At 39.3% G+C, this 130,847-nt stretch overlaps 4 protein-coding genes across 7 annotated transcripts; 2 read left to right on the top strand and 2 right to left on the bottom strand.

Moving 5' to 3' along the window:
* Positions 1–12,276: 12,276 nt before the first annotated feature.
* On the bottom strand, positions 12,277–35,795 carry abhd5a (abhydrolase domain containing 5a). Of its 3 annotated transcripts, none has more exons than XM_041988823.1 (10): positions 35,722–35,749; positions 29,480–29,530; positions 29,230–29,333; positions 29,035–29,097; positions 26,635–26,720; positions 24,980–25,355; positions 22,197–22,351; positions 17,624–17,738; positions 17,346–17,532; positions 12,277–15,050 (listed from the first exon to the last, which is right to left on the bottom strand). In XM_041988823.1, exons 4-10 carry the CDS (start codon positions 29,061–29,063, stop codon positions 14,961–14,963), a joined length of 1,038 nt encoding a protein of 345 aa, XP_041844757.1. In that variant the 5' UTR covers positions 29,064–29,097; positions 29,230–29,333; positions 29,480–29,530; positions 35,722–35,749; the 3' UTR covers positions 12,277–14,960. The 3 variants fall into 3 exon arrangements, with proteins under 3 accessions (XP_041844757.1, XP_041844759.1, XP_041844758.1); XM_041988825.1 differs by having other exon boundaries at positions 17,624–17,735; positions 35,722–35,748; XM_041988824.1 differs by lacking the exon at positions 29,480–29,530 and having other exon boundaries at positions 35,722–35,795.
* Positions 35,796–35,943: 148 nt separating this feature from the next.
* On the top strand, positions 35,944–71,528 carry ano10a (anoctamin 10a). The gene is made up of 14 exons (XM_041988462.1): positions 35,944–36,014; positions 43,259–43,414; positions 44,671–44,868; positions 47,704–47,838; positions 49,603–49,722; positions 50,132–50,316; positions 51,416–51,800; positions 51,891–51,946; positions 52,017–52,091; positions 52,195–52,383; positions 52,476–52,667; positions 56,698–56,826; positions 62,963–63,079; positions 70,654–71,528. Exons 2-14 carry the CDS (start codon positions 43,276–43,278, stop codon positions 70,693–70,695), a joined length of 1,962 nt encoding a protein of 653 aa, XP_041844396.1. The 5' UTR covers positions 35,944–36,014; positions 43,259–43,275; the 3' UTR covers positions 70,696–71,528.
* Positions 71,529–77,241: 5,713 nt separating this feature from the next.
* snrka (SNF related kinase a) lies at positions 77,242–106,140 on the bottom strand. Of its 2 annotated transcripts, none has more exons than XM_041988662.1 (8): positions 105,676–106,140; positions 104,356–105,071; positions 98,003–98,144; positions 93,396–93,608; positions 84,508–84,642; positions 81,083–81,284; positions 79,279–79,370; positions 77,242–79,169 (listed from the first exon to the last, which is right to left on the bottom strand). In XM_041988662.1, the coding sequence occupies exons 2-8, from the start codon at positions 104,942–104,944 to the stop codon at positions 78,035–78,037; spliced, it is 2,508 nt and encodes an 835-aa protein (XP_041844596.1). In that variant the 5' UTR covers positions 104,945–105,071; positions 105,676–106,140; the 3' UTR covers positions 77,242–78,034. The 2 variants fall into 2 exon arrangements, with proteins under 2 accessions (XP_041844596.1, XP_041844597.1); XM_041988663.1 differs by having other exon boundaries at positions 105,789–106,140.
* Positions 106,141–109,996: 3,856 nt separating this feature from the next.
* pomgnt2 (protein O-linked mannose N-acetylglucosaminyltransferase 2 (beta 1,4-)) lies at positions 109,997–122,492 on the top strand. Its single transcript, XM_041989158.1, has 2 exons — positions 109,997–110,287; positions 119,384–122,492. Exon 2 carries the CDS (start codon positions 119,473–119,475, stop codon positions 121,273–121,275), a length of 1,803 nt encoding a protein of 600 aa, XP_041845092.1. The 5' UTR covers positions 109,997–110,287; positions 119,384–119,472; the 3' UTR covers positions 121,276–122,492.
* The last annotated feature ends 8,355 nt before the right edge of the window (positions 122,493–130,847 follow it).

The following is a 130,847-nucleotide window of genomic DNA, read 5'->3' as shown; positions in this document are numbered from 1 at the left end:
AAGCTGTTGCTAGGTGTTATGCTATATTAGCTAGCTTAATGTAGCTCTTTGTCACGGAACTTTTAAAGGTAAATTTAAATGAAAACCCTTCCATTTTAAAAATATCTGGCTTTTCTTAGAAGTTCTTATTCAATGGGTTCTGTTAACTTCATATTAGTAAAACAAAAGTCATGAAAGCATGTGTTATGCTAGCAGCCATTCAGCATTTGCTAATTGCTCATGTTTCAACATCATTAGCTGAATTCTAAAGACCACATTTGAAAGAAAACACTGAGGTTTAAGAAGGATTTCATTATTTCCATGCAGTGCCACCTCATGTGAGTTGATGGATTAAAGATGTGTGCTTATTCTGACATTACTGCATAAACAATTGTGGGAAGATAATATATAAAACACGCATATATCATGCCAGCAGCTGTTAAGCTGTTGCTAGGTGTTATGCTATATTAGCTAGCTTAATGTAGCTCTTTGTCACGGAACTTTTAAAGGTAAATTTAAATGAAAACCCTTCCATTTTAAAAATATCTGGCTTTTCTTAGAAGTTCTTATTCAATGGGTTCTGTTAACTTCATATTAGTAAAACAAAAGTCATGAATACAATAAGCATGTGTTATGCTAGCAGCCATTCAGCATTTGCTAATTGCTCATGTTTCAACATCATTAGCTGAATTCTAAAGCCCACATTTGAAAGAAAACACTGAGGTTTAAGAAGGATTTCATTATTTCCATGCAGTGCCACCTCATGTGAGTTGATGGATTAAAGATGTGTGCTTATTCTGACATTACTGCATAAACAATTGTGGGAAGATAATGTATAAAACACGCATATATCATGCCAGCAGCTGTTAAGCTGTTGCTAGGTGTTATGCTATATTAGCTAGCTTAATGTAGCTCTTTGTCTCGGAACTTTTAAAGATAAATTTAAATGAAAACCCTTCCATTTTAAAAATATTTGGCTTTTCTAAGAAGTTCTTAATAGATGTGTTCAGTTAACTTGATATTGGTAAATTAAAAAGCATGAATATAATAAGCATGTGTTATGCTAGCAGCCATTCAGCAGTTGCTAATTGTAAAAAGGTAAGAGTACACTCCCTTGTGGTGCTTCAGTGCTGCTGACCAACATCTAAGAAACACAACCTTTTAGTCTCACAAACTGTGGTCTGTCCTCCTCCGAGCCAGACAAACGTCGAAACGTAGAAGAAGAAACATAGTAACAATTGGAAAACACAACACACAGCATGGAAGAGGATATATAGGACGAGGGAATGATGGTGGTCTTGGGAATATTGTTAACAGAAAAAGCCAGAACTGAAAAAATAACAGACTGGAGACGGCGTGAACATGGACTTTATTTACTTCCTTGTGCCCCAGCCAGCTCGCTCTGCATTTGGCTACATTCCATGCCACGTCACCATCCACGCAGTCACAATGCACGAGTCATCTGCGTTCCTCAGAAATTTGCTCTGAAATATTGAACATGTTCAATATTCCTGATTGTCGGCTACAACCCACTTTGGAGCGGATTATCGGCACAAATCGGCTTGTAACACACCACAGACCAAATGATGATTGGACAGGGAAACCTCACAATGATCTGGCGTTTGCCATCCTAGGTCGGTAAGAGGGACAAAACCAGCTTAAAAATCATTGTGTGGGTTCTGGTTGTGTCCTTGGGCAAGACACTTTACCCTCCTTTTCCTCCAGTGTTGGCATCGCTACTGAATGAATGTGGATGATTGTTCGGTGATGGTCGGAGAGGCTGTAGGCGTGGATTGGCTGCCACATTTCTGTCAGCCTGCCCCAGGGCGGCTGTAGCTACACAAGTAGCTTACCATCACCAGGTATGAGTGAGGAGTGAATCAATAATGAATACAATGTAAAGCACTATATAAATCTAATTCATCATTATTATTATTATTATTACACCACCATGCAGCCCCACCAATCGCGACATGAATTTAATCATTCATGTCAACAAGCATAACACAAATAAAATCAGGTCCCTGAATCATAGGAATTTAAGTTGTGTCCCCCTCCTCTGAAGTGCTGCTGAAGACCTCCAATTCTCAGATGCTGTAACAGTGTATGAATGTAATCCATTATGAAACTTTTTGTTTAGCTTACTTACACTAAATATTTGCAGTTCTTGTTCAACACCAGTGATGGTGATTTCTGCTTTTAGATGTGCAAAAAATAAACTTCATGTGAAAAGCTCTGTAAAAATCTTCCAAAGTATTTTTTCACTCTACTAAAATAGTTTTTTCTTTTTGTTTTGTTTTTGTTTTTATTTTTAAATACTCTTCACAAAATAGAATTTGTCAAGCATGGCAGCACAACTTCTACGCAATAACATCTCAAAGGAAAACATCCCGGGACTGCCCAACCTCAAATCAACACAGCAACAGTTTTTATTGCAGAGTTACGTCCAGTGATTTGTATCAGCTCCTGGGAGTTGTCTTTGCATAACAATTGTATAGTTTTGTATCAGAAAAATACAACTCAGTAGGCTAGAAAATGCAAACAGCTATATGACAAAGCTACTACTTTCTATCACATTTGTAAGTTGGAGCTATTTTGTTTATGCATAGTGTAGATGAAGGCTTGTGTAGGATGTTATTCCTTTCTATTCTATTCTATTCTATTCTAAAGTAATTTTGCAGACGCTTTTATCCAAAGCGACTTACATTTGAGAGTAAGAACAACACAAGCAAGTCATGCTGTCATGCTGCATAATTCCACCAAACTGATCATGTCCCTCTCAGCCTGTGTCTTCTGTCATTTATACAGCGGCTAAGTGCTAAACAGGTCAACATTATTCTCAGTAAATATATCTCTAATAGAGCTACTGACACAGCATCTCACCAGATGTTGGCAACAACACAAGTAATCTACACAAACAAACTATAACAAAGAAGTTGAGAAATGAAGTTATGTGTGGAATGACACAGGGAGAAATAAATGCGGATGTACTGCTTCTCAACACATCTATCTGCTACTGCTCCTCACCAGAATATAACTCCTTAAATGTCCAGGTCATCTGAAACTCCCAGATCTAAACACCACTGACCAAGTTTCACTTGGAGGTTTTATTTAGTCAAATGCACCACTCATTTCATTTTCACATCTGGACACATCAGGAGGTGATGTGCTTCATAAACTAGAAGGTACAGTAAGTTATGTAATAAAAGTATATTCTATAGTGTACCATTTCCCTCTTTAGCCATGACACCAGGATGTGACGCACCCATGGATCAGAGTTCACGAGTAATTAATTAATTAGATTAATTACATTTGTACATAAAGCTATTTTTATATGATTTAAAGCCTTATAACCAAGTAACCATTGTATTAATAAGGAAAACAAGGTTTCAGTCACATCTTTATTATTTTTAGTTTTCATTCATTTTTGGCCATTCTTTTTATTTTTCCTCATCTGCCTCACCTCTGTGTCTGTTTCCACACAGCCTGTAAGCTGTGACCCTTCATGAGCATTTTTTTGGTGTTTACCTGTGAATTAGGGCAGGCTGATCCATCCTTTCACCTTACAAGAAATTAGTATTCACACATCTAAGACGAAGAATACAATCAATTTTGCAGTCTATAAGCATGTTCGTAAATCGTTGGGTTTTCATAAAAAAAGTTTTTAAGTACAACTTAAAACAAATTTGAGGAGATTCTCAAGAAGATATTAAGTGAATAAGGCCCGCTGATTCAGGAAAAGTAGTCTCAGAAGGAGCTGGTGTGATGTCTTTAGTCTCCTCATTGATCTAAGCACAAGAGTCAAAATACACATGAGAGCCTCCTTACAGAAAATTTCCCTCTGAGCAAACACACAATGCATTTCAACCCAAAGCACAGTCATTTTTTTTTTTGTATCTTTATGGTGTTCTCCAGCATCAGCATTTACTGTAGCTCAAGCCAATTACAAGAGATGCATAAAGAGAAATTGTGTGCGCAGTGTCTTTGTGTGCAGCTGTATGTCAAACAAAGAACCTGTCCACACACCCAGGCTGGGGGAGGGAGGATAGCGATGTGTGTTTTTGTTTGGAGTGGAAGGGGTGTGCTTTCTGCAGAGAGAACCCCCCCCCCACCCCCCCACAGACACACACACACACACACACACACACACACACCAACCATGCAGACTGTCATTCATCCTTCAGGATGCTACAAATTACAATGGAAAGTTTACTAGTCATGACAGCACCTTTGGTCAAAGACGGTCTTTGATATGGAAATATTGCCACCGCAGGATGCACACACGCACTCTACACATGGTTGAGTGTGTGTGTGCAGGAAGCCCTGTCATGAAATGTTTTGATAAATTAGGACTGAGGGTGTTGCAGCCAATGTACACAGTCATCAACCTGACAGCACAAACGTCGGTGTGGATCATGGAGTATTTGTCAGCTAAAAATATTTCTCCTGTTCAATCCACTTTCTGTACTTTTGTATTAAGTCAAACTGAAGGATGCTAAGTACAAGTCAGGCAATGTGAACAAAGAAAAATTTGCATGATAGTTAAAATTCAAACATCTTGGTCATTTCTCAAGTGAGAAATAAAATAAACTCAGCAGATCCTAGTTCATCCAAGTCATGACAAAATATAGGCAGACGACTGCAGGAATCCAGACAGAAAAAGGGAAAGAAAAGGGCTTACCTTTCAGATCAGCTCCACAGCCACGTGTGGGAGTCTAGCGGTCTAAACACACACTCAAACTCATCACACACGCACCCTCACATGCACATACACACCGTCTGGGAAGAAAAACAGACAAAGACCTATTATTGTTCTCATTATCCCTCCCAAACAGATGAGTAGCTCTGTCTGGACAAAAATATGAAAGAGTAGTGCTCACACACACTTTCTCACCGTGTCTGGTAAACACACACACACACACACACACAAAGGCAGGCGGCGTACCGTATTGCAGCCATCCTCCTGGAATTCCAACACATCCCACCACATCCATGTGATCATGTGATCCATCGGAGTGAGAACATGTGTTCACTGTTTCTAATCACTTCCTTTTTATATAATGTGCATTTTTCTGCACTTGTACTGGGATGTATAAGTTTTCGAGATCATGTCACTGTATATATTCTAAGGATCAGCGAAAGTACCAAAAGTTTTGTTGATATGATGTCATTAGTTTTTGGTACATTTTCTTCTACACTGATACTTTGTCCCCCTTAACGGAAAATCGCACGCTTGTACAGTGTGCATTAATATCTTTATTGCAAGGGCAGTATGGAACATGAATAAAAGCATAAATGCTTTAAAGAAATTAATTCTAAGAGAATCTATTGAGTAGAAAAAAATCTTTTTAAATAATTAGACTACATATTATAAGATTATTTAAATTGCTTAGATTGACTATAATAAAAATAACATGATAGAAATATAATAATACATATTGTGCAAAAACCTGGTTTAACCTGCAAAAAACCTGTTAAATGTTAAAACTACTGAGTACTGAGTATGTAATAAGTTAAATCTTTCTTATAAAGAAAGAGGTAACAAGTCAGCAGGATGAATGTTAAAGCTGCTTTAGAGAGGAAATGATATGATAGAAAATGTCAGCCATCAGGCGTGTTGTCCTGCAGGAACAGACAAAAGCAGATTTATAATCTCAGCAATTCCAGCGTGAGAGGGAAAGTCTGTTTTTTAATAACTTTTTATTTAAAACTTAAAACCTGAAAAAAAGAAATTCTGTAAAAAGGGACTTTACACTCTCTATAGAAACAAGCTCAGTGTGTAAGGGACTAGTTTTCAGTAGGCAGATGGACACAGTAGAGAACTGGTGGGGCTGGAGGTGGAAATGATGACAGACAATGTTAGTTCATGTCAGTGCGACTCATTACAAAAAAGGTGACGACAGCCAACCAAGCCAGCACCCCGCCCCAATTACAGGGCTGTTTAGGTAGTTAACAAACAAACAAAGTAATTGTCATATAAACTTGGGTTAAATTCTTAACTATACAATTGTATTATTGTTTTTTTTTTAGGTTTCAATTATTGGGGTCAAACTTGTCTCCAAAATACAACAAAGATACAAGATGGTCGTTGGTCTGACAGAGAAGCAATACAGAGCTCCATGCAGTTAGCAGTCCTAATAAATCCCACTAGGTGAATGATAAAATTAACTGAATTGCATATTGATCAACCATGATCCAGGTGCTTCTACTGTAACAGCAAAATAGTTGCAAACCTATTTTCCAGTAAGTATTATTCTACTATAATCCTATTCATCTACTAGAAACCCTTCTCATATTACACACATACAGACTTTTTCCTCTTTAGTAATGCATCAGCTTCCTCTCCTATCGCCTTACTTGGAGTGTGTTGATCGATCTCATCGCCTGGCAAAACTCTTTGTTAGTGGGGCAATTTCCTACGTCACTTGACGGCAGCCACCACTACCCCATATAATATCTTCCTGAATATGCACTTTAATAGCACTTTAATTGCATTAGGGAGACGACCCCTGTGGGTGGAAGACAGCTAGCCTGGGCTGCATGAGGTTTTAAATGGTTGGATGGATAGAGTGTATGAATGTGTATGTGTGTGTTGGGCTGAAGCACAAATCAATAGAACTCCAAAGGCCACTGCAGCTCTCAGCAACTCCTTAGGAAACATTAAGACTATTAGTTCAGGCCTGGCAGGAACAAGCACAATCCCTTCTCCATCTGAGACACTCATGCACTGATCTGTTCATTTTTTTGATGATTTGAGGGATTTGAAGTAATTTGGAAGTTGGTACATTTTATATTGTGTCAAGACTGTATTTTCTGTTCGAGAGCATAGCTTTATCCAAGAGGCACAGATTTTTTTCTTTCTATAATTAGTGTTTCATATTTATCACTGTTGGCATGTTAAAAGCTACATCTAAATGTACCTCAGCTTTAACGGGACAGCAGGTTTTATGTGCAGCAGAACAAAAGCTTGATTCAGGTCTTGTTCTGCTTAGCTTCACAGAGAAATTCAGGGAAACATACATTGGACCAGTACTGATGTTCCATAAAGTTTATTTAATTTTTTCCACAATACCTTTATTAAATTTATAGACACAATAGCCATATGCCACCACATTACTACATAATTAAGCTGCAACATCAAATGACAAAACTGCAAATTAAACTAAGAGAACATACAAAAACAAAACAACAACAAAAAGAAACACAAAACAAAACAGACAATAAATAAAGAATAAGCTCCTCAATCAAAACTGGGAATTTTTAGTAGTATCTTAACATTTTTTAAAGGGTTTAAATACTCATATGGAAAGATAAATAATAAAATTATTTTCGTATGAACTGCAGCTGCAGAAATAAATGAAGAGGAAAAAAAAGGAAAGAAAATAAACGACAAAAAAAAAGCCCATATGTGAGCACAGTTGTGAGTTAAATAGTTTGGGGGGCACACTCCGAGAGCATTCTCAAAAACTGGTCAACTAATCTAAATAAATAAATACATTTTAAAAAAGAAATGGCCGCACTCCAAGACTGTTGAAAAGTTATGTCTCAGTTAACACAAGCACATTCACTGTAGTCATCCCAGTTTCATTGTTCCATTTTCCCTCATGACCATTATTTTTTCTTAGGATAATACAAGGACAGTACATTTATTGAAATAAAAAATAAACATATCAAACATATGGACTTTGTAAAAAGTCCATAGTGAATGAAATTCATGAAAAGCTTCAAGAAGACCTCATCTGGCCATTTCCACTCAGCTGGCTGGAGGATTTGGCTCCATCGTTCCCTCTGTCTTTTCCATGCTCAGCCTCGCTGACAATCCAAGCTGTGAATAATGTCTTTAAGCATGTTTGTAGCTGCCATCAGTGTCAGCATTTAAGTTCATTTAATAATTTGATTTAGACAGAAAAATAATTCATGTTTGTTAAAAGGAAATGGATTTCATTGTGTTGTTGTTATTCCATATGTGTTTAGTCAGCATCCATAGCGGAACCAAAGTTCGGTGCTGTTGTTTGTTGTCGCTCACTATGCACTGACAAGAGGCAGCCTGATATTCCATCAGAATGTAAGAAAATGTTTTCTACAACATGATAAAGGTCAAACAGCACTTTGGGACTGAAGTAAATTCACAACGGGATGATTTTGTTTAACCCGCTTTGAGTTAATGCGACCAATAAGTTATGCAGGTTTATGTGTTTAATTCCTTATCTGTTAATGTACGTGCTAATGTGTTAGCTGAGTTTACGTGACACTTAACCCACTCTGTTGTGGAACGTGACTGTTATAAGCTCCAAGTTTATGATCATTTAAGCTATTGAATAATATGTTTCATGTGATTGTAATATGTTTGTTCTCTATGAGAATGTTTATGTAATATAAATATGTTGTATTTTTACTTTAGTTCTCATGGCATGATTGACGGCACGTGTGTCAGTAGACAAAGAACGCCTTCAGAGGGGTGTTACAATGTTACTTCTGTAACGGATTTAAAAACTTTTCTGTGTGTGGTCATTGGTAATTAATTTTGTTAGTCTAAACTGCTTATTGTTGTTTTGTCATCTGGTTGCTGCAAAACCAACCTGAGAATAATAAACTAACCTTGGGCCTTGTTAAAAATGTGTATAGATCCACACGCAAACATGCATTTTCAACACAAAACTTTTACACATGCACATATTACAATGTGCACGTGTTGATATTTTGCATCCAGACTTTTACCCTCAGCTTCACAGATGTAATCTGTGAGCAGTGTTGGGAATAACGCGTTACAAAGTAATGCGTTACAGTAATGTGTTACAGTGATGATATTACTTTTTGGGTAACAAAGTAGTGAGTTACACGTAAAATATTGGTAACGAAATGACTTTACTGGACTACAGTAACATGTTTTTCTGCGTTACTTGAGCCGTGTTCGGCTATGGGTAAAGTTCTGATCTGTTTTAAGTAGTACGCGCATGCTGCCGCCTGTGTGTGTGCTTGCCTGGGCACGTTGCCATGGAGATCGATTTGCGAGAAGTAGCTGATTGTGCACCAACTAAAGAGAAAGAAAAATGGAGCTGGAGAGTGGGAGATAAGGGCTTTTGGTCAGTGGCGATATTCGCATTATTTTCAGTTCAGTCCAGTTTCAGTCCAAACTTGTGGAGAAAGATCCTGCTCGCCGGTCTGTGGAAGGATTCCTTCAGCAGCCGACCCGCCTAAACAAGCAGCCAACCCACCTAAACAAGCAGCCAACCCACCTAAACAAGCAGCCGACCCGCCTAAACAAGCAAGGTTGTTTTTAACATTACCTGGAGCGCCGCACCCAATAAGGGAGAAATTAAAAAGCTAGTTCCAGGGTTCATTGTAGGAGACATGCTCCCCCTGTCGACTATTGAATCGCCCAGGTTTAGAAAAATACTACATAAAATGATGATGAGACAAGTGTGTCCATTTCTTCCCACAGACAGGAATATTGTTCTTATGGTTTAAAAACCATTTTGTTTACAATATACAGTAAACACTCTGCAGACAGGCAGCGATGATTTGGCTATGATGTTTGTCCATGTCTACACGCTGAATTAAGAAATGGTAAAGTAAAGTAATAAGTAGTGATGTTACCTTTCAAATGCAGTAAAGTAATGGAGTAAAGTAATTACATTACAATTTATAGAAGTAATGAGTGACAAGTAACTAATTACTTTTTTTTTGAGTAACTACCCCAACACTGTGAGCCAGTTACACTTCATTAACAACACAACCACAAGACTTGGTGATGGTGGAAAGATAAGGAACTTTTATCAGTTTAGCAGACAATTTAACCAGTATTTCACATTGTTTTAAGCTGATTAGAAACTTAATCTTTTATAAATTCATTTACTTTGGCTGGGCCTTAAATACAATGTGGTTAAATGAAAAGAAGAAAAGAAATACAACAGATGCCTTTTTAAATCAGCTCTCCTTAGTTGTGTGGGCACAGGACCAGAACAGACTGATAGCAGCTTAGATTTACAGATGCTGCTTGTTAGCTGTCTCCTGGAGGAGCCCAGCAAGGAGTGACTCGGCAAAATTAACATTTTCTTTTAGACTCTCCTCCGTTCAGTGTAATAGGGCCAGTGAAAATTACAAAGTATTATGTGATTACATTTGTGCCTTTGTGTCTACTTCCATATTACCTTAGAGAATCAATGCCCTTCACTAATTTTCTGATGATGCTGTGTTTCCTCACATCTGATATTACCATGTCTAATGTGTTAACAGCCTGTGAGATCACAGAGGGAAATTCAGTCATGACTCATAAGTCTGTCATGAATCGTTTTAATAGTCCTGAGTGAGAAGAAGGATAGCATTTATCTGGTCATGTAGCGTGTACCCTGAAGAGTGCTTACTTGTTTACTATCAAGCTAAGGCATTAATAAGCCAGCTTGCAGAGCTCTAGTTGTGTAGCCTCGGTGCATTGGGAAAGCATTACCACACAGCAGCAGTCAGCAGATGTTTCCAGCAAGATTTACAACCTCAATTCCTAACAAAGAGTTGGGACACTGTGTAAAGTGTAAAAAAAAACAAACAACAATAAAGAAAACAGAGAGCAATGATTTACAAATCTCATCAACCTATGTTTTAATCCCAGGCGAACTTAAACTACATATAAGATTAAACATTTACCTCATTTTTAATTTGGTGGCAGCAACACATCTCTAAAAAAAGTAGAAGAGTGGAAGAGTAAACGGTCCAAATAAACAACTGGAGGAGAATTTGACAACTAATTTGGTTAATTGACAACAGGTCAACACATGACTGGGTATAAAAGGAACATTTCAAAGAGGCAGAGTCTCTCAGATGTAGAGGTGGACTGAGGTTCACCAATCTGAGACAAACTGCATCTAAAAATTGTCGAATAATTTCAGAAAAATGACCCTCAATGTAAAATTGACCCCATCTACATTGTATAATATCACAAGATTCAGAGAATCAGGGACACATGAACAAGGCTGAAGGTCAAACTGGATGCTGGTGATGGGGCCCTCAAGCTGCACTGCATTAAAAACAGACATGATTCTCTACTGGAAATCACTGCATGAACTCTGGAAAATTTCCAGAAATCACTGTCTATTAACAGAGTTCACCCTGAAATCCACAAATTCAGGTTAAAGCACCATCATGCATCCTATGTGAACAGCATGCAGAAACACTGCCGCCTTCTCTGGACCAAAGCTCATTTAAAATGCTCTGAGGCAAAGTGGAAAACTGTTCTGTGGTCAGATCGATGAAAACATAAAATTGTTTCTGGAAGCATGGACGGTGTGTCCTACTGACTAAAGAGGAGAGGGAGCATCCAGCTTGTTATCAGTGGACAGGTGAAAAGCTGCATCTCTGATGGTATGTAGGGGCTGCATTAGTGCCTATGGCGTAAGCAGCTTCCACATCAGTGAAGCTCCATCAATGCTGAAATGTACATGGAGGTTTTAGAGCAACATCTGCTCCCATCCAGACAATGTCTCTTTCAGGGAAGACCTTGCAGGTTTCATCAAGACAATGCTGAACCACTTGCACCTGCATCCATCACAACAGCATGGCTTCACAGGAGACGAGTCCGGCTGCTGAACTGGCCTGCCTGCAATCCAGACCTTTCACCAGTACACAACATCTGGAGCATCATGGAAGCAGAAATCCAGCAACCAAGGTCCAGAATTGTAGAGCAGCTAGAATCCTGCATCAGACCAGAATGGGACAACATTCCTCTAATAAAACTCCAGCAACTGGTCTCCTCACTTCCTAGACGTTTCCAGACAGTTGTTAGAAGAAGAGGAGATGCTACACCGTGCCGAACATCACCCTGGAACTACTTTTTACAGACGTGTTGCTGCTATCAGATTCACTATCAGCTCATATTTTCCATGAAAAAATAAAAGTCTCAGTTTCAGCATTTGATGTGTTGTTTATCTTCTACTGTGAATAAAATATTGTATTTTTGTTTACATTTTACACAGTATCTCAACTTCATTAGAATTGGGGTTGTACATGTAAAAGCTGAGCACGTATTGAAAATCTATGTTTTGTCAACCCTAATCGATAGAATTTCTTTTTTACACAAACATCAAACAGTCTCCAAAAAGCTGAGTGGGACAGAAACTGCCCCTATGACTTGGACATGGTTTCACATGACCTCATGACCCGCCAAAAACGGATGGTTTTACAATGAATGTCTGAATGCTGAGTGTGTACCCAAGGATGGCCACAGGGACAGATTGTGGGGATAAACACTGATTTTATTTAACAATTCCTGTTTCAGGAGAAGAGCTGCATAGAACCAGTGTGTGAAGTTTCCATGTTTTTCCAGCACCTGTGAGATTTCTCTCTCAGCAGCAACTACACATGAGTGCTCTCTAGTGGTAGAAAGGAAGAACTACAATGGCACTGTGCTGAACACAGACACAAAGGAATAATTTCTCTCCCTCCAAGATGATAAGAGCTGGGGGGGTTAATCTGTTAATGCTTCATCAAAATAAATGCAAGAGAAGGGCAGAAGTGGAATTATGGTTTTATGTTGCAGATTAAACATTTATTGTAGAGCAGAATATTTACTTGGACTCAAATGAAGAAAGTGGACCACAATCATACATTGAACATTTAATTTGTTTTGACTCTTTATAAAGTAGAGGAAACAGCAGCGTCACTGCATAAGGGAGCATGTTTGTTAAATACATTGTACTTATATAGAATTTTACAGGTTCAAAAACAATTATAAAGCAAATAACTTAACAGCAGACGCTGTTCAGTTTATTCTTGTAGATTTAGACTTTAGGCTCTCTCTTCAGTGTTATACATTAAATTAACTGTTTCCATGAGAAACATTTAAGAAGAAATACACATACATTATGTCTGAAATCCTTTCATTCATTCATTCTAAGTACTGCTTTGTTCATTGTAGGTCGCGGGTAAGCGGGAGCCTGGAGAGAACCCGGAGAGAACCCAGGCATACACGGCGAAGATGCAAACTCCACACAGAAAGGCCACCACTCCCCAGGTTCGAACCTCCCCCCAGAGGCTCAAACCAGCGACCTTCTTGCTGTGAGGCCGCGGTGCTAACTACCACACTACCGTGCAGCCCAACGGAAACATTTATTTAATTATTTTAAAGTTTATTAGTCTTGTTTTCAAACATTTTATTATTTTGTTTTATTGCATTACTGTCAAGAATTTTATTTATTTTAGCTGTATTTTGTTTGCAAAGCAAAATCAATGTAAACACAGATAGAAGCAGAAGTTTGGTTCTGTTAGATCTCAGTGCTCCTTTAAACACAAGCCACCGTAAAATCTTATTAGACCAACTGGAAAATTGGGTGGAAAACTCCAGCCTAGTTCTGTATTGTATTATACTTGAAAAATAGAAACTACTTCATATCAATTGGTAACTATAGACTTATTCAAACAAAGATGACACGTGGAGTTCCCCAAGGCTCCATGTTGGGCCCCCTATTGTTCAGCATCTAGATGCTCCTACTGGTTAAGATGATGGGAACAAAAAAAAATATCTGATCATCATTATACTGACGACACTCAGCTCTATTATTCCTGTCTCACCAGAGGACTCTGGTCCCGTACAAAGCTTTAGTTTGAGTCTCAGTTAAATCAATACTTGAATGTCAGAGTTTCATATTCAGCTGATTAAAGATAAAATTTAAATCATTGCATTTTAAAACAACGATTAGAGCCCAAAGATTTGTGTCCAACTTCAGTCAGCAATATTAAAAACAACGGATCAGAGTCGAGAAATCTTGATGTCATTTCGGACTCTGAGCAAAATTTTAACAACCATATTAGGGAGGCAACCTTTTACCTTCTGAAGAATGTATCTAGAAAATGGGAAATGACAGCTCGCATTATTTAGTCTTGACTACTGTAATGGAGTTTTTACAGATCTCTAAAAGAATCACTAAGACAACTGCAACTAATCTAGAATGCTGCAGCTCATGTTCTTACAAAGTTCAAAACAAGGGAACATATCGCTCCGGTTCTTACATCTCTACACTGACTTCCTGTGAACCAAAGAATTGATTTTAAAATGTTGCTGCTGGTGTACAAAGCTCTGAGTGGTTCTGACCCAAATATATATATCTGATCTGCTAACTCGATATGAGCCACTGAGACTTCTAAGATCATCAACTTCAATTTTGGTTTCCATCCTGAGAGTTAAAACTACACATTTATTTTTCCTGTTCCTAATACTGTATATGGAACAAACTATCAGAAAACATGAAGTCTGCTGTATAAACTAATTTGCCTTGCCTTGTATCCGCTGACTACCTGAATACTTTTCCATCAATATTTCTGTCTCTCTTGATGACACTGGTCTATTCCAAGATAACACCAGGATTCATCAAGTTCAAGCTAAAAGAGCGGTTCAGGGAGTATGAGGCGTCTTCATATCAGCTACCACTGAAGATCTTCAGGATGTACTGGAAAAGATTTTATACAGCGCTCTACATCATCAACACATGATATCGGTTAATAAATAAAAAACTATATATTGATGCTAACATTTTTCAGAATAATTTTGAACCATTTTCCAGGAGATGACAGTAATCTAAGGTGTTCTGGTTGGAGACTAATCAAACAGCCTCTATTTTTCACAGTGTTAGGAGAGACACTTCTAAGAAGACTGTGTAACTAAATCTTCAGCTATGTGTCCACTTGTCCTTGTGACACAGTATTATTGTTGGTAAATGATTCTGAATAGTGGACTTGAGAAATATTGTCATCTCTGAGTAATTATTCAGCCGTCTAAGAAGATGGCCGAATCGCTGGTCAGATGATTTAATGTGAACTTCAGCACCTCCTGATGTGTGAGTCAAACTGCAATCAGTGCTTATGTACAAAAGCCACTTCTTTTTCTCTTTGGGACAGTGGGATCCTGTGGTTCCACAGCAGCTGATGAAGTGAGGTCATTTCATATATTTGTCCTCTTTTTCTCCAGAGTTTAAGCACCATGCTGATCTCTGCTTTCAGTCCACTTTCTCACACACCTGCAAAACCTTGTGGTTGAAGTCGTCGGGCTGGTCAGCGTACACATAGTGTCCGGCTCCACGGATGGTCTGCATGGAGGACGGAGAACCAGAAGGAAAAGAGGTGATTAAAAATATACAAAGAGAATGATAAATGCTAAAGAAAAACAAGATGCACAGTTACTACATACCGTGGATATGAAAAATATTCACACCCCTGTTGAAATTTAGTTTGTTGTTTTTTTAATATAAAAAAATTGAATCACAATAAATACCTAAACTTTTCCCACCTCCAGTGTAACCTAAAATAACATGCACAATACAATTAAAAAACAGCAAATCTGTCAGAGGACAAAAATATAAAAACATAAAAAAAACAACATACAATAAGCTGGTTGCATAAGTTTGGGCACCCTTAAACTAATACTTTGTTGAAGCTTTGATTTAATCACATCATTCAGTGTTCTTGAAGTCTGTCAGTATGAAACATTCTGACATGGAAATGTGTCACACACTCTTCTGTTTGGGTTCATTGTCGTGTTGAAAAGTGAAATTCCTCTTCAGCTTCAGATGTCTGAAGTGTGGTCCCACACTGACTAAAGCTTCATTCACAATGCAGGAAAAAAAGGGCTCAAATCTGACTTTTTTGCCCATATGTGACCCAAATCATTCATTCACTTATTCATTCTCTGTACCTCTTAATCCATTACAGTTCACGGGTAAGCTGGAGCCTATCCCAGCATTTTAGCAGGTGAGAGGAAGGTACACACCTGTCCATCGCAGGGCCAACACAGAGACACAAACAACCATTCACACACATCCTACAGAGAATTTAGAGTGACCAATTAACATGCATGTCTTCATGTCCCACACATGCACAGGGAGAACATGCTAACTCCACACAGAAAGGCCACCACCTCCCCAGGTTTGAACCTCCACTTTTTTAAATCACATTCACCAATTCACACACACATTCACACACTGATGGCGGAAGCTGCCACACAAGGCACTAACCCCGACCCATCAGGAGCAATTTGGGGTTCAGTGTCTTGCTCAAGGACACCTCGACATGGGCTCGACAGACCCTCTCGGGCTACAAGACAACCACTCTACCCACTGAGCCACGCCCCCCATATCAGATCTTTTTATTATATGTGAACAGCACAAATGAGACTTTTTCAATTCCGACCCAGACCACTTTCATAAGTGGTATTAAATCGGACACATCTTTTTTAAAGCGACTACAGTCTACAGTCATCCTAATTTTATGTCATCGAAGTGAGACAGATGTCAGAAATCTGTGCCGTATCCATGGAGATACATCGGTAGCAGCAACTGCTGCACAAACAGCTTTTGTTAAGTAAGTTTGTACTTTTGTTTCCCCTTCAATCTCTTTCTTTCCCTTCTTAGTTGGTCATAATTTTATAGGTTCAGACTGCGCAAGAACCTCTGAATTCCAACAAGTGTAGCATCCATATTTACTGACGTAAACAAAGCACGCTGCCAGTGACGTCACACACACGATTTTAGTAGATTTGTTTTTTGTTTGTTTTTTTCCCCCAGACTGTAGAGCTTGGATGTTTTTCTTTGTCAGGAAAGTCGTCCGTCTTCAGGGCTGCTGTGGGTCTTTTAGCAGAGCAGATTTAATGTCTTTGAATCAGTTTTGGGGCGTCAGCTCCAACATACCTTTTAGAATTGTGCCAATAACGTTAAACTGTGGTCTAATTTATTTGTCCAAATCAAAAAGAAAGAGAATGAAGAAAAGTTTAAAACTCCTTTAATTTTTTCATTGTATATATTTTTCTTTAAATATTTTCTTTTTCTGTGATAAATTAGGATCCTTTTTACTTTCATTGTTATAATCATATGTTTAAGTCCAGGTCTTTATTCCCTTCACCTTAAAGATTATTTTTGTGGACATTATTATTATTATTATTATTAATATTAACTACAGCTACTGTAAATGTGAACTCTATCTCAAGAACATTAAAAAGTTGGAAAACTATATAAAAATGAAAAAAGAAATCATGAGGTGACATGTTGTAAGGAGTTGTTAGGACTAGGATATCCCAGGATTTAAAATTAAACTTTATTTCATCTACTCTCATATTTAACATTATATCAAACCCTCTCATATTTAACTTTTTATTACACACACAGTGATTTTCTTTGTTGACTATATTAAAATAAAAAAAAGCCAGAAAATTGACTTGTAAACTGTAATAATCTTAAAATTCTTACCATGATAAAATGATGAAATCATATCAAACCAGAAAAACACTTAAAAGAAAGTTAAAATTACATTTCAGATGATTTTTTGGGGGAATTCTTTTCTAAATTTATAAAGACAGATGACAGTAGGTATGGCATTTTGATGAAACTTACTATTACGTCTACCAGAGATTGTGGTATCATCTCCTTGATGCTGTCGCCCACATTACTGTCTATACTGGAGCGGGAGCCATAGATGATGGTGATGGGGGTTTCAGGCTGCAGCTGGTCCATCCTCTGCAGCATCGGCCTCTTTGCCCAGCCGCAGGGACCGCTCATATTCTTAAAAGCAGTCTCTCCGCTGTGATGACACAGTGGGTCCAAATTCACTTTCTTGATAGTTATCAAGTTAAATGAGTCTTAACAGGTAGATAAAGTAGAAGGAGACAAACCTGGGGAATTGCACATTGAGGTGGTAGATGTACTCGGATACGGTGTTGTCTGTAAACATGGAGGAGAACTTCCTCTTGAAGTCAGGCCTAAAGGTCTGGACCAGAGTCGGGCCTGCTAGGGCCACAGAGGAGAGACAAAAAAATCACTGATGGACATCACTAACAAATTGCCTCATTTTAGATTAACTTGTTACAAAACTATTTCTGCGTGAGAATCTGTGGTTTTTAATGACAAGATTCTGGTACCATGAAGAAGAATCAAACCAAACTGCTTGAGAATCAGCTGAGAACCGAGTGGGTTTGTGCTGATTTTAACTCTGCAACGATCTCCAAAAACAGTTCTTTCTCTACTAATCACCAAACTCTTCAGCTGAATTCATCCTGCCAATACATCTTTGACTCTGTTGGACTTTTCTAGAACAAGAAAACCCAAAACCAAAACTCTGCCCCGGCTGAACACTGAACCTTCTCCTCTTACATGGTTTACTAGAAGAGCTGAATGTGGAAAAGCTGCAAAGTACAAATCTTTTAAAAAATGCTTTACAAACTATCAGCAGGTTGTATAATTAAAAATTCTTACTGTCTAAAAATGTTTTCCAAACAATGAACTTTGTTCATAGCCTCAAAAACAATTAAATCAGCACCTGGAAGACATTCAGTTTAATATTTTATATTCAGCTTATTCATACAAATTCCTGCACTAGTCTAAATATCCAAGTGGGAATGCAGTTCAAACGTTCAGTGGAAACAATGAAAAGGATCATGAAACTCTTTCAACCTTTTATTTAAAGAGTAAGCTGTGTCTTACAGTTGGAGGTCCAAACAAAATCTAAAGGCTGTAAAATGGAAACATACAGGTGGACCAAAGAAAACGTAAAAGTTTCAGGATAGGAAATTCAAACACATGGAGTCAGTGATACCACGTGATCTTAACAACATTAAACATGTGAAATTTAACATGTTAGATGTTCTTACAAGTCAACTTACAAGTAAAAACTCCACACTGACAAGTCCAAACCGAAGGACATTTCTGATGAGGTGAAAAGTCTTTAAGAGCCCAGAAAAAGAAGTCCAGGTACCTTTATTAAAGCTCTCAGAATTACCAGACCTGGATGAATCTACACTAACTTATTCTCATCAGGATGTTCCACAGATGACGCAGACATAATATTAAATAATACTTTATCATCAAGGAATTTGATTATTCAAAGGACTTCTGTGGCTTTAAGAAGTGCTGAATGAAAATATCACTGATGAGGAAGCACAGAAGCCCTTAGGATCTGAGAATTAGTTCTTATCTTGGCTGCTTCTCAGATGTTTTTGGTTAGTTCCACCTAAATCACTACACTCATAAGAGACATCAACACCATGACACACTTTTCTATAATCAGTCCAAAAACCTGGATGATTATTGGCCATCTGAAAACTTGACGCCCTGCCAACAGGGCTTTTAAGAATGTTTCAGCATGCATGGCCTTAGATATCGAACAGGTGTCTTCCCTTACACCCTAAAAACAGCCGTCGTCAAGCCACTACTGAAAAAGAAAAACTTAGACTCGTCCCTAATGAGCAGCTACAGGCCGATATCAAACCTCCTCTTTCTTAGTAAGATTAGAGAAAAAGCTACACAACTTCCTGACACTAAATAACTGTTTTGATGTCTACCAGTCGGGTTTTCTACCACATCACAGCACTGAGACTGATTAAGGTAGTTAAGGTACCGTATTTTCCGGACTATAAGTCGCAGTTTTTTTCATAGTTTGGCCGGGGGTGCGACTTATACTCTGGAGCGATTTATGTGTGAAATTATTAACACGACGTAGAAGAAGAAGCGCCACATCTTCTACCTCCGGAGTTAGAGGAGTTGTTTAAAAGTGACACCGAGGATGAAGATTTCATCGGATTTTAGTTATTGAGAGTGACACGGATGGTTTGCAAAACTTCTTAGCATGTTATTTATGCTAAAGTTATCTGAATAACTCTTAATATGTTATGTTAACATGCCAGGCACGTTCTCAGTTGTTTCATGTAACGTAAGCATACCATACAATTATTCAGCCTGTTGTTGCCTCTATTCTATTTTTATTTTAAATTGCCTTTCAAGATGACATGTCTGTTCTTGTGTTGGAAATAAATTTCCCCCAAAATGCGACTTATACTCCAGTGCGACTTATATATGTTTTTTCCTTCTTTATTAAGCATTTTATGGCTGGTGCGACTTGTACTCCGGAGCGACTTATAGTCCGGAAAATACGGTATTTAATGACATCCGCTTGAGCACAGATAGGGGAAACATTTCAGTCCTGGATGCTAGATCTCAGTGCTGCATTTGACACGGTCGACCAGAACATCTCACTAGACTGGCTGAAAAACTGGGCTGGACTTTCTGGCACTGCATCAATTGGTTTGAGTCCTATTTAAAAGACAGGGACTACTTTGTGTCTATAGGTAACTATAAATCTGAGTGAACTAAAAAAAAGCTGTGGAGTTCCCCAAGGCTCCAACCTGCTGATCAACATCTACATGCTGCCACTCGCTCACATTATGACAAACAACATAATTACCATAACTATGTAGATGACACACAAATCTACACAACTATCTCACCAGGGCCTCATGCATAAAACTGTGCGTAGCAAAGCAGAAAACAGGTGAAGTCTGCAGGGAAAAAAGGAAATGAAGTGCACAAAAACTTACAGATTGATAAAAGAGTGCACACACACGTCCCACGGTTTATAATACAGAATCAACTCTAAAGTTGGTGCACACGAGGGAGCGCTACATGGTGGCTATAAAAGGTCAGGTGAACGCTTATAATAAATATTCACCGATAGCATTTCCATGATGGCTCACGGGGGGACAAGAAGGAAAAAGAAGATTTTTTTAGAATGGGAGACAGAGATCTTGATGGACCACGCTGAAAAACCAAAAAAAGTTTTATTTGGTGGGGATGGCATGGTCATCACCAGGGTCAGAAAGGCAGAGGAGGGCAGCAGGTGGCAGATGCTGTTAACGCCACATCAGAGGGCAAGACAATGCCGGTAATTTAGTCTTTTGTTTTAATTTATAACATAAATATGTACAGATACAACTGAGACTGGTACCAGTTCATTTAGTGTTAAATAATATTTCTTTCGAGTTCCTGGGTGATCCAGCTGGGTCAGTGGTGCTGCAGCTGTGGTGAGGCCAGAGACTCCGGAGCTGCAGGAAATAAAGAGCGTCTGGAGAGAAATTGGGACAACACTAAAAAAGCATTGTGAGGAAAAATAAATAAAAATAACTCCACCTGTTGCACGTTTCAAAAGCATTGCATCACTTCTAGACCTCCAGCCTCCAGTCTGCGTCCCACTCTGCTGGGTCTTAGAATGAATGACTGAAGCCACTCTTCAACTGAAATTGTAGTCTGACTGAAGACTACGTTTCCAAGGCAACCATGTCATTTTAATTGTGTGTGTATTATTAATTTGTCTGGCACATGTTGCCAGCATACTGTCCGTGTTGTTTAGCGTGAATAAATCGGATTAAATTTTATAACATATGAGTTTTGTTTCATAGTGACAGTCAAGTTCCTTATTAAAAACATCTCTCTTTCTTTTGTAAATCCTGACTTGTTATTTTTTTGTTTTGTTTTGTGAGCATGCACTTTTCTGCAGTTAGTCCAGAACGCTGCTGCTCGAGTCCTCACAAAGACCAAGAAACTGGATCAGAACTCCAGTCCTCAGATCTTTACACTGGCTTCCTGTCTGGCAAAGAATTGGCTTCAAAATCCTGCTGTTGGTTTATAAAACACTGAATGGTTTAAGACCAAAATACATTTAGGATCTTCTGGTTCGTTATGAACCAACCAGATCCCTCAGGTCATCAGGGTCAGGTCCACTTTCTGTTCCCAGAGTCAGAACTAAACGTGGAGAGGCAGCGTTCAGCTTTTATGCTCCTCACATGTGGAACAAACTCCCAGAAAACTGCAGGTCTGCTGACTCAGCAGTTTTACATCCTTCCTTTAATCAAAACAAATGTTAATTCATTACACTGAAACTTTATTTCTTGCATTTTATCTTATTGTACTTTAGCTTTTTGTCTTTATGTTCTTTAATTTCTTTTTAAAGTTTGTTTTAATTCTTCCTGCACCCCACTGTAATGCTTTTAATGTTCTATGTAAAACCCTTTTAATTGTCTTGTACTACAAATGTGGCAGAAATAAACTTGACTTGCCTAAATAAGGAAGGTTTCTAAGCAAAAGAAGACTATTCAACTGGACCCCCAGCTTGGACCCAGTTTTTAACTCAAAGAAAAATACCAGTCTAAGGTTCAAAGAAGCTAAAGAGAACTTATATGTAATCCCTTCAAGGACACTGCAGAAGCTTCAAATTCACTGTTTAAAAAGTCTTATTTAATCTTTCCTGGACCATAAAGTTGCAACCAAAACACACATTTTTACTCACACCCATCTCATCTTTATGAAGTAAATATTCCTTCAGGTATTATAAAAGCTATGATGTAATCCTGACTGTGTGTCTGATGTCACCGGTGTTGTGTTCTGATTTCTTTGATGGAGTTATTTCTCCAGTCATACCCAGTGGTCCTACCAGTCGCAGCCCAGCCAGCGGGTTGAAGGGACTGAACATGGCGCCGATGGCTTTGATCCACACGGGGATGGGACGGTCAGTATCAACAGTGTCCTGACCCTCAGGGAAACCCCACGGCTCCACCACTATGATATGTTTCACTCTTCAGGACAGATAAAATAAATAAATAAATTAATCAATTAAATACAAAAGTTTACTTACTGAATGAGTTTAAAGAAAACATAAATGTTAACATACAGTGTATTAACAAATTAGATTATTTTTGAGTTATACACAGAGAAAAATGTCACTCTAGTGACGCCTGATGCTAAACATAAACTATAATCGGGTTTAGTTAACAGGCAGGAAGAGGTGGATTTAGTCCAAAATCTACCAGCTAACTTTAACTTTAATAAATATTTTTTATTTGATGTTAAAGTTCTCTGTACTGGATAATATCTTGGTCACCTTTAGTGACTTTTTATTATTTTATGACTTTTTATTATTATTATTACTATAATTTTTTAAAAATTTTTATTTCAATACTGCATCAGCCTTGTCAAGGCTGGTAAGCGGGTCAGAACTGAAGCGGTAGAAGAGGGAGCTGGAGGTGATGATGAAGCAAAGATTCAGGACAGATATTTGATGAGAGGAGATTAAAGATGTCATCATTCTAGGTTTTCCCAACAGAGCACTTCACTCTCAAACTGCAGGTTAACTTGTTTTTACTAGATGTTCTAAAAGTAGAACAGGAGGGAGAACCTTCAGTTACCAGACCCCTCTCTGTGGAACCAGCTCCCAGTTTGGATTCAGGAAGCAGAAACCCTCTCTACCTTCAAGATCAAGCTTCACGGGGCATGGTGGGTGGGTTATGTGTGATGTGACTGTGTGAGGGTGAGTGCTTGTGGGTACGGCACAGGGGAGGGTGTGAGTGTGGGGTTATATGGGGTGCAGAGTGGAGTAGGTGGGGGGGAGGGGGTCGATGGCGCCCTGGTTCCCGGGGTGTGCGGCTGGAACATCAGGGTGTGTGCTGGCCTACGCCGGGTGGTTGTCTGGGGGGGCCTGGTCCTCCTAGGCATGGTGCGGGCCCTCTGCCTTTGGGGGGTGGGGCGGCCGCCTCTGGGCTCCTGAGGCCCTGGGCCCTTCACTTGGGCTGCCCTGGGTGGCTGGTCCCTGGCGGGTGTTCTTGCTGGGGCTCTCCTCTGCCGCCCTCTGGGTGAGGCTGGAGTCGTCTTCGTGGTGGGGTGGCTTGGGTTAGTGCTCTGGGGCTGCTGCTGAGGGCTCGGGTCTCAGGGCTTCCCTGGTCTGCCCCTGACCTCCATAGAGGCGTGGTCGCATTTGCATGATCTCACTTACCACTCTTCATCACTGATCACTCCTTATTCCTCATGGGTTTTTATACTAAGAGATAATTCTTGTTTTTATTTTTCCTGTGAGTTAGTATCCGGTCGCTGTTATGCTACTTTCATGATATTTCTTTTTGATTTGGTTAATATTTAAAAACTCTTAATGACTAGCAGCTCTGTTTTTTTTGTTTGTTTGTTTTTGTAAAAGTTGTAGGAAATGTTCTGGTGTGTTCATGTACAGGTGTAACAGTTTGTTGTCTGGTGATGGTGTGGATTGAAGGGTCGTTTCCTTCTGTCTGTGATCTTTTTGTCTCCTTTCTTCTTTCCCTTTTGCTTCTTTTTGCTATTTTCCATCTTTTTCTGTCCCCTCCAGTCAGGTCCAGCAAGATTACATAGATTCCGTGATTCAAAGTAAATAAATAAATAAATTAATCAGATTATCAAGAGGAGCCTTACCCATAGGCCTCCCCTTGGCAGAGCAAATTTGATCTTTGTTCAGCACGACACAGTAACCAGATTATCATTTTGCTGCTATGATGCTGGACAGGACAAGTTAAAAAAAAAAAGATCAAGCTTCAAATTTCCTTCCTGATAAATGTTATAGCAGGTCTGGCTTGGCGACCCTGATCCATCCCTCTAGTGCTACTGCTACAGGCCGAGGCTGCTGGGGACTTCCCATGATGCAGTGGGATCCTCTTTGCGCCCTTTACTGTCCATTTTTAATTATCCTACAGTTTTGTTGTCATTAACTTCTGTTTCTCTTTTTCTTTCCCAGTAGTTACCCCTGGCTTAGCATTATGGCGCTTGTTGACCCTTCTTTCCTGTCCGTTACACCCCAGCTTGAGGCAGATGGCTTTCCTTCCTGTGTCTGGTTTTGGTGAAAGCTTTCTCTTCCTTTAATAGAATTTTTCCTCTCTACTGTCCCCTCATGTTAGAGTGACAAATGAAACAAAAAGAAGGTGTGATGCAATACAGTGGTTTTCATATTACACAGTTATAATAAATTGGACTAATATAGATTTAAATGATTTTTTACTTAAATGGATTATATAAAATGACATTTGTCATGATCTGGAGCAATACAAATAAAATTTTATTAAATTTTAAAAATGCCTGGAGGACACTTATTTAGTGCAACTGCAACAGACCACCATCAGAGTGGAGTCAACAAATTGGTTCAAAAGTAGTCAACCAACAAGAAGTCAAACTAGTTTAAACAATGAGAACTCTGACACACAAAATGGAACATTTTAGGATTAAATTAACAAAACTGGCTGTGCACAATTTTAATACCAGAAATCCTCCCAAACTCCAGGATCCAGTGTTTACATTAAACCAATGACTACCTACACACTAAATAGTAACCATATCAAGAACACATTCAACAAAGTATATGATACTGTGTTTATGTCATTAAAGGTAGAAGAAGAGATCACATCACCCACCTGCCTGGATATTTAATAGAATATGACACAGCCAGGTATCCTCCAAGGTTGTGACCAAGGAGTATCATGGACTCCAGACCCACCCTGGTCCTCCACTGCTCGATAGACTCTACAAACTGATCCTCTGCGCTCTGAGCGTCCGTAGAAAACTGAGGTCTGGTGCTCTGGCCAAAGCCCAGCAGGTCCAGAGCAAAAACAGTCCGACGCTGTGAAAGAGCTTCCAGGTTCTGAGCCCAGAGACCCACGCCACCTCCAAACCCATGCAGCAGAACTAGCGGGGTTTTGGCTTTCATGCTGTTACTGCTGAAGGTTAAAGTCCACAACATGTCGCCATTGGAGATGGGGATAAACTGTTTGGTAAAAGCACTGCTGATACCTGAAAAAAATGGAGTCATACAGCACAACAGGAACACAGGGTTTTAAAAGAATGTGATTTAGTCTGTTATCTGAGGGGGAAAAAAAGGTTCAGAACGCTGCATTTGCTCATTGTTAACCTCACAGGAGAGTATACCATTTAGCCCAACACACACAGGCATTGTATTTCTCCAGTTTTATCTTCTCTTCTTTGGCTCCCTGTTCAAAATTCTTCTCCTCACATATAAAGCTCTTAGTGACCAAGCTCGGCTGGATCTAAAAGACCTCCGAGTTCCAGATTTTGCCATCAGAGCACTTCACTCTTAGACTGCAGGTTTACTGGTGGTTCCTAGAGGTTTTAAAAGTAGAACAGAAGGGAGAACCTTCAGTTATCAGAGCCCTCTCTGTGTAACCAGCTCCTAGTTTGGCTTCAGGAAGCAGACATCCTCTCTACAAATCCTAAGGTATGCTACCACATGCTTACACCACTGGGGGACGCCCCACACCTTCCTTCTATCCTCATTACTCTTTATTTTCCATGCATAAATTTATGAAATTGGGTCTACTGACTGAATTAACTTGTATTTCTCTTCTTCTACTTGCAGTACCTGCTGATCCCTCTTTCCTGTCCTCTCCACCCCAACCACTTGAGGCATATAGCCGTCAAGGTTTGGGGAGGTCAGACGTTTTTCCTTCCTGCTAAAAGGAGTTTGTTTTTTCCTTTTAACATCCCCGTGCAGCTCAAGATAGAGTATTTAATTAAAGAAAATAGTTGATGCAATGTGTTGGTTTCCTTAGCTAAGCTATTATTTTTATGAACTGGGTTGTATGAAGACAGTTGAATCACAGTTGTTTCCAATGCTGAATTTAGCCTCTTAAATTTCATAATCTTCGATCTTTCCCATTACTTTTGGATTTCTGCATTTCCATTCTCCCATTTATATTCAATTTCAGGGATCACCAACTCTGGGATCAGCTGTGTTGGAGCAGGGAAACATCTAAAACCTGCAGGACTGTTGCCCTTGAGGACTGGAGTTCGAGAGCCCTGCTCTAAATGACTGAATACACGCATCTTTTTTCACAAACCAAGTGATTTGCAAATATTAAAACATCTTATTTCTCTGAACATTTTTTTTCTTTGCAGATAATGTAGGTTTCCTCTTGGAGAATAAAGGACTGTGTTGACTTGAATCAGTGTTATAGCTTCCTCACCCAGTATGAAATTATATCCATCGACATGACATGACAGCAAAGGTCATATGTGGTAACTAAAAGTTAGAGAAAACTGGGTTGATTCTCACATCGGAGCATCTTGTCCTCTGCAGCCTTCAGCTGGCCCTTGGAGGTTGGACACCATGATGGCAGCCAATCAGGGATCCACCACCACCTACACATAGAAAGAAAACCAAAATCTGATAAGTTATGTTAATTTGATTTATAATTTAATCGTTCATTTGGATGGGACAGGGCACATTCATGAATGTACAATATTGCCGTGTCTTGTATGTAGGATTTAACAATGTGATAATTTCCATCTGCAGTCCCACAAAGGAAACGTATATAAATAGCTGACATAACTGATCCCACCTGGGCTTACAGTCAGATATTAATGCCTTTTAATGTGTACTGTAGACAAAAATATCTAAAAAGCTCATTTATTTGAATGATTTTTTAATTAATTTAGATTTAAAAAGTGGATAGTCTTAACTAGTTTGTTTGCTCTATTCTTTACTTGATCTCAAGTATCGTGAATAAAAGGATGCATAGTGTAAATATGTGCACTAACTAGTGGTGGAATTTTTTTAGTTTTGTACTTTTTCCACCAAAGTGAGCAACAGTCCGACAACACTTTTAAAGACTGTATGAAGACTATCTGCATAAACTAATAGAGCTTTAAAATACTGCATTTATTTTAAGCTGTTAATGTCTTTTCTTATATTAATATATTTTTGTTGCATTGTTTGGATTGTGTTGTTATTTTTGTGGTATTCTGACTTTGATTAAAAGAAAAATAATTTTTCCCCACTTCTATAGTATTGAAAATATTATTGAGTATCGAGCACCATGCTTAGTATCGATATCGAGTTTAAAATTTTAGCATTGTGACAACCCTAATAGAGATATGTAAGAGATGCATTAAAAGAGAATCAGATGAACAGCATAAAACCTATTACACTGTGCCAAAATCTATTTTAGAGAAGCTTAAATATAGAAATAGAGTGAAAAACTGTGTTAATTTTATTTCCATGGAAAGTAAGATAATAACCAGCAGTCTGGTGTTACATATCCAGTGCATGTGAAAAATCGATCAGTAAGTGTGAACACCTCTATAAAACCAGAACCTTAGGCCGGTTCTTGGTCTGGAGCATTCAGGTGTGAAGGATGAGAGATCAGAGATAATTTTAGAGAAGTAGTTGTTGTGGATCATCAATCTAAGAAGGGCTCAGATTAATTTTTGAATAATCTGGAGTCCATGATTGTACAGCTAGAAAGATTTTTACCAAAGAAAAACATTCAAAACAGCTGCCAATCTTCCCAGGAGTCGATGTCTCACTAAGTTTAGTGTCAGAAAATTTGTAAGAGCTAAACTCTGTTCAGACTCACCAGGCCTCACAAAATTCAGCTAAAAGCTAAGCTAAAAAGGTGGGTGTTGAGCCTCTTTTTAAAAACATCAACTGTCTCTGCAGCCCTGAGGCTCTCTGGCAGGCTGTTCCACAGACGAGGGCCGTAACAATGGAAAGAGGCTTCGCTGTATGTTTTGGTCCTCACTTTAGGAACAATTAAAAGGCTGGTACCAGAGGACCTTAGGAACCACGAGGGCTAATAATTTAAAAAGCAAGTCAGATAAATAAGAAGGTCCAAGACCATTAAGACATTGATAAACCACTAAAAGAACCTTAAATCAACCATGAAATGCATGGAGAGCCAATACAGCGATTTAAAAACTGGTGTAATGTGTTCCCGCCTTCTGGTCCTTCTCAGATACATCACAGATCATTTCTGAAAAGTCAGGACTAACAACTTTTCATGGTATGGTTCAGATTGCATTTATTCTTATTACCAAGATCTTGTATTGATGATGGGAGACCACACTGCAAAGCCTTCTCCAGCACATCCTAAAGATTCTCAATGGGGATCAGGTCTGGACTTTGTGGTGGTCAATTCATCTGTGAAAATGTTTCCTGTTCCCTGAACCACTCTTTCATAATTTGAGCCCCATGAATCCTGGCATTGTCACCTTGAAATATGGCCGTGCTATCAGGAAAGATGGAATAACCTGCTCATTCAGTATATTCAGGTAATCAGCTGACCTCATTCTTAGGACACATAACATTGCTGAACCTTTACCTGACCAACTGCAGCAACCCCAGATCACAGACTGGCCCCACAGGCTTGTGCAGTAGGAACTAGGCATGATGGCTGCACCACTCAATGATAAATAATATTTTTATCTGGAACTAACTTGCCTCTCTCTGAAGTCTGATGGAAAAGAGTTGGTCTCTCTCCTACTATATTTTAACATCAGTCATAAAAGGTGGTAAATGGAGAGCCTGAAGTGGTGTGTGATGTAAAAAGTTTGAGAACCACTGCTCTAGATGATTTCTTTTTAAACTTATAACTTCTGCTCTCATTCTGACAACTAGAAAACCATACTGGTTGTATAAGGTGTCAGTGTAGGAATGGTCATGGACCATCGATACCTTATTGTGTTGTCCACGTAGCTCCACATGTTTCTGGCCAGACTGTGAACACCAGTAACAACCCTACAAACAGAACGGAAACCAAAAGAGGATAAAGAGAAAACACACCGATAGCACAGCACACACAGTTAATCATCAACATCAAAAAGTTTAATCTATTTAATTTATTTAATTTTCCTGAATATTTGTTCTTACAAGTGAGGGAAACTTGTATGATGACAGAATTAAATGAAGGCTCGGATGTGCTCTACAATCTGAGAGAAGCGAGTTTTTCTCCAGGAGCAGCGGCGGCGGTGGACCTGGGAAAGGAGGGAGAAACACAGTGGTTCAGGTAAGGTTCTTCAAATTTCAGTTGCAACCTTTAGCGGACATTGATGGAACATTTAGAAAAGTTTTCATCTCAACGATCCAGGCAACATTTTCTGTAAATCACAGCCAACTTTACCAGAGCTTTCAGCCTGTTAGTTGCAGCTGGAACATCCTCTCAGTTACTGATCTACACCAAACAGTAAACAGTCATGATTAGGGCCGGGTACCGAATTTCACTTCTTTTATGCTACAGACCGAAATACTTCGATACTTCCCGGTATCAAAACATGACTTGTCTTTCGGCACCAGGTTTCGGTGCCTTAAGGGTTAATCACGGGATCAAGATCTGATAATGTTGGCTACACGTGGTTGAGGCGTTCAACGAAAATACTGATGTGGTTACATCAGTATTTTTCAACACGTATCTGTGTTGTGGATGACAGCTTGTTATCTAAGCGGTAAAGGAAAAATGCCTCCGAGGTCAACAGTGCGGCTCCATTTTAGTAAGACTGACGCCAATAGTGTGCAGTGCAATATTTGCATAAAGGATATCGTTGCTAAGGCCAGCAACATGACCAATTTGATGAAGCATCTGAACATGCACGGAATTACTTTAAGAGCAGAAAGTTGCTCCGTGTTTGACTGCAAGAAGAGCAGACCGCATCCATCATCCTATCAGCATACAAGTCTGCCTGTGGACAATGCAGAGCCCGAGTGGCTTCCTTCAAAACCTGCCCCACTGGATCCCGTTTCATCTAAACGTACTGAGGATGGCACTGTGTCTGGCATTTCAACAGGTAAGTTCGGTCAACTTTATGCCTGTTTACTTAAGTTAACATTACTGCAACTTAACAGAGGCAACATGGTGACAAAAAATGTTAACTGGAGATGTTGTTGTGTAGTTTTAGTTTATGGCTATATAGCTAGCTAAATCAAAAGCTAACAAATGAATGAGAGTAACTGATATTAGCTTGTTTAAATATGGTTATCTATTGGGTCGGTTGGTTCGAGCTCATCTAACGTTATGTTTATCTTCTCCTCCGCCAGTCAGTGTGAAAGCCTTCACTCTGGCAGAAAAAGGAAAAATGTCAAAAGAAAACAAGACGAATGTCACAAGGCAATCACAAACTTTGTTGATAAAGGTATGCTGCCTTCTTCCACAGTGGAGGCTACATGGTGGAGATAAGTAGGCCTTAAAAGATACTGCTGACCAGTTTAGCCCAGGTTAAACTGGTCAGCAACAGACCAGGTTAAACTGGCCTAGGTTAGGCTAGGTTAAAAGGTCTCTCAGCTTAGATAATGGTTTCTGACTGTTACAGTAAGCAATAGTAATACAACCATACAGTTGTTGTTTTGTGTTCCAATGTCAATCAGGGAGATGATAAGAGTCCTAAACCCCAGATATCAGTCCCCCAGCAGACACTAGCTGGCAAATACACGGCATGGTATGCAGTAGAGAAGGGAAATGTTGAAGATGAAGACTGTACAGCTGCAGTAGCAAAAATGGTAAAATATACATAGACATTCTGTTTTTTCCCCCCTATTTCATTTTCAGAAGAAAATTAACTTGTTGGCACCAACCTTATCTTTTTTCATCTATCTTCCTTGTCTTTTTTGTTTCCAGAAGAAGCCAAAGCTTTCTGCCCTTGAGGAGCTATTTGCTGATGAGTACGTGGAAGTTGAAATAAGACAAGAAGGCACTCTTCTCCGCAAACACGATTCAGGAAGAGCTACAGCGGTAGGTCTGCCATCCACCCTAACATCAGTGAATCCAGTAATCTGGTGATGGAATATGAGGGACACTGCTGTCCAACGTGGCAACCAGGTATCTGTGTGCAAGCATCATCCACACCGTACATTTTCTACTGGTGGGGACACCATCAGTCAGGAGCCAGCTCATCATGAGAAAGCAGACATGCTGATTTTTCTGAAGAACTGCTAAGTGAGACCTCTGTAAGATTTGAAGGCTCTTAGTATGCAGCAGTGAGCACTAGACCCTGACTTGTCACTTGTTTGCAACTGTTCTTTTGCACTGAAAATTATTTTTTTATATTTATGTTAGATAGCTGCTTTGTTAATGTGTAATGTAAATTTCTTTTTGTTACAACTGATTTTATAGAATTGGTATTGAAAAAAGTATTGTTAAGGAACAGGTATCGAAGTGAAGGTACACTGCACAGCTCTTCTTGCATTAACAGTCTGTGACCTGCTCCGGTTGATTGACCAATAGGCAAGGATCTGCCCCAAGGCCATGCCTCAAAAGGCCGCCCCCCTAATTTAAATAATGTGGCCAAAATGTGAATAGAGTGTCAATAAATAAAAAAAATAAAATGTTAGATGAAAATAAAACAGAAATAAAAAAATATGGGGGATAAGAAAATGTAAAAAGAAAAATAATACAGTCATAAATATTAAAAAATAACAAATAAATAAATAAATTGAACTGAAAATGACATGGAAATGTAAATAAATAGGATTATTAACACCAAGTTTAAGCAATTTGTGGAGAGAACATGCTGGACTTGGTGTATTTGAACTTTCCTAATGCTTACAAAGCGACACCCCACCCTCACCTCTGCCGCTCTGATCATCTTTCTGTCATGTTGGTGCCTGCCTATAAACTCCTATTGAAGTGCAGCAGGCCAGTGGAAAAACAAGTCAGGATCTGGCCAGAGGGCATCCTCGGCTCTGCAGGACTGTTTCAAGAACAGTGACTGGGACGTTTTCAAGTCAGCAGCCTCCCAGGGTGATCAGACTGACAATGCTGAGACGGTAACCAGCTACATTACAACACAGAGGATGTAACTTTAATGAAGACCTTCACTGCACATGGCAACTAAAAACCCTGGATGATCACAGAAGTGTGTTCACTGCCGAAGGCCTGAGATGCAGTTTTAGGGCAGGAAACAGGACTACTCTTTGCTCAGTCAGGTCTGCACTCTCAAAAGGGATCAAGGCAGCGAAACTCCCCCACGCAGAGAAAATCCAGGGACACCTCTGTGACACAGGAAACACCAGACAGATGTGCCAGGAAGTCCAAGCACTGACAGACTACAAGACCAGGCAGGGGGTTGACGACCATGCTTCTCTCCCAGACAGGCTCAACAACTTTGTTGCATGACTTGAAGCAACAAATCTGACAATCAGAGAGAAGGCTGGTCCTTCTCCTTCATCTGAGGGGCCAGCTCTCACCATCAATGCAGAAGACCCTCGGAGGTCCCTAACCAGGGTCAACCTACACAAAGCAGCAGGTCCGGAAAACATCCCAGGTCGTGTGCTTAGGGACTGCGCCTGAAAGCTGACTGACATTTTCAACATCTCCCTCAGTCAGGCGAGGGTCTCCAGATGCTTCAAAACATCCACCATTGTGTCAGTGGCAAAGAAATCAGTTATAACCTGTCTGAATGAATATCACTCCATCACTCTGACATCAGTTGTGATGAAGCATGAATGAATGAATGAATGAAAAATACTTTATTAATCCCAAAGGGAAATTCATTTTGAACGTGTTAAACCACACATCACAGCCAGCCTCCCTGCATCGATGGACCCCCTTCAATTTGCTTACCGTCTCAACCACTGTGAAGAGGATGCAATATTCACCACACTGCACTCAGTCATCACCCACCTGGACAGTAATGGCACCTACATTAGAATCCTGTACATCGATTCCAGCTCAGCATGTAACACCATCATCCCCCAGAAACTAATGGAGAAACACCTGCTACTCGGCCTGAACACTGCTACATGTCTCTGGGTCCTGGACTTTCTGACCAAGACACCCCAGTAGGTCCGGGTCGGAAAGAACATTTCCAACTCCATCCCACTGAGAACTGGATCTTCTCAAAGCTTTGTGCTTAGTCTACTGTTGTTTACACTGCTAACAGATGATTGTGCAGCCACACACAAGGGCATCCAGATCATCAAGTTTGACAACGATAGGATGGGTACTCTGAACTGCTGTCGCTGTCAGGACAGTCAGGACCCTACCCCCCACCCAAAGGTAGAGGGAGGCTACCCTCTTCTCCACCGGGGTAAACCCCAAACATACAGGTGCCAAGTCAGGGGGCAATGAGTATGCCCACACCTGCTCGGCGCCTCTCACCGAGAGCAACTCCAGAACGGAAGAGGGTCCAGCTCCTCTCGAAGACAGTGGTTCCAGAGCCCAACCATGAATTAAGGTGAGTCCAACTATATCTAGCCAGAACAGCTCAACCTTGTGCACCAGCTCAGGCTCCTTCCCCACCAGAGAGGTGATGTTCCGCGTCCCTAGAGCTAGCTTCTGCAGCCTCGGATAAGACCGCCAGGGTCCCCACCTAGCTACCACCCAGCTCATGCTGCACATTTGCTTGTGTTATATATTATCTTCCCACACTTGTTTATCATCACTGTCCGATGAAAAGCACGAATCTCCAAAATTCCTTTTTTACAGGAGCATGAAAAAACAGTTCTTCTCATAAACTAACTTACAAAGTAAACCCAAGTCTGTGTAAATAGACATATTTAGGACCCAGAATGAAACCCTGTTCGCACATTTATCAGTGACGTGTTTAAAGAATTTTACGTGGACTTACGTGCTTAGTTGTGAGCGATCGTGAACATACATGTTTTTTAAATAGTGTCTTCCAACAACATCCGTTATATGCGTGTTTCCACTTTCCTTTTCATGTCCCACTAAGTTGGTAAACTATTGATAGCAGGCTATTCTACAGTTAAACTTAGCATAAAATGCTAATCAAAGCTTTTTCTTGCCATTTTATATTGAAATCAAGATAACTCATATAGCAATCTTGACATGCTTACATGAGTTTGATTATTTTATTCATTCATTCATTCATTCATTCATTCATTCATGTCCTCTTCCATGCTGGTGCTGTGTTTTCCGTTTGTTGCTATGGTTCGTCTTCTTCGTTTAGTTTGATCACGCGAGCTTTCTGGTTCGGAGGACTAGATTCTAGATCAGCTGTGGGACAGAATGGTTATGTGTGTTGTTCTGTGCTGAGATTATCAACGCACACCACGCACAGTACCATCAAAACTGTTCAATGCCTGATTTTTTATCTTCATGTGTGGGGTCTAACAGGTAAAAAAAACCTCTTCAGATTAAGAAAATCCTCATGTGTGGACACAGCTTCAGGTTTTGAGATAAAACATCTACACATATAAAAGCTATGCCTTCTTCCCTTTCAATTTTCTTAGAAAATTTTACAAAAAAGACACCAGTGTGCTGATGTAAGAGTCTCTTAAAGAGGGCCTGTGCTGATTGACTGATCTTCATCTTTTAAAAGATGTGTCATCAGAAGGGAACAATGATGGAGCTGAAAACAGAGACTGATTGCTCTAAAGTCTATTCCTGTAAGTATTAAAACGTTAGAACTGATGTTAGTTCTTCTAATTCCTTCACTGAACCATAAAAGACTTCCTGTCATCTTTTCTGATTTTTCTGACCATGTACAATAAAAATCTACTGACATCTAAGAACTGCTTATGTTTGTTATTACTTCCAAAAATGACTTCAAACAGCAATGTTGAATCTATAGAAGAGCCCTTGTTTGAAGGGCAGATTGCTCAATCTTATTATAAAAATCTAACTTGTTAGCAGCATCTAAAATAAACTATTGCAGGAATGGTCACTCTCAGCTTCCAAACATCTGACAGAACTAAGATGGAGGATTCTGTCTTGTGTGCCCCAACAATACACCTGTTTGTCATTTCATTTTATCCATTTATTTTTCATTACTTCATGGACATATCTGTATTTTATGGGCATATTTTTTCGTTCATCTATTTATCTGTTTGTGTAATTCTAAATAAAAGGCTCTCATAGCTGACAACTCCATACAAGCATACAGTCAGTCATGTTTACTGTTCAATTTTGTGGAAAAGGAGACATTTTAAATGCCCACAGGTCATTTGAAATCAGATGATGTTGTTTGGAGGACATTTTCTGAATCCCTTAAGAAATAACTATCTCAATAAACAACTTTAAGTCAGTTGGATGACAGAATAAAGAAATTCTGCAAATGATAATAATATATAAAATAAGAAAGTAATGCATTTTGGGACTTAACATTATCTTCAATATAATAAAATCAGTGTTTTACAACTTCATTTCCCCCAAACAATACTGGGTGATAAACTTTCTGAGAAAAGTTCAGAGGTACGTAAACAGGCTCTGTGAGGGGCCCGAACAGGGGGGGTTACCTGAACGCGACACAACATATTTTAAATGGGTTCTTACTTTGGGTGTACAAGGAGACATTTTACGAAGTTATACAGAACTGAGTAGCATTAAATTAACATTGTCATACATTTTATTAACGTTGCTGTAGCGTTCAATATGTGACAAAGAGAGGACAAAAGTAGGACAAGACTCACCTTTTGTTTGCTGTTATGGCTTACTTTGACATATACGAACTCAAATGCAACGCTTCAGAATGCTCTGTCACGTGGCCCGGACTCTGACGTAATTCGTTGCAGCTTGAGAGCGTTTGATTTAATGCTTAAGATGTCTCTTGTGGGCGGAAAAGATGGCTGCTTTCACTTATCTGTTTCCGCTCAACGCCGCGTTCTTTGATAAGTTAAAACAAACGCCTCCACCGACCGAGGAGTACGGAAGTAGATTTTCTGTCACAACTAAACGTTGCTGCTCAGCTGAGAAGAGGGCTGTGGTAAGTTTTGTGGAAATAATTTAGACAAAATGACACATTTACACTCAACACTAACGGACGTATGAAGTTGGTGTTAACTATTCTGATAAGCCTTCTGGTTTTACGTATTACATTTTATAAAACCGTATTTTTCATTCTGCAAGTCAATGAAAATAATACCTCCACTTCCATTTATAGTTTATATGCATATATACGTTACCTTCCATGTTTATGTTATATAATGCTTTGCCCAATGTGACAGGTGTTTCAGAAATCTTTTTGCTTGTTTGTTTGTTTTTTTTAAATACAACCTCACAAATCTCATCAAGCCATTATTCCCAGTAGAACATAAACAACATATCAGATGCTGAAGTGGAAAATATGAGCTTATTTTCAATCTGATAGCAGCAACACATCTGTGAGAAGTTTGAACAGGTAACAGAAGGCTGGAAAATGAAATGGTACAAATTAAAAACAAATGCAGGAGCATTTTAATACCAGTCAGTCTGGCCTTAGGGCAGTAACATGAATGGCTATAAAAGGAGCATTTCAGAGAGGCAGAGCCTCAGATGTAATGATGGACACCAGTCTGAGACAAACTGTGTCTAAAAATTGTGGAACAGTTTCAGTAAAATGTTCCTCAACATAAAATTGTGAAAACTTTGAGACCCACAGTCCACAGTGTATCATATCAAAAGAGCCAGAGAATCAAGAGGAGTCTCTGTGCATGGGACAAGGCTGAAGGTCAAACTGGATGCTGGTGATCTTTTCTCTCGGGCAGCACTGCATTAGAACCAGACATGATTCTCCACTGGAAATCACTGCATGGACTCAGGAAAACTTCACTGTCTGATTTGATATTGTATACTGTCGGACCAAAGCTCATTTAAATGGTCTGAGGCAACATGGAAAACTGTTCTGTGGTCAGATGGATAAAATGTGAAATAGTTTCTGGAAAGCATGGACGGCTGCTGAACTGGCCTGCCTGCAGTCCAGACCTTTCACCAGTACACAACATCTGGAGCATCATGGAAGCAGAAATCCAGCAACCAAGGTCAAGGACTAGAATCAGCTAGAATCAGACCAAAATGGGACGACATTCCTCTCCTAAAACTGCAGCAACTGGTCTCCTCACTTCCCAGATGTTTCCAGAAAGTACTTAAAAAAAGAGAGGATGCTACACAATGCTGAACATCGCCCTGGAACTACTTTTTACACTCTGCTGAACATCGCCCTGGAACTACTTTTTACACTATGCCGAACATCACCCTGGAACTACTTTTTACACCGTGCCGAACATCACCCTGGAACTACTTTTTACACCATGCCGAACGTCAGCCTGGAACTACTTTTTACACCGTGCCGAACGTCACCCTGGAACTACTTTTTACACCGTGCCGAACGTCACCCAGGAACTACTCTTTACACCGTGCCGAACGTCACCCTGGAACTACTTTTTACACCGTGCCGAACGTCACCCTGGAACTACTTTTTACACCGTGCCGAACGTCACCCTGGAACTACTTTTTCCAGACGTGTTGCTGCATCAGATTCACTATCAGCTCATATTTTCCATGAAATGGCAAAATGTCCCAATTGCAACATCTGATATGTTTTTTTAGTTCTGTTAGGGACAATAAAAGGGTTTTTATTAGATTTGTTGATTGAATTTAGTTTATATTTACATTTTACACAGAGTGACATCTTTTTTGGAATCGGGGTTGTAAATTCATTCTGATGGCAGTTCGTATAACACAATCCTCTCCCCTTCCTTTCGTCTTTAGTTTTATATTGTCAGATGAAATGCATCTTTCTGAAAGCACTAATAATTGTGAAGCTCTGAAAAGATATCAAAGACTGTGCAGACCCACACAGGTGTTTTCATCTCTGTCTAATTAAAGCTTTGGACACATACAGACCAGACTACAACGAAAATGACATGATTTAGCACAGCCTGAATTAAAGTACAGGAGGCAGATCTCAGTAAGGGTTTAGTCTCATCACTTATCCATCTACCTTGTGTGAACTCATTAAAATTTAACTATTTTCACTTGCAAACTCTGGAAAATAATTGAAGAAATCAGCTTATTTCCAATGAAACTGATTCCAGCAGAGGATAGCATGATGTCTAAAAGCTGCCTGCAGATCTGAGACACCATCCTGGCCTGAACTGACTATCATATCTCTGGTATTTTAAGCCCAGACTGTTCAGACACTTTATCACTTATGACCTTAAATTTGATTCTGTGTTTAATTGGAAACCAGTAGAAGCAGATTAAGTTATCACCAGAGTACATTCAGCTGACAATATCACATGTAAGTGATAAAATCAACACCTACTGTTGTGTAAAAACCCCACACGATAGGCCCAGATAGGAATTGGACTCCCACACCAACATTATCATCAAAGATAGGTACTTAGATTACAGAAGGCAACATGTCCTGTAAGTATTTGCTTGAATTAGAAGAAGCAGCCAAAAAGTCATTAGAGATGGTCAGAGTTCTGACCGCATAGAAATAAGGCCGAGTCCTCCCAAAGGGCAGAAGGAAAACTGTGACTCCTTTTATTCAGTTCAGTTTCTGTTTATTCAAAGGTCATCCTTGTTCGCCGAGTGGTTATCGGGATGATAATTATAGCGAGGATGACACGTTTAATAGGGAAGGTGATTGTATTTATGAATGCTGGAACATATACCAACAAAGTATTCATACCCTGTAAAAAATCAAGGTTTCTCTGATGTTAAAAACTGAAACTACGGTAAATCATTTAAAATATTTTTACACCTTTAATATGACCTAAAAGGGTGAGTATTAAACAAATTTTGGGGGGCCATTGGGCTGGACCAGTGAAATAACAGCCTAATAATCTGTCTTATAAATAACAAAAAGTTTATATTTCTTGCCTAGTCCAAACATGTACATGTACATTTTCAAGATGTTTACATAAAAAAATGTATGACCAACCTGACATCTTTTTTAGAGAAAATACTGCAGTATTTTTCCTCAGTTTATCATTTAGGCACATTAAAACATACAAATCAAAATAGATCTAATCACAAAACATTTAATTGCAGGTATCTAGACCTGGAAAATACAGTATTTCACATTATAATTAGAGTAACCTTTTCAGTATCTAGAAATTATTTTGATTATACATATGTGTACATTTCCAATTCTGTAGTAATCCTGACCACCTGAACTGAGAAATAATCATGATTATTCTGTATTAATTAATTCATAACACCATAAATATGTAAAACCACATGAACACTCTTTTTAGGTCTTCATTTTTTAATTATTTCCATACTTTGACACCAACATAACAAAATAATGAAAGAAAGTAAGTAAAGTAAACAAAAGGTCCCATTCCAACTAAATTCCCTCTGCTCTCTATATAGTAAATAAATCCTACATATTAACTCTGGATTTGTTTAAGAGAACAAAGGCTACAGGACCTCTAACTAGACTTGGGATGCTCTTTTCTGGATAAAAATAGTTTTGAACATTTCTTTTCAACCTGAGTAGGAAACTTAGAAACACAGGAAAAAAAACATGTAGCTTAACTGTTCTTTAGCAGAATATCTGCTTTTTGACACATAATAATACTGAAACAGTGGAAATAAAGAAAGATGGGGGTCTATTGAGCCACCCTTTGTCTGGTCCCTCCTCTAGAGACCTGTTTGCCATGGGTGACCTTACCAGGGACATAAAGCCCCCGACAACATAGCTCCTAGGATCTTCAGAATGCACACACTCCTCCATCGTGGTAAGGTGGCGGCTCAGGGAGGAGTAGCTGGACATAATTTAGCTTCATTAGTTATGATAATCTGGGAAAAATGTTTATGTCTAATGTTTCCAGACTGTATTTTAATATGGGGTTTGTTTTGTTAATCACAGTTAATGGGTATAACAGTAGTCTTAGACCAATTAATAGTCAGCTTTTCTTTTGTTGATCTTGATCTCTGTTTGAGGCCATTGTCATGTTCAGAAGTGAAAATTCTTTTCAGCTTTCTATCAGACACCTGAAAGTTTTTGGCCAAAAGTGACTGGTATTTGGAACTGATCAGAATTCTCTCCACCTTGACTAAAGCTCCAATTCCAGCTGAAGAAAAGCAACCCCGCAGCATTATATTGCCACCTCCATGCTTCACTGAGGGGATACTGCTCTTTTGGTGATGAGAAGTGTATTTTTCTTTTGGAACTGTGGCCATAAAGTCCAACTCTTCTCATCTGACCAGAACATGTTCTCAACATAATTTTGGGAGGCCTGATATATATTTTTTGCAGATTGTAGCTGAGCTTCAATGTTTTTCTTTGTCAAAAAGAGATTCTGTCTTGCAGCCTCAGCAGATTGTTGTCACATGTAGGACACAGCCAGTTTAAAGAAATTCCTGAAGCTCCTTCAGTGCTGCTGTAGTTTTCATCTCATTTCATCACTTTTGGCCAGTTCTCTACCTTTTGATGATTATCTTCACTGTGCACCATGGTATATCCAAAGCTGTGGAAATGTTTTATACCCTTCTCTTGCCTGATAACTTTAAAGAATGAGATCCCTTTGATGCTTTGATAGGTCTCTGTGAACCAAGACATCTGCTGTGGCAGAAAATTGAGTAAATGTCAGGAAAAATCCTAAATTGTTTCATTAATCAGATTGAGAAAGGCCCAACCTTTCTCAATCTGACCCATAGGCCACAGTTTGTGCACAATTCTGCTTACTGAAATGCAACAGTCCTTGGTTCAGATTAGCTCATCATGTGAAGTAATGTAATATTTGAAGAAACTGTGGCTCCCAACCATAATCAGTCGTCTTTATTTAAAGGTGATAGTTTGCCGTCACTGTTTGGACGTTTGTAGTAAGGAAGAAGGACAAAGAAAGATAGTGTTTTATCTTGGCATCAGCTAGGTTTTTAGGCTCAAACCTCATTGGCCATGTTTACATGAAAGTTTTAACTCCCTGTTAATTCAGAATAAAAATTAAATCCTCTTTAAAAAAAAATAAATGCTGACCTTATTAACACCTAATTCCAAATGAAAATTACCATTCGGAATTAAACTTAAATCCAAAGTAAGTGGCTGATTTATTCTGATTTTAAATCCAAATTGAATAATTCCTTAATCCTGTGTTCATTCTGCTTTAAATTAATTCCGGTCGTTTTGTTCATGCCCATTCCCTTTTCCTGTTACATACGGAAATCTTCCTCCCTTCTCCTCCTCAGCTGACCAAAGTAAAGTAGTATGCTGGTGTTGAGCTGCTTCTTCAAAACTATCTAAAGCGGAATTGAATAAAGGCAATTAAATGTGTTTCCCATGTAAACACGAAAGAATACTTTTAATTCTGAATAATTCCAAATAAAAAGCATAATGTAACCAAGACAATTGATGATCTTTAGATGATTAAAGAGGGGCAATATGATTTATTGTAGTTCCAATGCAGAAAATAAAACTACCAGATGAAACCTTTAGGATTACATTTACAGCTTAAACATCACGTACATAAATAGTTTTCAGAGGCATAAAGCCTACTGGACATGGAAAATAAAATATATAAACACCACTTGCACACAGTGACTTTCATCCCTGCACTATAGTTGTATATACATGTATGACATTTCTTGCAAATGAATTCTATAATTTACCATTCTTAGCTTTACAGCTAAGCTTAACTAGACAGCTTTAATTTGATATTATCCAAGTTATCTGTTTTTATTTTCAGTCTCCTGACACTCAGGGGGTATTCCCGAAAGGACGTTTAATAAATCCTGTGATAAAGCCTATCCTTGAGGTGGCTAAATTCTCTGACATCCAAAGGCCCATTTAAACTCGATGCAGAAGACGGATACGCTGATTAACAGACACTCAGGTGGACGGATACCCAGATGGATGGATACAGAGCTTAGCTATCTGTTGCTTGATGTAGAAGATGGAGCAATACCACCAAAAATCACAGGGGCAGTGCTGAGCAGAATAACTGACATGTGACCAGCGAAAGAAACAAACCAGGGAAGAAGAAGAGGATCAGGAAGGGAGCAAAATTAGAGAAGAATGAAGACGAACACAACAGCTGTAGAGATTGTACGAGCTTTTAAAGAACAAGTGCAAGTATTTATGGTTTGTTGGGCAACTGGAAAAAACTTTATTGTGATGGATTACCGTCGCCAAACGGTGTCTAAAACTGACATTGGCTCCCAAGAGTGATGACTGAACTACTGCCCACTAGTGGAGGAATTGACTTAACAACCATGGCCACGCAAAAGGCTCAAGGACGTATGAGGGTGGCAAAGTACGTCAGTGTTTGAAAGGACGTCCCTATTTTTGTACGTAAGGGAGCATAAATGGGCCTGTAACCTGCATCGTCAGTTCCAAAACACCGACTATGGGGTCACTATCATAACCTTGTGTTGGTTCAGCCAGTGTGTGCACATCCACAGTAAAATGAAAGGCATCACCCACTGAGCCCCGAAATCATGATGAAAATTACCAAAAACAGAAGACAGCTGCATCCTCCAACGCCTGCTGGTGCTTGGTGGAGGATTTCCAGCAAAGTCAATGCATAAGTGGATGTTAAACGAATGGTAAATTTAATAAGCTTATTATATTATGTTATAGGCAGATATAACTCGTCTGCCCCCAAGTGTACCTGGGTTCAAGTGAAAGCGAACTATAAAAACATTCTTCAGACTGGTGAGAATTTCTCATCTGCGTCTCCGGTGCTTCCAGTAACCACTAATTTCCATAGGCTCAGCTGAAAGGTGTATACCTATTTCACAGCCAATAAGAAGACGTCGGTGGGATGGAAGACAGGTTCGGGGCGACTGCAACAACCCCCTCACCCCTGTGGAAAAGCTCATGATGAGCATAAACCCGGTCCGTGCAATGATGAGTGGCATCCCAGGAGGCTTCATCATCAGAAGCAGGCCCAGATGACTGCAAAGTAACTCTATAAAGTCCACCTACAGCGCCAGACCGCAAAGGCGGGCCTGGAAACAGAATACTTAAAACTAAAGATAAGGAATCCATGGAATCATAGGCCAACATGTCAGCGAATGATGACCTTGCATAATGAAGTGCTTCTATCTTCCAGTTATGAAGTGTTCATTGGGGAAGTTGCCAGACAAAAACTGAAATAATAACTGAATTGATTTAGAAATAATTGTTTAATAATGCCAATGTTAGTGATAATTAATTTTTTCCCCATTCCTTTTCCTCTCTTTCTGTCTGAGGAGCACAGCAGCACATCTATAAAAAATCTTGAATTTCTCATGCAGGTGTTCTGGACAGTGGGATGATGCTGAGGGGGTCATCAGGAGGCAGCAATGGCTGCTCGTTTAAGCCTCTGGTGGTGATGGAGCTGGCCTCAAAAACCAACGAAGAAGCCATTGCGTGGCTGTTGAGCAGGATAAAGGACAAACAGCAGAATGGAGGTAGAAAGTTAGTCTGTTGTTGTTGCTTTGTTGTTGGCAGTTATATTCATGGATATAAAACCTTTTGACCCATAAACTTCAGCTACATTCAGGGTGCGATTTGCTGGGGGGATGGTCATTAATTTTTTATCCCTGTGGGAGATATATATTGTCCCCCCCTCTGGTCTAACAGAGTAGTTAATATTCCAGCTTCTGGATGAAGTGGTCAAAATAAACAACAAATTCGACAACAAAAAAAGTTGTATGGTGGGACAAACCGCCTGGCTATCATTACACAGCCATGCAAAAGCCTGCTGTTATTTTCATGAGTAAAATGTACACCTCCCTCCATGTTTTTTTCACAAATCGACACTGGCTTCATCACTGGCGTCCCCTGAGCGCTGTCACTTCTACTGCCAACAATGTCTCAGATATGGTAGTGTGTACGTCAGTGGGGTGAATTGTGATGTATAGCTTACCATGTAGGTGATCTAGAGATGTTTTCCAGACATTTATATCCCATCCAGGAGGTTTACAATCCAGCTGCAAAATGTACTGTTTATTCATAGACTATATAGTAAATCCACAATGATCCATGATAACACTATTATTTATTACCCTTTTGTAATAAAAAGTTAACTATCACTACTATGTTACTAAGAGACCTCCGTTTTGACCCAGAAGTAATGACAAAACCACTTCCTGTCAAACTTTTGACCAATCAGAGAGCTTAAATTGAGGTTATGCTCAATCAGGAGCAGCCAAAGATCAACAAGTAAGTATAAAGTTCTTTGTGTGTCTGAAAAGAAGAAAAATAATGCTCCTTCATGGCTGGAATAAAGCCAAGAAGATGTTTGTGATGCACGGTGGCGCCGAAATGCAGCTGAGATGGAGTTGGTTTTCTGAGAGTTGTAGGTAAATAGTAGCAATAAATGTAAATAGCAAAAGACCAGCTGGAGGAAAAAGTGGAAATATGGAAATAGTTTCTGTTGTGTGTTTGTTTCAATGCCAATATTTTGACTTGAAAGAATGATGCAGGTGAGAAAAGGCTAGTCACTGTTAATCTGTGTGTTATTTCTACAAAGTTCTGTTAGTAATAAATTCTGCTTTATTGTTTTATTTGGCCTTTATGCTGCTATATCTATTCATACATTGATTTTCCATCAGTTTCGTTTCATAATCTGACAGCTGAGGCTGTCCTATAAAAATAATCAGACAGACTTAAAACAACAAAAGAAAAGTGGCTTGGAGTTTTAAGGGTTAAACTCTTCTATCAGGTGCTGACCTGCTGGTGGAGCAGCTGGGCCCTGGAGTTGGGGCTCAGGAGAAGGAAAACCCCAATGTGTTTCTGGTAGGGGCCTCCTGGCAAAGACTTCTCCTTGGGGCTGAAGAAGGGGGCCTATTTAAGGAATACAGCGATGGATCTATGAGGGCCTTCACCTGCGCCAACCAACACAACTTCAAAGACTTTAAAGGTATTTGCTTGTCAGTATTGATGCTTTAGATTTATATTTCCTTGGGCTGAAAATATAGTTGTTTTTAAACTTGTGTTCATGAATGCAACCGGCTCTATTGTGAGCGTAACTGGTCTGTACTGTGCCCCTACTGGTTACTCACATATTGCAGCTTGCAAACAAGTAGCGCTGATTTCTGAGGGCGTGCACATATATCTGCACAAATCCAACGAGACAGTAACAGATACAAAACAAGAGTCATGTTTATTATTAGACTATAGAATCATTATCAGCAGTGTAGGACGTTAATTCCTCAAGTAGACGGTTTATTTTATCCCGTTTGTTACAAGCAAAAAAAACTCAGGCTAGTCACTTTTATGGACATTTCATCAGTTGGACATTTTTCAGTATTTGTAGATTTTATAGACGGCTCAGTTAACAAGTGGAGATATATTACTTTCATGTTAAGCAGCCCTGATGACCACCTCGTGGTAGTCTGGTGACGGACTTGATGGCTGTTTAATGTTGCCTTGCTGGATCTTTGCTGCTTTGAAAGAAATCCCAAAACTGCAACCTGTAGGGTTGTGTGTGATTATTGGTTGTGTGTGACATGTAGTGGTGGTAAATCCAGCTCATTGTAGACCAGAGAGTGTGTGGCAAACGTGGATTTAATTGCTGAAAAATGTCCTACTTCTCTGCAGTTTTTGCTTGCTCTAGTTGTTTATATCCTTAAACTAAACAAGGTTACTTCCGTCTTCCTCTTTTGTTGGGATCAAAAGGAGCTGAGTCAAATTATGTCAGTTTGCAGCAATCACTTGGGTTAAAGTGTTGTAACTTTAACTGTTTAAGGTCCTTCTCCGTTAACTTCTGCTTTGTGGTAGCTGAATTAAGGCTCATGAGGTGATAAATACTGCAGCGGCTTCTCATTTTGCTCATTAAGATTGCAGTTGATAAGCAAGAAGCCAACAACACATAGCTAATTTTAACATGAGCTAATGTTTTTGCGTCATTCACCAGGATGTCCTAGCAACCTTTATCAAGACTATGTAGATCTGGCACTTCATTTATCAGCCATGCTTATGCAGATTTCTGTGTATTTTACAGTGTAAGAACATTTGCAGGCAGTGTGGAGTTTAACATTGTGTACCTAAATATAAGGAACAGCTCTGACAGCATTGATACAGACTGGTGATGGAACAGAGACACTCCAAACAGCCTTGCAAGTGTTAGTCTTTATCGCATAAAAAAAAATCACTTAAGCATTAAATTTTCTTTCTCTTTTTTTAATACACAGATGTATAGCTTAATAATTGGCCTCAAAACTTCCAGTAGAGACCCGTGTCAGATAGTTGAACTTATCATCACTGATCTGGTGTTTTTAAAAGACGTCTGCTTCTCTGTGAGCGTGTAGTCAGATAGGTGATCTGATTGGTGTGATCACAGACTGACTTCTCATCAGAGGCTTGTTTCCAAAAATATCCTCATAGATTTCTGCTGTGATTTGGACCCATATTGCAGATTAAACTAACAGGACAAAACTACGCTGGTGAAAATCCAGACTTGAGATTATCATCATGTATCGTTCTGAATCTCATCACCTGACGGGACACTCGAACTTCTGAAAGATGTTGACATTTTTACATTTATGACTCTCCGCGGCTTCTGTCGTTGTGATAACGCTCTGAAACGGTGAGGTTCCAGCACCACTAGATGGGAGTCATTCTTACACGCTGGGGCTTTAATAATTTTTACCTCTTCATCATTCCAAAGAGTAGAACAACAATTTCCATGTGATGTGTTATCTGATTACTGAAGGTGTTTCTGAATGTAAATGACATGAACAGACATGTGCAGGTGATTTAGGACATGTGGGATTTATCTACAGCTGATTCTGCAACAGCTTGTATGACTACAGTCTTCTCATGGATGGACTGGAAACCTCTCCCTCTGATCCATCCATCACCAGTCAGAGAGTTTTATCTGGCCCCATCACACATCCTTTATCCTGAAAGTGACTTATTACCTTCTAATAGAAGCTATCGAGTTCCAAAGTGCAGACTGAATTGTTTTAAGAACAAATTTGTCCCCATTTTCTTTCAAAATCCTAATTAATTTTAGACTGTGTCCTTTATGGCCACATAAACTGTGCTGGCTGTGGGGTTGCAAATAGCATTTTTTTTCTTCTTGTTTTTGATTCTGTTTTTTCTGATGTTCTGCTTTTTATCCCAAATAGGCATTGTGAAATACATTTATGATTTGTGCTTTGTGGCTGATGGTTTTATGTAGATTACAGTGGTTTGTGTGTGTCGTGGTGTATTGATGTCGACAAGGTAGCTAATGTAACAGCACTTAAGCCAAATTTCCCTACAGGGACAATAAAGTCTATTGTATCATATTATTTATTAACATTTATTGACATTATTAAATATATATATATATATATATATATACAATAATACAGCCTTTTTTTGTATTTACAAACTGTTTAGGACAGTTTCTGGTTAATAAATGAGGGCATTGGCCATCATAGAGCTGTTTACACCATAAAAACACCAAAATGCATATTTACAGGAGCAGAAAAAAAAGATTTCTTTTAAAGGGTCCTTATTCGAACTGCTTTCACCCAACCACACAGAAGTTTTAGACTTCCAAGATTTTCCATGATTTCATCTGCTTGCTTGTGTAGGAAATGGCTGGCATTTCTTTAAATACATTTTTTTTGTATTGTATAAAGATCTATGACATCACATAAACTTTATTAAAGCATCGAGAGTCAAGCTTGCATCTTAACTGTAAAAATACTTGAAACCCAGCCAGGCAGTGTGCTGTTTTCTCTGATCTTCTCTGTCCCCACAGGAGATGGAGATGGCTTCCTCAGTATGGCGGAGTGTCAGTACATCATCAAGCATGAGCTGGACACACTACGGGCCAAAGATGAGACTCACGTACCAGGATACAGCCAGGCCAAACTCTACCCCGGGAAATCAATCAGTGAGTCTTCACCCACACCTCAGCTTAAAGTTTAGTTTTTACTCATTTATCTGGTGTGACCCCACCATGATGACCATTTTAATCTGCTCTGCTTTAAATCCTCCAAGAGATTCTTTATTAGTTTTCCAAGAAATGGACCACATTAAGACATGTACATTAACATGTAAAACATCTAATGGATGTGTTGATAATGCTTGATTAAAGTTAAATGAGTCTAATATGATTGTGTTTTGGTAACTAGCTGAAATTACAAAGCTGTTTCTATGTCTGGAGCATTCTGTGCCTCGAGGTACGTAAATAAAGAGCAGATGTCACTAAATCATGATCTTTTATTAAATCAGTAATATTTTAATTTAATAAAATATGATGAAAGCAAATAATGAAATGTAGTAATAACTAAAACCCAGTGAAAACCTGGCTTTTCTAAAAGTTTTGGGCAATTTAACTTTCTTGAGCTGCAAGCAGAAGAAGGCAGAACTACTCTGCTTCTGTTTCTCCTTGAAGTAGATTTAATTCAGTCTTGCAGACTTCTTCTCTCTGTGGCTGCAGAATGGAAACAATAAATGTGCAAATGCAGCGAAACACTCTCAAGGTGAGATAAGAAAGCTGTAAACTTGCAGCGTGAATGGGCTGCTTTTATGAAACTCATGGGTTTAATCAGAATGTAATTCTTGGCAGATGAAACGATGATGAAATGAAGATGTTTTTACATTCTGTTCAGTCGCTGTGTGTCCAGCAGTTACCGTTAACGACTGTGGGTGAGTTAATAAAAAAAATACAAAAAACACCCCACAAAGAGAAGTCGATTTTATATAATTTGTCGGATTTCTGTGACCCACCAGTTGCTGTTTAAAATAGGGCAGGGGTTACCAAACTTTTTGACCCACGACCCCAAAGATAACATACGATGGTGTTCAACAGGTTCTCCGAATTCTTCCATCACGCTCTGGTCACAATCAGCCGTCATGTAGATCAGAGGTCCCCAACCCTGGTCCTCAAGGCCCACTATCCTGCAGGTCTTAGATGTCTCCCTGCTGCAACACACCTGATTCAAATGAATGGCTCAGTTGCAGACTTGTGCAGAGCCTGTCAGAGAGCCGTTTAATTTGAATCAGGTGTGTTGCAGCAGGGAGACATCTAAGACCTGCAGGATAGTGGGCCTTGAGGACCAGGGTTGGGGACCTCTGATGTAGATGGTAGAGGAAATTAATTCTTTTCTTGGCGGTGAGCACGCAGCGATTTGGTGCATTACTGCCACCAGCTGGTGAGGAGGCTGGACCAGAAGCTGCAGGATAAATGGTTATCATCCTCATCCTCTAAATGTAAGGTCATCAGAAGCGTCATCAAGAAGGAGGATGACATTTTTCAGATTTTTAACTTTGCACGAGTAAGAACATTGTTGTTTATTTGTTAAGAGAAATTTAAATGTTAATTACACAAATGAATCTCTTTGCACTAACGCGTTAATTTCAACAGCCTTAGTAAAAATCCCCAATTTATTCGACAAATCTCTTTTTATTTTAACTTAAAATCAAAAGTGCTGTTTTTAGTTTTTTGTTTCGGACTCGTAGAAGAATAAAGAAAACAAGCTGATTATTTATATTTTGTTTGTGATTTTGAATTGAATATGAAATGAACCAATGATACCTAGAAATTAATCTATTAAAATGTGTAATACATGTATTAAATAAGAAATAACATGCAGTTTTCTTTTTTCTGTTTTTTTTATTTATTTATTTATTTATTTATTTATTTTTATCCTAGCTCGCAGGTTGCAGTCCAAAGGAATTTTGATCCAGATATTTCCACTGCACGAGAAGGAAGGACTGAAGAGACTGTCTTTTTCCTGGTATAAAAAGGTTAGGTTGTCCCTGCAGCCTCTTGGTAAGTGCAGAAATAGTCGTAATTTTCCTCATTTATCATTTAATAATTATTTTTGCAAAGATGAGAACATGGTCACAAGCTTAGCTGTAAAAAGCGCCTCATAGTTTGTGTAATGTTAATTTCATCCAGCATCCACTGGATCTGTCTGTGGGACCACAGGAAGCCAAAATATTTGGAACTGGGCAGAATAAGACTAGTGGCAACCTATACACTGAAAACACAAAACAAAACAAAAACTACAAAACAAAAAGGGTGAAGGGGTGAATCCCTTTTCTAGCTCTTGTGCTTTGCTATTTTCTCCTCCCTAGTTTAAATTAATTTGACATTCTGTTTTGTTTCAGGTTAAAACTTGTCAGTCTTATCATTAGTACCTCTACAGACCCCTTTACTTTCCATTGTCAACCCCCAGACGATATCAGACACTACTTCGGTGAAGGTCAGGCTCTCTACTTTGGCTTTCTGGAGTACTTCACCTTTGCCCTGATTCCCATGGCCCTTATTGGAGTGCCTTACTACCTGTTTGACTGGGAGGACTATGACAAATATGTCGTGTTCGCTGTGTTCAACCTCATCTGGTGCACGCTTATCCTTGAGGTATGGACTCTGATTTCACCAAAGGTCTTTTCAGCATACGTTCCACTTTTAATAAAAAAGCTGATGTGGTCCACAATTAGATTTAGACGACAATGTTTACATATTCACTCACCGGCCATTTTATTTGGTGCACCTGTTCAATTCTTGGTTTAGACAAATATCTAATCAAACAATCACATGGCAGCAACTCAACACATTTAGTCGTGTGGACACGATCACGACGACTTACTGAAGTTTGAGCGTCAGAATGAAGAAGAAAGGCGATTTAAGTGGCTTTGGTTGCTGGTCTGAGTGTTTACTGAGATTTTCACACACAACCATCTCCAGGGTTTCCAGAGATGGTCTGAAGAAGAGAAAATATCCAGCGAGCAGCAGTTGTCTGGACCAAAATGTCATGTTGATGTCAGAGGTTAGAGGAGAATAGGCAGACTGGTTGGAGATGATAGAAAGACAACAGGAAGTCCAGTAAGCACTGGTTCCAACCAAGGTCTGTAGAACAGCACCTCTGAACACACAACACGTCCAGCCTTGAAGCAGATGGGCTACAGCAGCAGAAGACACACCGGGTGCCTCCTGTTAGCTAAGAACAGGAAACTGAGGCTACAGTTCACACACACTCACCAACACTGGACAATAGAAGATGGAGAAACGTTGCTGGTCTGATGAGTCTCCATTTCAGCTCCACATTCAGATGCTAGGCTCAGAATCTGCTGGAAACATCATGAAAACATGGATCCATCCTGCCTTGGATCAATGCTTCAGGCTGCTGGTGGAACAAAATCTCTGCAGAATGTTTCTAACACCTTGTTGAATCTACACCACCAAGAATTAAGTCAGTTCTGAAGGGAAGAGGGGCCCAACCCAATACTAGCAAGGCGGTTAAAAGTGCCAAGACAGGGTGATTGTTATTATTCTGCTGGACTTCTCAGCTTAAGGGTTTCTGTTATTAAAGCAGGTCCTGATGGGCAGCGTCGCTAACCACTAACTGTGAGATTACCAGATTGATTTGATAACATTTCTTGCTTCTCTGTCTTATAACTTTATTCACTGAATGAATAAGACTAATAAAAACTGATTTATTTGATCTTCTGTTTGCCAGTTATGGAAGAGATGCAGCGCCTCATTAGCTTACCAGTGGGGCACATTGAGCAGGAAGAAGGCCTTTGAAGAACCTCGACCTGGATTTCATGGTGTCCTCGGTTTCAACCCTGTGACGGGCCGTGAGGAGCCCCTCTATTCCAACACTAAGCGTCTGCTTCGCATCTATCTGGTGTCAGTGCCCTTCGTCCTGCTTTGCCTTTATCTGTCACTCTACGTCATGATGATCTACTTCCAGATGGAAGGTTGGGCGCTGTCGGTCCACGATGAAGAGCCTACTTTCTGGACGGGAGTGCTCTTGTTCATCCCCAGTATTATCTATGCGGTTGTCATAGAGATCATGAACCTCATCTACAGATACGCTGCTGAGTTCCTCACTGGGTGGGGTGAGAACGACGTAGATCAAATATTGCAGTTTCACAGTGGGGTTGTGGATTTGTTCCTAAAAGGCTCCAAATGTTTTTCTGTTTGTTTAGAAAATCACCGACTGGAATCTTCACATCAGAATCATTTGGTCCTCAAAGTATTAGTCGTGAGTATATGTGACTTGTTCATGTACTTGTTCCTGTTGCTGCCTCACTCATCACAGCTTCTCTGTTTAGTTCAACTTCTTCAACTGTTTCGCCTCGTTGTTCTACATTGCTTTCATCATGCAAGACATGGTTCTGCTCAGACAGGTGGGTCGGTCTTTTTCATACATTCAGCAATACACCTCAAACTTCTCGTTATCTCGCTGTCTCCATGGTGTTATTTATTCCTCTCTTCTTCTTCTGTCCTCAGAGTCTGGCCACCTTGCTGATCACCAGTCAGATCTTGAATCAGATCATGGAAGCCTTCCTGCCCTACTGGCTTCAGAGGAGACGCAACAAGAAGATGATTCGCAAAGTTCACAAGAAAAGGACTCTGGAGGACAAAGAGCTTCCTCTGGCAGAACAAGTCCGGCTGGAGGCCGATATGAGCACATACTTGGTAAGAACACAATATAAAGCTTATCTACTCCTCATACAGGCTTAGGCTGATCCTGGTTGTGATTGGTTCTGTGTCTTACTGTGCTCTTTAAGGGTACGTTTGATGATTATCTGGAGCAGTTCCTGCTCTTTGGGTACGTCAGCCTGTTCTCCTGCGTCTATCCTCTGGCTGCTGTGCTGGTGGTGTTGAACAACGTCACCGAAGTTTACTCTGACGCCTTCAAGATGTGCCGCGTGTTCAAACGACCTTTCTCCGACCCGGCTGCAAACATTGGAGTATGGCAGGTGAGACATGTCCAGGTTTGACACGAGACAAAGGAAACGCTTTTGGTCAGTGAAGAGTTACTTTATTCATAATTAGAAAAGTAAATAAAACCCCTAAAATGAATAAATATTCCATGGTGTAAATAAATATGCCGATGATATAAATCCATCCATCCATTTTCTATACCGCTTGGTCCATTAAGGATGGCGAGGAAGCTGGAGCCTAATCGAGCACCAGTGATATAAATGCAAAATAAATTAATAAAATGCACATTTTCCAATGGTTAACTTTTTTATTTAACTGCACTTTAATTTTTATTTATTTACATTTATTTATTTAATTGCACTTTAATTTTATAATCTTATTTTCATTTATCTAATGACACTTTATTTATTGACACTTTTTTAAATTGAAAAACTTTTGTTTTGTAGTACCAGTTTTATGTATTTCATTAAACTTTTATTTTGAAGAGTCACTTTAATTTCCTGGGTCTTTTCAGGTTTTTATATTGAGATGAGATTGCGTGGTTATCTGTCCGGGTCTGGCTGCAGTGCAGCACTTGAAGAAGTAAATTGTGAATTTCCATCCAGAGACCTCAAACCCTACTGACCAATCACAGCAAAGCTTCCTCCCTCTAGGCCCCATTCTTTTAAATCCATACCAGGAGTCAACTGGAATCACAAAGTTAGGACTTCGTAGTGTTAAGTGAGCAAATTGGAGGACACTGGAAAACTCTGACGCAGCTTACAAGGTGCAGACATTCTGGCAACTATTTCAACTTTAAACGTCAACATGGAAAGTTTCCTAAACGTTCTGCAAACTCCAGATGATCTTCCGGCAACTTTTATTTCCCTCACCTGCCTGCCTCCTTCTTCCTGGTCCACCACACCCCCCCAATGGTGATCTCAAATCATCACCTCCGCGGCTGGATTTGAACTAATTACTCTGTGACCACGCCCCCTCATCTGAATAAAGGAACCTGAAATAAAAGTGGCACTGCAAAATAAAAGTTTAATGAAATATAAATGTGTGTAAATATAAATAGATGTAGTGCATGTGTGAAGACAAGGTAAATTTATTTATACAACATATTTCATACATAAGGCAACCCAGTGTGCTTTACATGGTCAGTAGAAACAGACAAGGTTATACATACACCAATATGTACCTTCTGATACAATAATATCCTGTAATACAAAAAGATGTCAACAGGAGATACAACGCTGTCATCATTATCATCATTATCAACATTATCATCATTATCATTATCATCATTATTATCATTATCATCATTATCAACATTATCATCATTATCATTATCATCATTATTACCATTATCATCATTATCAACATTATCATCATTATCATCATTATTACCATTATCATCATTATCAACATTATCATCATTATCATTATCATCATTATTACCATTATCATCATTATCAACATTATCAACATTATCATCATTATCATCATTATTACCATTATCATCATTATCATTATTATCAACATTATCATCATTATTAACATTATCATCATTATCAACATTATCATCATTATCATCATTATTACCATTATCATCATTATCATTATTATCAACATTATCATCATTATTAACATTATCATCATTATCAACATTATCATCATTATCATCATTATTACCATTATCATCATTATCATTATTATCAACATTATCATCATTATCAACATTATCATCATTATCATCATTATTACCATTATCATCATTATCAACATTATCATCATTATTAACATTATCATCATTATCATTATTATCAACATTATCATCATTATCATTATCAACATTATCATCATTATTACCATTATCATCATTATCAACATTATCATCATTATTAACATTATCATCATTATCATTATTATCAACATTATCATCATTATTAACATTATCATCATTATCAACATTATCATCATTATTACCATTATCATCATTATCATTATTATCAACATTATCATCATTATCATTATTAACATTATCATCATTATCATCATTATCAACATTATCATCATTATCATCATTATTACCATTATCATCATTATCAACATTATCATCATTATTAACATTATCATCATTATCATTATTATCAACATTATCATCATTATCATTATCAACATTATCATCATTATTACCATTATCATCATTATCAACATTATCATCATTATTAACATTATCATCATTATCATTATTATCAACATTATCATCATTAGCATTATCAACATTATCATCATTATTACCATTATCATCATTATCAACATTATCATCATTATTAACATTATCATCATTATCATTATTATCAACATTATCATCATTATTAACATTATCATCATTATCAACATTATCATCATTATTACCATTATCATCATTATCATTATTATCAACATTATCATCATTATCATTATTAACATTATCATCATTATCATCATTATCAACATTATCATCATTATCATCATTATTATCATTATCATCATTATCAACATTATCATCATTATTAACATTATCATCATTATCATTATTATCAACATTATCATCATTATCATTATCAACATTATCATCATTATTACCATTATCATCATTATCAACATTATCATCATTATTAACATTATCATCATTATCATTATTATCAACATTATCATCATTATCATTATAACATTATCATCATTATCATCATTATCATTATTATCTACATTATCATCATTATTAACATTATCATCATTATCAACATTATCATCATTATCATCATTATTACCATTATCATCATTATCATTATTATCAACATTATCATCATTATCATTATTAACATTATCATTATTATCAACATTATCATCATTATCAACATTATAATCATTATTAACATTATCATTATTATCAACATTATCATCATTATCATTATTATCAACATTATCATCATTATAATTGTTAACAACATTATCATTACCAACATTATCATCATTATCATTATTATCAACATTATCATCATTATAATTGTTAACAACATTATAATTATCAACATTATCATCATTATCAACATAATCACATTATCATTATCATCATTATCATTATTAACATTATCATCATTATCAACATAATCACCATTATCATTATCATCATTATTACCATTATCATCATTATCAACATTATCATCATTATCATCATTATCATCATTATTACCATTATCATCATTATCATTATTATCAACATTATCATCATTATTAACATTATCATCATTATCAACATTATCATCATTATCATCATTATTACCATTATCATCATTATCATTATTATCAACATTATCATCATTATCATTATTAACATTATCATCATTATCAACATTATCATCATTATCAACATAATCACCATTATCATTATCATCATTATCACTGTCAATGTGCATATGTGAGAAAATATATTCAGTTAAAAAAATAATAACTTTATCTTAATTAAAAGCAGGTGTTTTAAGACTAAAAAAGTAACAGTTGGCTCAGACTTCAAAATTCAGTAGAAACCATCAAAAATGCCATTATCACAATAAGTTAATATTTTCCTCCTGTCTTATGTTAACTTATTGTGATCAGGTTTTTATATTCATTTATTTATTTCCAAGCCTAAGAGGAGGGAACCTCAGATCACATCACAGGAACATATAGATATAGAAATATTAGAAATATCTTGAAAGGACCTGAAGTGAGGAGCCCCACCATTGTTCCATGGCTATTACTTCACAGATTCTCCAGCTTAAGGTTCACAGGATATGTAACACTAAATTATAAGTACTTTCAGCCTCATTTGTTTAATCAGAATCTCTTCTCAGCTGTCAGAAATGGTGTAAAAGTTTGGAGAATTCAAACTGGTTTTTTAAACATGACCACATTTGTCCTTTTTGGAATAATTTACTTGTAAATTTGAGCAGAGCTGGTTATTTAGGACCTTTCTACCATGTGGCCTGTTGGAACAGTTGGTTCCCATTCCTGGGCAGGAGTCACCGACTGTTGCTGTCCTCGTGTGTTTGTGTCCAGCTTGCCTTTGAGACCATGAGTGTGATCGCTGTTGTGACCAACTGTGCTCTGATCGGCATGTCTCCACAAGTCAAAGCTTACTTCCCTGAATCAGAGCTGCAGCTTATACTGTGGATAGTGGCGATTGAGGTAATACTCACACTCAGACCCACACACACTCACCCACATCATGCTCATATACGTTAACCATTCACAAAGAACAGAACAAAGAACATCTTTGCTGGGTTTAACAGCCATAAAATAAACGGTCTTGCTTTAGGAAAACACTGTCTGGAACAGTGATGAGTGCTCTAACCAAAGTTATATATATATAATGATACTTTTAAAGTTATACAGATGTCACAGTGTTTCCATGTTTCCAAAAATTTAATGTCCACAGATCACATCCATGAATTTTATTTTTCCACAGAACTTATCAGAACCATGTCTTTGGCTGTATGGATTGTGATAGCTTAGCTCATCTCGATCCACCTCTTTTTTGTCGAAGTCAGTACCTCTAGCAAACACCAAGTGACATTTCACTCAAGTGTCATCCAATTTTTTAAGGATTTACCTGAGGATGTGGAGGATGCTGATGCTGATGTTAGTTTCATACGTTCTGGTTCTTGATGTTTTTTGGTGCAGCAGTGAAAAAGGTCCTTCCTCAACCAGGTTCCTGCTGCACCACGTTGTCAGCATTTTTTAGACAAATTCATGTAGTTTTGTCTATGAACTGGTTTTGTATAAAACCATATCGCTGTCATTAAATCTACATCTTAACAGTGTCAACCATTAATGCTGGTTAATGTTCATGTTGGTGGTGCTGCTAGTGGTCCCCTGGTGGTCCCTTTGTTAAACCTAATAGCACCTTAAGGGAGGGTGGGGTGAGCCGGATTTTATGCTGTTTTTAGATTGTAACTATTTTTAACCAAAATATGTTCACCACTGATATCTGGAGAGAGAGAAGAGAACTTTTTAGTAGCAAAAATTTGGATTTTTTGACCAGCATTTTAGTTAAAACATGACACAGTTTTTTGCTTTGCATCCGTGAAGAGACTGTTGCTGAAGCACTGCTTTATTTACCTACAAATACAAAGGTTTTTTACGTCCATGCAAATTCTTTTCTGCATGCGCACTCACATGAATTTCTTGTGCAGATTTTTTTTTAATAGGATGACAAAACTTGATTACAAATACAAAGTCTGAAATTATTAGCAAATATTCACGTACAACTGCAAAATCTTTGTGGCTCGATATTGAGCCCAAAGCACAGCCCTGCTCTGCTTTGTATGTCCTCCACCACATGTCTTGTCCTCATATAGATTTTCCCCACCAGATGGAGCCACAGTCCACATTAGACAAATGTAGGTGTGGGTGTAGGAAGGGAAACAAGTTGTAGTTGAATATCTAAAAAAAAACACTAAAGTTGAAAACATTACAGGCTGCTCTGTGCTACATCCTTTCAGACATGCTGAGGAAGGAGAATCTTATGAGAATATCTCTGGTTGCAGTGTTGTGGATTGATTCTTTAGTCTCTTAAAGTTTCGTGTGTTTCAGCTGTTTTTAATGAGCTCTTGAGGGATGATGTATTGTTATCTTCTGCTTATTGTTTCTAAACGTAATATTCTTTTCTAGGTCTTCTGTACATCACTGTACTGCACATCTAAGGCAGAAACGGACATATTAATTTCCTGCATGTTTGTTGAAATTGTGGTCTGCACATAGCTGTGTGATCGTTACCGCTGTTCATGGAAAAGTGTGTGAATGTGTGTGTGAATGGGTGATTGTGATGTATAATGTAAAGCGCTTTGGGTATCATTCCAGGTATATAAATACAGACCATTTACCATTTATAGTGACCTTACATCACTGCAGGGTCAGAAAACTGGATCCCACATGTGTCTTTTGTCTGAGGAGCTCTTGTTTGGAAACTCTTTTTTCAGTCATCATGATCATATTGATGTTTGAAAGAGGGAGAGGTGAAGGGTGGGATTAAAACACATTTTGTTGCAGACACTCAAAATTGAGCAGAACACCAGAACATTTTCTTTTTGTTATTTATTGGTCACTGATGGTCATAAAGGGGTCATTAAAAACCGTTATATCTGTGGACCTCCTTCACTGGTCCTTAAGCCCAGTTCGCAGCTAAGGGTCTGGTTCAGGATGGGATGGTTTGATTTGGTAAACTTAATCTCTGGAGTGTTTCCACAGCCAACTAAACCTTTAGCTGGTAGGAGGCGTATCAGCAGGAAAGCAGTAGATGTATTAGCTATGTAAAAGCATGACATCATAGAAGATGCCTTCCTTGAGTTCTAACGATGAGAAATACGACATGAAAACAAAGGAGGAGAATGGTGGACATCCAGCAGTTTGTGTTGTTTCTTCTTGGCGTGTTAAACAACAAAAAAATCGACCATATATTTAAACATGGAGCTGTTCTTGCTTTGTTCTTTTTGCTGAGTTGCACAGGAAGTGACGATTCTTAATACCAATCAAAGGATTGCAGTGTGTCAAGCTCCACCCTTTTGGGTCTGATCGGTAGGATTGGGTACTGCAACATGATTTGGATCCGATATTCTTACTGTTCACTTACTGTGAGGAGCAGATGACTGGAAAACCAGGTATGACGCACTAGAGCTGACAATAGTTATTGACAAAATAAAAATAAAAGACATATTCATCAAATAAATTAGCTTCCTGTGCTAATGAAGTGTGCTAATGAGAGTGCACTGCAGCACACACTTTGCAGCTGATCAGTGCTGTATCTGGGCTGACAATGGTCAGTAATGCTCTTAAGAGAGGGATGGAAGATGGGGTATAGGTAGTGGTGAGGGCTCTGAATGCTAGTTTCCTGTTCTTAACTGGCAGGAGGCACCCGGTGTGTCTTCTGCTGCTGTAGCCCATCTGCTTCAAGGTTGGACATGTTGTGTGTTCAGAGATGATGTCCTGCAGAGCTTTGTTGGAACCAGTCTGTCCATTCTCCTCTGACCTCTGACATCAACAAGACAACTGCTGCTCACTGGATATTTTCTCTTCTTCAGACCAGTCTCTGTAAACCCTAGAGAAAAAAGAAAAAAGACAGACATCCAGTCATTTTTTAGTGCTCCAAAATGCCAGCTAAGAAGAAAGATCCCAGTAAAATCAAGTAATTCTGATAAAGCTGTCCATAAGAAAGGAGTGAAATGTTTCAGAGTGGTTTCATTTGGCAAAGTCGAGTCAGCTGACCACAGAGAGGCAACTTTAGTTCATCACAGATGGATAAGATCGATGCAGTAGATACATTTAAATGGATAGTTAAACATTTTATTTATAGGCCTACAGTTACAGCTGTGCTGCATTTTTAAGTTACCATATTTTGCAGCATATTTGGATATTGTATTTTTCTTTGTTGACACAACAATAAATGTACATTTTTGAAGAGTAGTTTGATGTTATTGGATTGTTCTAGAAGGTATTTCCTTTATAGTTGTGGAGGTTATCTTGATTTTCAATTTCTTGTAACGCTACTTTGATGGACTATAGTCGAACTAAGAGCAGGGTGCAAAGAACATCTGTTAGATGTGGCCATAAAGGTGTATAATTTTATTTATTATTAGCCTTTATTTATACAGGCAGTCCCATTGAGACATGCGGTCTCTTTTACAAGAGAGACCTGTTTACCTAACATGCATGTGTTTGGATGCCACCTTCCAGCTAATACATTGTTGGCTGAACATAGAAAAACCTGTAAACAGAATATCAAATATGGATTAATAAAGAACAATGCTAGAACTGCTATGTGTGTGAAAATCCCAGTAGACCAACAACCATGCCACATTCACTTAAATCCCTTTTCTTCCTCATTCTGATGCTGAGAGTGAACTTCATCATGTCCCTTTTCTAGCTCCAGCAGTATGAGAGCCAGGGACGTAAAGAAGCTGAACAAACGGATCCAGAAGGCTGGCTCTTGTTCTTGGAACTGACCAATAATCCTTTATGTTTTATTCATGTCCAGCCGTGTGTTATTAGAGCAGCAGCAGTAATAAAGACAGTTTTTTTTCTGAGCATTGATCAGACAAATCAGAATTTATTGACTGGCCCAAACAGTCTGAGTATCCTCCAAGTTCAGTCTAACCTTGTGCTGCTGAACACTCAGAAAAATAAATGAGCTTTGAATAACATCAGCAATCTACTAAGAGCTTCAGTGTTTATTGTGCACTTTCAATCATTGTGACAGGTCACCAAGATCAGGGATTTCTGAGCTTGTTCCGTTCGTTGTTTGGTGGAGCTGCTCTGCCGACTGGAAGGACAAAGCTTCTTAGTTTATGCTTCCACTCCTGAAATGTAAACGTTGTGTGAAAAAATCCTGATTTATTAACAGGGACTGAAGTTAACTGCTGATCTTAGACCCATATTAGTTTATCGGAGTCCTCCTCTGGTTTTATGTTGCATTTCTAATGTCTTAACATCCAGAGTGAAAACCAGTGTGAGTGACGATGATGAAGGCTGAGCAGACAGATTAAAAACTGAGAAGTTCAGTGTTTACACTGTTTGATCCACCGACTGCTGCACACGAGTCCAGCACTGTGATGAGGAAAAGCACTGAAACAAAGAAACTGGTAGCAGCTGGCGGACGCCCTGAGACATCGACACAAGCATAAATATGTGTGTGTGTGTGTGTGTGTGTGTGTGTGTGTGTGTGTGTGTGTGTGTGTGTGTGTGTGTGTGTGTGTGTGTGTGTGTGTGTGTGTGTGTGTGTTTGTTTGCAGTAGTACGTGTGTGAGCTCCAAGATCTGTGTTTGTGCTAGTCTGGAGGCCAGCTGGGAGCATGGTTTGTTCAGGATGCATTGATTGTGTGTAGTGATTTTCATGGAAACACACACACCACTGATTAAGTGATGCTGACTGCATGTGAGAGACAGGGGAGAGAAAATAGGATCTGCACACAGTCATCTGGGTAGTAGCTTAAATGATGAGCAAGCTTATGGTTCACATGTTCTCTCATATCCTGCTTATATCAAAGTAAATCAGTTTTGTGCATGCATGTGTATGTTTGGATACATATATCCGCTGGTGTTTGCAAGATGTTCCATATCTTTTCCAAAGTGCTATCAGCTTTGCAGCATCTGTTAAAGCGGCAGCATCAAAGCTAGAGACTTAAAGAAGCTAAACAATCTGATCCAGAAGGCTGGTTCTTGTTCGGTGAACTGATCTGGAGCAAAATCTGCTCAGCATAACGGACAACACTGTACACGCTCTACATCAGAGAAGTTAAACTCCAGTCATCGAGGGCCGCTGCCTAACAGGTTGTTGTTTCCTGCTTCAGCAGACCTGACTATAAGTCATAAGTAACTAACAGGATGGTTTGGATGTTTTCTCTATAGTTAGTAAAGTATAAGAAAATATATCCTGATGAATCCTGATGGTTTGGTATTAACAGGTTAGATAAGGATTTGCCTTCATCCTAAACCCAAATCAAACTTTACTAGCTTCTGATTAGTTTGCCAAATGTTTTTCTATTTTTTCTTGTGTTTGTGTGATATGATAAACACTTGTTGTGTACTTTGTTAGGTTCACCTTGCTAGTACCGGGTTGGACCCCTTTTTTCTTCAGAACTGCCTTAATTCTTGGTGTCATAGATTCAACAAGGTGTTGGAAACCTTCCTCAGAGATTTTGCTCCATTTTGACATGACAGCATCACACAGTTGCTGCACATCCATGATGAGTACTAAGAGACACAATGTAGGACAAGAAATTATCCCCCACACCACTTTCACGTTGTTCCACCATATTCTGATCTGAGGAGCTGAAGTGGAGACTCATTCATTCATTCATTTAGCACGTGGCTATGCACAGACTCAAATTTTCTGTTGTCCAGTGTTGGTGAGTGTGTGTGAATTGTAGCCTCAGTTTCCTGTTCTTAGCTGACAGGAGGCACTCAGTGTGGTCGTCTGCTGCTGTAGCCCATCTGCTTCAAGGCTGGACGTGTTGTGTGTTCAGAGATGCTGTTCTGCAGACCTTGGTTGGAACCAGTGCTGATTTGACCAAGTGTTCAGCATGAAAGACGTGTACTGTCTGTCTCTCCTGCCTCCATCTATGTCCTGTCTCATTTTATTACAGTGTCCTATCTTCATAGGATACTGTAATAAAATGAGAAAGGACACCACTTTATTAAGGCATAATCAAGTCATGATGCCTCAGTGGAAGCATGCTTTCTTTATGACTTTTAGGAGCTAAAGGATTAGAATAAAGTCTGAAAATGACAAACCCTTAAATATTTTAACCCTGTGATGTCTTTAATTTCAGCATGGGCTGCTGGCTTTCAAATTCATCCTGAGCTTCCTCATCCCAGATGTCCCAAAACACATCCAGATCAAACTGGCCCGTCTGGAGTTTGAATCACTGGAGGCCCTCAAGAAAAAGGTAAAACTGATCTCTGTGTGTTTAATGGTGTATATGGAGGCAACATTTAACACTTCACGGAGGGATGAAACACATTTCCCATCAGTGAATTAATTTCATGAAGACGGTCAGCCCTTACCCTGAGGAAACTCCAGAGAGGGAACATTGGTTGCTCCCTGGATAACAACGTGGATGAGCTGACAGCCTGCATGTGGCACGACCGCCTTTACCGACAGAGCAGCCTGCTGTGCTTTACGGAGACCTGGCTCAGTGAGAGGACTCCAGATATATTAAATTGGATGGATTTTCCCTTCAGAGGCTGGACAGGGATCCAGCGAAGAGCAGTGGGTGGAGGTGTCTGCCTATTAGTGAAGAAGGTAAAGAAGAGAATTTGTAATCTGAAAATCGAACTTCTTGCGGTGAATTTCAGACCCTATTATCTTCCCCGTGAGTTTTCCCATGTCATTGTTCAAGTGCTGTACATTCTTCCATCCGGCATCGGAAAGACTGCCACAGAAACTATTTCTAGAGTCACACACGACTCATTTATCTCAAGCTAGGGTCCTCGGCCATTTCTGGGAGCTTGAAGGTCCTGTTCAGTATCTTAGCTGTTCCTTGGATTGATCTCTTCTAGACCAAAATGAATGATGTTTCTCAAGGTATGGTACATAGTAATTAATCATGATTAATTACCATTTGCGACTACGCCTGAAATCTACCTGTTTTTACTGTATTGTAGCAACAGAAAGAGCCGATGCTCACTCTGATTTTTCTTCACTTTTTTACATTAGATGATCACTTTAGTTGTAATAATAACTTCAATATTACATAAAATGAAGACCTTAAAAAAATTATATCTCATTTGTGCCAACCTTTTCCTGGTCAGTGCTCCTGCCTGGCCCCCATCTAAACTTTTCTAGACCCGCCCCTGCATAGCTGAAGCAGAAACCCTGTGTACCATGTACCTGTGTCTCCAACATCTGCACAGCACCAGTTATTTAGTGAAGACGTTCCCTTGCTTCCATGACAGTGACATGGATCTGATTCACATGACAGTGATAAATGTTGCTTACTTTATCTAGCGCTTCCAAGAACAATATGTTTGGGTAAATATCTCCCACTGTGAACCATGAACTGCTAGTTTCCTCCTTCAAAGCTGAACGATAAACAAACACAAAAGAGACGGTGCTAGCAACAGAAAAGCCGATCAGCTGATCACCAACAGCCGTCTAGATTTACAACAGGAGGTGGAGGAGCTGCCACGCTGTACAGTGTAGACGACCAGAGCAGTGAAGTTTGTGCAAACTAAGTCAAAAAAGTTTTTAAAAAAATGCAAAAAAAAGTGCAAGTGCCTCTATACATATACATCTATAATATAATATAAGTTATTGTATACTGAGCAGTATACTGGCAAAAAAAAGAAATGTCACCACCCAAAAAAAGTTTGGCTGTCTTTAGATTTGATTACGGCAGCATTCGCTGTGGCATTGTTTCGATAAGCTTCTGCAATGTGACAAGATTCATTTCCATCCAGTGCTGTATTCATTTTTCTTGTACTGATGATGGGAGAGTCCAACCACTGCACAAAGCCTTCTCCAGCACAGCCCAAAGATTCTCCATGGGTTCAGGTCTGAACTCTGTGGTGGCCAATTTTTATGTGAAAATGCCGTCTCATGTTCCCTGAGCCACTCTTTTACAATTTCAGGCTTCAGGCTTCTACCTGTTAGCTTAATAAAATCTTGGTGATGACTTTTTGTTTCACTATTAATGATGGTAATATGATGTGTAGTATAATGTGCAGTATAAAGTAATAAAGTTCACCTTGAACTCTGCAAATGTAACCATACCAGTAATAGAAATAAATAATGACTGTAGGGTTCGGTGAGTAATTGTACATAAAAACAGCTGTGCAAGGCAACAGCAGTGCAAGTTGTGTATGTAATAGTGCAAAAATGAGGTGGTAGATAAGATAGACATCTCTGGGAGCAAAGGTTGTCCTCCTCTGCATCCTGCACGTGGAAAGCCACTGGAAAGCGGGGAATGGGGCATGGGAGCGGTCCTGAAGGATCCTGCTAGCTGTTCTCTGAGTCTGCTTGTTATTGAACTTACTGGAAATTAAGTTTATTATATTATTATTATATTAATATTATATTTCTGAGGGAGTCAGCAAGCAAAACGCCTCTCTGAAGAATCCGTTTGAAAACTAAAGACAGGCAGCCTGAGAGCTCCCCTCTTCCCAAGATCATTCTGTGGGACAAACCATGATAACATGTCACACTTCCCAGAACCAGCTGCTTTACATACTTTGAGAGCAACAAGTTCAACTCTGAATGTGCATTCAGAAACTCTCCTCTGTAATGCTCATCTCCTATTACATCTTCAGTTTTCATGTGTCTGATGTTTCTACTCCTGTCTAACCTTGTGAAAAACCTCCAGAGGACAGACTTCTGGAGTTCAGACAAGTATGAACAGATATGATGATCTGGGTATGAGGATCAGATTAGTTCTTACACTGTAACTCCAGCCAGCATGGATGAAGCAAGCTCTGCTCCTCTGCTCATGTTGGCCACATGAGCCTCTCTCAGATACTTGCTGTCAGCAGAGAGGTGCAAAGAACACTTTCTTTGAATCTGAGATATAGTCTGTAGGACGCTGCTTAGACAGCTGTCCTGCCCTCACCAAATAGTTTCTATGAATCCTGCTCCCCCTATTTGCTCAGGTCTTAAAGATTTTTTAGGAAACTGAAAGAAACAGTCACCCTCAAAAGTCCTATAAAACATATGACACCAGCGGGTGAGGTAGTGTTTGCATTAAAGGACAGAACCTGTATGTATGTATTACATATGTTTTGGTCCTAAACCATTCAGTGCTTTGCAAACTAACAGCAAGAATTTGAACCTAATTCTTTGACAGACCAGTGACACAAAGCCAGTGTAAAGATCTGGGGACTGGAGTTATAAGATCCACGTTATTGGTCTTGGTCTAGTTCTTGTTGTTTTATTCTCCTATTAGTTTTCATTGTCTCCGTCCTGTCTGGATTCCTGTTTTTATTTTGTAGGTTTGTCCCCTTCCATGTTCTGTTCACTTTCTGTTCATCATCACACCTGGGTTGAAATGTACTTTACCTGTCCTTAATAGTTCATCTTTTAGTTTTCCAGCTCTGTTTGCTCAATTTTTTTTATAATTTCTACATTGCTTAGTCCAATTAAGGGTCGCAGGGAAGCTGGAGCAAATATCTCAGCAAGGGTTCATCCTGGACAGGTCCCCAGTCCAAAGGCGGGGGACCCCGGCGGTCTGATCTTCGACTGAGAAGCTAGCTCTAGGGACATGGAATGTCATCTCTCTGGTGGGGAAGGAGCCTGAGCTGGTGCGTGAGGTTGAAAGGTTCCAGCTAGATATAGTTGGACTCACCTCGACACACGGCTTGGGCTCTGGAACCACTGTCCTTGAGAGGGGATGGACCCTCTTCCATTCTGGAGTTGCTCACGGTGAGAGGCGCCGAGCAGGTGTGGGCATGCTCATTGCCCCCCTACTTTGTGCCTATACGTTGGGGTTTACCCTGGTGGACGAAAGGGTAGCCTCCCTCTGGTGGGGGGACGGGTCCTGACTGTTGTTTGTGCTTATGCACCAAACAGCAGGATTTTACTGAACTGCTGGATACGATCAGCTGTCTGGATGCCCGGATATTCATCAGTGGCCCTCTCCCTCCCATCAGAGGAGGAGTGGAGAGATTCACTAGGCTGTTTAGTCTGAATGCATGGCTGTCGGCTGTATGTACCACACATCCAGTTAATTTCATAGACAACTTCAGCTTCTTCTGGGACCGCAGGCACTTTTTCAAGATGGATGGATTCTGCCTGAACAGGTCAGGAGTGAAGCTGTTCGCATCCAACCTGTTTTATTTTCTGAACAGACTCTGTTCCCTTGGACAAGGACAACAGACGAGAGACAAAAACAACGTGATAAGACAGAGCCTAGAGGAAACCTTAAGAAAAAACCACCTCAGCCCCCTCCAGAAGAAAGCCCCAAAGCTCTTAACGAGGACCTACCCTCTTTATCTCATCATACTCCATCCAAGTCACCCTCCCTCTCCCCATCCTCCCCACCCCTCCTGGACTTCACCTCCCAGATGAAAGAGCTGGTCACTATTGCGACCAAACTAACCCCATGCCTCAGTATGTTTCTGTCCCCCATAAACCCCCCACTGGGGCGGCTAAAAGGGGGGCACCCAGCCCCTCCTGTACCACCATGCCAGCTTCATGTTTCGGATGTATGTGTGGAGGGTCCAGGCTGTGTAGATAACAGCAGTCGTGATTTTTCCCAGGTCCAGCTATTTATTAGAAGGTTAAAAATATCTGTACTGTTTGGCAACAGAAGGAGAAAAGTAGCTCGGTCAGAACACAGAGAGCTGCTTCCTAAAAGGTTTCTAAGTAGAGTTAACATACCCGGTGAGCCACAGCGTGCCCCCAAACATAGGGTAAACAGTTCTAAACCCATCAAGTTAGCTTTATTAAATGTTAGGTCATTGGCAGGGAAAACATTTAATTAATGATTTTATAACTGAGCACAACCTTGATTTTATGTTTTTAACAGAAACTTTGTTAAACCTAAATAACAACGCAGCCGCTCTGACAGAGTCAATCCCTCCCAACTTTAGCTTTATCAGTTAGGTCAGACTGAACAGGAGAGGAAGGGGCGTTGCAGCTTTATTTAATGAATCATTTCAGTGCAAGCAGTTATCTCTTGGAAGTTTTATTTCTGTTGAAAGCTTCTTATAATATAATTTATCTAAATTTCTATAGACCACCGGGGCACTGTGCAGAATTTTATGAAGAGTTTAGTGAACTGCTGCTACAATCTGTTTGGATTTTGACTGTGCAATCATTGTTGGCGATTTTAACATCCATGTAGACAACAAAGCGACTAAAGATCTGGGTAACAGTCTGGAGAACTTTGGGCTGACTCAGCATATAACAGAGCCCACACACATTACAGGACACACTCTAGACTTGGTGATTTCGAAGGGTTTGGATGTTTCCAAGGTTACTGTGTGTGATGTGGGCCTGTCTGATCATTACTGTGTTTTCTTTGAGTGTACAGTTTCTGTTCACACAAATGTCTCAACAGAGATGATCACAAAACGCTGTATAACTAAAAACACGACTGGGATGTTTAACCAGGTCTTCTCTTCAACTCCTGTCCTGTCAGGCAGTTCAGCCAATGAGCTTGTCACTAGTTTTAATGCTAAAATGTTAAGTATTATGGATGCTGTTGCTCCCATTAAGGTGAAAGTTGTCTCTGGGAAAAAATAAGTCTCCATGGAGAAATTCCACATTGGTAAAGCATGGAAAGCCGAGCGCAGATGGAGAAAAACACATCTACAGGTTCATTATGACATGTATAAAGAGAAACTTCAATCTTATAATCTACCACTGAAGAATGCAAGAAAGTCCTATTTCTCTGGCATTATTAGCAAAAACTATCATAATGCTCGGGTCTTATTTGCTATTGTTGACAGGTTAACAAACCCTCCTGTGTCAATAGCACCTGAACTTTATTCCACCAAGGCCTGCAAATGAGCCAAATTTTTCATGAAAAAAATCCAAAATATCAGATAAGTAGTTGGTTTATCAACAGCAGGTTCGCAGGTTCAACAGACATACTGTGTTAATTGAAAACCAGTTTAAGCACCATGACACAGTTTAATCCCATTAACAGCATAGATCTGGGCGACATCTTATGTCAGCTGAACTTTTCCTCTTGCTGCTTGGACATCCTGCCCACAGGTTTCTTCAAAAAGGTCTCAAAGACTCTGGAGCCAGATCTGGTCCAGATTGTGAACTCGTCCTTAATTTCCCAGAACTTTTAAAATCAGCTGTAATCAAACCTCTGCTAAAAAGGGACAACCTAGACAAGACACAAATGAGCAACTACAGGCCGATCTCAAATCTTCCTTTTCTAAGTAAGATAATTGAAAAAGCCGTTTTTCATCAGCTAAACGACTTTTTAACACAAAACAGCGGCTATGATGTCTTCCAGTCAGGTTTTAGACAGCACCAGACTGCTCTGACCAAAGTCATTAATGAGGTATGTTTGAACACAGATGATGGAAAAATGTCAGTCTTAGTCTTACTGGACCTCAGTGCTGCATTTGATACAGTCGACCACAATATATTGCTTAAAAGACTGGAGAACTGGGTGGGCCTCTCTGGCACTGCGCTACACTGGTTTAAATCTTATTTAGAGACTAGAAAGTACTTTGTGTCAATAAGTAACTTTACATCTGAGCAGACAAGAATTACATGTAGAGTTCCCCAAGGTTCCATCCTGGGGCCTCTTCTGTTTAACATCTACATGCTCCCACTGGCACAGGTCATGAGGAAAAACAAAATTAGTTACCATAGCTACGCAGATGACACACAGATATATATTACAATGTCACCAGTAGACCGAGGCCCCGTACAGGCTCTTGGTAAATGCATTGAGGAGATTAATGACTGGATGTGTCTGAACTTTCTTCAGTTAAACAAAAACAAAAACTGGTCTTTGGCACGAAAGAGAAACGATTAAAGGTCACCACAGAACTTCAGTCTATACACCTAAAAACCACCAACCAGGCCAGAAATCTGGGTTTAGTGATGGACTCAGACCTTAACTTTGAAAAACACATTAAGGGAATTACAAAATCAGCTTACTATCACATTAAGAACATGTCAAGGGTAAAAGATGTGATGTCTCAGCAGGACCTGGAAAAACTAGTCCAGCTTTCATCTTTAATCGGCTTGATTATTGTAACAGTGTCTTCACAGGTCTACCTAAAAAATCAGTTAGACACCTGCAGCTGATCCAGAACTCTGCTGCTCGAGTCCTCACTAAGACCAAGAAAGTGGACCACATCAGTCCAGCTCTGAGGTCTTTACACTGGCTGCCTGTTCGTCAGAGAATAGACTTTAAAGTTCTGCTGCTGGTCTATAAAGTTCTGAATGGTTTAGGACCAAATTACATCAGTGACCTCTTGACCCAGTATGAACCTACCAGAACCCTCAGGTCATCTGGATCCAGTTTCTTATCAGTTCCCAGAGTCAGAACCAGACATGGAGAAGCTGCATTCAGCTTCTATGCTCCACATGTCTGGAACAAACTCCCAGAAAACCTCAGATCAGCTGAAACACTCAGTTTATTTAAATCAAGGTTGAAGACCCACCTGTTCTCTGCTGCATGGAGCTAGTTTTTATTTAGAAGTCAAAATCTACATCTGGTTCTTTTAAGCTGGAATCATGTTTTAATGTTGTCGTTAACTTTATTTCTTGCATTTTATCTATTTTATTTTAGCATATTCCTTCTGCATTTATTTCATTAATTGCATTTCTTTTAATCTTTATTTATTTATTTTTATTTTTTTAATGCACTTGCATTGCTTTCTGCACACTGCTGTAATGATTTATGTAAAGCACTTTGAATTGTCTTGTAAATGAAATGTGCTATACAAATAAATTTGCCTCTGCATATATATGTGTGTGTGTGTGTGTGTTGTTTTCTTTCTAAACTGAGTTGAATGAAACTAGATGTAATTCTGTTTGTTCTGTGTGTTTCAGAAATTGCTGGAAGCCTCTGAGCTCAGTAAGAGCATCCAGTGAGGAAGAGGGCCTCCAAAGCTACAGATGAAGACATATTTGTATCTACAAGGTTATTTTGGATTGAATGTGGTTGGTTTTTATGTACGGGAGGGAAACGGTTAATTTGCTTCACTGTGTCATAGAGGGGCTGATATGTACAATAAAAACAGTTTACTGTAAGAGAGGAGCTGGATGAACAAGAAACATTATGCTTGTCTTTTACATTGATGTTGTTCACGTGGGATTGTGTTAAAAGTACAGAGGGATGCTGTAAACATGATATACTACATTTCTGTTCTGCTTTTTAGCCACTCAAGTCACTTTGGTATTGGGTTAATTCATTACTTTATTCCAGGATGGTGCACAGTTAAAAAAGAAAAATAAAGCTGTAAGATGGTGGTGAATGCACACTGTACCAAAGCTTCATCTGGTTTGACTGAATAATGTGTATATTGGCTGTTTTCAAGTGTTAAAGCTGCTTGTTCTTATACTCGACACTTCAGGTATAGAAGTAAAGCAATACCATATAAATGTAATTTGTCATTTCTGAAAAAATGGCTGTACCAGTACACAAAACTCACAGATTGGCTTGTGATGTTCATAGACCAGAAAACAAGTCAACCTAAGAGTCCTCTGGTAACCAGCTGTCTTGTCTTAGCATGTGACATGACACAGTTAGCTTTATCACTTAGTTCCTTTATTGAGGAGAATGACTTGAAGTTTTAAACCATGCACTCTTGTTACACCTCTGGTGCCTTTTAATGTAACACAACCTGAATATCTGTACCCCGAAGATAAAAAGTATTGCCACTGTAATGGCTGGTTGCTTTGAAATAAACTTCTGAATGAGGAAATGAAGTGACTGTCTGGCGTTTTTTGCTCCTTCTTTTGAATTTATTGAATTTTAGTGCTGGAGGCCCGAAGCTCGTCCAGAGCTTCCGTTTTAGACTGATTGTTGCCTCACTGTGTTTGTGTGAGGAAATGAGGAGGCTGCTTCGTGGAATGATCAGTTCTAGGGTCAGGCCACAACATGGCAGCTGGTCTGGAAACTTCAGGGTTACTGGAGTTGTGAAGTGGAGATCTGAGGTTGCCAAACATAGCGAGAAAACCTCCTCAGTGTCATGCAGTGCATTAATCACCTCTGGGTTCTTTTCAACACCTTCTCTGAGCTGGTGAGAGAGACTAGTCTCTAATCTTCATGGATCTATATCCTTACTACTGTTACAGTAAATAACTGTATAAACAAGGTTACCTACTCCAATTTTTTGGTTAACTAATCTTCATCTACATCACAAAACACCAGTTAATAATAGAATTTGCTCAGTTTTTATTTGGAAGCTAGTGATCAAATACAAATATCTTAACAGCCACTTTTCATGGTGAGATTACAAGAAGTCCACACAATGCAGACCTATATAAACTATTCACTCAACGTCTACTTCCTCAGGTCCACCTTGCTAATACTGGGTTTCTTCTTTTTCCTTAGAGCTGCCATAATACTTGGTCAGACTGAACAAGGTGTTGGAAACATTCCTCAGAGGTTTTGCTCCATATTGACAGCATCACACAGTTGCTGCACATCCATGATGAGAATCTCCCGTTCACCACATCCCAAAGCTGCTCTACTGGAATTTATCATGGAATTTATGTAATCTTACTGGACCTGACCGAAGGGACAGAAAAAAAAAGTAAAAAGGAAAGAAGAAAAAAAGAAGAGGAGACAAAGATACAGTAGATTTAGGCAACTACCTTCAATCCAGCCTAACACCAGATAACCAACTGTTACACCTGGACAGAAACTCAACAGAGAATTTCTCACAGCTTTTACAATTAAACTAAGCTGTTAATCATCAGTACATAGAAAAATTATAAATAAAACAAAAACAAATAACCAACACATACAATGACACATACAAACAAAAACAAACAAACAAACAAAAAAGCATAAACAAAAGCATGTCTTAGTGTATAAACCCACTGGACTGTGACTGTGTCAGCATGCAGAGGATGAGGAATAAGGAGTAAACAGAGGCGAGTGTGATCGTGCAAATGTGACCATGTCTCTATGGGGCCTAGAGGTAGACTAGGGCAGCCCAGAGACCCGGGCTGAGCATGAATCCAAGCCACGCCACCACTAAGACTACCCTGGACCCACCCAGAGGGCGGTGGATGAAGGCCCCTATCAGAGCCCCGCAGTCACAGGGTACAGGCCACGGCGGGTCAAGATCAGCAGCCGTCGACCCTGCCAGACACCGGCCATTCAGAGTGGCCAGAGCAAAGGTCCCAAAGCCCCAAGAGCCCAGAGGCCCAGTGCCCTCACCTTCCCTGCTCATGACTGTTTGTGTTTGATGATTAAAATTGAGGGGCAGTAACCACACCGTGCTGGGAGCGAGGCCACACGAGCAGCCCCCGCCCACCATGCACTACATGGCACGACCCCCAAAAGTTGTTTGTGTTCTTGTGTTTTGATGTGTAAGCTTAATTAAAACCGAGAGGCGAGCTGCCACAGGGTGCAGCCAAAGAGGCCACTTAGAAGGCTGCCTCTGCTCCACCCAGCACGACGTGCACTCCTCCCATGACCCTACATGTGTGTGTGGGAGAGACCAGGGAGGGAGAGGGGTCCGGGGATGTAAGACCAGAGGGAAGCGAATTTCCCTCCAGAGGATGAGCCGCTGGGAGCAGTAGGCTCCCCTGTTCTCAGGGAGGCCCCCCTGGGCAGGACAGGCCAGGAGCAGCCATCCCCCATGACCAGGGCACACATGACTGCAGCCAATGAGCCGCTACGAACCCCAGAAGACTCCCAGACACACACACACACACAAAAAAAACACAGCTATAAATTAATCAAACATCAATATTTTTCATTTCTGCTGTTTTTCACAAATCAACAATTTCAGGGGCAGTAAGGTGTGTGTGTATGTGTGTGAAACAATTCCTTAATCATCATCTAATGTAGTAATCAGAATTTATTTCACACAAAGAAATAACTCGGGGCGCCCTCTGGTGGCTACCACGTCTTTATAACTTAAAAGTACAGGAGTTTTCTGCATCTGCCTACAACTGGAAACCAGTTCAGAATCAAGTGAAATCCAGTAAAAATGTCACCAGATTATCTGATACTACATAAAAAATGACAAATGCAATCAAATCACATTTGTTGGAAATCTTTGACATATCCATCACTAATCACCACCAAACCATCACCCCTAATATTTATGCAGAAAATTAATCGTTTTTTTATTTTTAATTGAACAATTCAGATAATTAAAGTGGAGTTTAAAAGAGTTTAAAATCCCAAAAATTATTAAATATTTGGTAGTTCTAAGCAGGTTTGTTGTTTAAATTATTTATATATATAAATTTTTGGCCACAAAGGTCCCTGAAGGGTGTAAAATGTGACGAGGGCACATGATCATGCCAGACGTAACTAGATGTGGAAAATACTGACACATTCCATGCAATGAGAATGTCTGAAACCAACACAGAAACTCAGGAGGCCTTCGTTTTGAGACAATATTCCACTTTTATTCCTTTTTTTAATATATATATATATATATATATATATATATACACACACATATATGTATATATATATATATATATATATATATATATATTACCACAGCTATATGTAACATCTGACAACAGGTATCGACTACAGAATAATACACTGAATTTCAACCTCAACTTGTCTTTTCCGTCTTCTGTTGCTTTTTGGTCCAGTAACATTTCTGTGGCTGATTCTCTGCACACACTGAAACACATGCACATCATTCACCTGAATACAGCTGAGTAAGACAACAGTCAAAGATCTGATAGCATGAAGAGAGTTGCGTCATTTTTCTCACACGGCTTTATTCATTTATTTTTAGCTGACACATCCATATGGTATTACTACTTTATCAGACTAATTTTACTGTACAGCTATGCACCAAAATGTTCAATTGGCGGTTCTAGATAAAGAGAAAAGCACCATATTTACATATATTTACATTTGGTTCTTAAAAAGAATTCTCAGACAACAAATAAAGACAAAAAAAAGAAAAGAAAATTTAAACCCTTTTTTTTCTTTTACAACAAACAACCACGTAGAGGGTGTACAAGTTCGGAATTTCACAAAATAAAGCAAATAAAAATTTATACAGATAGCTGCAACACACAGTATAGCTTATTGCCCTTAAATGAATTCTACTGCTCCATCATTCCCCGTCTCCTCCGAGTTCCTGCTGCCATAAACGAGTTCACACACCTGTGTCGGAGGTGATTGCTGATAAAAAAAAAAGACAAACCTTAGCTTTTATCATATTTTATATGCACAGCTCGAACGAATGTGATGCTTCCTACAGTGAGGTGGGACCCCAGCAAACACAAACATGGCCAGGAGCAACACAGTGATCCTCCCTTTCACTGGGTTTACTGGACATGTACAGGCTTAAAGTGCTCAAACCAACAGTTTGAAACAAGTAGATAATTGCAAAGTAAAATAAATAAAAGGTAGACAAAAAATAACTATATAAAATCCAGACTGGAGTTAAAAACACACACACATATATATATACACACACACACACACACACACACACATATATCTATATATATATATATATGTATAAATATATATCTATATATATCTATATCTATATATATATATATATATATATCTATATATATATATATATATATATATATATATATATATATATTTTCTTTGTTTCCTAAACCAAAATGAATAACTGAACTGATGGAAAAAAAACAGTCATGTGACCCAGTTCTCTGCTGAACTACAGTCCAAAATGAGCAAACACATTCACTTTCATATGAAAATAAATTTGATTTCTCATGTTAGAAAACGTTTCTAAACAGCTGACTCAACATGAAGAACAGCGAGCGTCTACAGATAGAAGCGAGTGCTGTCCAAACACTCTGTATCTATAGAAACGGTAAGAAACACAAACATTCCCTAACACACTGAATCCGTTTTCTCTTTTTAACGCTCATGTGAACCAAAGTCAGGAACTATTTTATTCTGTATGTTTTCATCATGATGATCAAATGAGTTCAGTTTTAGATGTGCAACATGGAGCAGAACGGGGGTTGTCAACTCCAGAGAGAGTCCTGCAGGTTTTAGATGTTTCGTGATCCAACACACCTGACCGAAGTGAAATGGATTCAACAGCTTATCAGGTTGCTGTGAACATGTGAATCAAAACGTCTAAAACCTGCAGGACAGCTGCTCTCAGGGACCAAACTTGCCTACCCCTGTTCTGGGTCATGTGACTTTTGAAAAACATCCTGAATTTAATGCTACATCCATATGGAGGCAAAATCAATTTCTTTTTGAAAAATTATTTCAAGAAATGTGTGTCCACACAAAACTGTTGAAAATGGCGTAGTTCGCTTGTCGGGCCTATAGGGGGCGCTATAGCAGGCTGTTACATAATTGGCAAGAACGGATCACCTTGCTCTCGTTTTCGAGGTAGCAGAAACTAAATGACACCGTTTTGTTTGCGCAGTACTGGTTTGGTTCTTGCAGCTTGTTCCATACTCCACAAGAAGCAAGAACTTTGTTCTTGTTCTCAAGGCTGCAAGAACAAGAAAAGAGCCGATGCATCGAGAACAAGTCGTAAGATGTCTCAACCATGTCCGAGAACAAGAAAAGGGTCTGTCTTTCTTCAGCCAAGCAGAACCTTTTTCTTCTGCAGCATGCTAGAACTATGGAGTGACTGGTCAGGAATTGGGCGTTGCTTAGTGTGGAAAAGTGTGAAGCGGAAAGTTGTCATTTCCACTTTTCTGCTGATGTGAAAGATTCAACAAGGTTAAACAGAAAGTTGTAAGAGCAGCTGGTCGAGGCTGTGAGAACAAACGAAAATCTATAAAAGACGTGGCAGATAAAGACATGGGCACCACCCTGAGCAATACCCCACCAGGACAAAGTTTCTTGTGTTTAACAAGTTGAACATTTTTGAGGTGGCGGAGTATCTAACAAGCTGAAGACATACAGCAGGGGTGGCCAACGTCTGTCCTCGAGGGCCACAATCCTGCAGGTTTTCCATGCATCCCTGCACGGACACACCTGACTTAAACTAATGAGTTATTGTGCAGATCCTTATAAGCTGTTGGATCCATTTAATTTGAGTCAGGTGTGTTGGTGCAGGGATGCATGGAAAACCTGCAGGATTGTGGCTCTCATAGAGCATGCTCAGAACCTCGTGTTGGCAGGATTTGCACATGTGGGATTGGGGAAAAATGGGACGTCATTTAGGGAAAGAGGGGAAACTAACCGACATTTTCAGATTCACTCACTTTGGGACCCGACTTTAAAAAATGAGCATTTTCAGGCTCCTAAAACTCCGAATCCACATGGACAAAACATCCTAAGGATAAAAACTTTGGCAGATACATAAACTTGTCTCCATGTGGACATAACCTAAACCTGAGCATGTTGTTTGTTCCAATTTCACATTAAGAACAAACTGGAAAACAGATTTTTCATTTTGGTTAAAAAAGTTTTTTTTTTCTTCCAGTTTTTTCTTTTATGGTATCAAAGGAAACAAACTTGTGAAAGCGTACGGACTCTGCTTCCTGTCCACTGCAGCTTCCAGGTGTGGCCACTGACTGCTGACATGGTGATGACGGCTGACATCTCTGATGACGGTGATCATATTTATTGGATTAAAAATGAACAACCATAAGCTTAAATGCTTCATTTTACTTAAAGCTGTTAAATTATTCCAGACCAGCAAACATATTGAATTTAGAGCAAAAATAGCTTCCTTAAATTTTGCTGCTTAACCCGCCTGGTCGGACCACATCCTCTCATCATGAGCGCAGAATGAGAAAAACAGAATGTTGAGAAACTGACTTGGTTTTTCTGTCCTATTTTATACTGCAGATTAAATCTTTAAGACGTTACTTTTGCTTCTAAAAGTTTCGCATAATCCAAACGTAAGATCACAATTTTTACGTATTTCTATAAAACTACAATCTGATGTTTAAACAATTCTGTCTCCACATCTTCTTTTTAAGGTAAAATATAACTCCAATTATATTTCTCATATTTTTCTTTTAAAAGATCCAAATTCTCTGCTGGTGGTCTCACCAAAACAGCCACATTTTTCATGAATCCACATTCTTATAAAGAATGTCAAAGTGCAGTCAGGCAGCATGTAACAAGGTTTAAAATGAAAACACAACAAGCAGAAATGTAAACGGGTTAAAACAGAGAACACATTCGGGACGCGGAGCAGACGTCGGAATCGGAGGAGGTCACAATAGGCGGCGTGAGGAGTTTAAAACGAGCGACTCGCTGGGGGAAAGGAGGTGTGAGCTGTGTGTGGTGGTGATCCGGAGAGGGGGGGTATCAGATGACCTGGCAGCAGCTGGCCGGAGCTGAGATACCCAGCAGGCCGTCTCTGGAGCCCCCGCCCCGCTGGATGTTGACAGAGATTGTCTTCTCACACAGAGGTAGCTGCAGCACGCCGTTTTTCAGGGTGCTCAGGTTGCTGCAAGTGTCCCTGTTGGCGGCCCCTGCCTGAAGACAGGGGGGGCCGCGCAGCTCTGTTTTGCAGTGGTGGTGCTGTACGGGGTGGGAATGAGGAAGGCTGACAGTGGGATTGGGGAGGGTGATGGTGTCCAGGCTGCCAGTGGAGCCGATGCACATCCTCCAGGCAGATTTCTCCTGGATTTTCACGCTGTGGGGGTCAACGATAAACTTCCCCCTGCCTCTGGATCCATGGCCCCCCCGCCCCCCCTGCAGCTGGGAGCTGAGGCAGAAGCTCATCAGCTTCAGGCTCTCCACCAGCTCAGTGGATCGGGACAGCGAGCTGAGGGTGGGCTTCGTAGTGCTGCTGCTGTTACAACAACTGGAGGGGCCGCCTTGTCCTTTATGGCCTCCCCGTCCCCTTTCACTCCCCCCTCCACTGCTACCTCCTTCTCCTCCTCCGTTACTACCTGCACCAGGAGGACTGCCCCTGTCTGCTTCTGAGGAGCCTCCTCCTCCTGAAGGGGGCTTCCCCTGCCCTGAGCTGCTGCCCCCTCCATTCCCGCCCTCACTGCCGGGGGGCCCCTCACTGCTGTCCCTCCTGTTCCAGTTGTAGCCGAAGCCCGAATCTTTATCCAGACGCCTCCGGTGGCTCTCCGAGTCATCATCGCTGGTCTCAGAGCTGGAGCACGACGAGCCCCTCCCCTGGCTCTTACGTCTGTGGTAGCGCTTCTGTGTGGCTCCCGGAGATGAGGAGGAGGCGGCCCCCGCGTTCAGGCCACCAGCATTCCCTGCCATGTTCATCTTGAGCCGGCTGAGTTTGGGCGGCAGACCCTCATCCATGTCGAAGTCGTCGTCCGACTCCCCCTCCTCTTCAAAGATCTGGTTGAGTACTGGGGCGCTCTTCCTGGAGGTGAGACGGTTGGTGATTGATGGGGGCTTCCGTCGCATGATCACCTGGGTTGGCAGGGGAGATGGATCCTGCTCTTCCTCCTCCTCTTCATCCTCCTCCACCCTGACAATAAGACATGATCCATTTTTAAGCTTTAATTTTTGAGTCAAGTTAGAGTTTAATATTTTTCCTTCATTGTTATCACATCAGAGATCAGCCATGTGGGTCAGACCTGAACAGGCAGATTCTCTGCTTGGCTGCAGCTGAGGTGGAGGGTCCGGAGGCTCTGATGGTCTCAGAAACAGACAGAGCAGCACAGGCACCCTGCAACGAGAAACACGACATACAAGTCGTAAACTTTACAGTTTAACAGAGAAATCACAGCTTCCTGGATCACGGAGGTTGCTTTAATTTACCTGATATTTACAAAAACATAAGCTAATGTCAGCCGCTTTGCATTACCAAAACACCACGGTGAAGCATGGTGGTGGCAGTATCATGTTGTAGGGTTGCTTATCTTCAGCTGAAAACTGGAGCTTTAGCTAAAGTGGAGGGATTTATATACAGTTCCAAATGTGAGATTCACTTTTAGTCCTAAACCTACAGGAGTCTGCCAGGAAACCTAGATATGAAAAGTTTCACGAATGCCATAATCTTCGTAAAAGTTTAAGAAGTAGGACATAAGAAGAGAAAATAGGAAATGTGTTCATAAGAAAGCTTGGTGAATGATCCCAAAGCGACATGGTGGCTGTGTTGGTGGGAATTGTGCTGGAAGAGTCTTACAGATTTAAAGTCAGTTTGTGAGAAAGAGTGAAAAATATCATAAAGTCAGGATGTTTCATGCTGGTAGACTCCCACCAAGATGACTGAATGTATTAGTAAAAATTTAAGGGTGTCCATACTTATGAAACCAGCTTATTGTAAGTTTTTTTTTATATATATTTTTTCCTCTAACAGATTAGTTTGTGACTCAGCTGAATTGTTCAGGTTATTATACGTCACATTTTATAGTTCACTTTTTCTTTCCATTGTGGGAATAAAGAAGCGTGATTTTAGTTTAACATGTTAGTTTATAACAGTAAAATATAAGTTTGTTTATATCTTTGACTTTTTTATGCTTGAAAGCAAAATTCAGTCTGAATGATTAACGGTATTTATGCTAATCCATTGTTTGTTTACATCATGCTTATTTATTTGTTGAAAAACACAGAAGAACTTAGAGGAGTCATCCCCTGGAAACTGCACTTTTTGAAGGTAAAACATGTTTTGGTGTTAACTTCCCTGAACGCCTTTCTTTTGAAGACGGTCGGGTTCCTCCGTCTGGGTAAACTCTCGCAAACACGTGATTTTAATTTGCTCCTGGGATTTCGTCATCCCAGGAGCATATTTGAATAAGCCAGCACCTCTTCCGCGCCTAAAATCACCTGCTCAGCCTGCTGCAGTTGTCATTAGCAAAGAGTTGTGTGAAGATGTGGAAACGGCGCTCCCATGTCAACTGCTCAGTTGTCAAAACCAACATGAAAATGCTTTTAGTCTCCCTGTAGCTGTGGACCAAACTACCAGGGACAATTGAATTAAATTCATTTTTGGTAATAATGTACCTGCATCTCTGCCTGCTACACTCTCAGGTTCGGAGTCTGGTCCAAACATAAATGGCTGAATTCTGTAAGCTGCTGCTCGGTCAGGTTCCCTCGCCATCACTAAGCTGTTCATGTTTTGGAGTCTGACGCACTGTGCATGGCCTGGGCCAGCCCCCCTTCCGACTCTGGCCTCCCTGCGGCCAATCAGCACGCACCTCGTTAACATTATTTAAATTAGTCAGAACCTTGCATGAACGATAATAAGTTTTCCAAAAAATATTTAAAGACACTTAGAGGACAGTGGATGCATGAAAAGACCAGGTGACATCTTTAAATCATAATCTCATTGGTTAAATCACAACCACAACATTTGTTGTGCTTGTGATTTGGAGAGCCAAAAACATGTCAGACCGTGGTCTGACACACTTCAGCTAACAACGATGGAAACGGGCCTACCTGTACCAGGGGTCCCACAGGGTCTGCCACGGAGATTTCTTCCCTTCTGCCCAGCTCCATCATGCCTTTGGACCGATGCCCGTTCAGGAGGTTCTCTGCGCTGCGAGCTGGAGACTGAGGGCCTCCGGTGTGGGAGATAGATGACGATGCCAAACCGTCCTCTATGTCCTGGTGCATGTCCACTCTAGTCGGCCAAGACTGCCTGTATGGACAACACAGAGAAGACTTGGCTTTGACTCTTTGATGAAACCTTTTGAATTCATTTACTTTAAAAAGTTTTACAAGTTCACAGTTTCTAGAGCCGATCGGGCAAACAAGTGTTGACTTTTAGAGGAAGCAGAGCAACAATACTGTAAGAACAAACAGTAATGGTAACAGATGTATACAGTATTAAACAAAAGTACTTAGAGGGTAAAAATAAATGTTGTCAACAGGCTGTTCTAATTTAGGGGTGAATTCCAATAAAATGTCATTTTGAGATCAGTAATTGTGTCTGAGCTTCTTGACCTTTAACTAAAACTTCCTAGTTGGGCTGTTCCCACCACTACACAAAAACAGAGATCCCCAGATCCTAGGTACTACAATCCAATTATTATTGCAGGATCGTCAAACTTGGTCCTCCAGCCCAGTGTTTCTCAACCCTGATCCTCTGCACCCCCGCTGTACATGTTTTAGATCAGGGGTGCCCAAGCTCAGTCCTCGAGATCTACCATCCTACAACTTTTAGATGCAACCCTTCTCCAACACGCTTGAATCCGATGTCATCTGCATGTCATTCAGCTCTGCAGAGGCCTGGTAACGAGCCAGTCATTTGATTCAGGTGTGTTGGAGAAGGGTTGCATCTAAAAGTTGCAGGATGGTAGATCTCGAGGACCAAACTTGGGCACCTCTGTTTTAGATGATCCCAACTGATTCAGATTAAACTCCTCATCAAGATCTTTGCAAGCCTGTTAATGAGCCATTCTTTCAGTCCGGTGTGTTGAAGCATCTAAAACATGCGGCAGCTTCTCCTCCTCCTCCTCTAACCCGGGCTGGGAACACATGAGATGCTGTCATAAGATAACATGTTTAAAGGAGGACTCACAGTCGCATGCCTAAAGGATTATTACTTCTCTGTTCTTTTTTTAGTTGGTGCAACTGTGACTGTAATGCTAGATGGAAGGAAACTGAGGAAATTATGTCAGGGATTGTTCCTATCCAAGATAGTTTTTTGACACAGTCTCTCATCGTATTGTGTTTTTTTTTTGTATATACATATAAAAGTTGTTAAAAGATGTTAAAAAGACTATATGGTTGAACTTTTATTTTGAAGAAAAAAATAATAATACAAAAATATATATATATATATATATATATATATATATAGACACATATATAAATCTAAAGCAGATGTTTGTAGTATTACTATATCATATTTTGCAACTAACAAACCTTCTTGCTGTGAGTGCTAACCACCACACCACCGTGCATCCAACTAACAACTAACATATGGAATAAATCTCTTTTTTTTCTGATGTCCATAAAGACCAAAATGTTTCCAAACACTAGCCTTGAAACCAGATGAGAGCATCTCATGTCAGTAACTGTGATGAAAAGCTAGCTGCTCCGTTCTTGCCGTCTCTCTTTACTGTTTGCAGCCCAGACACTTTTGGGGGACGGACCGATCCGTCCTCTTAATATGTCCGGGTGGCATGCGTGACGTTTTTGTTCCTGCGACTTTGCAGCTGTGTTCCTGTCATTTAATTCTTATTATAAAATAAGCGATTTTGAACATTTACAAATCACAATTGAATCAGTGCGCAAGGCTTTGATAAAAAATAGATTAAATAGTAAATCAGCCCACAGATGTCATCACACAAAACAAACTGTCTTAGTAACACTATTTTCTTTTTTAATTGAATGAAACAAAATATAAGATCTGTGTTATGTTTAGTCCTCTCTGGCCGGCAGTGTGAGAAGTCTCCATCTTTACTTTAAACTGTACAAAATCCCACAAATGTATTTATTAGAGATGATTTCCAGAAGAAAAGAAGAATTATGGTGGTGCAGGAGGTGATCGCAGTTGATGCTCTTATTATACACCAGTTCGACCAAACTGGTCTTCGGCAGTGTTTTTAACTGGTTTGTTTTCTAGTTTCTTGCTGCTGTATGACATGTTTCTGGTTGCTTTGCCTGTTTCTAATCACCGTTAGTGATTCTGTTGCTGGTGTAACTTGGGAATTTTAGCAAACTGTTGCTGAATCTGCTGTAAAAGACCAAATATATCAGGCTATGCACTGGAAACCTGCTCAGTATCTTGATTGTTATTAATAAAACAAGTGAATGTAGACATGTGGGTGCATCTACTTAAACAGCCATGGGGCCCATGTTCCTGTACCTCCCAACTCCCCATAACACTGACGATAGAAGAAGGGGAACTGAGGTGAGGACATAAAAACAGAGTGAACTGGTCCATTTAGGACTCAGAACTTTGTTTGGAATATCAGATTATGAACTCTGCGCGTGACCTGGTTTTAGTTTTAATCTGTGGAGTGAGCTCTTTAGACACTGGCTCAGTGTTTGTGCAGGTCTCTGTTGCTGTGTACACAGGACTGGAAAATCTGATGACTCATGTTTCTTCTTTTGTTTCGTTTTGTCCCAGAAATGGACTCATTAGACTCTTGTCCCTCATATTCACAAAGTACACATGTACAAAGGCCTGAATCTATCTCAGAACAACCTCAGTTCTCTGCTGGTAGATGTTTCTTTAAACTCATGTAAAACATTTCTTGGACTTAATGGACCGTGGGGAGCAGAGAGGGTAATGCGTTGGGAGTAATGCCATGTTTTACAAGCACAGCTGTCCTGATACAGCTCCTCAATCCCCTCTTCCTTTTTTGTTCCTCTCCTCTGACACTTCCTTTTATAACCACAGCATGGATGCTGGCAAGTAAGCAAAGGAAATAGTTTGACAGCAAAGAGATGAATTAAAATATGTTTCCTGCGTTAATAGGAACAGGATTAATGGCTAAAGTCAGACTTTTAGCTCTAATTTTAATAAGAAATTATAAGAAAAATTATATGAAATAATTAGAAAGAGACCAAAGCTTCGACTTAAAACATTATAAAGAATCTTTTGGAAGCCCAGACCATTTTTTTCTGCTCTGTTTCCTCTGATACCAGCAGGTGAAGGCTCAGTGAACCCAGAAATGGAAATTAAACCTTTGGAGATCTAACCCAGTCTTAAGTAATGTGTGACTGCTGTGCATTGTGGACCAAGATAGGTCAGTAATCCTCTTTGGGCTCTCATTCTGACTCAAATAACTTCATGTTAACAAGCAGTTATATTTAGTTAATAAAAGGTTTACATGAAAAATCTTAATTTCTCTAAAGGCATGGAGAAGACTGCTGACTCAAACACAGTCCGTGGTGGAGTCTTTCTTTACCTGAAGTGTGCTTTAATGTTGCTGGGGCTGGAGGAGCGCGTCTGGACCTCCTTCTCCTGCTTCTCCCTCAGGATCCTCTCTGCTAGCAAGTAGTATGTAGCTGTAATGTGGTTGTATTTGTTGGTCTCCAGAGCTCTGAAACAAAAGGTGACATGAAGATAACTGTAAATATGTTGGAGAGCATGAGAAATGAGGCATAACAGAGTGGAATCACAGAGGACAGGAACACCGTGACAACACAGCTGACAGATATTTACAATCATGACAACATCCACTCCCCGGCCACTTTGTCAGGTCCACCTATTCAACTGCTTGTTAACGCAAATATTTAATTAGCCAATCACATGGCAGCAAATCAGTGTATTTAGTTATGTAGACATGGTCAATGATGACTTGCTAAACTTCAATCTGAGCATCAGAATGAGGAGTCAACAGGAACTCCAAAAAGCACTGGTTCCAACCAAGGTCTGCAGAACAGCATCTCTGAACACACAACACATCCAGCCTTGAAGCAGATGGGCTACAGCAGCAGAAGACACACCGGGTGCTTCCTGTCAGCTAAGAACAGGAAACTGAAGCTACAATTCACACACACTCACCAACACTGGACAATAGAAGATGGAGAAACGTTGCTGGTCTGATGAAAGCATGGATCCACCCTGCCTAGTATCAATGGTTGGTGTGATGGCTGCTGGTAATGTAATGGTGGGGTGGATATTTTCTTGTCCCCCTTTCAGCCCCTTAGTACCAACGTGGTTTAACCACCACAACTACCTGAGTATTGTTGCTGACCATGTTTACATAACATGTTACTAGTTGAGATTCTTAATGCAGCTGTAATAATGACCCTGGTACTACTTACTGAAATAATGACCCTGGTACTACTTCCTGTAATAATGACCCTGGTACTACTTACTGAAATAATGACCCTGGTACTACTTACTGAAATAATGACCCTGGTACTACTTACTGTAATAATGACCCTGGTACTACTTACTGAAATAATGACCCTGGTACTACTTACTGTAATAATGACCCTGGTACTACTTACTGTAATAATGACCCTGGTACTACTTACTGTAATAATGACCCTGATACTACTTACTGTAATAATGACCCTGGTACTACTTCCTGTAATAATGACCCTGATACTACTTACTGTAATAATGACCTTGGTGCTTCTTCCTGTAATAATGATCTTGGTACTACTTCCTGTGATAATGATACTGGTACTACTTCCTGTAATAAAGACCCTGGTACTACTTCCTGTAATAATGACCCTGGAACTACTTCCCGTGATAATGATGCTGGTACTACTTCCTGTAATAATGACCTTGGTGCTTCTTCCTGTAATAATGACCCTGGAACTACTTCCTGTGATAATGATGCTGGTACTACTTCCTGTAATAATGACCTTGGTGCTTCTTCCTGTAATAAGGACCCTGGTACTACTTACTGTAATAATGACCCTGGAACTACTTCCTGTAAGAATTATCTTGGTACTACTTTCTGTAATAATGACCCTGGAACTACTTCCTGTAATAATAATCTTGGTACTACTTTCTGTAATAATGACCCTGGTACTACTTACTGTAATAATGACTCTGGTACTACTTCCTGTAATAATGACCCTGGTACTACTTCCTGTAAGAATGATCTTGGTACTACTTACTGTAATAATGACCTTGGTGCTTCTTCCTGTAATAAGGACCCTGGTACTACTTCCTGTAAGAATGATCTTGGTACTACTTTCTGTAATAATGACCCTGGTACTACTTTCTGTAATAATGACCCTGGTACTACTTACTGTAATAATGACCCTGGAACTACTTCCTGTAAGAATGATCTTGGTACTACTTTCTGTAATAATGACCCTGGAACTACTTCCTGTAATAATAATCTTGGTACTACTTTCTGTAATAATGACCCTGGTACTACTTACTGTAATAATGACTCTGGTACTACTTCCTGTAATAATGACCCTGGTACTACTTCCTGTAAGAATGATCTTGGTACTACTTCCTGTAAGAATGATCTTGGTACTAGTTTCTGTAATAATGACCCTGGAACTACTTCCTGTAATAATAATCTTGGTACTACTTTCTGTAATAATGACCCTGGTACTACTTACTGTAATAATGACTCTGGTACTACTTACTGTAATAATGACCCTGGTACTACTTACTGTAATAATGACCCTGGTACTACTTACTGTAATAATGACCCTGATACTACTTACTGTAATAATGACCCTGGTACTACTTCCTGTAATAATGACCCTGATACTACTTACTGTAATAATGACCTTGGTGCTTCTTCCTGTAATAATGATCTTGGTACTACTTCCTGTGATAATGATACTGGTACTACTTCCTGTAATAAGGACCCTGGTACTACTTCCTGTAATAATGACCCTGGAACTACTTCCCGTGATAATGATGCTGGTACTACTTCCTGTAATAATGACCTTGGTGCTTCTTCCTGTAATAATGACCCTGGAACTACTTCCTGTGATAATGATGCTGGTACTACTTCCTGTAATAATGACCTTGGTGCTTCTTCCTGTAATAAGGACCCTGGTACTACTTACTGTAATAATGACCCTGGAACTACTTCCTGTAAGAATTATCTTGGTACTACTTTCTGTAATAATGACCCTGGAACTACTTCCTGTAATAATAATCTTGGTACTACTTTCTGTAATAATGACCCTGGTACTACTTACTGTAATAATGACTCTGGTACTACTTCCTGTAATAATGACCCTGGTACTACTTCCTGTAAGAATGATCTTGGTACTACTTACTGTAATAATGACCTTGGTGCTTCTTCCTGTAATAAGGACCCTGGTACTACTTCCTGTAAGAATGATCTTGGTACTACTTTCTGTAATAATGACCCTGGTACTACTTACTGTAATAATGACCCTGGAACTACTTCCTGTAAGAATGATCTTGGTACTACTTTCTGTAATAATGACCCTGGAACTACTTCCTGTTATAATAATCTTGGTACTACTTTCTGTAATAATGACCCTGGTACTACTTACTGTAATAATGACTCTGGTACTACTTCCTGTAATAATGACCCTGGTACTACTTCCTGTAAGAATGATCTTGGTACTACTTCCTGTAAGAATGATCTTGGTACTACTTTCTGTAATAATGACCCTGGAACTACTTCCTGTAATAATAATCTTGGTACTACTTTCTGTAATAATGACCCTGGTACTACTTACTGTAATAATGACTCTGTTACTACTTCCTGTAATAATGACCCTGGTACTACTTCCTGTAAGAATGATCTTGGTACTACTTTCTGTAATAATGACCCTGGTACTACTTACTGTAATAATGACCCTGGTACTACTTCCTGTAATAATGACCCTGGAACTACTTCCTGTAATAATAATCTTGGTACTACTTTCTGTAATAATGACCCTGGTACTACTTACTGTAATAATGACCCTGGTACTACTTCCTGTAATAATGACCCTGGTACTACTTACTGTAATAATAATCTTGGTACTACTTACTGTAATAATGACCCTGGAACTACTTCCTGTAATAGTGATCTTGGTACTACTTTCTGTAATAATGACCCTGGAACTACTTCCTGTAATAATAATCTTGGTACTACTTTCTGTAATAATGACCCTGGTAATACTTACTGTAATAATGACCCTGGAACTACTTCCTGTAATAGTGATCCTGGTACTACTTACTGTAATAATGACCCTGGAACTACTTCCTGTGATAATGATGACCCTGGTACTACTTCCTGTAATAATGACCCTGGTACTACTTACTGTAATAATGACCCTGGAACTACTTCTTGTAAGAATAATCTTGGTACTACTTTCTGTAATAATGACCCTGGAACTACTTCCTGTAATAATAATCTTGGTACTACTTTCTGTAATAATGACCCTGGTACTACTTACTGTAATAATGACCCTGGTACTACTTACTGTAATAATAATCTTGGTACTACTTACTGTAATAATAATCTTGGTACTACTTACTGTAATAATGACCCTGGTACTACTTCCTGTAATAATGACCCTGGAACTACTTCCTGTAATAATGACCCTGGTACTACTTACTGTAATAATAATCTTAGTACTACTTACTGTAATAATGACCCTGGTACTACTTCCTGTAATAATGATATTGGTACTACTTCCTGTAATAATGACCCTGGTACTACTTCCTGTAATAATGACCCTGGAACTACTTCCTGTAATAGTGATCTTGGTACTACTTTCTGTCAAAGATTCATTCTATTGTTAATGTTTTTGTGGTTCATTGCTGTACTACTACATCTCATCAGCTCAAACATAAAAACTTCTGGTTATTCCAACCTTGGACATACAGAGGTCCCATGTGGGATTTCCTAGTACTATAAATAAAATATGAGTTAATTTTATGTGCAGTGTTAAAGTGACAGGTGGCTATTTCAATACTAAGGCTTATCAGCTAAGCTAGTCTGTACACATAGGCTACTGTTCATATCTTATTTTTATGGTAAACTGGCATCTAAATTATTTGCTGATAAAATCACACAATCATGTTTCAGATTAACATAATATGAGTAACAGAGTCTTGCTGGGACTTTTGTATTGAGTCTTTTGATGAGAGTCGGAGAGAGTAAAGCTCTGGACTGGTGGCTTGTAGTTGTGTGTAAATGTCGGTACATATAGAATATTGAGCTTTGGTGATTACTTAAACTACAGTATGTGTGTATATGTGACTGAAGTCTGACCTGCTGCTCTCTGTTACCCAAACATGACACTCTAACGCTCAGTGCAGCCAGTATGATTATAAGTTCTGCACATTAACTAAACTAATTAAGACCTCAGGGCTGCCGCCAGCATCTCTAAACACAGTCAGTGAGAACATTACAACATTCTCCAACTTGTGTATTTCTTCGTTCATAAATTTAGGCTGTTCGTTGGTCTTAATGCAGGGAAGACTTTATTTACCTCAGATGCAGAAGTTAGCACAAACAGTACATTTACCTCCACATTTCATCTGATCACATTTCCTTAAGACATCATCCTGTTTTATGACTTGTGTCTATTTAAAATGCTGCTAATACTATTTGTCCTAAATTTGAACTTAAATGCATTGATCTGACTGTTGATAAAAGCCAGAGGGCACAATCCTTTCCTGCTCTAACAAGCTCACTGTGAATGTCAGATTACTGGCTTTAGATAAAAGATAAGACTTTATTAATTCCACAAAGGGGAAATTTGTGTTACTACAGCCTACATACATACATAACTGTCTGCACACATACGAGGTGCATTGTGTGTGCGTGAAGTGGTGACAATGGAGGTAAAGTGTCCGAGTGACTCATCATGCGTTATAAAGTCTAACTGTCGGGATGAATAATCTACGAAAACGTTCCTTCCTGCAGCGAAGATGTTTTAGTTTCTGACTGAAGGAGCTGCTCAGCGTATCCTCGGTCTCATGCAGAGGGTGATAGGGGTTGTCCATGATGGATGTCAGCTTTGTTAACATCCTCCTCTCATCCACCTCCACCTCAGGCTTCAGAGGACATCCCAGCACAGAGCTTAACCTCGTACCAGTTTGTCAATCCTGTTCCTGTCCCGGTGGGTGCAACTGCTACCCCAGCAGACCACTGCACAGAAGAGGGCAGCTGCTACAACAAACCATAAAATGTCTTTAACAAAGTCCTGATGGAGTCGACTCTGGTCATTCTTATAAAGGACGTCCGTGTTTGTGAGGTGAACACCCAGGTACTTGTAAGAGTCCACTGTCTCAATGTCTTTTCCCTGGATATTCACCGGTGTGGTAGGGGGCGACTTCGAGCCACAAGTCTGTAGTGGCTTACACGACAGCTATTTACACTAAACAACATTTAATTTCACTTTCAAACAAAAATGAAATGCAACCTAACTTAGAATAATCAGTTTGGATAAAAAGACTTCTTCTTCATCGTGCTAAAACAGGTAGCCAGCAGGGTTAGGGCTAACTCTACTGAAAGCATTTTACTTCTTTTTAACCATGTTATGAAAAGCGAGGATGAGGAGGGGGTCGTCATTTGATTTAAATGCCAATTCTTAAACACTGGACCTTAAAAACTAGAAGTAGGCAGTTTCTTCCAATCAGTTAGTACTTTTGTAGTAGTAGATTGAGTACCTTAAATGTGCTTTGCACCAATCAGAAGTGCAAACAGGTCGTATTTATTTCAGAATGAGGGACAACTTTCTCCTCTCAGTACAGTCTTCCTCAAAATGATGAGAAATAGTGGAAGTGTACTCTACTAAAAATCCACAATATGATTAAGACTTGGTTTGAGGTTAAGGGGTACCTTGGAGATTCTCACTATTTAACAATTTTATCCAGTCTGGAGAAATGAAGATTTTACTTCAGTCAGAGCAGATTCTGGATTTCAGATTTATTCAGATAAGGGCAGTCAGGCCCTATATTTGTCTAACGATAGTAAAATGATGTCTTTTGAAGGACGAGTGAGAAAACAAAGCATGAAATAACTTTTTAGATACTTAATTGGAAGACACCTCCGTATTTGTTTATTTTTTTGCAGAGTTTGTTCTAAAGGGTTGTACAAGAAAAGGCCTAATGTCTGAATTTTACAAGCTACTGATGTGTGGGTCGCCTGGACCCTCTGAAGCTAAATCTTGGAGAGAGAATTTACAGTTCAGAGTTTACATCTGATGAGGGGGAAGTTGCTTGTAAGAATGCTCAAACAGCTAACACCTGTCTCAGGCTCTTGCTATATAATTGACCTACATTACTTCAGTAAAGCTGAATAAATGTAATAGTAATATTTCTGATTTTTACTTTAAATGTAGACAATTCAAGGGAAAATTCTTACATTGTGTGTGGAATTAAAAAGCAAAATTAAAAAGTTCTGAAATTAGGTCAAACATAATAGAAGAGATCTTATATCTGTTAGGCTGTTATCATCATAGAGTTTCATCTGAGGGAGGCAGAAAAAAATCCATATAAATTCATGTTTGCTGCAAGCAAAACGGATGATTGCACCATCATGGAAACTTGTACAGACCAGACTTTGGTAAACGGTTAAAGGAAAAATAACTTCCGATATGAAAGGAAAACAAGAGCTCCTTAAAAGAAATATGGGAACCTCTTAGTTATCTGGAGTTTTTTGGATCAGAAGAAGGTGACTGAGGAAGATTGACGGATGTAAATATTAACAATAGGGTTCAGGCCGAGCGGGACTCATTGTATGTGATCTATATGAAGGAGTAAAACTAGACGCTGATGATTACTCCCATATGAGAAACTTTTGTTTTTTGTCTGTTTAATCTTTAATCTTTTAATAGTTTTTTTAATAGGGCTGGGTATCGTCACTAACTTCCTGATTCGGTTGTGATTAAATCCGATTCGATATTGATTCATTTACAGTTAATTGTGTAACACCACTTGTTTTTCTTGATTATTAAAAAGATTCTCAGATAACTGTTTTTCTTTTATAAAACACATTTACTTGACAATCAAAATCAGTTATCTGGGAGTAATCAGATTACTGTAATAATCTGATCTGACACATCTACATTCATTTCTTAAAGTACCATAACAATACAGTGTTTCCCCAGATTCACAGCCAGAAATGTTGACCCTGATCAGCATGGTCTTTGAAAGGGTGTACTTGCATTATTATGGCACTGTCATTATATTAGTAAAAAATTGTTTCGAACTGACAACATTATCACTCTGGTCAATGTTATCGCTTATCGCAATAAAATACATCAAATGGTCCAAACTGAAACCTTTTTAAGGTTAATTTCCATCTACAACACTGTACAGCAGCTTTCTATAAATACACGTGGAAAATGGCTGCAGCAGAGGAGACCATGGCAGCCACTGACAGTAAATATTATTTCCTTTAATTGTCTTTGGCAGCATGAAAAAGCCAAAGACTACAGTTCTCATAACTGCTTAACAAGATTACACCGAGAACGCTGAGCTCAGTACAAACATCACAACCGATGATGATGTGTCTTCATCACACCAGTTAGCTTCTTCACAAAAGATGATGATTAACGTTGAAACAAGTGTGGACTTGTAATATGACCCCAAAATCAGCAGCTGCTCTCGGTTTTACTGCATCTAATGTTCTCTAATAAAACTGTGGTCTTCAGCATGTTGGAACACACCCGTTCCCTCTAATCGCTGCAGGGTAAAACACTCCTGCTTTTCAGCTGAAACATCTTCCAGTTAGTGTGCTTTAGGCTTCGCCTTAATGCTGCGTGTGTCATGTTACGAGGCCTCTTCTGCATCATTACAGCTAAATGAAACAGAAAACAGGCCAATTCATAATTTATGAAGACACAAAATGGGATGGTGGGAGAGCAAGGTGTCGAGTGTCATTGAATTTCAGAGAAAATCATTAACAGTAGAAGTTCTAGCTTTAAGGTTTATTTGTGGAAGTGTTCCTTAAATATTTTTATTATTTCATAATATAAATAATTTTTACATAATATTTCAATTAAAAAAGCTGCCCCCAACACCCTAATGTCACCTATAACTCATCCAGTCACTTTGGCTGTTATTTTGTAGAATCACGATTCTAGCAGATGATGGGGGAATATTTCCACTAAATAGCTTATGACTGGATCTTACCCAATAAAATGCTCATAGATGTGTGTGTTAATGGCTACCCACTGTTTTGTAATGATCCTGTAAAATAGTCAACATTTATATAGAACTTTTCAGGTCATGCTGACCTCTAAAAGCACTTTAAGTCCCATCATACAACCTCAACCTTTGTCTTCTTCATACACTCCCTCAGAGGTAAGATGATGTTGAACTATGTCTTGTGTGAGCTATGTATTATAATTTGGACACAAAACAGTAAAAGAAAGCAGAACTTACTCGACTATGGCCTCTCGGTCAGCTATGTCTCCCAGCACCATGCGCTGGATGATGCTGTTGTGCTCCTCTTCGGACAGATTCCTGTGAGAGACCAGAGGAGTGTTGTACTTGGTGGCCGGAGATGGATCGACCCCCTGCAGCCAAGCGTGAGTCTCGATCTCCTCCAAGGAGGCTCGGCACTTGGGGTCCCTCTGAAGCATGCGGTCTATTAGACTGAACATAAACAAGAAAAAGAGATCAGACAGTATTGTTTTCATTGTGGTTTTCATCTGGCCAGCTGGACGTGTGGTTCAGGTTGGCGTTGGTTCTTTCTGACAACTTGTTTAACGATGCCTGAAACAGGATGTTATTTACTAAGTGAAGCTGAAGACGAGTGAAGTGAACCTGTCAGAACTCAAGACTAATGATAACTTTCTGCATAAAAGTACTAAAGACAAGCAAGAAAAGACTTAATCCAGACTCAGAACATAAGAGTTCAGTTGACGGTAAAAGTTCTGACAGCAGTCATTTGGTTTATGTGCCACCAGACTTCAGGCTGGATGCTTTCCTTTTATGGAGTCGTCAGTGTTTCAGCTCCCAGCCTGACTAGAGCTTGTTGGCCCAGTACAGTCTAATCCATTTCATTGATGTGACACACTGGGGGCAAACACAGGCACTGAATATATGGTGTGTAATGTACAAAGACAGACTGTGTGTGAGATGTTTACTTTGGCAGAGCTCAGGATGTCAGACTGAAGCTGGTCAGATGGCAGCTTAAATCCCACTGAAATGAAACTGCTCAGAGCGGAAATTGCATTTTTACAGGACTAGATAGGAACCTAATTAGAAGATGTGCATGCATCTATATGCACGTTATCTTCACTTTTTATATGAAAAAACAAAAACTGGCCTTTTTCTCTTTTTGCATCCTAAACATTGTAGGTTCATCATCCACTTATGGGATTTTAGTGACAAAATGAAAGAAGACATTGGGTACTTAATATACAAACCATTACTGATAACATCTGCAAACACACTGACACATTCTGTGTAGAGTAAATAGAAGAAGCTAAGCAGCATTTACCTCAATTCCTCAAGTATAACTGTTAGAAAGTGAAGTCAGATCATGGTGATGGAAGCTAAAGGTTAAAACGCTCCACAAATCTGCAACGTCGGTCATTCTGGAGACGAAGCTAGCCAGGGTCCTTAACTTTATTATATATAACGTGGTGTAAAGGTAATATTTGACTGTGCACAAATGTCTCACATTTCACATCATTTCCTTGATTTTATTCTGTACCGCTGGTGTCGCCGTTTCCCACTTTTCCAGATTTTGTGTTTATGGGAGGGTCAGAGTTGATGTGGTGGTAGGAACATTGGTTTTTATAAATCCCAAAAGTTGACTATAATGGCGTACGCCAGTGTCTGTACCCAGCTTTATAAATGACAGTGGAGTGGAGCCAATCTGATGAGTTAACATTATTTTAGTACAGAAGCAGTAACAAGCTAACGTTTATGCCGCTGGGGCTCTAAGCTCGTTGCTAACATAGATGCTAACCTTTGCTTCATATTACAGTGTCTAACCTCTCCAGGTGTATTTTAAGGTGGCTGATGGTGGAAGAATATGGTGGATCCAGCCATAAACGTTGCAGTTTGCTGCTCTTATACTGGTCCCTTTTTATTAAGTTTTAAATACCCACAAAATACAGCGGTGCTGAAGCTGCATTCACCCGTGCTGTTTGTCAATGTTTTGATTGAGTGCGCGTGCATTGCGGACAGGTCTGGTTGTCTGAAGTTACGTTTAGAGAAATGACAGCAGACAACATAGGCAGTAGATAGGAGATCAGAGAGATTAGACTTCTATAAGACCCAAAATTTGCTGGATTTGTTGCTACTCCTGCTTTAACAAAGAGTCGCTATAAGGGTCTAAATATAGCGACAGAGATGCTAAGTTGGCAGCTTTGGGGTGCAATGGCAGCGGGTTTACTTGCGGTATTTACCCAGCTTCACTATTGGAACATATGAATCAGTTTGTTTGTTTTTGTTTTGTTGAAGCCGAAATCAACATTCTCTATGTTGTACAACCACTCTCTGCTTCACACTCCCATGTTTCAGATGATTAGCTGAGCTCCACAGAGCAACACTGCTCGGCCTGGAAACGTGTGATTATGTGATATCACAATATTACATTTTCTAACGGTGTCAAAAGCTATACCGGTATTGCCCGCCACTACTGCAGCCCCCCGTCTGTGTGAAGTCACCTGAACTGAATTCAAGTCTTCTGCAGAAGTTCAGCAGTAGCTAAGAGGCTAAAAATGCCCCCCAAAATGAAGAAATTCAATGTTATACGGCTCTAGAAAAAATGAAAAAAGCTGCATTTGTTTCTGGTGAGAATTTACTGGCTGACATGGAAGAGAGTCACCAGAAAACCAGGGCAGCCTCCATCAAAAGAAAAAACCAAACAAAAACATTTCTTGCTGATGGAACAACGGATACGAGACTGACGTTAAATGAAGCTGACCCCGGTTTAAATCCCGGCCTAGAGCCCTTTTCTGCAGGTCACACCCTCCTTCTCTGACCCTCTTTCTCTGTTAAGCAACTGGCTTCTTAGTTTAAAAAAAACCAAAAAAAAAAAACCTTACAATTAAAAAATAAATGGGATATTTTCATTTGAACTTCATTCATTCGTTCATTCTAAAAATGAACAGAATCTGGATAAAATAAGTGTGATTTCATTGGGTTCTGTGAGAGGTGTAGCTGCAGAGCACCAACAATGCTGTCCAAGACACTGCCCCCCCTTAAGATTATTTAAATTAGTCAAAAGCTTGCATGAACTCTCAAGAGACAAAGTTGTGATATGAGCAAAGAGTCAGAACAAGCTCTATGTTTGATTTTTTTGTTTAATAAGTTTTCTTAATGAAATATTTAAAGACACTTAGAGGACAGTGGATACATGAAAAGACCAGGTGATGGCACCTTTAAAGTTCGGGATATGTTCCTGCTGTGGAGCACATTGTACACTTGCTTCAAAGCTCATCCATTTTGTTTGCTAGTGACCTGAAATTTCCCAAAACAACTGAGGAAAGAAGTAACTTGAACTTCCACAGCTTTTTCTCTTCTTTTTCTCTCAGGATTTGGTATGTTATTTCATTCATAATTCTGAGTTCATTCATTTTTTATACTGCTCATTGCAATTCAGGGCTGCAGGGAAGCTGGAGCCAATCCCAGCAATTAGCAGGCGAGAGGCAGGTACACCCTGAACAGGTTGCCAGTCTATTGCTGGGTTATGGAGCTCAATCATCTGATCCTTCTTATAAACAACTCTTCCAGTGAAAGGTTTTCACATCATAACAGATGAGAAAATGTGTAAGTTTCTGTGGGTAAATTTCAGAAAAACTAACCAAAATACCACGTGCATGTTTATGTATTTAAATTGAAGTGGTACACCTAACTGTTGACCACATGTGCACCAGTGCATAGATAGGAAGAGCCGGTGTTGCCTCTTAGCGTCTTTGTCACTGTATTTAAACCAGTATTCAGACCCCTCTAGACACTATTTTTCAAAAACAGGCAACTATAGACAAATAAAAAAAAATTTTTCTGGTGTTACTGAGACTTTTGGAGACTCTTAATGTAAAAGCACATTTTGTTTTCACTCTTCTCGTGCTCTGTTTACACCACAAAGTTTCCATAATGAATACTCCATGCAGGAGTAAACACAAATACGACCTGAATCGATGTAGCTCACATGCCAGGCCTCTAGTGGGCAGTGAAACTTTGCAACGACACACCCAGGTGTGCCGAATCCTCATAAGACCGGAAAATACAACAACAGAAGTGTTGCTTGCCAACCGCTATGCAACCAATGCGTCTTCACAGACAGCATAAATACTCTACCAGAAACTGGTTTTCCTTCAACAGACCAAATGAAACTAAACAGCTGCAGCAGCACAAACCTGACACGGAGGTCCGCCATTGTTGTTGCTGTGCTTTCCGCTGGCTGAGTAGGGTCCGAGTATGCAAGTACAAGATGGCACGAAATACGTCATCGTCCCAAAAAGATTCCAGTTCCAGTTTACGCTGACGGGACTCACCTTGAGCTGCAAGGACATTTCACTCTGGAGGCCATTGTTAAATCTTTGTGGCTTTATCCACCCAAAAGCTCTGTTACTGTGTAAATGAGAGGCCAGAACGCAACAAAACGTTTGCGTTTTACCATCTCAGCGTCTCAGCGCCTACAGTGCTGCTATAGGCACCTGCACCATCACCAAAGCAGTCATGGTTGAGCCTCCTCCTGCTCTCCCTCCCAGAACAAAATGTGCGACTCATTTTCAGCCTGATCTGTGACTGAAAATGAATCAGGCTCACACGAAGCTGCTGCTGGCTGATCCCGCTCTGGCTTACAGTCAGATATTTATGTATACTAATGCTTTTATAAGATTTTATAGGCCTAAATTTAAGGTTAAAAACCATTTAGCAATCTTAGCATAATCATACAGAAGACTTTACCAAGAATTATATGCAAGGTGTGACGAGAAGCTCTCAACAGAAACTACAAGAAAAAACAAACAATGGACGAAGTCTAAAAGTTGACGCTGAATGAAGGGAGAACTGTGATCATCACTCACTCCTTGCAGGCACCGGAGACGTGGGCTGGTACAGTGTATTTACAGTCCATGATCATGGTGAGGGTCTCACTGTCGTTCGCTTCCTGGAAGGGTGGCTGGCCACATACCAACATGAACAAGATGACTCCAAGACTCCAGATGTCTGCATAAAGAGACAGAAAAAGGTACAACATTAATCCATAATTTATAATGCAAAGCTCCATAAACTGTAAACACGTTTGCTCGGAGAGCTGATAAATCAGTGAGTAGTTTAATCTCCTTCGATGGGTTGCATCATGACATCCACGCAGGTCAAAAGTATATTTGTGTTTTAACTGGTTTCATTCTACAGTTCTGGTGGTAAAATCATCTACACTAGTAGGAACAAGCTATTTAAGATTAAACACATGAGTAAAAAGGATTTCTTACTCTATTTCTTCAAAGTTGTCCAAATAATATTCATACTTGTACAGGCCACTGAGACATATTTACAACCACCACTTTATCTTCGTTAACCTGACTGTTTGTAGTTTGTACTGTCCAAATAGTAAAATCTACTACAGCAGAGCTGGATGCAGCTCTGAATACACACATCAGATCCATACACTGTGTACAACAGCAGCAATGAATTTTTGTTTTCTGCAAAAAGCACCTGGCAAGAAATTTCATTTTGAAATGACAATTTTCATGAGATTTGTTTATTCTCTGTGCTGTTCCTATGCACACAAAGCGAAAACATATCAGTGTCTGAAAGAGGCAGAATGAATGAGTTTGATGGCTAACAAACACCTGAATAAAAAAATCCCATAATTATGTTTGTAGCTCAGTAATGTGACTAAAAGGAAAACAGGAATCTCTGAAATGCTCCTTTAATACCCAGTCATCCTTCTGATCTGTTGCCAACGAACCTAATTAGTTGTCAGACGCTCCTCCAATTGTTGGATTTGTACCAGTTACTTTCCAGCCTTTTGTTGCCTGTTTCACCTTTAAATTTTAAATGAGTTCATTTTTTCCAAGAGATGGTAAAATGTCTGATATGTTGTTTATGTTCTACTGGGAATAAAATATGGGTTCATGTGATTTGAAAACTATAGCATCCCAGCTTTTTATAAACAGAGGTTGAATTCATATATTTTTTTATTTGTTTTAAACTTTTCATTTGTGAATAAAAATTGAACAGCACTGTTTTGAGTTGTACTTTTCTAGTCATGTTGACCACCCAAAGTGCTTTTACACTGTCACATTTACCCATTTGCACACACACTCATACAGCACTTCTGTAGTTATACTTTATTTTTAACCGTCACACACCGCATCATGGGGTTCAGTGTCTTGCCCAGGGACACTTCAGCACATCGTCTGAGGAAGCCAGGAATCAATGCTCCTCCACCTGAACTACCGTCATTAATTTACATTTTAATTATCATTTTTCAACTCAATATTACCTGAAGTATCACTACTAGAAGCACAGTCGACTGATACTAATCACCAATAACATAATATGTAATAACAACTACTAATGTACTTTTTAAACAACATCCCATAAAAGCAAAAAATTCACAGACACGGTCACGACTTGACAGCTGCTCATTTACTTCTTAGTTATTAAGACCAACTTAGAGCTTGAACAACATGGTTTTCATGTGGTTTAAAATGAGTATATTTTATGAATTACAAACACCAGATGATAAAGTGGAAATAAAAATAAAGACTTTTCCTTCTGGACTTAAAAAATATTTTTCATTTTGTTTTTGTGTATGACCAAACCACCAGTCCAGGACATGAGGTCTGGAAAAGTAAACAAAAACAGACACGAGCTGAAATTTTTACGTTTATAATCGAAATGTAAGAGTTTTATCAATGACCTGCATTTAAAACTGAGCTACAGCTGTTAAGAAGCAGCCTTGATAATGCTACTTACTCTGTTCAATGTGTGTGTTTTAATGACTCTCTCTGACTCCACATCTGTCCGTCACTCAGTTCAGACACATTAACACTAGTTTAGACATTTATTGAAGTTCTCTTCACTCTTTAGTCCAGTATTGCTTGCTGTTAAAATCTGCTGCTTGTGGAGCGGGCAATATCAAATATCTCAACGATCATAAAAATAATCAGGATCATTTTGATCATAATCTGTTGTACTATTTTACACGCTTAAATCATGTTCGCTGTTTGAATCAAATAAAAATCCATATCCACTTCACTATATACCAGGCTCCTATGTACCCTGTGTATGTGTGTGTGTTATAAGGGTGTAATGAATGTCAAGTGAATTCATCTGTCCATGTATGTGTACTTATTCAAGTATGCAGATCTCTGCGGTTACTAGATTTCACCCAGGAAAATACATGCATGCATGTAGATGAAGATTTGCTCCAGCAGTAACCCGACAGATCAGCAGCGTGAGAAGCAGGAACCAGGACGGTTAACAACCTCCTGTAAGAACATTCCTAACAGACATTAGAGCAAGCTGCTTCAGGAAATACTGATGTACAAACAGCTTAAGGGCCATCTCCAATCCAATTTAGCAAGGCAGATCAATTCAAGCTGAAAATGTCAGACAGTCCTTTTACATATTGATAGTTCAGAATTTATTTCCATGATGGGGATTTTTAAGTAATCAAGCACAAACAGGTTGGGAGAACTGGGCTGTTTTCATGGAGAAGTAAAAACAAATCTTTTGTTTTCTGCAGAATCAACTAAAACAGATTCTAAAATGCTTTTAGCTTCCAGGCTCAGCCTCGAATAAACCATCTCTACAAGTAACTGGTGGCAGACTGGCTGAACTACAGCTTTTGTCATGGCTTTTCTAGGTTAGTACAAATTGTAGGACTCACCCTCTGGCTTAGCACTCCAGTTTACAATCAAACAAAGAGACAAATGTCGGACTGAATGCTTTCAAGTATACTTATTTTGAGTCCACATAACTGAATGGTTTTTTTGTTGTTTTTGCTTTGGATTTCATCTCCAGTACCAAATTACAAACTGAGGACACACCTGTGTTCCACCGACATGCTGATGGCCACTGCAGCTACAGCTCCAACCCTGTGAAGCTCTGTTCTCCTGTCAGTCAACCGCCAGCCACACGTAGTTTAAAAGATAATTCAGTTCAACTTCTTCAACTTCTTGGAAAGCAAATGGCATCAGTCTGTTTTGGAAAGTCCTGCTCTCTGCAACCCGTTTCCTTGCAGAGATTAACGGACACACGGGAGAAAAAACTTTTTATCAGTATCAACGATGAAGACTGGGAATATATTTGGATATAAGCTAAATTAATTTAGGTTTGTAACTGTGCACAGCATTAAAGCTCAGGCTCATACAGAGGATGTGTATATATGTATGTATAATCCGCACTGCTCTCTTCTGTTGTATGATTAATGGAATACGTTTCTCCAAACCTTTGAACAGTAAATTAAATATGGTAAAATTAATGTACCGAATATGGAGTAAAATAAAAATGAAAATATGGGTGACGAATGGACAAAAAAGTCAGATTTAGGCCACTTTTGCCTGCAGGGTGAACTAGAGCCCAATCGGTATGGATTTTTTGAGGCTGATTCCGATATTTGGTAGAAAAAATGTTTCCACTAACCAATCAATCAGCTGATTAATTAAAAAAATATGTATGAATAAAATAACTTACTTTATTATAAATTTGCATTGTGAATTTTTCTTTCTATGGAGCGTGCATGAATAAAGCTGCTAGTTGTACTGATGAATTTATCTTTAGTTAGGACACAGGTGTATTCTATATGTAAGCAATATAATGAGTGAAGTTGCTGGAAAAACATTATTTATGCAGACCCTCTGGTGGAAACAGGGATTTATACAGTTAAACACAACTGTATGTGCTTTCTGTTTTTTTTTGTTTTTGTTTGTTTTTGTTCTTAGTAATATACAGAGTTGGTATCTCTTAAGTCATGACCATTGATTGGAAGGTTTTGCTTATTTTGGACCACTGACGACATGAAATGAGAAGAGACGGCCTGAGACTTGTTACTGTCGGCACTCTTTACTAAAAACCACGATGGTGGTTGAACACATTGAAACCAACAGTCTGGCAACGGTGCACAGTTTATATGCTGAAATAAAGAAACTCCCAACTTCAGCTGTTTTCTGTGTTTTCATCTCTGCGTTTCGGTCCTCATCTCGCTCCAGTCCTGTTCATTAAAATAACCACATTTTTAAAAACTCCCTTCAGAAAACACCAAAACACAATCCCCAATGTCCTAGCAGTGCAGAGACGGCTGGTAGGATTTTCTTTTGGTGGCTCCCTCTTTTACTCATTTTCATGGCCAGACACACATAATTAATTTAAACACACCAACAGTGGGCCTTGAAGTCTTCAGGACCTGTTTGCTCAGCTTCTGCTTAATCAAATTTGTACACCATATTAAATCTATTTTTGGCACGTAAGTTATATTTGCTTGGCTAATATAATCCATCTATTTTTATTTTCTAGCTTGTTGCTGTTTGCATACATATAAAGTGCAAAGGGAATGAAAATACAGCACAGGCACATGCTTCATTTACATGAAGTCCTTCCATTGTTACAGTATCCTCTGAGTTGAAATGTCTGCAGGCTAAAAAGGGTGATAGATCAAATCTAATACAGCTGCCTCTTCTCTCCAGTCCTGCTTATAGAAAGAATGCATTCGCATGCTTCCTAAAGTTGTATTAAATCTCTATCTTTATGTGATGATTGGATCATAAATACAGGGTAATTATCAGTTTATTTTTATGAACAGAGACTTAACCAGTTTGTTCATACTTATATTTTTGTATTAAGTTTTATTAATTAAATTGGCTCTGTCTTATAAATTTAGCATATTGAACTGTTATATTTATTTATGCTGTTTCTTGGTTTGACCGAACAGTTTTTATAGTTTTATCTCGTTATTTGTAGGTTACAATTGCATTAGGGCGGCTTTAATATAAAAATGAAATTCAGTCTGATCTGGTTATTCATACATGCCAAGTATCTAAACTGTGGAACCACTAAGCCAGACTACAGGAACTAGCCGAGACTTGTGCAGGTTGCATCTTGCAGTTGGTGCGAGAAGCCTATCATATCTCAACTTTACGTCCTCGTCTCAGAATATAGAGGAGTTCCTATTAAAGTTATCTCATGTGGTAATTCTCCATCTCATGCTATAAATATATTTCTCAGTGAAAACTGAACAGAAGCTGGAATTTAAGATTAAATTGTAAACCACAGAAAAACCACATTTATTTTTTTTAATCGTTCAGCCCTGAGTGAAAGGAGGAAACATGGAGAATAGGTTTCACCGCCTTCAGGATAACAATCAGCTTTGTACATTAAAGTGAAAGTAAATGTTCAATGACTAACTTAAATTAAGCTGCGTCAAAGCTAGCCAGAGTTTTTTTTCTGTGTTTCTAAATTCTCTAGTCAGATTAAAAAGAAATGTTCAAAACCAATCTTATAATGCTGTTTCCTGAAAGAAGCCTCCTAAGTCCAGGTAGAGCTCCCGTAGCCTTTTTTAATATGTTTCCTCTATAATTAGTTAATATGTAGTATTTATTTGTTGTTTACAGAGCAGAGGGGATTTACTTTACATGGTTTCTATGTTATTTTGTTATGTTGGCATCAAAAGATAGAAATAAATAAAACAAAGACCTATAAAGTGTGTTCCTGTGGTTTAAGTGGTAATAATTGTAATTATTTCTCTGGCAATATTCATACCAAGAAACTCTATAATCGTGACATCTCACCATAATATGGTCATGCTACAGATTTAGCAGAATAACAAGAACAACAGCTGACAAGGACGGCAAATATGAGTGAGTGGAGAAATAAATAAATACAGAAATATTTCACCATTCAGTCAGCAGTAGGCCTATAGCTAGGTACATCTTACTGACCAGATAACTTAGACTTAGCTATCCGACATAAAATATATGGTTTGATGTCATGTCATATAAGGTGATATCATGGAAGGACTGCCTGCACCCTGTCAATCTTTATGGAAAAATCAATTAGACAATTAATTTAATGTAAGAGGACACCCACGAACATCAATGCTAGTAGAGCTGACCTTGTTCTTCGTGGCACAGCAGTCAGCAGAATGATTACTGTCAAGCACTGTTAGCAGCATACAGTTGGAACACCAAACGTGATGTTTAAAACAAGCCTGAAAGTGAATGCTCTGTGGTTTATAAGTTGGTGCCACAGGCAGAAAGCCTCCCCACTAGAGCACAAAATAGTCTCTGAAGCATACAAAATGACTACTCTGCATGTGTGAGACAAATATACAGGCCGTAACTCACATCCTGTCTATAACTTTCCACAAACTTCATTTTAATTAACAGCATTACTCATTTCATTACTGTATCATTACTCATGTTTCACATACCTACAGCCGGAGCATCATACTCATCACCCAGCAGTATTTCTGGTGCAGAGTACGCCAAAGATCCGCAACTGGTGGTCAGCTTTTTCCCTGGTTGAAACTTGTTACTGAAGCCAAAGTCAGTGAGCTTAACCAGTCCTTGTTTTTCAAAGAACACAACATTCTCCGGCTTGAGGTCCCTGTGAACCACATGCAGGCGATGGCAGTAGGAGATGGCATGAACAATTTGAGCAAAATACTTCTTAGCCAGCTCTTCATTCAGGCCCTCCTCATGCTTCATGATGTAGTCAAACATATCCCCTCCATCTCCTAGCTCCAAGATTAGGTAAAGCTTTGTCTGAGTGTCTATCACTTCATACAGGCGCACAATGTTGGGGTGTTGCACCAGCTTCATGCAGCGGACTTCCTGGAAAAGGTGGCCTGTCGCCACAGTGTCCAGCTTTGTCTTGTCGATCACCTTAACTGCCACTTTCTCCCCCGTGAAGACGTGGCGTGCTAGCTTGACCACGGCGAAGTGGCCACGGCCCAGTGTCTTGTCCAGGTCGTACAAGCCAGCAATCTTGCCATCATAACCCCGTTTGAAGCCTGCCATAACTGGAGCTGATGATGGGGCAAGGTGAGCCCCTGCTGTGAGTAGGGGCAGGTTGGTGGGGTCTCGCGGGTCCAGCTTATTTCACTTCATCAAAGGCTGAAGAAAAACAACCCATGGCTCCAACTTCCTAATATTGTAGGACACACAAAATGACAGACATCTTAACTGAAATTACATGCATGACATTACACACACTAATACAACTGAAAGAAGAAAGTTCCCAGGCTCCCTTTCTTGTAAATAGTTAAGTATTATGAAAGAATTATATGGGTTAAACTGATGAACATTTCAAGCGATAACTAGCTAACGCTACACACCTTTACATTACCCTGCACGCCCATTTCTGGATGTTGTGAGGAGGCGTTGTACTTGTTTTGAAATGGATGTCTGCTGCACAACGATATAAGCTAACTCATATTTCATGTACTGCTTTTCACCATTTCAATTATGTACATTATCTTTTCTTAATAACAATAATATAATAAAATAAGCACCTTGCTTCCACGTGAAAACTGGGCAAAGTGGTCCTGGGGTCAACAGTTGTAACGGGCCCAGCCACAACTGGCACAATGAATTAACGTTAGCCTAACGTTACTACAAGCTAGCTCGTTGTTCATTGATTTTTCAAGCGCTGGCTTACTTTGTGCCTGTCGTTAACTGTTATCGTTTCTAACCACTAGACCGACATGAGCTCATTTAAGAGGCAATCTCTACATAAACGTATTCTTTACCTTAAAGCGTGTGCCACACAGGTACGCCGATGCTGCTGTAAATATCAGCCAGCTAGCACCAGTTAGCATGTAGCCTTTAGCAAGCTAAAGTTAATGCGGGTCGCTCAGCTCACCTCTGCAGCTTCTCTTTAGTAAACATAAGCCCCTTGTTCAGGATATTCTGGGTACCTAGAGTCGCTCTTGGGTGTCTGCTGAAGCCTTTTTAAATTTATCAGAGAAGACAATGGTGGCACGGCTTCTTCGTGGTTACCGCGGCACTCAAAAGGTGCCCGTGCCCGGGGTGCATCTGTAAATGAAGAATTGCATTGCTGATAATAGCAATCCTACTCGGTATGTTTGTATCCTCCCAACCGAGTCGGTGGGACTGAGATGCTACTTTCAGATGCCGAAGATATTTTTAAGAGTTTTCCCCCCTCATAATAAGTAAAGGACATCATACGCATTGCAAAGTTATCTTCACTGTTTTAGAGAGAGAGAGGGAGGGGAGGGGAGGGGAGGGGAGGGGATGCGGAAAAATGACTTTCTGAGACAAAACGCTAATATTTTATTTAAAATTATCACAAGTGATCTGTTTTTCTTTACTAAAACAGCGCAGATGACGAAGGTTGTTTCTCATTTTAATCTTTAATTGCTGTTCTTATTTGAAACCCAACCAAAGTAGTTGATTTAGTATATGTCAGGACAAACTTAGATTAATACGAGGGTGCCTTGAAGGCAACAGAAGGAACCGGAGCATCACCAACCGCGTTCAGCCATTCAGCTCTGACGTCTAACAAGGGTTTTAAACGAGACTGCAGCAACATCACACTCACAGAAATAGCACTTAGCATGATATCGTTTATATATATATATATATATATATATATATATATATATATATATATATATATATATATATATATATATATATGTGTGTGTGTGTGTGTGTGTGTGTGTGTGTGTGTGTGTGTGTGTATGATAGAAATATATATATACATATAGATAGATATATTGTTATTGATATATTATAGATACAGATACTGTACAGATATGTGTAATATGTAATTTAATGGGACAGTGCAAAAGTCTTTTTAATACAGTGCACAGTGACATCTAGTGATAAAAAAGAGGTATATGCTTTGGGCTATTATTATTATTATTATTATTATTATTATTATTATTATTATCAGTATTATTAATAATAATAATAATAATACAATGCTTTCTTACAGTCTCCTTTATTGGCTGAGAAAATTTGTTATGAATTTGACCATCCTTTCAGTATTTGATCTGTGTACAACACCCACTTTGTCACTTTGTGTGTGTTGTGATCCTTGGTCAGCCTTTTCTCAGCTGGATTGTCCTACAAAACCTGTGTAAAAAGTGCTCACTTACTTTTGCATACAAAAATTTCAGACATTGTGAAATACTGGTTTCTGGAGCTGATTTTGAGCGTGTGAAAAATTCTAAATTATTCTTCTTGATTGGTAAAGCTATCATTAGTATTGAAAACTTTATGGTTGAATATTCTATAAGGTTTGGTGTCTTTTAATCTACTTTGAAGACACAAAGGACTGGATGACAGAATTTCCACCTTCTTTATTCAAACTGAGGTTGTTGTCTTTGGACATAAAAGCAACTTAGGAAATTAATCTGAATGGCATTACCTAGGCTTCCAGTACTACAGTGAGGAACCTTGGCAGCATTTCGGACCAGGATTTGACCTTTGACTCACATATATAACAGGTTTCTAGGACCGCCGTCTTCCACGTGATATTGTTAAAATAAGAAACATCCAGTTACAATTAAATTTTCAATGAAATTCAGTTCAGTGTTATTTGTCAGGCCACTTTACAATCATTTCAAGCCAATTTATTGTCATCCAATCTGTATTCATGCAAGCCAGTTCATAATAATAATCTATTTAAGAAAAACCAACAGATTACATCAACTCTTGACTTCGATTCGATCCCCGATCCTGAGCTTGCACAGGGTGACAGTGGAAAGGAAACGATGCAGAAAAACCTGCAGTTCCGAAAGTTCTCCAGAAAAGCTTCCAGCTGATCCAAAATGCAACGAGGGCTCTGATGAGAATTATTGCAGAGATCATATTTCTCCAGTTTTATCTTCTCTTCATTGGCTTCCTGTTAAATTCAGAATATGATTTAAAGTTCTTCTCTTTACATATAATCTCTTAGTGACTCCACTGCAGTGTTCCAGATTTTTCCAACACAGCCGTAACCTGCATGTTTACCTGTAGTTCCTAGATGTTCTAAAAGTAGAACTGGAGGCAGAACCTTCAGTTATCAGACCCTCTCTGCAGAACCACCTCCCAGTTTGTCTTCAGGAACCAGACATCCTCTTTTAAGATTGAGCTTTTTAATAAATCTTATTTTCAGGGCTGACTTACTGACCCTTTGGTTATGCTACTAAATGCTGAGGCTGCTGGGAGATGTCCCATGATGCACTGGGATACTCTCTGCTCTCTTTACTCTCAATGTAGAAATATCTGACATTTTTGGTGTTATTGATCTGTGTTTCTCTTTTTCGTTCTCGCCTGTGGAAAGAAACCCTGGCTTAGAGTTATGGTTCTTCTTAACCCCTCTTTCCTGTTTGTCCACCCCCAGCTGGTCCAGGCAGATGACCATCCTTCCTGGTTCTGGTTCTGATGGAGGTTTTCCTTCTTGTTAAAAGGGAGATTTTCCTCTGCACTGTCACCCTGTGCAGCTCAGGATGGAGAATTGAATCTAAGAGATTTGATGAAATCCATCGGTTTCCTTAGCTAGGTGATTATTTTATGAATTTATTTGAACACTTATTATAAATTGGACTTAATGAGTAATTGGATTATAACTGACCTACAATGAAGGGATTGAATTGGCTCTGTAATGAGTTGGTGCTGTACAAATAAAGCTGAACTAAATTAAATATATTGCAAATGTAATACAGTAGCAGATATCTGTCATTTCATATAGGGAGCAGGAAATCACTTCATACACGATGATGATTTGTACTAATATTTTTTTCTTGCATGTTATTAGTTGCATAACCTGCTGGGTAAAAATCCAAAAGCAAACAGGGAAATGTTTACAAATGTGTATGAACTGACCCCCAAGTAACAGTGAATGGTGACCATTATAAAGGAATGGGTAAATGTGGAACGCTAAATATCATATCATCATATCATTTGTGGATTATGTTCTGTGGGTTCATGTCAAGAAAATGTTTTTTAAATTTTTATTATTATTATTATTAATTTTTTTTTTTTTTTTTGCAGTTGAGAGTTTGATGGTAAATTCCTTATGAGGGGGTTAATGGAGTACCAGAGTCAGAGATGACTGAGGTGGTGTGTGAGTGGGCAATCAAAACAATGATTAAAACAGAATGGAGCGTACTGATTGCTTTTTGTTTTTCAAACCCTAGATGGGAGTGTTGCTTAGTATTTGATTTGTCACCCCACAGTATACTGATACGCAGTCACCAATAAGCTTTACAGGTTGTCTTCGCCACCTGTCAGCAGGGGTTCATACGAGAAAAAAACAAAACAAACAAAACAAAAAAACAAAACTAAACTAAAATTCTTTAATGCTTGTTCTTTAGTGAAATGATTAGCTCATCTTTCCTCATTTTCAAAATGACCCAGTCATCTCAAGGACTAGCACATTTATTAGAAAACTTTTCTTTTCCACTGAACCACTGAAAATATTAAATTCTCAGTTTCAAATAAATTTCATTAAAGTTGCCATGCAATAAAGAGGTAACGTAAAAAAAATCTACACTCTGTATTGTAAATAAATAAATGAATAAAAAACAAGAAAAAAATTCACACACTTATTGCTGCAGCACTCTGTTGCTGCATGAGACATTTGCATATCCAAAAATAATAGATAATAATATATAAATGATTAAATATTGTACTTCTGCATTTCAATAATGTGGTTTCTATTCAGGAGAATATTACTCTCATTACTAAGACATATTTATTTTCTAATACAATATTCTAGAAACTATGCTTTGCAATGTTATGTAATTTAGTTGTATATTTACCCAGTAAAAGGTCTCTGAGAAATCAGGGTCCAGTCCAGTAGAACATTCTACATAACTACGGTATTATGGGAGCCCTGGTATGATAAAAAATAAATAAGGAAATAATTTTTTTTTGTTTGTTTGTTTTTTTTAATTGAGCGGAAAATGTAAACATTTATGTTAAATTAACGAGTGCATTTGATAAATAAGCACAGGGTGCGAACACAATCAATTTGAATTGTGAAAAAACGAGTCATATCGCGAGATTTGAGCACGTGATTTGCTTGAACGGTAGGTGGAGACTCGACACTACAAAGTGAAGTCGGTATCTAGGCAGCTGTTCGTACTGTCTCTACCGTCATGACAGCCAGGCTAGCTTGTAAACAACAGCAAAAACGTCTGCTGATATCTCCGGTAATTTAACGGCTAAACGCGGCAGTGTGTTTCTACCCTGTCCCTGTGTCCACCGCTGTCCCTCTTTGCATGTCCTTTTCAAGCCTGTGGTCGTTGCTGAGGATCGACTCGGCATCCCACTGATGTTGCCTGAATGAGCTAACCTCTCAGCTGTCTCCACAGAAGAAAAGCGTCATTGTTCCTGGGACATAAGGTGAGACGTTCTGTTCTAAATAAACATTTCGTCTGTTAGTTTAGCAAAGAAAGTGTTATTGTGACGGGAAATTTCTTTAGCTTCACTGACAGGGTTGCCTTTGCAGCTGTAGCACAGAGGAAGGTTTTCAGCAGCTTCCTGTAAAAAAAAAAAAAACATCCAGCTGATAATTTAAAATATTAAACAGGTACCTTGAGGTCTGTTTTACAACCAGTCTTTAAAATCTATTTACACATACCAACTAGCTATTTTTAAATTGAATTTTAATTGAATTGAATTTATTTTTATTTTGGTTTACATTTTTTAATTTTTCTTGAACTTGCTTTATTTATTTCTGACCCATTTACTGACTGTACTTTAATTTAATTTAACTTGATTCTACAGTTATTGTAATTTTATTTATTTATCTTATTTCTGCCTGTTTACCAATAGAACTTTAATTTGATTTCTAATTTATTGTACAGTTAATTTAGCCCCCCCATCAAGTTTTATTTTATTCTGTCCTCACTTACTGACTGTTTATTCTACAGTTAATTTTATTACTTTAATTTTATTTTTATTCCTGTCCCATTTGCTGATGGCACATACATTTTATTTAATGTACTTTTATTTTACAATTAATTTAATCCTTTTTTACTTTTTTTTTTTTTTTTTTTTTTTAGTAAAAAAGTAATTTAGTAAATTAGTAATTTTATTTTTTTTCTACAATAATTTGTTTCTGCTGAAGAGGACGTTTGATTATAGAAGCTGCTGTTCAGTCTGGCTGAAAACGTCTTCATGGAGCTGATTTGTAAGAACTTTTAGTTGCATATGAAGACTCTACAAACCAGACCGTGCTAGCTGAGAATGTGTAAAATGCTCCAAAGGTTTACGTGCATCAGTAGCTGGGTTTCCATTACAGTTCTTCATAAAATAAAAGGGGTATTTATAAAATTTCGACAAAGTACAATTGCGATTTGCAGGTGTTTCAGTTGAATGGTGTTTAGTGCATAGTAAATAATTCTCGTAAAATCTTGTCCCTCGAGACTGCACTTTGAAGAGGATGGAGATTTCCAATTCCTTGTAAAACTCTGTATTTTGCCGTTGTTTGCTATAAGGCTGGTGGTTTTATATATATATATGTGACTACCCTCCACAGTGACATTTAAATGCAAAAAAAAAGTGTTGCCATTACACTTGTGATTTACTTCTATATCCACACACCTGAAAAACCACCTCGTGAGTGTAAAAACTTTTAAGAGATAGCGGAGAGGTTTTTCGAATTACCAGAGTTTCGGTGTTTCCATTACCAGTTTTTTATTGCGATATTTTGGTTTTGTGCAATTCTAAAATAGTGAAAGTGTCACTAACGCTGCGCTGTGAAATAGGTCCATCAAGCTCAACAAGCTGCAGCATTTGAGCAAAACAACCAAAACTGGAGATTCCCAAGCCTTTCTTCATCTTCTTCGTGTGTCATGGGGTCACACAGTACTACAGCATTTTAGCTAGCACACTTTTCCATTGTTTTCTTTGACAGATAGAGACTGGTTGACCAGAATGATGAGTTGGAGCAACTTTTCTGTGGGCAGTTTTCACCCTGTCCCTGGAAGTTTTCCACTCCACCGGAACGCTTCAGCAACTGTCTGTTGCACTACATTTTCCCTTCTCAGATAAACAACGTTTACCCTGGAAACCTTGATGATACACACATTTCAAGTTGCTGTTACGCATTTTTAATGTTTCCAGACTAAAATATATCCAAATTAGTGACATGCTGAATTAGCAAAGGCAGATCATTCCGGGGATTACGAGAAGTCCCTCTGTGGATTGATGAAGTGGATCAGGGAATTCTGTTCAATATGGGAACCTGATATTGGATCTGATTGGTCTCAACTCTGTTTTACACCCAGTTTGCTTTGTTATAAAGCAAACTTCATAAAGGAGCTTTGTTGTTTAGTATGTTTGTTGTACGGGGTATTAACTAAGGTAATGTTATGTTTTCAGATTTTGATCAAATCACCCCTTATCAGTCTTATCAGTATCACAAGAACCTTTTTTCTGCCTTCTTGTGTTTCTGAAACAAGTAGGATTTTGTGTTGCAGTCTTTGTATAATACTGTCACTGATCTGCATTCCTGCTCTTGTGCCTGGAAATAAATTTAGAGCCATCCTTTGTGAATTTTCTCACATGATTAGTACTACCTTGTGCTGTTTCTCTGTGGGAGAAATTGTTCATATAATTTCCTCTAAGCACTGAGCTGAATTGATTTGCATGGCTTTTTATATTTGATGCATTCATACGAGGTATGTTAGATCATTATGTATTTGTAAAAACCTTATTATATACTCCTAAAAAGGTGCACAGTAACATATCTGCAGGAAAAATAGACTGTCAGAAGGCTCGTAGATGATCTGATCGTCTAAATACACTCAGATCAGAGAAACTGATCTTGCATAAAAACAAAGTATGTAATCTTAGATTTCAGTCTTTGCTGGACTCTTAAGTCTCCTGTGCTGCAAAAGGCAAAGCAGTTTTTCTGGCATACTGACATCAAAATTGAACCAAGAGTGGCAAATCAAAGTCTTTTTTGCTGTATTTTGCTGATTTATTACCAAAAAGAAGTCCCAAAAGTAACAAGTGAGGGTTTGTTTTGAATTTTTGATGTTGAAATCTACATCATGTCCATGATGTTTAAATTTTAAATAGTTTTACATGGTATGTGTACACTACTAATCAAAAGTTTGGACACTCTCTTATTATATGAAATGGGAAATTGTATCCAAATCTTTTTTACAGGGACTGTACACTCACTGACTTTATCAGGTCCATCTTGCTAGTATTGAGTTGGACCTACTCAGGTAGACTGTTGTGGTTAAACCAGGCCATGTTTGTACTAAGGGACCCAAAGTAGGACAAGAAATTATCCTGCACACCATTACACAACCTTCAACTGTTGATCCGAGACAGGATGGGTCCATGTTTTCATGTTGTACCATCTGAATGTGGAGCTGAAATGGAGCCTCAACAGACCAGGCAATGTTTTTCCATCTTTTATTGTCCAGTTCTGGTGAGTTTGTGTGAATTGTAGCCTCAGTTTCCTGTTCTTAGCTGATAGGCGCAGCACCCGGTGTGGTCTTCTGGTTCACCTTGCTAGTACCGGGTTGTACCATTTTTCCTTCAGAACTGCTTCAATTCTTGGTGTCATAGATTGAACAAGGTGTTGGAAACATTCCTCAGATGTGTTGCTCCGTTTTTGATAGCATCACACAGTTGCTGCACATCCATGATTACCACGTTTACCACGTCCCAAAGCTGCGCTGTTGGACTGAGATCTGGTGATTGTAGAGGCCATTTTTAATCCTTTTTCTGTACACACTCATTTCAGTGCAGGGTCGTGAAAGGCTGGATCTTATTCCAGTGACTTAGGCGAGGAGGCAGGATACACCCTGGATAGGTCTGGACCAGTCGACCGCAGAGCCAGCGCACAGACAAACATCCACTGACACTACAATGTTTCTCCATCTTCTATTGTTCAGTGTTGGTGAGTGTGTGTGAATTGTAGCCTCACTTTCCTGTTCTTAGCTGACAGGAGGCACCTGGTGTGGTCTTCTGCTGCTGTATCCCATCTGCATTAAGGTTGGACGTGTTGTGTTTCCAGAGATGCTGTTCTGTAAACCTGCATGCTATCTTGTTGATTTCTCGTGGGTCTTGGGGGTGTAAATAAAGTTTGACATTCTACATCTCGAGCTTTCTAACAATATCTTACACTTGAATGAGACTTCATCCATCAGGTATATATCTTAGTGTAAATGCAGAAGCATCACCACCATATATGATCTCTGACAGACGATGATGCACCACACACAGTGAATATAGAACAGCAGTGATTTCTTTGATTTAGAGATTTTACTAATTCACAACAAAGGCTAAAAGTGATCAGCATGTCCAAGAGACTTCAAAAAACTAAATACACCCTCTTAGAAGCTCTCAAGGAAACACAGAGATGTAGTTATATCCAGATCTGAAGATTGCAGTGATGCTAATGCTAACAATGACTTTGATTTTGTACTTATTGATTATACACTGTGCAGAGTGGTAGAAACTGATGATGTAGTGGCTAAATGCCAGGACCAAATCATGAATTGTATGCACACAGTATTTTGTAGCAAGATTCTCTTCCAAGAGGTAAAATACCTATGTGGCACACTTTAGCACAGTTTGTATATCCAAGTGGCCAAATAGAGAGTCTGCCTGGTCCTATCAACACTAAAACTTTCATAAAATCTGAGCTTTGTGTTATTGTCCTGTAACTTGGTGCAGTTGTAGTCAAGTTTCAATTTCAGGTATTCTGTAAGGTCTTAGCTATACGTTGAGACCAAAATTATGCATATTGACCTGATAGTTGTAGAGTTATTGTTGATTTCAATTTGGGTAGGTCTGCACTTGCAAGCCGCACCTCCAAAAACCTTAGGGTTTAACAGGTTAACTTCCATAGCGTCAGGTAAAAATGTTTGAACGTGGGCCTGAGAATTCTCTTCATGGTCAGAAACTAATCATTCCCTGGGTCAGGGTGGGTGCATGCTCAGCATTATCTCATGATTAAAAACTTGCGATGGCTGTCTTGGTGCTCCAATCTTCCCATACAAGATCCTGACGGAAGGCCTGAACTCGACTGGCTGGTGCCAGCTATTAGCTTGCTTGGCCCTTTCCAGGTGGATTTTGGATCACACGAGCACACTCTGCAAGACCCAGTTTTCCACATCTAACTGCTAGCCCCTGCTTATTCGGCCTGGAAAGCAGACCCCTGCCATCCCTGATGCCTGTGGTGTCTTCTTGTGGATTTTGCTTCTGTTCCCTGCTGATGCTTTGCTGCTTCACTCTCCACTCTGCTTGCATTTTTCTGCCAATATTCTTATTTTTCTACTCTACATTTCTGGGCAGCAGCTCCTGGATACTCATGAAACACTGGGACTGTATTTTGTGGTAGATTTGGTTGGATACTATCATATTTCAAGACTTTTACAATGTTGTCAGTGTCACGTTAGCTTGGGCTACAAATAGCAGAAGCCTTTTCTACAGCTACTCAGTAGCTAAAGCAACTAGCCACAAGATGCCTGCCCTCTCTACAGATGACTATTGCAAACGTCTACAGAAGATCACCATGCTGGAAACAAAGACGGCTTGAATGTAAACAGCAGCAACATGTTGCAGCGCGAGAGCCATTCAAAGGCAGCAGTACCTTCACCAACAAAGTTTCACGAATTCGCAGCCCATGAGAAGTAGCAAGCCAGGGAAACTTGGGATTTGGAAGGAAAGGGAAAAAACGACAATGGAATTAGTTTCAAAGCCAAACACGCATTTGTTTTACAGGTCTGCCAACTCTCACGCATCGGCCGTGAGACTCGTGTGTTTGAGTGGCTTATCACGCTCTCACGCTAAACCTCCGATTTCTCACGCTGAAATACACATTAAGAGCAATGCCGGCTAATCGAGAGGTTCGGCAGGATTCCCAGTGGGCCGCGTTACTTTAGAGCCGGTGTCCCGGCATGTGTGGAAAAGCAGCGCGTCGCAGCAGCGCGTCGCAGCAGCGCGGTTCACTCACTGCTTATAGATCAGTCTGAAACACAGTGATGAGCGGAGATATTTCAGTTCCACAAACAGCTACAATGCGAAGTATTTTTTTTTTCTAGTTTTTTTAATACAATGGAACTAACTGGCAGTTTTGCCGGTTTTCCCTGTCGGATTCCCATGTTTAATATTTTGTTTAATTATGTTTAATTTTGTTTAAGTATGTTTAATATTATGTTAGATTTTTTTTATATATTTTTGGAGGGGCAATTTTGTTTAAAGAAAGGAGACTTTATTATCTATCATACTTATTGTTTTTGGTTGTTTGTTTTTTTATTCTTTGTTAATAAGACTCGGAGTCCGTTCTTTTTTTATTGTTTTTGGTTTATTTATAATTTCTTCCAGTTTAAAATGTTCTTTAGAAATGAAAGTTTATTGCTCTTTGACAGTGTGTACTTGCATTATTATGGCACTGTCATATTAGTTGAAAATGGTCTCAAAATGACAACATTATCACTTTGCGCAATGTTGTTGTTTATCACAATAATTTCTGAGAAAATTAACTGCACAGCAAAATTTATCGTAATAGGCCTACTAGTGAAATACACACGGCTTCATGTATTCAGGAAAACTGCATGATAAAATAAATGTCAGCATTAATTTAATAGGGCATTAAAGTGATAATGCATTAATGTGACCAGCCTTATTTTTGGTTGTCTACAACATGTTACAGTAAAGCATTTTTAGCTCTTTAAATGTTTTGTCTACAGTCTAATGAAAGGTTTCAAGTTTTAAGTTGTCACATTCACATTTAAGATGGCAGTGAAATGCAGTTGTACATGCTTCCAAGGCTTTGGTTCAGCCAGAGGCAGCTTTGCATGTTTCATTTTCAGTGCAGAGGTGAACATCTCCTGCTCTGCGCTGCAGCTGGTAGGGACCACTAGAAAAAAAGATGCTAGACTTTCTAAACACCATAATTGCACATGTGCATGTACGGTTAAAAATTAGGTGCACCACACATGCGTGTGGTATTTTGAGCCCTGATTAGTCTGTGTTGAAGTGGTGAGCTGTGTTTTAGGGATGCCCTCGCTTTCTTTTTTTTAGTCAGCTTGTTACTTCCAATTGCAGACAACAGTGTCCATTCCAGACTCTGTCCTCTGTGTCCCTGAGGAAAAATAAATGGTACAATGAGGTGTAGAGACTTGGTGTTTTTATCTGCTGCAGTGCAGAAGAGATGAGATGATGTCTGGTAGCAAGAAAACATGATTTAAGTGGCTAGCTTTTCTTCTTGCAAGTATTTAGTCTCACTTCGAATTAGTCAAGCAGTCTAATGTGTGACGTGCCAGATAGAGATTGGGCATGTAATGACCTTTCCCTGCCAGTTGTTATTAGAAGCTGGTCTGTGCTGGGTTGCATGGAGCCACATTTATATAATGGAAAAAAGTGTGTGTGTGTGTGTTTCCAAACGTGTTTGAGAAAGAAGTACAAAGTGAGTGAAGGGTATAACTTGTCTTTTGTACAGGAGATAATGGCTGCATGGCTTTTTATTCTCCCTAGAGCCACACTGAGCTCCAGGCAGCGTAAACCATTTTGACAAACCACATTTGGTCCAGGAGAAAAGATGACAACGACTAAGGACACATCATCATGGCCTAAAGAATCAGCAGCCAAGAACCTAGGAAAGGAAAATGGGCTTCAGCACAGATCTGCACAGGGAGAAAGTGGGAGAGGATGGACACATGTTGCATTTCTTTTTGTATATTTCTAATTTTTTTGTAAAATTAGTCATTTTTCATGATTGGAAAAAAGTGGTTGAATGAGCTAATGACTCTTTGAGGCTCAACATGTTAATGTACATGGAAGTAAAACAATAATTATCAGGTCATGGATGACATGGGTATGTTATACATCTTATATATATATATATATATATATATATATATATATATACACATATACAGGCAAAATCTTGAGGCCCATGTAAGCTCAGAGGACAGAAATCAGTTTTGATTGGACGTCATACTGAAGCCGAAATCTGAGTCCACATCTGTTTATTTATTTTTAAGTGGAGTGACATGCTCTTCTTGTCATTTAATAATGTCTGAACACCGACGTCTGTTGCATTATATTATTAAACAAAACTTAAATCAAACTAAAACATGTTGTCTATACACTGAAAGGTGGATCATTGCTGATATTAGATCAATATGGAGATGGCTGAAAACTGTTTCCTCACACAATATGACATGAGCTGTTTTCTTTTTCATAAAACGTTTTGTTATTCCTAAAATAACTCTGTTATTAATCATACTGATGAGAAATGAGATGATAAAATTAAACAAGGGTAACTTTGAGACATTTTTACAATTGGAAAAATAGACAAGTTTTTTTAACCTCTTAAACATTAGAAGCTTTTTGTATCATTATTGATCAACCAAATAAATTCAATAAAAACAATAAAGTGCAAAAAGTACCAGGTAATTTCAACTTTTACTAAGCTCCCAAAGTAAAAATAAACATGCAAAATTTCATATAATGAATTGCCTTTAATTTGATGTTAATAGAAGTCATCACCATTTTTCATGTACACATCATATTTACATTGATTCGACTTTAGTACTTAGATTTTATTTTCAATTCAGCCTCATGTTCTAAAACAACTAGATTAAATTTAGGTATCGACTAAATATATTCTATTAAAACTAGGGCTGGGCGATTAATCGATAAAATCGATAAATAGAATTTTCTGTTTCTGGAGATTTATTTTTATGAAAATCTGGATTTTTTTTCCATAGTTAGTTAGCAGCAGACTTAACCCTCCCTCCACCAAAACAGTGTTTGTCTGACAGATTTTCAGAGAAGTGACCTTTCACTGGGATTTAACTGTGCGTAACTGCAGTGAGAAATGCTGCTCTCTACGAGATGCAGAAGTCAACTTTACTCCACAAACCCTGGTTAAGAGACAACCTTCATCAGGGGAGTTATTTCTGCAGTGGATCCTGTATGATAAGGATCCAGATGGAAAGAGATCACAGATGCATTGTGTCGCATATTTCTATGTAAGATATGAAGTCGTTTATATGGAAAAGCGATGACATTATATGCTCTATTTTTTGCTGGCATTCATCTATATTAACAAATAAATGTTTTAAATAAGTTTATGTTTTGTAAAAGAAAAAAAATCGATTAAAATCGGAAATCGGATTTGGTTATAAAAAATCTGAGATTTTTAGGCCATATCGCCCAGCCCTAGTTAAAACTGATGTTTTACAGTGTTTTCCTCAGATGGGTGTTTAGCATGCCGGTCGTTAGCTGCTGGTTTGAGCCTCTCAATGACTCTTTTATTCTCTGTGTGCAGAGGAAGAGATTTTTATTCCTCCTTTTTCTGTCTCCTCACTGGGTAATTGGTTTTGATTTATCCTGGTTGATTTTATATGTTCATTTTTGTTTGAAAACATGGTAATAACACAAATTAATCATTAATTTAGTTGAATATTTCAACTTTTATTCTCTTTTCCTTCCCTTCCCCACTTAATCTACCCCTTCCAGACTGAAGCTTGGAAGCAAATGTCTCGCCGCCTTCCTCTGAGGTTTGAGACCAGTCAGAGTTGAGAGCTGGGTCCTCGACGGCTGCGGTGATGCGAGCTTCAGCAGCAGGCTGCAGGATGAGCTTGGCCACGCTTCTTAATGGGCTGCTGGTCTCCATAGTTGCGGCTCTACTGTGGAAGTATTCCAAGCTAAGCGAGCATGCCGCCCTGCTGGAGGAGGAGCTGCATATGACGCAGCAATCACAGGAGCTCTCGCAGGCCCGCATCGACTACCATGTCGCCCTGCAGGCTCTTCAGGAACATGGCACCCGCATGGTCTGCACAGGGAAGATGCACACCGATCGCATCTGCCGCTTCGACTACCTCTGCTACAGCTCTGAGGCAGAGGAGTTTGTGTTCTTCCACTCCAACTCCTCGGTCATGCTGCCTAACCTCGGGTCTCGCCGCTTTCAACCTGCCCTGCTGGACCTGTCCTCAGTTGAGGATCACAACACTCAGTATTTCAACTTTTTAGAGCTCCCAGCTGCTGCTCTGAAGTTCATGCCCAAGCCGGTGTTTGTTCCAGACGTGACACTGATCCTGAACAGGTTTAATCCTGACAACCTAATGCATGTTTTCCATGATGACTTACTACCAGCCTTTTATACCATGAAGCAGTATTGCGATTTGGATGATGAGGCTCGGCTCGTGTTCATGGAGGGCTGGGGTGAGGGCCCACATTTTGATCTCTACCGACTCCTCAGCAGCAAGCAGCCGCTACTCAAAGAGCAACTGAGGAACTTTGGGAAACTGATGTGTTTTACTAAATCTTATGTTGGTTTGTCCAAAATGACTACCTGGTACCAGTACGGGTTCGTCCAACCACAGGGGCCCAAAGCCAACATTCTGGTCTCGGGAAATGAGCTCCGGCAGTTTGCCAAGACTCTGATGGAGAAAATGAACATCACAAGGGTGGACGAGGCAGAGAAAGCCGGAGGAAGTGGTGAACATGAGGAGAGGGACAAAGATGAGTACATTGTCGTCTTCAGCCGCTCAACGACGAGGCTCATACTAAATGAAGCAGAACTGATCATGGCACTGGCCCAGGAGTTCCAGCTGAGGGTGGTCACTGTATCCCTGGAGGAGCAGTCTTTTCCCAGTATCATCCAGGTGATCAGCAGGGCGTCCATGTTGGTCAGTATGCATGGAGCTCAGCTCATCACTTCGCTGTTCCTCCCCAGAGGCGCTGCCGTCATAGAACTCTTCCCGTTTGCCGTAAACCCAGAGCAATACACCCCTTATAAAACCCTTGCCTCCCTTCCTGGCATGGACCTTCACTATGTCTCCTGGAAAAACACTAAGGAGGAAAACACTGTCACTCACCCAGAAAGACCCTGGGAACAAGGAGGCATCGCCCACTTGGAAAAAGCTGAACAGGAGCGAATCCTTGTGAGTAAGAACGTCCCCCGGCATCTGTGCTGCCGGAACCCGGAGTGGCTTTTCCGGATTTACCAGGACACACTGGTGGACATCCCATCTTTACTGGAGGTCCTTAAGGACAGCATGAAGACCAAGTCTAACTTGAAAAAGGCCAAGACAGCCAGCACCGTCCACCCTGGCAGGGTCAGAGAAGCCCAGTGTCAGACCTCCATACAGACCGCTAAGGAGGCCAAACTCTCAGTCTCCTGGCAGATCCCCTGGAATCTGAAATACCTGAAGGTGAGAGAGGTGAAGTATGAGGTGTGGATCCAGGAGCAGGGAGAGAACACCTACATGCCTTATATCCTTCCCCAGCAGAACTACACTTTTTCAGAAAACATTAAACCATTCACCACCTACCTGGTGTGGGTGAGGTGCATTTTCAATAAGAACCTGCTGGGCCCGTTTGCAGACGTTCTTACATGCAGGACCTAAAACAAATGCTAAGAAAGTTTGTTGCTGTGCAGCAGTCGGACTGTGATAACATTTGGTTAATGTGGAGGTCGGTAAACGTAGTTTGGTTTGTTCCTGCAATTTGAGAGCAGACTGAAGCCCCTGCAGTGACACTTCCACACCACCATCAAGCACATGGGGTCTGCTAAAGAATACAGATAATATCTGTGGATGAAATTGCATTTATTATATGAAAAAGTGTTTCACCAGTTTGTTTCTGATACATTCAAATCAACAGATTTATTTATATAAAAAATAATATATAACATTTTTATTAGTCCAAACACTGGTTATTTATTTTTACTGTGTGCAGTGCAGCTTGTTTGTGGCGAGAAAGAGATTTTTTTTTTATTATTTTCTGACTTGTCCAATGTCTCTGTGTCCCACCTCGGTGGCTTATTCCTCCAGCAACGCTAGATCATCATATACAGGTCCAAACCCGAACCAACTTATTCTCCAACACTGCAGTGAGTAAATATTCCTGCCGTGTCACTGATCAAACATATTTAATCTGTCATACCCCCATCAGGTATGAAATTTGAAACATTTGTGAAAACAAAAGATTTTTGTAAATGAAGCATCACACCAGTGTTTCTGTGAATAAAACTTTAACATTTGGGCTGTGAACAATATAGGAATTTAATATCTTCAAATTCTTCCCTGATGTCTTATAATTTACCCAGTTCCTCTAACTGATAATGATAATAGCTGTAATAATGACAGTTTTCTGTGTTCTCTTTTCATCATGTTTTTTATAAAGAAATGTGAAGCCGACCAGAAAAAGAAAAAATCCTTGTTGTCTTTGCTTAGTTTCCTTAAATTTTTTTTTCTTTTTCAGTTTAAAGAGGTGATTTTTATACCCTCAAAGTAGAAAGTGTTGATCTGTACGTTGTAGATGAGATGTTTTCTGGAGAGGCTCTACCTGGACAAATCACTGCCACCAACACAAGTCAGTCCATGTTAAATTAACTTGAAACCTTTCCAGGTCAAGACTGCAAAGACAGTATTAAGCCACTCTGATTCGGTTCTGCATGTTTATTTTATTGTGAGTGCAAAATGAGATGATTAGATGTGTGTTTGTGCTGATTAGATTTCTTTGTGACCCTCTTTGTATTCACTAAACAAGTCCAGTCTGTTTTCTTTAAAAGCAAAAAGTTGGATTTTTTTTTATTATTATTCAATAAAGAATCTTAATTTCATGCAGTATTTGTTTTTGTCATTGGGATGCATTATCTATATTTAAAACTGAAGATGAATAATGTCTTAAAAAGAATTTAAAAAAGGTGAGTGAATATATAAACTAATTTTCTTTAAGCCTGATGCAAAACTGGTCTGTCCACGAATCTATTCCACAGGATCTAATGAAGCTCTTTTTCCTTAGAAAAGATTGTTTACTCTATTTGAAGATGTTGAGACGAACATTGTCGGTAATATTTACTAATTTCAAAATGAGGAAAATTAAAGGACTGGTAAAGTCCCAACTCTTTTTAAATCAGGGGTATGCAAATTCAGAGCTTTTAGATGTTTCCCTGTTTCAACACACTTGATTCCGATGAATGGGCCACTGAGCAGGACTTGATCAGCTGATGGATCCATTTGATTTAAAGGTCCAATATGATGCAAAATTAACTTTCTAAAGGTTTTCTAACAGTCATGTGTGTCCTTGTAGCTTGTGTGTGAGGCCCAATAATGAGAAAATTATGTGGTCTCTCATTTGCTTTCTCCACTTATTTAGCAAATCTGTGCCCAAACGGGTGAATCTGAGATTTTTCCCTTTGTGACCTCACAAACACCAGGTCACAGCATCTCTTTCAAGCAAGGCAAGTTTATTTTTATACACATTTCATGAACAAGATTCAACATGCTTTGCATAAAATATTAAACACATTACATCAAAGTGAACAGTAACATTATGAAAAGGAAAATTATAAAAAGAGAAATTAAATAATAACAAAACAAGATCTGTCCATTTCTGTAAAAAATTCACTGTCTGGTCCTCCAGTATTAACCACAGTTCTCATAGACCACACTGGAAACTAAAACAAAGCTTTTTACATAAAACATTAAAAGCAAAAGAAATACTAAAAAGTACATTAAAAGTAGAAGATTCAAATAAACTAAAGGAATAAAAGAAAAAAGTAAAAACAGCAAGCTAAAACAGAAAAACAGACAACAGAATACATACAGTAGGTTACTTATCAAAAAGCAGAAGCATGATGGATGAGATGATATCCTCGGTCTATCTCATCTTCAGAGCAGAAACAAACTTTCACTCAGTAAAACAATATTTTTCAGGTCCGATCCGTAAATTTGATTGAACACTGAAAGCATAAATGGTCTTTGAAAAAGTAGAAATGTGTTTATTGTTTGTTGAATCATAAAATGTGTTACCTGCTGCTTCTAAATGACATTTCAAGGCAGGTGCTGCAATTAAACCACATTTGACTAAAGAGAGAGAAGTAATCTTTTAGATTTTAATGGAAAATCATGATATCAATAATAGTCCTGTACTGATTTTGTACATAGGACCTGGAAGTGGGGAAGAGGAAGAGTCAAAATGGTTTCAGTTCATAGTAAGAATGGGAACATGAGACTGTTGTTCATTACAGCTCAGGTTTTAACGGTGTGATCCCTCTCGGACTACTAACTAAAATGAGGGATTGGGGCTCAACACAACCACATCATGGTTTGGCAGCAGTTCTGCACAGAAGCGCGAAGCCCTGCAGAGATTTTTCAGAGCAGCCTAGCACTGCATTATACCTGATCTACTCTCCCTGCAGGACATCTACACCAGGCACCAGAGCAGAGCCATCACAATCTTCAAGCACCCCTCCTACCTCGGTAACTGTTGCAGCTGCTGAGCCCAGGGAACCTGTTCTGCAGCCTGACAGCAAGAACTCTGAGACTCATGAAAAGCTTTTTAAAGCTCTTCAACCAGGCTATACCTCTCCATCTGAACTAGCTCCTCTCCATCATTTCATTAGGCTCGAGCACCGACGGCAGAGTGAAGACCTGTTGAAATTGTAGTGTTATTATTTTTCCATCTTCCATCACCCACAAATTGCATTTTTTGGGAGGGCCTGAACATACCCCAAAAGCCATGAAACTTTGCATACTTCCCCCAAGGAAATGCGAAAAAAATTTGGGTTGTTCGGCCATGTTCGGGACAAATTGACTCGACAGTGACTGGCAGCACCATCACTGTACCTCATCAATTTGTATGAAAGATTTTCATGGCAGGGCAAAAGAAAAGTTCTCATAGAACGATGGCCTAAAACAAACAGGTCAGCAATTTTGGTTCAAAGTCACCATTTTTGCGATTTACTGATGTTGCATTTTAATGTACTCCTACAGATTTTATCTTATTGACAACAAAATGGGTCTGAATGTTCTGAAGGCATGTTTGATTAAAAGTTATGGAAAACTTTCTCAAAGGAATGGGCTTTCAGGGGGGATGGGACCTCAAAGTTTGATGTCTCACCATGAAACCTAAATTGATATAACTCCAGCATGGATCCATCTGATCCTGAACATGCCATAGCCACACCACCAGAAGACAGGAAGTCATATTTTTACTTGAAGATCCATTTCTCTGACTTCGGATACAACCAGATCCAAATTTGGTCAGAGAGCAGAAAACAAGTTGATGGTGGTTTGCTCTACGTTGCAGCGCGGGTCCTTTGTGGCATGGTGAAATTCAATATGGCGTCATGTCAACATAAATCAATATAAATCTCTCAGATTTAATCTTATCACCACCACCATTGAAGACACCGGTGCTCTGAGCTAAGTCTTATTAAGAAATTCTGGGTAGGTTCCAAAATGATTCTGTAGAACCACCTGCAACATTTCATCCAGTCAGCCCTATCCACTACATTCACCAACATGGATGAAATTTGGTACACACGTGCGACATGTCACTACCTAGAAAAAAAGCCTCTTGGACCTGTAAGTTAAATCAAACAGGAAGTCGGCCATCTTGAATTGAAGCATGATTTTTGCTGTGGCCTTTTTTTGCCTCTTACATCTGAACAATCTCCTCCTAAAAAACTTATTCAGGATAAGCATAAGACCCCTTGAGATTTAAAGTTATTGAAAACATTACAATAAATCAATGGATGTTGATATGGTGCCCGCTCAATGTTGATGTTTTTCCCTTTAACATGAAGTCTTTCTGTCTGTCCCAAACACCATCCAGTGTCTATTAAACGTGACATGTAACAACAGTGACCTCCTGGTTACATCTACATGTCAGTATGCTTTCTTTGCCATAGCCCCACCTACTGGAAACAATAAGTCCTATATTTTTCACAAATATTTACCTTTACAAACTAATCAAACATCAATTTCATCATAGCTAAAAAGAGGAAACAGGAAGTTGCTGTAACTCTGGACTATACTGACTTAAGCAGGCCACCTAGTGGCCACGTGGAGTTTCCCCAATGTGAAAAGAATCTTCCCATTTGTATGAATTTATTACAATGTGTCAAAAACAAGGCCAAAGATCCATCAGATCTCAACACTAGGCATTCTGTGGTGCCACTGTACCTGTGGAGACAATGACCGAGCGAAAGTGCTGTGGCAGGGAGGCCGCCAGGGGGCATAGTCGCCACATAGCCCGAAGCAGCGCCGAAGGTGCGAGGGCCTTTATTGCCACTTGCAGCTTTAATTCTAGTTTACGTTAATGTCATTTTGGGTTGCCTTAATGCCATCACTTTCAGGTCCACTACATTCACCAACATGGATGAAATTTGGTACATACGTGCAACATGTCACTACCTAGAAAAAAGCCTCTTGGACCTGTAAGTTAAATCAAACAGGAAGTCGGCCATTTTGAATTGAAGCACATCACTGTGCCACTTCATCAGCTTGTCTTCCAATTTCTCTTGGATTATTTTTATTTGCCCACTTGCTAGATTTACAGTGCTTTGCATATTTATTTTAGTTTATATGACTAAAAGTATGACATCATGAGAATACTACCTAACCTGTAACGTTTATTGTTTTAATATCTCTTGAATCTCACTGGCTCAGAGAAATCAGGCAAAAATGTTATTGGATGTGCTTCATTTAAACACTAAAATAAACACAAAAATAAATTTATTGGAAAATATTAGATCTTTTTTTATTCTGATTGCAGCAACACGTCTTTAAAAAGTAGTTCCAGGGTGATGTTCAGCATGGTGTAGCATCTCCTCTTCTTCTAACAACTGTCTGTAAACATCTGGGAAGTGAGGAGACCATTTGCTGGAGTTTTAGGAGAGGAATGTTGTCCCATTCTGGTCTGATGCAGGATTCTAGCTGCTTTACAATGCTTGACCTTTGTTGCTGGATTTCTGCTTCCATGATGCTCCAGATGTTGTGTATTGATGAAAGGTCTCGACTGCAGGCAGGCCAGTTCAGCAGCCGGACTCTTCTCCTGTGAAGCCATACTGCTGTGATGGATGCAGGATGTGGTTCAGCATTGTCTTGCTGAAATCTGCAAGGCCTTCCCTGAAAGAGACGTTGTCTGGGTGGGTGCAGATGTTGCTCTAAAACCTCCATGTACTTTTCAGCATTGATGGAGCTTCACTGATGTGGAAGCTGCCCACGCCATAGACACTAATGCAGCCCCATCCCATCAGAGATGCAGCTTTTCACCTGTCCACTGATAACAAGCTGGATGCTCCCTCTCCTCTTTAGTCAGTAGGACACGGTGTCAATGCTTTCCAGAAAGAATTTCACATTTTCGTCCATCTGACCACAGAACAGTTTTCCACTTTGCCTCAGAGCATTTTAAATGAGCTTTGGTCCAGAGAAGACATTAATATTTGAGGGGGTGCTTCTGTACATTTAAATAGTTTTATTAAGACGATCTGCTCAACTGTATTCGGGCAGAGAGGATTTCGTCTCTTGCTCAAAATATCTCCTGTTTTGGAGAATTTTCTCTCACTGATGTGTCTGTAGGTGTCTCCACATGTTTGTGGTATTATTGCAAAAGGCCAAGTGTTGCATGTGATGCATACATTTAACCCTCTTCTCCTCAAGGAGCTCGAAGTAACATCCACCTCTTGATTCAGATCTCAGAACATTGTTGTCTACTCTGTAGAACTTTGTGGACCTTTTGAGAACTTTTGTGGCTTTGTTTGCCCTTTTTTTAAACCTCCACTTTTGTGTTTGGCTTGTAGACCTGCTGGGTTTAGTTGAGACCTCATTTTCTGTTATTGCACTTTATATTCTGCCTTGTTGTCACTGACAAATCACCTGTAAATACATACTTTTAATGAATAATTTGCTTGTGGGTTTAATGTTCACAGCCCCTTTTCCGTAGCGAGCTGGAGGTTTTTAACACCGGTTGAGCCCATGCAGTGATTTTCAACGGAGAATCACGTCTGTTCTAATACAGTGAAGCTTGAGGGCAACAAGATCACCAACACCCGGTTTGACCTTCTGCCTTTTCCAAAGTGCACAGAGATTCCCCCCCGATTCTCTGAATCTTTAGATGATGTTATAAACTGTAGATGGTATGATTATCAAAGCTGTCCCTATTTTACAATAATATTTTTCTGAAATTGTTCCACAATTTTTAAACAATTTGCCTTAGATTGGTGAACCTCTGTCCATCTCTACATATGAGAGGCTCTGCCTCTTGAAGTGGTCCTTTTACATCCAGTCATGTTACTGGTCTGTTGGCAATTAAACTAATTAGTTGTCAAATACTCCTCCAATTTGTTTTGATTTGTAGTAATTGTTTTTCCAGCCTTTTACAGATGTGTTGCTGCCATCAAATTCAAAATGTGCAAATTTTTTCCATGAAATAGTAAAATATCTGAGATTGAAAATCTAATATGTACTTTATGTTCTGTTGGAAATAAAATATGGGTTGATGAGATTTGTTAGTCCAATTTGTGTTTTTATTTACATTTCAAACAGCGTCTCAACTTCTTTGGAATTAAGGTTGATTGAAGTTTGTGTCTTACAAGACTGTTTTGAATGTTTTGCTTCACAAAAAGTTAAGTTTTAAGCTTTCTATTCGACCTGACGGTTCATGCAGAGTTTGAAACACCTGTGCGGGTTTTATCAAGACATTGTTATGTAGCTTGTTTTTAGGAAAATGGAGAAAATATTGGTCTTGAAGAGACAATACTGATTGTAAAATACCTCATCTTTTGAATAAATTTTTCCATGAAAGTAAAATTGTGTGGATGAAATAAACTGTTCAAAACCGCAATCCAAGAACATTAAAACATTTAAACTACATAATAAAAAAAGGCACATCCTCTCCATCATTCAAACATTCATCATCCAGTTGTTTCTTTTTATTTTCAACACCTACAGGGTGGATGAGCTGCAATTCATCTGCCTTTCTTCTACCTTTGAATGCTTTGGATTAATTATAGAGACTGAATGTGTCGGTACTGCCTCTGACAGATTTATTCTTCATTTCGGGAGGAATGTGCAGATCTCTTGTTAAAATATCTAGCCTCTAGAATGGTGTTGGTCATTTCATCTAAATACTCAGTTCATTATGATCCCTTCCATCTTGGCACTGTTATAACTTAAATGCAGCAGATATGTCTTATATATTATCTGTGTTAACTGTTATAAACCTGCAGTGGCTCTTTGTCTTTCCTAGGTCAACACAGGGGATATCTGTACTTTCCTCAGCTCACATAGAGCGATGACCTCCACCAGAGATGTATTAAACATATTTTAAGCACAAATCTAATGACAAATGCTCATTTGTTTTGCTCTCTTTAGAAATTCAAGTAGCTAACTTAATAACCCTCAGATAGCCAGACAAGGTTAGCTCTCCCATCACACAATAATTAGCTTTTTTCCGGTTGTTTGCTTCACATCGTTGCCGCAGCAGCAGTGACTTAATGTGAATCCAGCTTTCAGTGGGATCATTCCAGTATGATTTGTATTCAGACAATGGTGCTGTCATCAATCCCCCCCCTTCCGCCCACCCCGACTCTGCCACAATCCTCCCAAAGAGAGCTTGAACTCACTGATGGCTTCCTCACACTCCCTCCCTCTCCCTCCCTCCCACCCTCTCTCTCTCACATCAGTGCTTTGAACTGTGACTGCAGCTTTGTGGTATTTGTGTACTTTCTCTTTGCACGTCTTTGATTGGTGTCAGAAGGTTAAAGTGACTTTAGAGGATTGTGCAGAGCGATGAGTGTGAAGTTCAATTTCAGTCTGATTTGCACATAACAGCTTTAAAAATACTCATGATCACTGGAGCATTATGGCCACTAAAGGTTCAATTTAGCTTTGAAATAAAATAATCTCAAGGCACTTTTACAGACATGGGCCAATTCAATCCACCTGATTGTATCCCAATTATAATCCAATGAATACAAATCCATTAATCCAATGAATACAAATCCATTATGTGATCCACATTAGTCCAGTTTATTAACTGTGTTAATATAAACCAATTCATATAAATAATTTCCTAGCTATAAAAACCAATAGACTGCATCAAAGCCTTTGCACGAGTGGACAGTGGAGAAAAAAACTCCCTTTTGGTAAATGGTCTGTACTTTTAACAGGAAGGAAAACCTCCATCAGAACCAGAATCAGCAGGGACGGCCATCCGCCTGGACCGGATGGGGTGGACAGGAGAGGAAAGAGGGGTCAACAAGCACCATAACGCTAAGCCAGGGATATCTACTGAGAAAGAAAAGAGAAATACAAATTAATAACAACGTCAGTCGTCCCCCAGCAGCCTCGGCCCATAGCAATAGAACTAAAGGGATGGATAACGGTCACCAAGCCAGAGCTGGTTCCACAGAGAGGGCTCTAATAACTGAAGGTTCTGATTCCCATTCTTCTTTTAGAACCTCTGGGAACCACAAGTTAACCTGCAGTCTAAGAGTAAAATGTTCTGATGGGAAAATCTGGAACTCTGACATCTTTAAGGGCTGGACACACGGGAGGCGACATCACTCCTTCTCCATCATTTTCTATGGAACTTGTTCGATGAGGCGAAAATCGCTGCCCTCCTCCAGCCAAGCGACAGGCGACATTCGTGCACGTGAAATGTTCACGCAGACGTGCACACGGGGGCTGCGACGCGCAACAAGAAAATGGAAAAATGTTCCATTTATGCCAGTTGCGACTAACTAAACCACCAACTACCAGAAACAAAGAGAGACAAAAGTTAACAACTTTTCTCAATTAACACAGTGAACAACCCGGGATTTAAGAACCTCATCAACACGTTGGACACACGGCATCACTTCCATCTTGTCTCCATGTTAGTGGAGTGTCTCTCCTGCCCTGTCTCATGTCTCAATGTCTCATACCGGGCAGAACATAGCTGCTGGTCTGAGACAAACTATAGGCGCATTGGACAGAGAAGTTCTAAGAACGCAGTTCTAATAACAGTCCTAGTTCTATGAACTACCTTCCCCAGGGGAACTGTTTCATGTGGCATTCGCACATGAGTTGGGGGCGGTAGCGGGACCGACTTTAGCGCCACACAACAGCAAAACAAAACCCACGAAAAATAACAAGAGCACAACACCATCAATCTAAAATGGATTATGAAGAGATCGCTGTGTTCA

This window comes from Melanotaenia boesemani, chromosome 6 (genome assembly GCF_017639745.1).
Source record: "Melanotaenia boesemani isolate fMelBoe1 chromosome 6, fMelBoe1.pri, whole genome shotgun sequence".
Lineage (NCBI taxonomy): Eukaryota > Metazoa > Chordata > Actinopteri > Atheriniformes > Melanotaeniidae > Melanotaenia > Melanotaenia boesemani.
This window is presented reverse-complemented; position numbering and strand designations above follow the sequence as displayed.

Excerpts from the sequence above, each read along its gene's own strand:
- abhd5a (XM_041988824.1), bottom strand. The coding sequence starts at position 29,063 with ATGTGGAGCTACGTGGACAACACAATAAG. Across the intron at positions 17,739-22,196 it reads GCGACTGGTAGGACCACTGG|CAGGCCCGACTCTGGTCCAG; the intron begins GTATGACTGGAG and ends CTGTGGCCCTAG. Across the intron at positions 17,533-17,623 it reads CTCAATGTGCAATTCCCCAG|CGGAGAGACTGCTTTTAAGA; the intron begins GTTTGTCTCCTT and ends GTGTCATCACAG.
- ano10a (XM_041988462.1), top strand. The coding sequence starts at position 43,276 with ATGATGCTGAGGGGGTCATCAGGAGGCAGCAATGGCTGCTCGTTTAAG. Across the intron at positions 51,801-51,890 it reads TGAGTTCCTCACTGGGTGGG|AAAATCACCGACTGGAATCT; the intron begins GTGAGAACGACG and ends CTGTTTGTTTAG. Across the intron at positions 52,092-52,194 it reads ACATGGTTCTGCTCAGACAG|AGTCTGGCCACCTTGCTGAT; the intron begins GTGGGTCGGTCT and ends TTCTGTCCTCAG.
- snrka (XM_041988662.1), bottom strand. The coding sequence starts at position 104,944 with ATGGCAGGCTTCAAACGGGGTTATGATGGCAAGATTGCTGGCTTGTAC. Across the intron at positions 79,371-81,082 it reads CTGTGGGACCCCTGGTACAG|GGTGCCTGTGCTGCTCTGTC; the intron begins GTAGGCCCGTTT and ends TTCTCGTTGCAG. Across the intron at positions 79,170-79,278 it reads CAGAGAATCTGCCTGTTCAG|GGTGGAGGAGGATGAAGAGG; the intron begins GTCTGACCCACA and ends TCTTATTGTCAG.
- pomgnt2 (XM_041989158.1), top strand. The coding sequence starts at position 119,473 with ATGCGAGCTTCAGCAGCAGGCTGCAGGATGAGCTTGGCCACGCTTCTT.